This window comes from Cyrtonyx montezumae, unplaced genomic scaffold, assembly GCF_038088225.1.
Source record: "Cyrtonyx montezumae isolate F1298 unplaced genomic scaffold, pur_monq_1.0 scaffold_4, whole genome shotgun sequence".
In the NCBI taxonomy this organism is placed as follows: domain Eukaryota; kingdom Metazoa; phylum Chordata; class Aves; order Galliformes; family Odontophoridae; genus Cyrtonyx; species Cyrtonyx montezumae.
Window position 1 is genome coordinate 6,188,903 of NW_027072045.1, and position 144,179 is coordinate 6,333,081.

The following is a 144,179-nucleotide window of genomic DNA, read 5'->3' on the forward strand; positions in this document are numbered from 1 at the left end:
TCAGCCCCTGAAAGAAAATCTTATCAATAATACCTGGGCAAAACTGTTATGTATAGACACACGTTCTACATTTGTTCTCATAGATACCTGTCCTTGGGGTTTAAAATTATATTTCTCATCAATAAAATGAATAGGACTTAAACCAAGGCAGGAAACTTCTATCTCTTGAGGAGAAAATATTGAAATTGTCTTCTATTTTCATCAACTGCCATTTTGCATGTCAAAGTACTATTTTTAAAAAGGAGGGGGCAGGTGTATCTCTAGGATTGTTTCATACATTTATGATTATGAACTTCTGTTTTTTTAAGGGCTTCCTTGGTGCTTAAGACTGCAAAGTCAGTATGACTTCTGAATATTCACTGACACAGCATCTCCTGGGCTATTGCAAGATTGCTTGGGATGTCACTTAAAATCCTTGGGATAAGACTTAAATTTCTTGTCTGCGTTCAGTAACAATAAAAGCACTATATATTCCTGGTAGCATTTTAGGTGTCAGTGTTGCTTAACTGTCTTTCAGAGTTGATTTTTCCTCAAGACTGCATAACTTCCTTTGGAAGCCATCTTATTTGATAGCAAGAATGGGTCTAGTGCTAAACAGTCTTGGCATCTAAGAATTAATGGAAAGAGGGGGATTCTGAGTTGGGTGTGCTTAGGCCTTAATCCTCTTGAGAACAGCCAGGTCGGATACCTAAAGGCCCCTTCTGTCTCCAGAAGGGTCTCTTGCTGTACAGCAGACTGTACCAGCTTTCAGTGTCTTCATATTTTAACCTGTATGAACTGTACAGCCATCATCTTGTAGGACCCACTTGTGAGTAGGCTGACTACGCATGCTTTGGCAGCTCACATATGGTGCTATAGTGTTTGCTTGCTTAATAGAGTTGCACATCAGATGGCACGCCTGGGTCCTGCAGGGACAGAAGGCAGAAATCTGCAGAGAGAAAAACTAGGAAGAAGTGAAACGGGTGGAAACAGTGAGCAAGGTGTCCATCACTTTACAGTGACTTGTATCGAGTGGGTGAGTGCTGACAGATGATACCAATCCCGTGCCTTTCCCATATGAACACTTTCCAAGTATGTGGGTTTTTTTTTTTTTCCATTTCTCCATCTAATACAGTAGCTACACAATCTTCCCTTTTCACTTCCCTATCTTTTTTTTTTTTTTTTATTGAGATATTCTATGGGTTGTGGTAATACATTTCTTTCTTCTCTTTCTATTATTTGCAGTTAAAGACTAACAGCGTATCTCCAAACCTTTCTGATAGATTCCGTAGAGAAGAAAATGATTCTGGGAAAAAAAATAATCTTTGGGTGTGTTTTTTGAAAAAATATTAGGACTTAAAACTACCTTAAAACTCCCTGCAGGTTTAATGAGAGTGCTTGTTAAATTTTCTAGATGTAGAAGAATAATTTGCTAAACAAAATCCCTGCTATCGTACCTTGGTTGCCTATCTTTTCTTTTCTTTCCTTCTTTTTTTTTTCTTCTTTTTCTTTTAAACTTCAGAATAAATGAAAAAATTGATCTGTGTGGTCGCTGAAACATTAAATTGTCTTATCTGTCACTTGTTCAACATTGGCTTCTTAAAAGGGAAAACAACAATCACAATCAGCAGTTTCACAGTGCCTAGAAGAAAATAGAAGCTATAAATGGACAGATGAATTATGTGCTTCCAGTGGTTTTCAGGGGAAGCATTTACTGAGGGAGAAAATTGTTTTAATCTTATAACAACTAAGGAGTGTGGAGTTTGTAAAAACATGGAACACCTACACATAAACTTAATTTTTGTTGCATAGGAACATATACAAAGTAGCTTTCAACAAAAATGGCTGGAAACAAGCTCTTTCATTGTTGGATACGTTATTTTATATCTTTAACAAATCTCTGTGAAGCACTTAGGGAAACCTAAACACAGTGGGTCAGTTGAGTATTCAGCTTTGACAGTATTGAAGAAAAAAAAAAAAAGGAGTGAATCTTCTTTTAAAATGGAAATAACTAGAATTTTGGGTCATGTGGTGTGAGTCTTTTCTTTCCTTATTTTGAAAAGAGCAGAGGAAAAGAATAGGAGGAAGCTAGAATCAAACCCAAACAAAGAGCAGCCTCTGAAATCTTGTTTTTCATTTTCCTGGTCTCTGTGTATTTATAGATTTGCCAAGCCTCAATTGTAAGAAAATGCAGGTCTGAAAACCTGCCACTAGGAGGCATTAATATCCTATTTCTTTGATTAATTAATTCCGGCCATCAGAGCACCCTCTCCCTCCTTCTCTTGTCCAACTCTTTTGCATGCAACAGCAGAATGGAAGCAAATAAATTCTGGGGAGGGTAAAAATCAGGAAGCTTTCAGGAAGGAAATTTTTCATTTTTTTCTAGGAGAATTAATAAAGTCATGTGCTTCCAAAATAAATAACATAAATTATCTGTTACAAAGACAGAAATGTAACCTCTGGATCCTCTGTTATGATGTGACAGTGATGAGAGTCCTAATTTATTTCATAAAATTAAGCTGCTTTTTGAATGAAAATCTAAACACTGGGGAAGGCTGAGTTATCCTTTTTAACATCACTGGAAAGTATTTCCAAGTGCAACTATGGGATTTTCTTATGGTTTCCTTCTGTGCTGGAGCAAAAGAACAATTTACAAGAAATACTGAGTAGAAAGAAGGAAGATAAGGACTGGCAAGTGAGGATGTGCCTTTGTTTTCTATTCTAAAGTGTGCAAAATGGGGCAGACCTTCTGTACAAAACACTGACGAGTGTAGGAGCTGGTTTCTCTGCCAAAAAAAAAAAAAAAATCAATTCTAATTGGAAGTGTGTGGATGCATTACTCTGAGTTCAGCTGGAAATGTCAGCTGTGTAAAAAGCTTGTGTAAGATCCACTATTGGTAGAGCTGTGGGCAAAACTTAAGAAACTAGAGGTGAACTGGTGCAAGTTTTTTTGGAAAGTTGTTTTTGTTATGGAGACCTCTTCAAAGATTCTTAAGTCTCAAAGGTACAGCATTAGGTACAGCCAAGCTGCCTAAGCACTAGTACAATCACTTGGAAGACTGACAGTTCCATAAGGCTAGTGAAACAAGCTGCAAAGGCTGCTTGTAGCTGATGGTAACATGCAAAATATTTATGTTGTTCCAAAAGCAGTGAATGGAGTATTACAGGTGGAATGTGGCAAATAAAAACAGTGCATTAAAGCAACAGGAAAGCTCAACTTGTATGGTGGGAATTGATGGTAAGGGGCTCAGACCTAGTGTGGAGTTTTAACAGCTGTTTTTTCTTATGGATCTCTGGGTTCATTTGACCACATGCAAGAAGAAAGGGTGTCTGCATGGGACAGACTGTACTTCACTTTGATCAGAAATAGCGTCGACAAGGTTTGCAGAAACTTCTGTATCTCGAGAAAAAAGTGCATGAAGAAAGCAGATATGTGTTCTATTCTGCAGAATGGCATGACTGCTATTAGAAGCTTCAACATGGGGCTCATTGATGACTTCTCTGAATTCTCATACAATTTTCTCACATAGAGGTGGGACATTGATACCTACTTGACTTTCAATTTTAGATGTTCTGCAACACATTGCCAGTGCCGGATACCTTATATGATAGCTAGCAAGACTTGCAGTTTGTTTTAAAGGTCCAGCCATGAATTAGTACTTTAGGTTTTACATAGCATATCTGCTTGGGATTTATCCACTGTCACATATAAAATGTCATTTAATTTTATTTGATTATGTGGGATAATATAAACTGTATATCTTTCCTTATGCTTTTGTTTTTCTGTCTCTAGATGTAATGAAATAAAAAAAATACACTACAATTTTCCAGCTTAGCAGTTGCTTAGAGTTCATCACATGAAGAATAAATGCAGTTGCTTGTTACTGCTAGAGAGCCATTACAACAGGAATGACTGATCTGTTCAATCAGAAATCTGAGGTTTTCATTTATAGTGAGAGATAAAGTAGTCAATGCCTTAAAGAGCGTTCCACTAGTAAACAAATTTTGGTTCTCAGTGTAGATTCTGCCTAATGGAATTACTGCATCAAATAAACAGTGAGATCCTAGTTACTGTAAATGTATAGCTTATCCAAGTTTTCCTCAGCCTTGTTTTGCTGGATTTTTTTGGCTATATTTATGAGGAAAATTATTATCCTAATGTACTTATTCCTTTGTTTGTAGAGTTATTCCTCATTCCGTGGGACTTGTACAGAAGATCATGTGCATCAGAGGAAGCTTGCTGCATCCCTCAGTGTGGAGTGGACTGCACACATGACCACGCAGAGGATCTCTGCATAGAGGTACTCTTAATGTAGTTCTAAAGGTGATGAAAAGTCAGACCAGAGACAGTAAGTTAGAGATAACCAAAACTGTGCCTGCCAATGAAAAGCAGGGAATGTGATGAGGAGGAAGGGAAGTAAACATATGGAATAATCTAGAAAATAAGAGTTTGTAAATAACTGCAGCCTTGAGGCTTTTAATATGCCACTCACCAGCCTTGCCACTTAGAGTGGCTGAAATGTTTACAGTTCTCTTTTGGGTGGATAATATTTAAGACCTCATTCAACTTTTCATTTTAAGCAACTGCATATAAACACGTATTTATGAAATGTGATTTTTGATTGCCACAAAGAGAGACATAGAAGTAGGCATAAATCAGTTCACAAGTGTTACTTTCTCCATAAGTACTTCCTTATTGCCTTTAGAGCCTGTAAATTAAGGAGAGAGGAAAAAAAACACAACAGAATTGTTGTGATTGTATTTATTTCTTTACGAGTTGACCAACAGCATATGGGGAAAGGTAACGTCAACAAAATCTTTCTTGAGGAAATATTGAGCAGATCTTCATATTCTCATTCGAATACATTTTCTTGCAAAAATGCAAAAACCTCACGAAAAAACAGAACTTACAGCCTCTGACCTTGAGTCGTTGAAATTCCATGTGCTGGGCACCCATTTCTGTGCAAGGTTAGGTAAATAAGCTTATGCCTGGTCATCAGAAAGCTGAGTCCTGCAGCACTTAGCCTTAAGAAGGGAGCATGCCTTCTAGCAGGGCTCTTGTCAGCACTGGGTTCTGCTAAACACATATTCCACAGCTGCAGTGCCAGTACCATGACCTTTCTTTTGCTCCTTGACCCACACATCAGATGCAGCTGGTCAGATAATCACAGATCAGACTGACCACCTGCATCTGATGTGTGGGATCCAAAAGTGGGAGAGGGCCATGGTACTGCCGTATAAAAATGTGCAACTCTGGCAGTGACAGAGTGCAATACAAAAGAATGAGTCAGTGCATGAGACTTGACAGGTCTGCTTTATAGCACAGCTGGGGATTCACCAGATCCCGCAGCACAGGGAGTGGGAAGGGAAGTGCTTTGTGTGCTGCCAATACCCCCTCTTTGCAGAACAATCCTTAGAAGTCTGTTTCTGCCTGCATAACTTACCAGCCTACCTAATGAGATTTGCAGTGCAAATGCCACAGCGAAATTTGTCTTACAGATAGTGAGGAAAGTACTTTAGTCTAAGAAAGCATGATTTTTTGCCTCTTCCCTATTTATTTCACAGAGAGCTCTTGTTAAGCATTCAGTTTTTGAGTCAATGTTATCAAAGCTACATGTTTTGACAGGTTCTCTCCTGTGTGTGTGTGTATGGAAATGTTCTTCATGTACCTCCTAAGTTGAGAGATATAATTTAAACAGAGAAAATTATGGTTCATAATGCACTCTTGTTAGGTGACATGACTATGCTTAGTCCACTGCAGGACAGCCTACACAGAGAAATGCATATTTCCATATAAATTACAGTATACTGCAGCCAAGAGATCAATTAGAATGTCTGCGACCAAGAACTCTCAAGTGTCTCCATTCAGTCTGCCATTCAAACGAGACGAGAAATGCGTTCAATTGGTGTAAAGAATTTGAACTCTTTCAGGGAATGTGCAGAGACTGCTGGAAAGTGGCATTCCCTGCAGGGTGGGACTTGCAGATTCTGTGTGTTCCAGCAGGGAATTTTAAGGGTTCTGTAACCTAACATTTTATCTCCTGTTGAGAGAACAATTGCAGAACCTGCTGAATATTGTGGAAGAAATTATGATTTTTCATTGGCCAGATGGAACTGACTATTCTGGCTCTGCTATGTGTTTTGTCACAACTTGATTGTCTTAAACCTGTTGTATAATTCGTTTGAAAAGGGACTTGGAGGACTTCACAATTTATGTTGAAGATGCCAGTGTTGAAATGCAGGTCTTCTGGAAGGAGATATCATGGATTGAAATACCTTAACTATTTAACAATACTCACTAACGTTTCAATGATTGAGACAGGAAATTCATTCTTAAAAATTCTTGAATGTTTGGAATTGTATATTTTTAGGGCAGGTGAATATGATATTGTCTACTCACTTGACAGCTGTCTTAAGATACTAATTAAATACCTGACTTCTACCAGGAAGAAAGATCAAAGATCCTTCCCTTTACCTAGAGCTGTAAAACTCTGCTTGCTTTTGATGAGATAGCAGCAGAAGGAAGAAGTGATAGCTATTCCATCTTGGGGATATCCTTATCTTACGAGGAAGTAATAGAAATATAATAGAATTTAAACATTAAAAATACCTCTAATTTTTATTTCTGTCTAATATAGCTATATAGCAGTTAATAATACAACCAACATTTTATATTTAAAGAAACATTCATACACATTACAGTTCTCTTGAAATAGACCTCTCCTGTAGTTTTTGTACTATATGAATGTACATTGTACACTGAATGTTTTGATTCTTTTTTTATATTTATTTATTTATTTATTTGTGCTGCAATCAGACCTCTCCCAGCAGCTACTGATGTGTTTTTTTTTTTTTCACAGCTAGCTTTTCCTCTTTAAAATATTGTTTGAATGTAGGAAAGATGGTAAACTAAACGATTTCTGTTAATATAAGATAGTTATTGAAAGAGAACTTCATTCAGACGTATGTTTTCTTTCATTCCTGATTTATTATGTGACTTGTAGCATTTCTAGAAGATGAAGGGTTTGCAGATGTTTTCTGTAGGGCTCCAAATTAAGTATTTTACATTAATTGGTGTCCAAAAAGGTTTGTGATATCTCAAGATATGTCTTGTTGCTCATTTTGGCATCTCTTCTTCATGTTGACATGGCTGCAGGGTGTCCAGTTTCGAACAGCCTTCCCTGTGAGGGGTGGAAGAGCTCTTCTTTGGACGAAACTGGTTCAGTTGCAATTCTAAGTGTGTGTTTGCAGCAGCTTTGGCCTCAGTTTCTCAGAGACAATTGGTGTTCAGCAATTCAGATAACTGACTGCTAAAAATCTTCAACTTTCATTCCAAATCTTTTACAATGCAGAAAATTCCCTGCATCATACGATTGCTGTGGGCTGATTGTCTTGGACAGGTCAGAGGAAGAATGGGTGACAGACCCTATGAGTGTGAGCTGTGATGTGCTGGGAGGACAGGGCCTTGAGCAGACCACAGGAAGGGTGAGAGACCAGCCAGGCTCCAGGTCCTGATGGGTTATAGTGAGCACTCAGCCTTACCAGGAGCTCATGAGGCACATTTTGCTCACTTGCCCCTCTTTGCAAGCATGTGGCATGTCTGCTGCTGATCTTACACTGTTGTACAGTGGCCTGGCTCTTCACCCCCTCCCCACAGACAGCAGGCTTCAGCTGTAGGATGACTGGTCACCATACAAAGCAATAGCACGCCCTCGTCTGGATTACTGTGTCTCGCTGAGAGCAGTGTGTGTGCAAAAAGGGATACAGGAAGGGGAACACCAAACAACGGGATGGGAAGGATGGAAATGTGTAATACAATATATGATGTATAACATACTGAACAACTTGTAGGATATTCCAGTGTATCTGTCCTCCCAGTATGACAGTAAGGGCTACACTATGATATTCAGTTTCCTTTCAGTTTTAAAGGTAATGTAAATTTAAATGTGTACATGTATATACAAACTTACACATATGAGTGTTGTACATTTCTCTCTACGTGTGTATGCATATGTGTGCCAGGAGGAAAAAGATTTGATTTTTGATGATTTAGATTGGGACTAGGAAGATCTGTATTACTGCATTCCAGAACATAATGTAAGCATGCAAGCAATTGGGTCATGAAGACCTTTCCCATTTACATGTGATAAAAAATACCAAATATGAGCTTTGAACTTTATCTTCTATGGAAAAGTTGTTCCTTATTTGAAAGTAGAAGATGGCATGTTACTTAAAGATGCTGCTGCAGTCCTTGTGAATAAAAATAAAAGCAGCCTTTTAAAACAAACTATTGCTTCTCATAGTGCCGTTGCAGCTATGAGGCTATACATGCCTACCATGACAGGGTCAAATTCTTAAAAAGGATCATCCTAGATAAAGTACTATGTAGGACTTCTCAATTTCCTGGACAGCACTGACTTCCTAGCACTAGGAAGCCTGATTAACTATTTTGTAAAGCCAGATTAGCTGTTAAAAACAGCTGATTTTAATTACCCAGAGTGATATTTAAATTATTCTTTATTTTCAGTAAGATAACAGAATATTTGATGTAGTGATAAGCAGAACTGATAAATTCAGTGTTGTCAGGTGAGCAAAGGATATTGCAGCAGAATACCAGGCTGATAAGAATATAGATTCCAAGAATCTCTTTTGGATAAAACAAACAAACAAACAAACAAACACAAAAGAGAGGCTGGAAGTGTTTTAAATTAGCAATAATCCACTATAACAGCCAAGGAAACAAAATATAGATCATTTTGAAGAAAGTTAATAAAAATATTTAACTCTTTAATTTGAAGGAAGAATCATGAGGTTTCTTTTTTTCATAATTGAATGGTGGAACATTCATGAAAATATAACGTTGGTGTATTATCGGCTTTATAGAAATTAAAACTACGAAATATTTTTGTAAGCATCCTGGGAGTGTTGTGTTGGTTCAATAGTTGTGCTTGGTGAATTGAACCACACGATGGCAGTGTACTGTTGGCTAAAGGCTTGGAGTCTGCTAAACTGACCTGAAGAGCAACCTCACATATTATCCTATTTTCAGTGTTACTTTTGTCTTTTAGCATCACTGAATTCTAATTTTAGCACAAGGAGGATTTTCCCAAGGATTTGGTTAAATATATCCAGATATAAACTCTTTCAAAAACAAGTCAAGCTTATTTCAAGTAAACCCAAGAGCATAAGAGTAAACTGAAGAGGTTACAGCTTCTTCCAGATTCCAAATACTGTGATCTTGGGAAAAACACATCATATTTGAATGCCAAATATAACTTAAAGTTTCTAATCCCAATGAAGCCAATATTAAATCTGTTGTATTTAGTGAATTTAGGGCTTGATTAGCTTTACCATTAGGGGCAGCAAAGAAAGATCCTAGCTCTCATGTGCATTGTAAGCAGTACCACAGAATGACCTTTGAAAGGTCACATGGAAAATTCTGGGTCCACATATGCATCTCTTTGAAAAGGCGGGTACTCTAGTTTTGTCTGAGGCTAGGGCCTCTCTTGAGATAAAGAAACAGCAATTAACTCACTGACAGATAAGAAGAAATAGAATGCATGAGTGCATGGAGATGGATCTTTCTTCCACATCAATTAATAATAACTGCTAAACAGAATTTTCCAGAAGTTTTTGTATGTGGCTTTTGTCTTGCTCATTAACGGTCAAGTCAAGTACCCTCTGCATTGGTTCTGGCTGTTCTTATAAGGCAAACAAAACAAAACAAAAAACAAGTGTGGGAAAGGAAAAGAATCATACTGCAAAATACCTTGCCCCATTTGTTTGTTCTAAAATCACACTACTCATAACCCACAGCACCACAGCATATCTTTAAAATAATTGCAAAAGCAAAAACGTGACAGGTTTTGCCACAGCCATTGAAATTTTTCTTTATTTCTGTGTGTGAGGAATGACTATCACATTGTGAATTGATAGCTGAGTTCTGGTGAATTAGAGTTAAAACAAAATCCAGAGTTGGGTCTCCTTCCCTTCCCTGTTTTTTGAAGGGTGGTTAGCCTGAGGTCTGTTCAGCCTTCCTTATTACAGAGCTGGAAATGCTGTTTCTGAGCTATGCTGGCCATTCTGGTTGTGATTTTCAAAGGCGTGTAAAATTTTTGAGCTTTATCTCCCACTGAGATTATCTTTCTTTAGGAGCCATAAGAGAATACCCACATTGTGGTTTCACAGACAATTCTTTAAGCACAGATGTTATTTGAAGAACTTGCACAGTTGCAATTAAGTTTGCCCCCTATTTGCAGAGAACACTGACTTCACCTTGCTGCAACCCATTCAAAATTGTACAGATACAGACACAGAGCAGCACTGGGCTCATGGGCAATAAATGCAATGAAACCAGATCTTCCAAGAAGCTGGGTCACGCTGTATGGTGAGCTGCAGTGTGCCAGGAGAGCACAGCAAATGGCATTCTCCTGCCTCTGGCAGCAGGCATGTGATGTGTTCAGTTGGAAAGGCTGCACACTCCTAAACCAGCTGAAAAGGTTGCCAGGAAGCTCTTTTCTGAGAGCAGAAAGTTGTTATTTTCTGTCCATCTGTTACACTTCTTGATGCTTGCCTTTAAGATTTACAATTTTAAAATACTTCCTGATATTTACTCTAAATCCTCCTTTTCATCCTTTCATTTTGTTACACTTTTACAATTGTAATAAAATTATCTCACGTTACTCTGAATGAGTAATTCCTCACATTTTTGTCAAAGGTTGGGTAACACTGGTTACACCCATATTTGTTATCTGCTGCTTTCTCAAGTAACTAAATATGTACTACTCCAGCACCTTAGTCACTTTTACTTCTCTCTGAATCCCCTCTGACTTGTCATTAGGCTTTGTTACAAATTTAAAGATTAGCAGCAAGGATTTAATTATTTTCTCAATTTCCAACTCATGTTAAGGTAGCTCAAGAAATAACATAGTAGCATGAAAATAACAGCAGGTCCAGCCAGAGATTAGAAGAACAGTGTGATCCTCAATAACCTGTGAACTTCTTTAGGAAATGAGCCAGAAGGTCAGCTAAAAAAAATTAAAAGAGACATCCTGTGAAAACACCAATGCTAAAGTGCTTCATATCAAGGGGAAAAAAAAAGAGAGAGAAAAAACCCAAAACATTATGAGTTTTCAATAAACTAAATCTATGGCACAATTGATCTAAAAGCAAAATGTATATCTGATAAAAGTACAGACAGTACATTTAGATTTAGAGTTCAGTGACACTATTTCAACTGAGGTTTTCCAAAAGCAGGTGAGAACTTGTAGCATATCTGTCCCCATGTTTCTGAAAACCTTTTCTATATGAAGGGCCAATAATCAGCCATTGATGTCGTTTTTAACTGGTTTGTTTACTCACGTTTGTATATTAGAATGCAGATTCCTGGGTTGGCTTAGGAAATGTCAGGTTTTCCCCATTTATGTGGTGCTGGAGACCCTTCATTCATTAACGTTTGTTCACTGTCTCTCAGTGGTAGAGTTTGGAGGAGGCAAAAACAGCAGGTACCTTCCTGATGTATTCCTGAGCTGACACTCCCACTTCAGTGGGAGGATGAACAGTTTCTGTCCCATGGGGCAGTGTGTCCTTTTTCTTATTTCCCAAGGTCTTAGAAACTGCTGGAATATGTAATTAGGATGCCAATTTTCTATTATTGTCACAATCAAGGGGAACAATCAAGATTAAACCTGTTAAAATACCAGTTGTTATAAAAGTATGGCACAAGATAGCACTGCCATATTTTGTGGTAGCCATTCAACATCAGTTTTGACCATATTACATCTTCTATGACTTGTCTTCTGATCTCTGAATCTCATTCCAGTCTCCTGACACAGTTGCAGCACATAATTGTTGTACATCCCAGTGCTCAAGAAGAAAAATAGTATCAATAGCTAAATAATTTTAAACAAAACTTTAGTCTAGTCAGTAAGATTTGAAAATGAAGATGTCAGGATGGATGCCTTTCCATCAGCGTGAGCTATGCACTGAACACTGACTCTGTATTTCTGTGGTTCCTGTCATATATATATATATATGTATAGGTTGCTTATTGTACGCTATACATGAGGATGATCAAAAAGCAAATATGGTGTGAGCAACACTGAAAAGATCTGAAAATTTGGCACTGATTGAGTGCTTATAAATTGTGTAGAAATCACTGGACAAGGCCTTGAAACTGCTTCATTTACGCTGAAGTAGGAAAGGAAAGCTATATCTGCAGATCTGCTTTAAAATTCAGGCCTTGGGACAACCAGGCTGAGCAGTGTGGCATCTTCTCTTGCTCTTGTGAAATGTGGGGATGTGATTGTAGGTTTGTTCTCTGTAATCACTTCAGCTTTTCTTTTAGATCTCTGTCATTGTTCTTGCATTTGAATCTTGTGTGTGGTTTTGCTTCTGTTTGTAAGAGGTGCCTTGTTTGTCACCAACACACTGTTGTTGTTGTTTTGGTTCCTAATTGGATCTATGGTAATCAAAGTAATATTTATTCAAGAGTGTTACTGGGTTCAGATTTGCCTGTCAAGTCAGCATACTGTTGTTCTGTAAGGAGTGGATTTTCATTTTGTTCTCACTTGAGTGTGTTCAACTTCCATTGGCTTTAAAGAGGGTCATGCGGGATAGTCAAAGAACAAAACAAGCTTTGCACAAACAAACTAGATAATGAGAGTGGAGTTTCTGAAGATGATATTGTGCCATTCTGAATATGTCCTTGGGTGTTTCAGAATGCTTAGATAGCAGCAGCCGCCAGGAATGCTTTTATCATCTGTGTTTGCTCAAGAGTCTGCAACCTTTCCTTTCAGATGCTGGCCTTACACAGCTTTCTGTGCCTCCGTCACCTCTGGAGATTAGTGTAGTACGTGCTATCTTGAGTAATGCACTGCAGTCACTGGAGACTTTGGCTGCTGTGGAAAGTGGCTGCTGCCTTATTTAAAGAGACCAATTCTAGTGTTCAAAGTCCTGAACAGTTTGAATCCAGCATGATTTTGAAATCATCTGTCTGGAGGACTTCAAACTGCAGAAGCTGATGTAAATGCAAGAGTATAGGATTATAGTCTCACCCTTCCTCCCTTCTCTAGACCTCGAGGGAGTTAGGTACCAGGAATTCGGGCTCCTTGACTCCACTGGCATGTGCTTGGCTTGCATCTTTGGCATACTTGAGCTTTCATCAAAACAGATTTTTCTGCTCTCATTGGTATTCCTGAAGAGATTATTCATTTCTGTAGGAAGGAGTGAGAAACTTTTACTGATGAAATTCTGCAAATAGTTTCATTTGGGCCTTTGTATCAGGCTTTCTTAGATCATGTTTGCTGGTTTGTGAGGATGGCTGTCATGCAAACAAGTATGAAGTCTTGGTCAAACCTTTTGTCTTGCACTGCAAAACCACATGCCTTTATTATCCTTTGGCTGTTTATAAATGTAAACCCATATGTGACTTCAGCTTTGTATCATAGATCTATTTAATTTAGAGGTGTGTATATGTGTACATATATATGTTTAATCTGGCATCTTTGCAGTACTGAAATGCATGTTTTGTATTATGTTACACTGCGGTCCCATTGTCTCAGTAGACCTTTAAAATTTGAAATGCTATACAGGCATATCGTTTTGTAACCACTTATATCACTCACTTGAAGGTGTTCAGAAGGCCTCTTGCTTCCATATCCCTCTTGATAGAGAAACTTCATCACATTTCAGAACACTGTCTGAGAGTAAAGAAATAAAGGCACCTATAACTTCCACTGTGCACATCTGTAGAGCTGGTCACCTTTTGGCTTAAGCACACTCAAAGAAAAGATTAGAAGGAGCTAACAATAAAACATTGGAACTTGCTTTAAAATCCTGGTTCAGATCCCAAGGCATCAGCTGGAGATGAAGCTGCATGCAGCTTACTAGCTGTAAAGGGATATCAGAATATCAGCCTCTGCCAGTTGGCTATAACCCATGTATGGAAATGTACAGGCTTAGAAATATGCTAACATATTCCTACAGTGATCCCTGAAGGGTGAGCAGGGGCATGGGGAGAGGCCAACCTGCTCAGCTGCACTGGCTGAGAAGATGCTGGAGGCACTACAAACCGAAGAGTCTTAACAATGAGGTTCAGCAGTGACTTGAAAGGAGCTATGACGGTAGCTACTCACCTATTGCTTTGTCTATAAACTGTGCCACATCAGGAAATTTTATGGCATGTATCCATGTAAAATTTGTTCATACATAAGAGAAAAAACTGTCACCCCTAAGTGCAACTTCTTCCCTTCGTCATCCATAGTAACTGTATGTCCTTAGTAACTCTAAATCCTTAGAACTATATGTTCTTGCAGTTTCAAATACTTGTATGGAGTTGCAGACCTAAAAAAACAATCTCAGGCAAACTTAATAATCATTCCAGCAGAAATCCTCACAATTGCAAGCAGAGTATAAAATCTCTCAAATGCTTTCAAAATGCATAGATATACAAAAACATATTACAGGGGAAAGCACTTGTTCCAATGAGGTTGTCAAAGGACCTAGAAATGGAGATTGCTTTCCAGCTGACTTTGGAAAGCATCTTCACAATGATCTCCTGTGATTTCCACTGAGGATTAGTAGCCTTACGGAATGGGAAATCAAAGCATCTGGCTAACTCTGAAGGCTCTGTTAGGTGTTTTTCTTTCCAATGTTGGTCAGCTGCACCTTGGAGAAAGTAGCTGTATGTTAGACTCTTTGGAAATCAAAATTAACCGTTCAGTCCTTCTCAGCTGTTCGTTTCCTTGTCTTACATTTGGAGAGACACTGAGTCTTTGCAGTATCTGTGCAGCGCTATGGAAAATGAGCTGTGGATTCCTGTGAAACACTGACTGTAAAATGCCTTATTTGAGTTACCTCAGGTGCAAAACTGAGATGATGGGAGTCTGCTTTTACAGTAATTAAACATCTAGTACTGAAATTTGGACATGGAAGGCTGTCTGTAGTCATCCATAGCAGTGTTTGGATTGCTCACGTGTCTATTGTCTACATAGTCAGCTTACAACTGGAAATACAATTTTAAATTGTTATTCCAGACTCATTTATCTGCAGAAAATGCCCCTCAGATCTTGCATCAGTGAACAGGAAGACGTATTTGATACAAGCACCCTATTTTCCCTGTAGCTATATACTGTATTTCATGTCTTATTAACATAATATATCCACAGTGAAGTTTATAGGTCTTGACAGATAGCACCTCGGGTGAGAAAAAGGATGACAGAGAAAATTTACTTTTACAGCGTCAGTCTTTCTGGAACTATTCTCAGACAGCTTGACACCAAAGGCTATAAACATAGACTGGAATCTGAAACTTCTGCTGCTGTGACCTTGTTTTAGAGAACCCTATTCTTATCTCCTCATGCTTATTTCTCTCTTTCGGCAGCGACTCCTCATAGTATGTTCCTTACCATGTGCTCCTTCTGTTTCTCGAGTGATGCCTTCGTACTTATTGTTTGTCTGCTATCTGCTTTTATTTGAGTCATGCAGTCTGAGGGCCTGCTTTATGCAAGAGCAAGGGTTATGTGTGTAAGCCGTGTGATCTGATGTAGGCTTGTCTCTTCTGTTTCTTTTGCATTTCTTTGGCACCAAGCTTCTACAGATGAGAACTGAGCCTATACTGAGCACTGCATTAAACAATATTTTAGTGGCAGTAGTTTTGTACATTACGGTTTAAAACTGGCCGTTCCTTATATTAGTAAAAATGTCACTACTGTCTAAATAACAGAGCAGTTGTGGGAGCTCAAGGCAAAGGACTGGAAATATGGATGCAGTCAAAAATATAGTCCTTTGGAAGAGGGATGTCAAATGGATAAACAGTATTTTTACACATATTTCACTATTTATAAACAGTGTCAAGTACTTCTTTTCACATGAAAGTTTAAATACAGCTTTCCTTGGTGATGGTTTTTACATTGGGCTTGCTTCCTGTCCATATGACACACTTTTTCTGCTGAACTTTCACTGCTTGTTGTTTCAAAGACAGGAGACCTTGGATGAACAATGATAATCCAAGGTGTGAACGCATTAATAGTCTCTGTGCATTTGATATGTTTGGGTTTCCAAACGTCCTTGCTGAGATCTGCTGGTGTTGCATGATCCTGAAAACAACCTTGACTCCTACTCAGCATGTTCTGTCCTCATGCTTTCTTAAAAAACAAAATGCTATTGTGTGGCAGACCTACCAAAACATCAGCTTAAACGATGGGAGGTCTGATGCTATAGATTATCACAGTTTCTGCAAAGCAGCACAGATTAATGAAGTGTGAGCTCAAGAATATCTACATCAGAAACATTATGTCTGCTGTTATGTTGTCTGCAGATATGGGGACAGCTGTCACTTAACTTTAGTGTTTGATCTAAAGTTACTGAAACCAATGGGAGATTTTCCCTTAATTTGAAAAGACTTTAAACCCAGCTGAAAGAAGCTGTGATCACAGCTTGCCACCATGCCTTAAGTACTAAAAGGCAAGGCATATTTCTGTGGTCAGTGAAAATCCTAGTTTTATAAGATACACATGCATACAGAGTATACTAAAACAACCAGTTGTATCTTTTTCTAAATTATAATCTTCATGAAGAAATCGAAACCAGATCCAGATCTTTTATTGCATCTGATGGGATGGGATCAATGTTACAGGATTTTTTGTTTGCAACAAAAAAGCAAATTAACATGATTAAAGAACTCTTTCTTTGAGGCATTAAAACACCATTGCAGTAATTAGATTTTAAAAAGTGGCATCATTTAAAGAAGAGTTAGCTTTTCTCTTGCACAAATTCTTGGTTTATTGAGTTACCAGGCTCAAGCAGTTTAGCCATAATTTAGCCTCGACACTTAGTGGAATGTCAACAGCATTCTTTTCTGCTGGCAAAGAAGACTAAAATAATAAATCATTATTGAAAAGACCAAAAGCAAATGCAACACATTTATGAAGAGGAAGGGTGTTTTTTGCACTGTATGCTCCAGTTTAAAGATTTAGGTGCAGTTTGTTGTACTTAACTGAAAATGGACAAATATCAGTGCTCTCCAACTCACAGCTTTCTATATCATCAAAGCCAGTTTTGAATTGCAGTTTCCTATTTCAATTTCATTTGTAAGCCACTGGAGCTCTGCCATCTTTCCTTATTTATCATTGCATTCTGAAGCCAGAGGCAGACCATGTTCTTGTTTACATTTGTGTAAATACAGGAAATGGCTTATTTTTGTTTCTGTTTTTGTGTAGCTGTTATAATCATTTCAGCGTTCATTTATAGAAACCGTCTCAGTGATGCCAGTATTGTATAAGTTGAAACTGTTTTTCTTGAAAAGAGTCATGTCTTTATATTATTACCTTGTTTGACTTTTTAATTGCTTGTTACTGCTAATAGTAATTCCTCACCTTTGCAGAAATGATGTGACTTACTGATTGGTGGCATTTAGGTTTGCGTACTAGACTCCCCGTTAAGAAATCTTCAAGAACTGATCTTGATATCTTCCTTTAGAAAGAGTTTATAGCAAGTTATAGAGAAGTATCATCTTACAGAATTAAGGATTAATCTTACATAAATTAAGGATTAATCATCTTACAGAATTAAGTGATTAAGGAAAAAAAATATCAGAGTTCTCACCTATCTCATGGTGAGATAGGGTACTGAGCAGAAAGCCTCACTCTGTTCATTTGGGATGTTATGTACTTTCATTTATGTGTGTGTGCCCTCATTAAAGATTCCAGAAATAGAAGTATACGATAACTGAAAAAGAATATGCAGGGATTAGTGGCACATTAGGATTTTAAGACAATATTGGTACTGCTCAAGATACTTTTCAGTTCAGACATCTTTAGCAAAAGTGAACAAAGTACTCATAGTGACTGACTGATGATTTAGTTCTTTAGCTTTTAAAAATGTGTTATTAATGGAATCTTCTTGAATGTTTTCTAAGGACATATTTTAACCAGAGAATTCATACTAAAATATCCACTTCCACTACATGTTGGTGTATTTCTATTTTTAGTTCATATCTTTGGCATATTATAATTTGTCTATCAAAATAAGGACTACTATTTGTAGTCATAATTGTAATTTTCTATCAGACATTTCTTTTCTAAAAATTATGTTCTGAAAAACCCTCACCAAGATCGCTTACATCTGTAGAAGATGTAAAAGAGCTAGTATGTCTTTGGCCTTTTTGTTTTGGAGAATAGCCTTTGAAACAAAAATGAAATTCTATTACCTTAATGTATATTACATTTTAAAGATTGTAAGGGCTATCAGAATATGTTTATTACAGTAAAAAACGTGCCTGGTATTCACTGGGCACTTCTTACGAACATCAGAGGCATTTTTGTTATTTTTCATTTCCATTCAAGATCTGCAGTGTCGGGTCCTGCTGCCTTGTTGAGCTGGAGGTCAGTGGAATTCATTAAGGTTTACTCCTGTGAGTAGTCAGTTTCCTCAGCCCTAGGAGGATGTGTAGGTGCCCTTGTTTATGTCATGCAATTTCTTCTAAACCTGATAAAACCATTTCTTATATGCTCTATGACTTCCTTAGGATTTATTCAGCTGATCTTTAAGCTCCTTTTATTCCTCTGTACAGGTGTATGTCTGCGTGACCTCTTTTACCTCCCAGATATAGAGTGAGATAAATGTGCACTGTGCTGCCCGCTCTTTTGATCCATTCTGTACTCATCTCAATGATCTGGATCGACATGTGTCTTATAGTTACAAATTTGCCAAACAGTTCTCAAACATCTTAGAAAAAAGAATCCCTTAACCTGACGTGTACCTACATGAAACCTAAATGACTCTTTCCCTGCGAGTAGTCCACCCATGGAAACTGAAGATCCTCCTACATTTGAATTTTCCCTTTGGGTGCAGTTTATTTGGAGCATCATGTCAATCATCCTGCTTATCTTTCAGCATGCCACATTTTCTTTTCATTATTTCCTTGGACCACAGGAAGCTTCAGAAAGTGTTTAGGGAGGAGCCTGGTAACTGTCATGTTCTGTTTATTTCCGTGATGATATTTTTATGTGTCACAGGTGCACAATGAGAGATAATGCTTTCATGTGACTTGTTGAGGTGGATGATTTTCTGAGTTGTCTCTCTTTTCCGTTGCCAAATTCAGTGCAATCAGTCTGGTACAGGATATTTTTAAGGGTACAAATTATTACCTGTACCTCCAATAGCTCTGCAATTTTGGAGATGCGTAATTCAGTGAAGCAGTCAGCAAAACATATCTATGAACAGCAACACCTAGACACACTGCCTGAGGATTCAGTGTGTTCCCTTGAGCAGAGGACATAAGTAGAGTACGCATGATTCTGACCCGCCGAGCTGCTTGTATTTGTAGGTGGCTGAGTGACCTGCCACTGCTGATCAGCGAGAGCCAATGTGCTCATTACTTAATCACTGCATATGCTCACAGGAATCTGATAGATAGCAAAACTAGGTTTATTGGTTGATGAATATGTGGCTTTGTTTCCTTTGGAGCGACAGGAAATGTGTAGCAAAACAGGCAGTCAGGCTGCTATTTTTCAAATATCTCAAGCTAATAGTGGTATTACTCTGTATGGATGGTGTTTGTTTGGAGAGAAATACTCAGATGATAACATGACCACATTAAATTTTATAACAAATGTTATGTTCATCTGTTTATTTTCCCTTTTTATGAATACATCCAAGGTAGAGGAAGACCAGTGAATTTAAGGACACACAATGTGAATGGAAACACTGAAACTGAATCCATCCTCTGGTTCATATACACAGCATCTAGCACAGCCTACTGAGGACACAGCAAGACTCCCAGATGTCCCTACGTTGTGTTTCTGTTGGAGACACTGTTCAGCATGCAACAAATCTACCTTGTATGGCTTGTAAAAGAAGTGGGAAAAAAACCCACAGTGTAAGCAGTGCTTAGCATTGTGCTGCCATTTCTACATTTAGAAGTACTCTCCAAATGGGCAAATGTGTTGCTAGATGTTTGTGAGCACCAGAAGTTTCTAGGATACTGCAGATTCGGTGCAGAAACATCCAGCTGTGAAACGGTGGAGTATTCTATGCTGATTATGTTCTGAGAATGACACCAAGTGAGGCTGAGGATTGTACTAAGGACAGATGAAAGGTGTATAAACTGTTCCTTTTGAGGAAACCCATCATATCTTATGTGCTTCTTTACTGAGAGGCTGTGATAGTGATAAACAGCTTTTCTTGTCCTTGTAAAGATTTCTTGCTTATTTAATGAGGGAAAGGGAAGACAGCAACTTCAATCTAGAGAAACACAGATTGCCAGTTGACTCTGTAATAAAATTAATTTCTAAGTTATTATTAAGTGAACCAGTAAGCAGAACTAAAGATGTCAAAGTGCTGTAAACTGGAATGTAGGAGGAGATTGCAACAACAGTTATGCAGATGATATAAAACATCAGATAGTGTACATTTAATGTTGCTCCAGAAAGTGTTGAAAGACACCAGAGGGATGTCCAGAGTGTGAAACCATCACCTTGTTTTGCATATGGTTTGATTTTTAAAGATACCAACCTTCTTTGGCACCAGTGTAGGGTACATGATTCTGTATCTAGGGATTCTGATGTCCGTGTCTGTAGTAAGATCTGTACGTCTTGCTGTCAAGATGCATTAAAAGCAATAGTTCAGTGCCAGGTCTCTGTGCCTAGTGCTCCCAGCTTGATGAGCACCTTGCTGAGTCCCTTGTAGTCAGCGTGAGAAGCACAGAGCTCCTTTTGCTGGCTGACCGCAGATTTGTGAAGCACCACCACGTGTGAGCACGGCCCTTAGAGGGCACTGCAGTGATCTGCTTGCTCATGAAATTTTCATTGACGCTAATGGCTAACATCTATGCAGCAGCTCCGTTAGAAGCAGTGAGGTCAGGCAACTATTATGCCTGTATGGAGAGTTTATGACAGTGTGTCTGAACCCCCTGTGTGACAAACTGAATGTGTGCTGCTGCAGCTTTCTGGAGATCACATGGAGAAGTGCTCTGTGGATGTGGAGTGTATTAAATCACGGTTCTTGATGCATTTGAGAGGTGTCAGTCCCAAGTAGGTGCTCGAGAAGAAACTTCAACAGAAGCCTGTCCCACGGTCCTGCAGTGATCATGCTTCTCTGCACAGCTGTACTAATGCCCTGTGAAGTACTGGATTGGGTGCTCGAGTTAATGCTGGTGGGTGCTGTGTCTGGATCAGAGTTGGAAGAAAAGTTCTTCCTCTGTGTTAGTGCTCCCCTGCAGCATGCTGAGGCAGCTGTGTTAGCTCACCGAGAAGGAAAATTCTTTCCAGACCCACACTAACTCTGAGCCTTGCTTAGGACACCTGCTGGTGAGCTCATCCAGGACACAAGGATGTTCACAAGGACAGGTGTTTGGAGAATGTAGATGGCTTTGCTTTTGTCATCCTATCAGAATCTGTGTGCAGGATTTTTACATTTGATTTATTATATTTAGATTCATTTCCTGTTATGCTTATAAAATCTCAACCACTGAAAACAGATTCCAAACAGCATATCAAAACGGCCATAAAAGTGACAAAGTTCCTACAGAATCAAAGTCTTTCCAGCTCCAGAGTGGGTTTATTTGACATGGGAGATCTTTCTCAAAGTGTTCCTTCTTTCATGTGAGACGTACTTTTAATTTTGCTTTCAGCTGAGGGAGTTGAAAAGGAAAAAATAATGTACTTTTTTATTTTTCTGTAATTTATCTGTATTTTTTAGTTTTACCTATATAAAACAAATCAAAATTGAAGGTGCCTTAGTCCAATATTTGATATTTCAGATCGAGAACCCAAATTTACCACAAATACATTTTTCTCCTTAGTTCCTCACGTTAGATTTTAAAAGGAAGTGCTAAGCTCTCTGGGAAGGACTTATTTCTGAAGGCAGCAGCCACATGCCTCCAAATATTCTCCTGCATTATTCACAACACCTACAGCTGAATGCGTAGCTTAGGCAACCTGGCTTCATACTGAATAATGCAGTCACTGCCTTGACAGTCACAAAGATGTCTGTACCCAGCAAATGCTATTTTTATGCTGTTGTTGCTTGAAGCATCATGTGAGAGCAGCCTGCATGCCAGGCCTTTTCCTGAACATGTACCATTTGGGTGCATGTTTGTTTCTCTTGATTATGCCTTTTTCTTTTCCCTCTTCCTTCGTTAATGATCTCAGTACATTCTAAAGCCTACGATCAATTACTATTGAAGTTCATTTAGTCTGAAGCAAAACTTTCTGCCATTTAAGCCTCTTGTCAGGAAAACAAGTGTTGAAGTTGTTTGGTTTCCTACTTCCGAGGCTGTTTGATGACAGCGTAAATATTCAGCCTGACTAAACACGCAATTACAGCGCACTATTGGCCAGATGTTCCCTTTGTTGCATGGCCTGGAGCCACAGGGAAGCACAAGAAGCAACAACCCCGGGCCACGTTGTCCCCACTGTTTGGGAGCCCGTGTGCACGGTCCCCTCAGAAGGTCAGCACCCGGCTGGGGCCGGCGGGGTGCTACCATTCCCTGCTGCTGCTCTGTCCCTCGCTGCTCCTCAGCAGTTCAGCACATCCTCTGGGGTGGCCTCTCCTGGGAGGCAGAGAGCTGAGGGATTTGGTGTTTGCACTGGGTTTCAGGAGGAGGTCTTGGTTGTGCTGCCTGCAGGATTGGTGCAGGCCTTCTGGGTCAGCCAGCTGTGAGCACATGAAGCGGTTCAGTGGGACTTCACCCCGTGCTCTTCACCTTTGGTCCTTCTCAAAGGGAATATGGCAGCGTGAATGGTGTGAGAGCTGTGCTCAGAGCCATGGGGGGAAAACGGGAGGATGTACTGAGCAAACATCTGCAGCACACAGATGCTCAGGCTTTGCCAGTCCTTCAGAAATTCAAAGGCATCCTCCGGTGAGAGGGCTCAGGACAATCTTTGGGTGGAAGTAAGTTTACAGTGAACATCAGTGATCTCTTGAGCCTGAAGTCAATCAGGAGCTGCACTGCAGTCCTCATTTGTTCTGTCAGAACTGCAGGCAGTGCTTCCACAGTGTGAGTGGCTGCTGAGGCTGGAAACTAAGGGAGAGCTGGACCCGAGAAACACGGGAGGAGAGCAGGGCAGTGGTTTCTCTGGCTGCGGGATTACTAATAGGAGGATATCAGCCTTTTCTTCTCGGGTTTACAGTGTCTTTGGAAAACCTTTACAGCTCAATGGTGGTCCATGTGCCCGTGGGTGTGCCTCTCTCCCAGGTCCTGCAGAGGTGGGAAGCAGCTAACGAGCGGGACCGGAGCTCCCGAGGGGCAAGGGATGCGGGAGAGCCCGCTCCAAAGGCAAACGAAGCAATGCCGTGCTGTGCCGGTAACCCCGCACTCCGTGGCGTTGGGGAACCTGTCAGCGACCGCACTGCGTTCCTCCTCCCCGAGCCTCAGCCGCCGCCGGGCCCGCAGCGGGGAGGGGCCGCGCCGCCCCCTGCCAGAGACGGGGCCTGGCTGCAGCGGCACCGCCCGCAGGAAGGCGCGGCGGGGTGGGGACGGGAGGAAGCAGCGGAGCCTCCCCCGGGCCGCGCTGCGCGGCCGGCCCATGCCTCGGCGTGTGCGGTGAGCGGCGGGCTGAGCGGAGCCGCGGGGCGGCGGCGGGCGGCCATGTCGGAGAGCGAGGGCGGCGCGGCAGGTGAGGCGGGGGGGGGGGGGGTGTTCGCCGCAATGCGGGAGCGCGGCGGGGTGGAGGCGGCCGGGACCGGAGGAGGGGAAACGGGGGCGGAATCCCGGCCGGCTGCCCGCTGCGGGGCCCCGCGGGCGGTACCTCGGGGGGAGCCGGGGCTCGGAGCGGAGCCCGCCGCAGCCCCGGGGAGCCGCAGCAGCAAGCCGGGAGGAAGCGGGGTGCGGGAACAATGCGGCCGCCGAGGCCTTTGTGGCCGTCCCGCCCGACGGCCGGCAGGGAGCGAAAGGGCTCGGGTGGGAGAGCGGGGTTACTGCGGCGCGATGGGAGAGAGCCGGGTATGGGGCAGCGCTGGGGAGTGGTGCCGGGGCGGTGCGTGGGGGTCGGCGGCTGGCAGGGGGCTGCGCCCTGCGGGGCTAAGGGACGGTCTGACCGCGGTCCCTCGGTGCTCGCACCGCGCCCGGGGACGGGCAGGGCTCCGCAGGGACGGGGATGGTCCCTCCCTGTTAGGGATGCTGGAAATGCATGGATGTGGGAAAAGCCCAAAGGGCAGTGCGGACTCAGCTTGGTCTCATTGTGTCCCTCCAACCCTTCTTCCTCATTGAATGCTGCAGTGACCTGGGACACAGATGCTGAGCCTTGTTTGGTGGTGGTAAATGTGTGAAGAAACTTGAAATGTTTGAAAAGACTGAGTTTGTACAAATCACAGAATTGTAGGGGTTTGGAGGGACCTCTGGAGAATCCTCTAGCCCAAGCCCCTGCTAAAGCAGGTTCCCTGTGGTAGGTTGCAGCAACAAATCCTGCGAGTAAACTAAGGGAAAGCTCTTCTGATGAGCCCAACCAGCTGTAAGCCTAGCTCATCTGGGGGTGCAGCTGCTTTGAAGCTGGGGATGGCAACTCAGATGGGTGCAGACAAGCACCAGCCGCAGGACCAGTCAGAAAGCTTCCCTAAGGACTGGTTTCCTACAAAAGACAGCAGCCCTCTTTGCACAGAGAACTTGCACTGATGCTCAGGAGCCTTGTTTTCAAAATTTCCCCCAAAAATTGAGGTTCTCTGTTGGAGAGAAGGGAGAAAAAAGTGCATCTGTGCATGGGATTTGGGAAGCACTTAAGATAAAACGGCTGAACTGTAGCACATATGGAATGGAAGAGTCACAGTGTCTGTTTCAAACAATGCAGATAATACTATTTATTAACTAGTTGGATTTTCAAGATGTTTAATGCATATTCACCCCCTTTGTGTATGTGTGAAGTGCTTTCTGTATAAGCCCCTGATTCCTCTGCTTGAAGGTACCTGAGACATTTCTCTAGATGACAACAGGGAGAAATGGAGTGACATTTATCTGTTAGGTGGCAGAGCAGCATGTATTGTTTTCTGTAAAGCTGCAAGGTTAGTGCAAGGCAGCATTGAGAATAAGTGACTTGTGACAGAAGGAGAATTTGTTCAGGAGGGGTTTTGCTAGAAGTTGGAATGCCATGCAGTAAATCAATGATTTGCTGTGCCAGAAATCTTTATGTGCTTTCCGCTCTCTGGAATGCTGAAGCTGTCAGAGAAGAAAGACTTCAGGGATAAAACGTGATTTAGTGGGTGTTGTATGGACAGTCCTGGGGCTGCAGCCACTTACCGCAGTGTAGTACAATGCGTAGAAGAGGTCTGTATGTAAAACAGCACAGTGTTGCATGCGGTATCCGCTCATCGCTCGTAGCTCCAGTCAGCACAGCATTGCGGTATCTGCATTTTGCTCACGGTGAGTCTCAATGCAGTCGTTTGTGCCCCTGATCTGTTGCACGTGGAACTTCCCATTGTACCGACTCCTGGCGCTCTTCAGCCAATGGGTGATGCTGATTCAGCTGATGAGTTCTGCTTTACGGCGTAGCGGTGCAGGGAGCTGCCCTGCTCTGAGCTGTGGGGTTTCCCCAGTGTTGCATTTGGCTGCGGGGAGGCCCTGAGCTGCTCAGTGCTTGTGTGGTGTGGCACCTTCATGCTGGCCCAGAGCTGTGAGCAGTGCGGCTTGGATGCGGCTGCGGCTTTGGATGCAGCTGAAGTCAGCAGTCCCAGGAGGTTGGTGCTGTGCAGGAAGACCTCCATACTGCCTCAGCTGCAGAAGATCCCATCTGCAGGTGTAAATGTCGTGGTGTAGGTTCTGTTTTGCTCTCTAGCTCTGTCACTGTTGTTGGGGTTACACACGAGTTGACTGGTATCTTGCCTTGTGCTCTTCCCTGCCGAATGCTTTTTACAGTCCTCTGCTATGATGTCAGTTGTTATATCAATGATTGCACAAAACAACTATCCCTTTATGAAAAGATGTCTTCCAAATACACTTTTTATTTTAAGCGCATCCAAAGAATCCCTTTGCTTTCAGTTTCTGTACGTGAATTAGTTCTGCCTTTTGGTGTTGTGTCAGGTGGGATTTCAGAAGTGGTTGACTCCAAAGAGTGCAGCATTTATAGCTTTAGAAGTGTTTCTCTGTGACTATTTTAGTCTACATATTATGAAGGAGCAACTTGGCTTATTTGGGTATTTTAAAAGGCTCTGCTGGCTCTCAGTGTATGATAATGGAAAAATGGTAAATGAATAAACAGCAGTGCACTCAAATGATGTGACTTCCCAGGAGCGAGCAGTTGTGAGCACAAGTAGCTATGGAACAACTTCTTATGGCATCTTGGCTCTGTTCCATTTGTTTATTTATTTAAATGTACAGTAGGTGTTGAGATTTGCCACCAGCAGCTCAGTGAAGTCATGAGACTCTTGAGTGTTGCATTGGGAAATGACTTCAGCTTCTTACGTGGTGAGCTTCTGTATGACAGCTGTCACTCTGCTGTTGAGCACCATCGCCAGCTGACAATAGACATGGGTAAAGCTCCAGGTTATGACTGTAGTGCAGAGCTACTCAGTGGTGTTTTCCCACTAGAAAATGAGGAAGACTGGAAATCTGTTTCAGGAATGGAGTCTGAAGTCCATCAGTTGTGATTGTAATTGGTATGCTCGCTCGCTTCACAGAAGTTTTAATAGGAAAGCGCACAGCTGGTTTGTAACATGAGGTCACAGATGTTGCTGCTGCACTCAGAGAACGCTGCTGTCAAGTATGAACTGAAGGGATCTGCTGTGCACTACTAGCATATGTGAAGACTTCATGTTCTTAACTGCAGCAAAGGTCCTGGCTCATCAGATTGAGGCTGCCTCTGCTCAGCCACCAGCGCGTTTTGGTCTTGGAAAGAACATTCCATAGTTCTCATTTCTCAAAATATGTCAGCTATGACCCATTGGCTGTTGTGTTAAGAAACATAGTGATATGCATTGAAAATAAACATATGCAAGTTTTAAATTTTACTGTAACTGTTATTGAAGCAGTAACTTTTCAGTGTTAAAATTAGGATGGCAGTGGGTATTAAAACAGGAAATTCCTTCCAAGTCTGCCTCAAAGGGATTTGAGAGAGGATTTTGTGTAAACAAAAAGGAAAATGCAGTCAATTCAAACAAACAACAAAAAAAGTAAGTAAATAAACAAAAAAATACACAGAATCTGGAGGTCAGTGCTCAGACTGGGAAGCCTTTGTTCCTGTCTTCTTTGCTAAGGACTGCATTAGGGTGTGTCAGGAACAGAGAGCTGCATGGGGAACTGCTTTGCCTCACCCTGCTGTTGGCATGCTGCTGTGCTCTGCTCGTGGACAGATCTGCTGGGTTTGTTTGGCAGTGGTCAGGATGTGTGAATTGGCTCTGGAAGAATCTTAATTTGCAAATACAGGGGACCTGGGAAGGTCTTCCTTTATTTCTTCCATCAGTAATTCTTTGATGGTTTGGTCAGTGCTCAGACCATGCCCTGGAGATGCAGTTTCATAGGCATTCCGAGAGACATTTCCATCAGCTTATATTGTTTGCAGTCCGGAAGGAAGCAGTACAGATTGCAGTTGTATAGCAGCAATTTCATGTGATCTCTGCAAGTTTATTTGCTCTTGTCTCAGAAGAATGACTGTCTCTTGCAGAAATGTCCTCAGCCTGCTGTAGTTTCTTTGAAGAACAAGGCAAGTTGTTTTTTGTGCTGGCAGAAGCAGACAGCATTGGGATCATCTGTGAACTCTACTTTGATTTGCATTTTCTTAGATATATTTTACATTGATAATGCTTTTCAGAACCACTCTCCAGAGCTTGCTTCAATCTCTGTGGGTACTCCAAAGATTTTGAAGTTCAGAGTGTTCTGTGCTCACCTGTGCAGCATGGCCTTTTGTCATGAGGCTCTGTGTGTTTTAACTCATGCTTTTTTACTCCTGTTCCATATGAAGTCTAAACAGTGGTTATTTGGGTATATCTCCCTTTGTTACTGCAGCCGGGCTATTTGTCTTTAGTCAGAGATAATGAGAACATTAAAATCACAGTTTCTTTAATCTTTTCTTACCACCTTCTAGTCACTGTTTGAGAAGTGCATTCTTGTGACAATTTGGTGTTGCAGATTTCATCTTTGAGGACTCCTCAGGGTTTTTCCTATATTTAAAGACCAAAATACCTGTGGCTATGATAGGCTGACTGGCAACTGGCCCCATTCCCTTGTTCCAAATAGATCCAACACATTCAACATCTCTTTCTTAAGTTTCCATGGATACCTCACTAGAACACATGCTGTAATCAAACCAGTAGGGCATGCCATTTGCAAAAGCTTTCACTATTGTCATAGTGGAGCTGCTGCGTTCAAACCCATCCTTTTAGAGTAGCTCTCCTTCTTGCTCATCCATGTTGTGGTGTTAGCCATAGCATGCTGTATCTTCTGCTTGTGACCATGACAGTGCAGCTTTTCAGTTGGCGAACTCCTTGGCTGCCGTTGGTCTCCATGTGGTATGTGTGAGTAGTCGTGAATGTAGACCTGATAGATGCTGGTATTGAAAACCTCGGGAAATTAGCTTTAATCAATGTCTGCATGATTTTATGATTTACAGATCCTAAACATCCATTTTCTCTCTTCTGTTCTTAGCTTTTCTCCTCATAAGGTATTTTCCCTTAAACATGATTGTGAATCTATTCTCAAGACTGTAAGTTAAAAAGAACTAAGAAACACAGACTTGTTTTTGATTTCACTGTGAACTGTCAAATTGAATCTAAACCAAAACCCAGAGACTATAGATTCACAGATGACTTTGCTAGTGGGTTGTCCAATTGGATGCCTCATCTTACAGTTGCACAACTGATGTTTTCTCATTTTCCCACTTTAGCCATGGAGAATGTTGAGGGATTCGTATAGCTTTCTCTTCCCTTGTTTTTGATAGGTTGCTGGTTTTTGGAGGAAGACTGGGGGCAGGGAGAGAAATTTATTTCCTCTGCTGGATGCGAGATACAGAGAAACTGAATAGTGATTTTTGTTCAGTCTTTGACTCATTTTCCTTTGAATATATTGACCTAGAAAAGTATACTATCTAAGTTTGCTTTGTTTCCAGGATATAATTATATCTTGAGAAGATTCTTCTGTATGAACTCACAATAAAATAGGAAATTCTGTGGTGACATTTTTTTTTTAATTTTTTTTTTATGAGTGGTGCATTTCCCAAAGTGTCTAACATCGCACATGCTCTATTCTGAGTGTGGTTCTGGGAACTGGAGCATGATCTTATTAGTGCCATTCCTGACAACCTTGCAGTGAACCACATAGATGAGGTGGATGATGACAGACGTGCCGATGAAAGAGAAGCGGCAGGAGACCTCGTCTAAGAAGCTCCCTTTTCAAAGAACCTAGATTCTGTATGTTGGTGTGGTTTTTCTGTTCCTTAGGTCTTTCTGTTTGGAAGGAAGGAGGTGAGTGGTAAAGGAAAACTGCTTGCATAGGGGTAGTAGTGCAAGGAAGCCTGAAAGAAGCGGGCCCTGAGGAGCTTGTTGAAGGGAGAGAAAGTTATTTAGTATGTGTTTAGGGTACCTGTAGCATACCTTTGTCAGTGGAATAATTAGAGTGATCATGGAGAGCTGTCTAATGCTAGACAGAATTTTTGTTAACCCACGTTTATCAGATGTTTAGACGCTGTGTTGAGGAACATGGTTTAGTGAGAGCTACTGGTGATAGCTGGGCGGTTGGACTGGATGATCTTGTAGGTCTTTTCCAACCTTGGTGATTCTATGACTCTCTGAAAATATGCATCTGCTTAAGGAAGATGCCTTCTTGTGATGGATAAAACACAGTCAGTTTTGTTCTTTTGGCAGCAGTGCATAGGTACAAAAGAGCTGGAGTTCAGAAGCAAGCAATCAGTGCGAGGCTCCTGCTACTGAGTTCTCATACCCCAGGCCCACGGGTGTGAGAGGATTCTGAGCACGTCAGGAAATGTCTCAGGTCTGGTAAAGAGTTGGCTGAGGTTTTACACATCGTGTTATGAAGGATGCTTAGTTCTGTTGAAGACCACTTTACCATGCGTTAGTGAGGTCAGATCAAATTAGGTAATAGCCTACACACTGTCAGAAAGAAGAGAGCTGAACTTAAAGCACCTGGCATATTCAGTAGATTATTGCAAGTTCCTGTGTGTGTGTCTTTCATCTTAAATTAAATTCAAAACAAATAGGTGGTGTATTTTGATTTCCTTTTGCTGTTGAGGTGCAGGAAAATGAATATTATCCACAAAATGAGGGATGGAATGAACTTGGGATTGCATTCTGATAGTCTTAGCAATACTATTAAATACTTAAATGACCTTTGAAAGCTTGATAGCAGAGTGAAAAAGTAATACCTCTAGTAAAATTGCAGTTGCGATGGGAGGGAGTGCAAAAGCGTAGATGAGAAAGTTCATAGCTCATAATGAGATGTCATATTTTTAGAATTTTATCCAAAGAGTTGGGAGAGTTCTTGCTTTAGAAAATTACTGTGGTCTGATTGGTACTGGGGCAATGAATATCAGTTCTTTCAGCGACCAGTTATGATGAAAGGGCATCAGGAAATTTGGATTTGTCTGAGTGAGGGATTTGCTGTGGCTGTATTCAGAGAAGGGAAGTGCATTGCAGTCTTCAGCAAACCAGCTGGATGCCTACTGGCATTTTAAAACAAAGAGCTCTGATTCCATTGATGTTAATAGCAGTAGTGTCTCTGGGTTCAGCAGAGGCAGAAGGTTTGTTCTTCTGATAGGAAATATCTTTTTTTTTTTTATGCAAGAGAATCTTTTAAGTGTTTCTTTGTATTTGCTTTTTTTCCATCTCTCTTTTTGTTGTTCTATAATTATTTTCAAAGGCCATCTTTGTGTTGCAGAAAAACGCTCTAGGTTGTCATGTTACATTTGGAAGCTATGACATTTTGTGCTTAATGCAAAGCAAAGTCTCAGCAAAATGGAAAGCTGAATAAGGTTTTCTCTACCAATGCAGCAGTTGCCAGCTAATGGCAGTATGGTAAATCCTTCCTTCCCTGTTGTGCAAATATCATTAGCAAGCTTTGCTTGCAGCAAAATGATTATTGATGCTCAAAATGATATACAGTGTTTTGATTTAATATTTCATTCAGTACATCCATTTTTATTTTCAATCCCAAGACGTTGCCCAATTGGAAAAATGGAGAATTTGATCAAGGTTTTGAAAAAACCAGCAAACCACTCCGGTAGGATATTAATAGAAGTTACCTGAAGATACATGAATTTGGACATGACACACTTTCCAGGGTTAGCAGAGCAGCTGTACGAGATGCACGCGAGTCCTGAGGCTTCATCTTCCCTGGGAAGTGAGGTCCTGGAAGGTTCAGTGGGAGCACTCCTGTTTCAGCCACCATACAGCTAAGTTGTTATTAGTGTTGTGGACTTTTGTTTTACTCTGTGAATATTCTTGGATTATTGTAAAGATTATTCTTTTACTGCCTTTTGTCATAAGCTAAGTTGAAAAAACAGAATGTGGCTGATTGTTTACTGAAAAACAGGAAAAGCTAAACTGATTAGCTGCTGCAGGAAACCACAGAAACTGAACTCTTACATGTATTTAGATAAAAAGATGTAAATTAAATCTGCTAAGCCAGCAATTGCAGCTAATATAATAATGGATATGGTTCAGTATTAATACAGTATCTGCTGGTGTCATAATTTCACCACTTCCCCAAGTACTACAGGGTTTCGAAATTGTATACAAACTTTTGAATAAATAAATAAATAAAAGGTGAAGAGGGAGACTTCTCTGTCTTGTCTGTCTCAGCAGTTATCCCGCAGAATGCATGTCTGGGCAATTTCTTAGGGTAGGACCAAAGTCAGAAAACACAGCGACGTGGTTGAATTAATTCTATACGTACCTAGTTAGATTATCCAACCCTGCAGTGCAGACAGTTGTATTTCAAGATAATGTTTACAAGTGTTGACTGTTGGGAATAAGAAAATCTCTCATCGTATCTTAGGAGAAGGTTATTTAAAATACTGATGTAAGTAATGTAATATTTAGATTCTTCCATTCATTTTGGTGTGTGAATTGCCATGAATGAAATGTTTACTTATGTTATTTTACTACCTATCTTTTTCTAGTGTGTAGTTTGACAGAGATAGAGGTCCTTGGTAAACACGAGAGAAGAAGTTTGAACTTGAGCTACGCATGACACTACTTGGTTGAGTCTTTGCATTAAAGCAAGCAACCTTAAGAAATCATTCTACTTCTAAGAACTGTAATATCATAGTGTCAAATACTGTGATGTTGCCCAGGACACGATTTTACTTTTTAATTGTCAAGAACTGACTCCCAGAGACTAGGTGCCCTGCTGCATGGCTCTGTACTGGGCTCCTTGCAGCCCTTTGCCCATTTTCCAGCTTCCTTTCAGATTAGCCAGTCATGTTTAGCAGTATGAGATTTTAAAATCTACTCTTTCAGGTATATCTATACATTTACTTTTCTTCAGGTAAGGTCTGTAAAATTATATATTATTTTTTTCTCTAAGCATGCTCCAACTCACCCAAGGTCCCACATGCATAAGTTTATCCCAGCGCCTTTTGGTCTGCGTAGGATAGGTAGTATACAAATTCCTTAATTTCAGGTGGTTTTGACAACTTTTTTTGCTAGTATTCAGAAGAACTCATTAAATCCAGAACGATTGGCCTGCAAGCTATTTTCTGTAAATGCCAACTGCTTGGATAAATGGCTTTTTAACTTTCTACTGTGCTGAGCTGCAGTGATTCATTTATTAGTTCTGCAAACTCTGGTAATGTCAAGGCCTCTTTTAACACCAGTTACAAAACAGTTATGGTTGCCCCCATTATTGCATGTGATTAGTTATTGGTATTAAGAAATAAATGGGCTTAATGGAATGTAACTTCTGCTTGTGCCAAATGGTAGCAGCTCTACGGAATCACTGCAGCAGAACGTTCTGGTTCAGATTCGTGTTTGCTACTTCAGAGCTTATGGCATTGTTTTCTGTGATTTTCTCTCTTGATCCAATCGAGCTCTAGGTTCCTGATGTGTAGGATTGATTGAGGAATTCTTGTGTAGCTGGGCATTGCAGGAACAGCACGTTACTTGGGTGAAGTATAGCAGTGAGTAATAGTGCAGAATGGTTATATTCTTGGATGGAGGTTTTTTTTTCTTGTTAATAATACTTGGTAAATCACAGAGAGTTTAACTTTCAAGCAGAGCTGAGCAGTTGATTAGAATTAGAACAAGTAAACCTTCCCTCAAAGACAACTTCTATGCGTTGGTTTCAAGAGCATTTTGAAACTGAAAGGGACAGCTGTTTTAGAGGTTTTTGGATGAAATTACCTATTTCAGTTCACTATTTTACGTAATGTTTTCCATGGGTAGCTATGAAAGCCCTCTATTTGTGCTTAATGTATTTTCATTGCTACAAGTTTTTATACTGGTGTCTATGGCAAATGTCTGTGTATACATTTTATACTTCTGGATAATCATACAGATTAATTGGGTCTAATGTATTCTTGATAGAACTCCATCCAAGTCAGTGTGCTCTCATTGGGTGGGTATAAACATCACGCTGGATATGAAAATCACTGCTCTTTGAGAGACCAACAAATGTATGTATTGCCACACAGGAATTTGTGAGTTTTGTAGAGAGCTATAAATAGCTTTTCACATGGTGAAGGATGATAACTGAAGGCAGGCTGGAATACAGAACACTGAAAAGGGAGTGGTGAAACAGGTGAAAGAGCTAGCAACAAAGTGGAATGCTGAACATACAGGTAGACTGTTGGTAGGAGTAGTTTGATTTCTACATTTTCATCCTCTATGGAAGTATCCAAAGAGGAGAAACGCAGCATTTGGAAAGATGTTAACACTGTGCTGTCCTGATGGGTTGAGGCTTCTGGTTCTGATTCAGCTGGGAAAGGCAGCAGGACGCAAGGAACCTAATTCTTTTTCATAGGAAACTAAGGAAATGAATCCTTCTTTCTCTTCTATTCTCCTTTCCTTCAGTTCTAAGAAGAAAGCTGTGATGATGGTACGGAAATAAATCTGTTTTGAAAGAGGGAGAAATTGTACACATGGATAAGGGTGCTGATAACAGCATCTGATCCCAATAGAGCTTGATGAATCAAGCACATTCTGTGCTGTTGCAGGCAGATTCTGTGCTGCCTATGGCTTTTTGTACTTCACCACAAAAGGAGTAATGTAATATATTCTCGAAGAACTTTGTATAGGGAACATGAATATTCTACTTCTGCTTCTGAACATCAAACTCAGCATACATGGGATAACTTGAATGAAATTAAGCATTTTGTGAAGAGCAATAGTAAGATTTAGAGGGAAGTTTTCCTATGAGCAGATTATCATATAGTTGCCATCTCTGAAGCATCTTCCCTGGCAAACACTATACTTGATTATAAGGAAGAGCAGGATTCTTCATTAAATAGCCCTAAGGTCTTTTTCTTGCAGAGCAGCTCCTGTGCTACCTTGGGTTAATGCTCTGACTTATCAGTCTTAGGTCTTGGATTTCCTTGCCATACTTTTGTGTGCATTTTGTTAGGTGATACATCCACATAGGCTGGATAAAAACATGTTGAAATATGTTATTTGATATTCTTCATTTTTTAAAGAGTCACAAAATAATTCTGCTGGACATCTAATTAATTTGTGTTATAATGAAGAGAATCAATGAACTCTAAAGGCTTAAATCTGGGAGTGGGGGGAATGAGCGTGTGCAGGATGTGTTGGCACCTTTGCTACATTCCATTCCATTAAGTTATTGCAGTGTAATGAGATAGTATATTGCATAGAAATCCATCTGAATCATCAATGTTTATTTTAATTATTTTCTGTCATCACAGAATAAATGTAAGAAAGGAAAATACAAATAATGCATGACAGTGTTTTACACTTACTTGTTATGTTCCTTTAAATGAAATTTCAGTTGTGTATGTGGGATAGAAATATTTGTTTGATGATTTGTTAATAATGCTTTCCTTTTTCCCATCTGGATTCTGTCCTGCAGTAGTACCAACAGCTGCAAAATGTTTCAGTGCAGAGTGTATTGAAGAATAAAAACAGAGGCAGTATGAGGAAAGTTTAAGAATAAAGATTCATAAGGGAATAATTGCAACTTATTCTTACTGTGTTGTCAAACAGTTATCAACTGCTATTTTTCTCTTAAAATTAGTCTTTCTTTATTATATCTCAACTTGTGTTTAATTTCTGTATTCACGTTTAAATCCTAGGCTATTAATATAAGTGTATAGTATTAAAGCCATTTGTATTAATTGAAACTTCTTGGTATATTCAGGAGGGCTTCTGAAATTGTATGTGGTGATTTAAGACTCAAAAGAACTGCAGTTTGTCAGGAAGGCTAAACACTTTGTTTTTAAAGCTTCATTTTGGCCTTAGCATGGTCTAAGGGCAAAGAGTACATTTTATGAGAAGGCTGCAGAATTTCCTTTCTTTTTCAGCAGGTTTCTTACAGCAGGAAAAGTGCATAGTATTATGCAGAGCAGCTGTCCTATTCTACTTGTTACGCTTACTGACACTAAATAATTTTTCTTTCCTTTCAGATGCAGTTTCCACATCTGCTTACTCATCACCAGCCAAAAGCTTGGGAGACCCTGGCATAACTCCGCTGTCTCCGTCACATATTGTGGTAAGGGAAGCTGTTTTGTTGGAAGGCTGTGATTTCCTCACATGCTGGTCTCTTTTATGCTATCTGTAGTTTTAAATGAAATTTTGATCCTGTTGGAGTTTCTGGTGGAGCTCCCATTTGTTTCAGTGGGATCCTGGTTTCCTTTTATCTCCTGGCTGAGCTAATGGATTTGTTCTGTATATTTTTACATCAGAAGAAGGGGTTTCCTGATCCTCAGGGTTCCTGAATTATGTCTCTGTCTTTCTCACTGATTCGTTTTTGAAATCCTTTAAAAAAATAATCATATTAAATAAAAAAAAAAGAAATTCTATGTGCTTTTAAGGTCATCTGCACCACCTGTAACACATATATGCACAGTATATTTCTTGATATCACAAGTGATCATGTTCAGAACACATTGTTATCCTTGTCGTTTTTCTTTCTTAGCATTCTGAAGGTCTGAGTTGAACAACGTTCCTCTTTGGGATTTCCCAAGTTGTTGCTCATAATTTTAGCATCCATTCCTTTCTTTCTCTATATATTCTACAACTTTTCCCATGCTGATGACTTTATATCCTCTTCAAGTTAGATTTGCCTCTTAAGGTCTCTGTGGAAGACCTATAAACACATATTCCTCTGGTTGTAAAGATTTATTAGGAAAATCCAAGTAAGTGGATTAAACTTATATATTATTATATACAAACTTATATAATTATTATCTATATTTATTATATATGTTTATTATATATTATATATATTTATTATATATTATATATTTATATAATAAATATATTTATATTTACATATAATAATATTATATTTATATATTATAATATATAAATAATATATATAATATATAATATATAATAATATATATATAATATATATATAATATATATAATTATATATATAATAATATGTATATATAATATATATAATAATATATATTATATATTATATATTATATATATATATTTATTATATATTATTATATATAAACTTATATAATTATTATTATATACACTTATATTAGTGGTTAAACCTTATTTTGCCCCTTTCCCCATGTTAAGTATCAAGCCTATAGGATGATTTTGGAAAATGTAAGGATATAATAGAAAAGCATTGGAAGAAGCAGGCATGAAGCTGCAGGGCGGGGTATCTCAGTAAAGATAACAATTGCTTTGAAATATTTTCAGGAGTACAGGCTGAGCAGCAGTGGTGGGGGATTCAAACAGGTTCTCTGTACTTAAAGGACAGCAGCTCTGTCCCATGTTGTTTTTTCCAAATTGGCATGTGTGCAGGTGGGTGTACTGCCCTCCTTCACCATCTGCCTGCCTGAAGCACGTCGCTTTTCACCAGAATTTCCAGCTTGTTCTGCTCCTGCCCGCAGAGCTGTCCATGTGTTAACCACCACCAGCACAGAGTGTTTCCACTTTTTGTAAATTCTTCATTGATAAATAATTATCCTGAAATGTGAAGGTTATTGCTGTGTATTAGGTGGCTGTATCTGTATTGCTTCTGAATGGTAGCAGTGTCTCAGGGTCAAGGTAATAACTAAGTGACTCCTAAAACCACTAAGTCCTGTACGCAATACACTGAGGGATATAAATGCATTCTTTATTTTTATAGTTTCAGAGAAAAGTACTCCGTAACCTGGTGTTTAGCTACAAGTTCTAGTGCTTCAAGGTGATAGCTATTCCAAGAAATGATTATGAAAAAAAAATCTTGATTTGAGAGTATATGTATAGAATATCATCCAGCAAATACATGATTGAGTTGTATATTAAATTTCTACCCTAATGGGAGGATGGACCTTTTATATGACAACTTTGTTCATGAATGCTGCTTTGGCAAAGTTCCTATTTCCATTAAAATGGTATGCATGTCTCAGAGAGCAGAAATACTGAAGGATAAGACAGATTATAGTTACTCTAATCAATGACTCAGCGTCTGTTTTGCTTCTGTTGCTTAACAGAAGGACTCTGATGCAGAAGATGCTGTAGAACAGTTATTTCTTGTTGTTGTGGCTATTGATTTTGGCACTACATCCAGTGGCTACGCCTACAGCTTCACCAAGGAGCCGGAATGTATCCACGTAATGAGGTAAGGGCTGCAATGCAGCATTTGGTTTTGGATTGTGATCTATAGCTATCTATGCAGCTGCTATAGCTGTGTCCTGCAGCATCTTCAAGGGCCAGTGTACACTTCTGTCAAGGCTATCATTTTCTATTGCATTTTGTTCTATTCTAATTTGCTTTAATAATCAGTGAAAGCACCTTTTCTGTGTTATTTTGCTAGTTTGTAAGGTGACCTGAATAAAAGGAGGAATTGGGAAATGCTCAGAATTGTTTAGGGAGCAATGGTGATTCTTAAGTCAGGATGTCCTTGGTCATGAGATTGACAGAAAAAATCTACTCATTTATAAAAAGAAGCATGCAATTTCCTAGAGTTGTGAAGTGGATACTCTGCACTTAAGGAAATGCTTGGGGTTTCTGGTGCGTTCAGAATGTGGCAAAGCCATGTTATTATAAAACAGCCTTACATCTACCTTGTTATCATGGGGTAATACTATAGGCATGTATGTCCAGTTTTCAGAGAAGAATTCAGATGTTAATGGCTTGTCCATGTTTAATAGGATTTAGATGCACGAGCAACTCTATGGCAGATCAAGGGAGTGCTAACTACTTTTGCCAGCACAGCAGGATCAGAGAGCACAATGCAAACTAGTTGTTTTGTTTTAAATTTCTGCAGCATCTTAGGAGAGACAACACCTTAGAAGCAGGATGGCAATAGTAAATAAAATAAATGCAGCTCAGTGCAGATGGGTAGGTTGCCTGCAGCTGCCCATCAGCATGAATCGGGTAGTTAATTGCACCCAGAATTTGGTGGTCATCTGGCTGATTATTAGCATTAAATTTCACTCAAATCCCCAGTAATGAACCAGTGATGCTGGGAAGTTGGCAAATAAATAGCAAAAATTTGAAAATCAAGATTTGAAGTGAAATCTGTCATGTATTGTGTGTATGTAAGGGACAAAAACTGAGTTACATTTTCTTGTGGGTTTTTTTTTTCAGTTTTATTTCTTCCTTAAATCAACATAATCTGATGTATGTTTTCCCTTTACGTTTTTGATATGTGTAAATCTAATGTAATGACAAACGCAAAAAATATTATGTGAGGTATGTGAAGGGGTTGTGCCACAATCCCTTTCTGTAGTCTTTCTAATCATTTTTTTTCCCAGACTTTCTAATAGCTAGAAGCCTACATAATTCTTATTAAAGTATATTTGAAATGCCTGTATTGTAACAAGGCCAAAGTGTAGATAATTTCAGGCATGTTAAAGCTATGTACAAGCTTAGGCACAGAAGTTATTAAAAAAACCACAACCTCTGTTGTAGCAAGAAGGGATGAATTATTGCTACACTGTAATATTGAAAAGGAAAGGGAAGGAAGGCAAACTTGCTGAAGTCTAGTATGATACGCTGTAATTTTTCTAAGTGCAGCTGCTAGCTGTACGCCAGTCTTTAAATCCCAGCAGGCAGAATTCCTTGTGCAGTCAGCCTGCACAGTCACCTTGTGTGTGGTTGCAAAGAATTACAGAGAGATCTGACACAACTGGGTGATGGTCAGTGCTATCTAAAGAAAGGGAAACTCTGGAATGGTAGTAGGCCATACAGTGACAAAGATGCCTGCCATTTTTGACAAGGACAAGTAGTGCTTTAAGGTCTTTTCTGCATCCAGTCCATCTGATATTCTGCTGATGGCACAGGAAGCTGCCTGGTGCTGGAAGTCAAAGGACAGGCCACGTGTTGCTGCCAGGTTATGGGGTGGTGGGGTCACAACCCATGTGTATCATCTCCAAATCTGTAGCCGAGCTATTGTAAATCTTACATATCATGTTGTTTCTGTGGCTGTATTACGATGCATAACAACTTCTGCTTTTATCAATGTCCTTGAACCCTTTGGATTCAAGATTTTATCTACTGATGGAAATGTTGAAGCAGTGCTATGTGGACAGCACACGTGTTCTGAATTTTAACTGGCATTAGACTTTGTATGGCTTGAAATGCTGTTTTTTTCTCATGCAGTAACAGCAGTATGGTTGTAATTTCAGACTTGTATAGATATTATATGAGATTCCAATTCAAAAGTAAATAAGCTAATTTGTCTGTTTCCACCCAGAGCAGTGAGATGTGCCTTAGGTAGGGAAAAAAATAATTATTCATATTTCCAATGGTTATTTCAAACAATTGAAAATATTTTGATAACAAAAATGTAATATTTTCTAATTTGAAAAAGTATTCAAGTTGTACTGAGAAAGCTCATAAAATGTATTGCTGGTAGGGAAGGATTTTAGGCGACATACAGCAGATACTGAATTATGAAATGTACATTAAAATAATACATATTTAAATATATGTGAAATAATGAGATTCAGCACACAGAACTGTGTATGTGTCGAAGTTAAGACTTCAGTGGTTCAGAAGGTACTAATAAGTTCCAGTACTTGATATAATGATGGTTACGTGTAGGATAATTTATCAACATTTCTACAGAGTAAACATAATTTCCCACCCATACTCAAGATTATTTCCCTTAAGGAAACTGAGGATACATGGCCATCTTTGCTTCCTGACATTTTTTCTGCCTTTTCTCCATAGTGTTGTTTGTTTTTTTCCAATCTCAGCTGTTGGACTGCTTTTTAGCAGAACTGCTTTTCTGTGAGCATCCAATGAAGGATGGGATGGGTTTAGTTAGCAGCTCCTGTGAGCGAACACACAGGGCTTCACTACCAAGTCAGACTGTAGTGTCAACAGAGCTATGGTCTGGTCATGAAATTAGCATAGAAATAGTGAATTTGACTGTATTTGTTCGCTGTGATGCCCAGTACTTAAAAGGGGGACCTAAGGAAGGTCTTTACACATATGCTTACCTTTAAATGTGTGAGGATCCTCACACACTCAAGTGGACTACTACAGCATACGTTAAGAGTTGGGCTTGTGTTTCTAGGTGATGGATGAATGTCTTTGCCTTGATAACATTGGTTGTTTTATTAATTTTAGCTAGAGCTGCAATGAAAGACAGCTCCATGCTGTAAAGCCAATTAGAAACTTCTCCTCTGAAGGGAATAAGTGTGGTCTTACCCGGTTGTGAAAATATTCCTACTGATTTATATGCACTTACATGTAATTGTAAATGTTTTAATTGTAAAATGTTAATTACCAGCAAACTGAATTTATGTATTTCACAAATGGAGAAAAGATAAATTGAAGAACTCATGGTATTCTGAGGTTGCAGGCTATTTTTGTCAGAAGAGAGCATGCAGTCTTTCTTCATTATAACTTCAAGCTTCGATCTTTTCTCTCTTTTTCTTCCCTATGTGACTGTGATTCTTGGCAGACACGTGCTTGCCTTTCTGCTGCGTGCACGCTCCTGGAGGCATCCAGCTCTCTGTGATGATCCTGCTGCTTTGCTTTCCTGGCTGTTATTCTGCAGCTCTGGGTCAAATTCTCATCTCTCTGCAAGGAGCTCTCCTTTTTCCTCTGTTAGCCAGATGCCTGTCTAAGGAAGGGCATTTCTCTAACCTTAGTGTAACCTAATGATCCTTTCCACAGAAACTTTGCTTTTGTCTCTTCTCACCTTTAATATACAGTCAGATCTTGAGTGACTCTGAAACTGGTCTGTGCTCCTCAGTTGAACTACTCCATGTTCAGTTAGGAACTGGTCTCATATACCTACATTTAGGGAGAAATCTAAGTTGGGTTCTGCTTGAATAGGCTTTTAGCTCTGACCCTCCTTTGAGAAGATACCTTCCAATTGCTTTTATACTACTGCTGGCCTGTATTATGTTGTGCTCTTCACAGCCATTGCCATTGTTTTCCCCAAGAGCTTTTTTACCATTATTTTCACTGTATCAAATCCATGAAAGCAAAAGGGAAGCTGAGCCCCTGCTGATGGCAGTGGAAGAAGCTGGGCTTCCCCCTGAGGAGTACAGCAGTCAGGTTAGTGAGCACATGGCTCTGGCTGCAAGTGATGATGTCAGGCTTCCCGTTCTTTTGTCAGTTAGCAGGCTGAGAACTTCAGTGCTTGCTGAGCAGTTACAGTGTCTGCTTTTTGCTAGAAACACATCCAGAAATGAGCACCTAATGCTTGAGAAGGTTTTAAAGATTTCAACCTGTGCTACGGAGCACGAGTTTCTTTTTGTTTAAGTATTATAAGTATTTATTCCAGGAGAGAAAATGTGCCTAGCCACAAAGAGAAGTAAAGAGGCATTGTTGTTAGCCAGCAGCTAAGTACACGTCCTATTTATGGAATTTCCCACCAGTGACTCACAATGAATCATTAATGATTCCAAGTGAAAACGATAGCAGTTTGTCTCTGTGCCTTGGCTGTGTGGGATGTAACATTCTGGTGGAAGAGGCAGTGCTTTGTGCTTATGGGCATTGGAACCATGTGTTTGCTGCCAGACATGCTCACTGGTGTTGGAGTTACCCAGGTATGTTCTAGCAGGGGTTTGCAAGCACTGAATGCTGCAGAGCCCTTCCCAGCTGACAGTAGGTGAGAGGCTGAGCAACAGCACCAGTGAGGTTAAGGAAAGTTTTTCTGAGTGGGTGAAGGTGAAAAACATTCCGCTTCTCATCAGACTGTTTCTGCTTTCAGATCAGTGGGACTGCTCTCCGTACTGAAAGATTCCCTGCCACAGCTGCTGCTGGTTCAAAAAGGGGCATACTTGCTGTTTGATCCAGTTGCGTGGTCTTAATGCTTCCCAGCAGTTTCTAAGATCCCATTCCTGGCTGCTTATTGCTTGGCTGAGATTGAACTCTTCTGTGTCAGTGGTGTGCCTTGATCTTGAGGTCAATTAATTTTCAGTTGATTCAATTGGTTCAAATGGAAAAAAAATAGAAGTACTTGTACATAATCTTCACGTCACGTAAACAAGAGCTGCAGAACAAAGCAATCACGTTGTACTTCAGAACAGGGGCTTGGCAGTACTATGTTATGACAGCGTGTTTTCCTATCTTTAGAAAAAAGTCATTGACATGTGTTTTAGTAATGAACACAGTTCCCTTCATGGTCTTGGTTCCTCTTAGAGCTGTGCTGTGATTATGGCTGATAGCATAAAGCAGTTTTTCCTCTGGTGCTTAGGATAATGTTGTCTGGTCAGTGTTTGTTTCCCATACCAAAAGTCCTTGTGTGTGGGGCAGGGGGGAACAGTAACAAGAGTTTTTTCTTCCATTCTCCTTTTTTTTGGTAATGGAGATGTCGTGAGAAAAGCAGAGTGCTTGCAGCTCTCTGTGGTACAGATCTTTACTTCATGATCTTGTAACTTACCTGCTCCTAAATTCATTCTGCATTTAACACAGAGTCCAGAGGGTCTTCCTATACTCACTGTTATTTATTTCCTTATTTGATCCTCAAAACAGGCATTATGTTACTTTCATGTACCACCTTTGTGCCTAGCAGGTCTTCCTGAAGCTGCCTGTGGGATCCTGATAAGATAGGATACTTATTTTCATGATTTTAATGGGTGGTTGTGAGGTTGAAGGTTGAGGGAGTCTGCTTTATTTTTCACAGACCAATTTTTTTTATCAAAATTTTTTTATTACCATTTAGATATATAAAAGGGAATAGAGTGTGCAGCAAAGAGAGCTCAGTGCCTGCAGGCATGTCTTCAGTGTCTCATGTGTCCAGGAAGTGAAGCACAGGAGCAGACTCTGCTTTTAGTGACTTGCTGAGTGTCAGAGAACGTTCTGTGACAGAAGCAGGGATTTAATTGGCTTCTCCACAGTGCTGTTCAGGTGACTTAAATAGATCCTCAATTAGAAATGGGAGAAAATATCCCTTATGAGCAAGCATTCATGGAATCTGATAATCTGATTGATAACTGGAAGGGCCACTCTTGTTCACAATTTGACGTTTCATTTTTAGTGTTGTTAGAGAGCTGATTTTTCATACAGTATTTACTGCTTATCTGTGCTTAGGATTCTCTTCTTAACTGTTTGCAACTTACTGGAGGGAAACTTTGTTCTCATCAGAGATATACTACATGATTGTACCCTTAAAAATTAGAAGCTGACTGTAACAGTTACTGAACTGTCTGAAATAAAGTTTGCATTCCTCTTTTCTTGAATACGCCCATTTGTTTCCTTATTATACAGATCAATGTAAACATGTTTGGAGGCAAAGGCAGGATGTGCAGTATTCTACCACATTTCTTTCTAAGAGTATGCAAATTTTTCTGCTGCTGTTACTGTTAGTATCACTGAAGCTGTTTCACTTGTTGAACAGACGATGGGAAGGTGGAGATCCAGGCGTATCCAACCAGAAGACACCAACTACTATCCTCTTAACACCAGAAAGAAAGTTTCATAGCTTTGGATATGCAGCGAGAGATTTCTACCATGACTTGGATCCCAGTGAATCAAAGCACTGGTTGTATTTTGAGAAGTTTAAGATGAAGCTGCATACCACTAGTGTAAGTATTATCTAATGCTCTTGGATAATCCTGCATTTGCTGCTCAGATCATCTTGCTTTAGAAAGTGCTGGATTTTGCCTGGAGATTGTGAGCTGGATATGAAGCAGATCTGTTTAGAGAGTAAATAAAGTAAATGAAAATGTCAGTTAGCATATTCCAATTCATTTTGCTTCTTGATGCATTTGGCAAATGTATTTTGCTTGTGTTCATAGTAGATCTCAGAAGCTCAGTATCTGTGTCCCTGCTTTTCCGTAGTGAAATCTTTGCTGTGCAGAGAGCCTGCATGAGTGCAGTTTATTTTAGAAAACCTGTTCAGAGAGCAGAAATGGAACATGAGAGCCATGCTGAACTCTGGTGCTCAGGAACAAATTTGCCTGGAGTTCTTTGTAGTAACTGCAAGTGGAGATCATGTTGTTAATTTGACATTATTCCTACTGATTATATTTTGATCTTTCCACCCAGTTTTGGGGCCTGGCCAGTACTTTCTGTATTGAGGTGGGTGTTTGCTGGTTTCGTGTGTTGGTGGGAAGCCAAAAATGCATGCTTTCAACTCTCAACTTGGAAGAAATAGCTTTCATTTGCAGCTTTGCTGCAATTAATTACAGATGCATTTTATTGTAATTATTTAATATTTATTCTGTATTACTTTCTCATCCTGCAGTTATTTTTAGGTAGTGTAGGTGTTTTAAAAAGAAAGTCTAAAGCAAACAGCAAATGTAATGCTCCAGGAAATTCAAATGGTGAGTTAGATCCTCTTCAAACAATTTTGTCACTTTTTCCTAGCCAGGTGGAGAACGAAGAATTCCCTTTCCTCAAGCAGAGGGAATTAATTTTATGTTTACCTTTTCCTCTGAATAACTTCCAGTTATTTTCTTTCATGTAGAACCTTACCATGGAGACGGACCTGACAGCTGCAAATGGCAAAAAAGTCAAAGCACTTGAGATATTTGCTTATGCCCTGCAGTTTTTTAAGGAGCAGGCATTAAAGGTAGAATAATGCTTCCTTATCTAGATTCTCTATATTTATAGCTAATATAAATGTGAGCATAACATTCCTAACCTTGCTGAGCTTTGACCTCTGTTGTATTTGATGTAAACAAAGGGAGGCAGCTGTAGAAACTCTAGGCAGGCTGTGGACTCTAAGAGCTCACAGTAGTCCTGCAGTGATTTCCTCTTGCACAGGGGAAGCTTAGTGCAATAATAGTAATAAATTCTGAATATTTGCTTACTGGGATAAAACTTGTGTAGCTTTTCTGTTGTTTTGTTTTAATCGTTAAAAACATTGATGTGAAAATAGTGCAGGATCTGGAGCTCAGTGTTTCACTCAGTCTGAATGTTGAGACTAGATTCTGGTCTTGCCCCACGCACTTGTGATGCTGGGATGATCCAGTGTTCTCCATTCTCAAGGTTCTCTCTCGTGTTGAGGGGCGAGCACTGTGAAACACAACTGGATGGGCACCTCCCAGTCTCTGCAGTCCCAGTCTGACATTGTTTTCAGTGATTGATTGTAGGGAAGTCAGATGAGCTGGATTAATTTTGTAACAGAAAGATTATTAAAAGCTGATTTACCATTTGGTGAGTTGAATCTCAGTGTCACTCTCTACAGTGATGACTTGCTGGGGTGTACAAGCTAGCTAACCTGGTGGGAGTAGTGTGATTTTGCTATTGCAATGATCTGTGTAGGCTACTTGGTTTGCCTAAGAGGTTCAGTATATTGGCCTCATTATGCTGTGCTAATTTTTTTTTAAACTACTATTGCAGGTTTTGGTAGGGAAATGGGAAAATACATTTTATTTTCCATATCCTGTTTGAAATGTTACAATACTTGTTTCTTGTAATATTATCTTTGGGTTGTGAGATTGTATTTGTTATTCTCCTGTGACATACGTGTCTCCTGTAAATAGTTTTTAGATTTAATGTCTCATGTATACAACCAAATGTGAATTATGTATACATTAGTTTCAGATGTGCTACTATATACTGCCAATGCGTGGTAGTTCTGGGCCAAATCAGAATCTTAAACAGTGCTTGCATGAAAATATCCCTGTTGATATTAAGCTAACCTACTTTTCTGAATGGGATTAATTTATTCTGCATGGATGACCATAGAGAAACAATCATATCATTACTACTCAAAATAATTACCTTTACTAAGGCTGTCTGATAGATTTTTGCATTGAGTATTCAGTCACAGGTTTGTACCCATCTATTCGTTGCCTGGGGAAATTCTTAGTGAATATGAATCCCCTGTAGTTGCTGTGCTGCCTGTTCTGGGCTGCATCCTTACTTGGTGTTAATAAGACATCCGTGTGATTTGTGAGTTCATGCTGTTGCTTAGGACTGTAATCTGTCCATTCCTAGTGCCTTGGGCAGTATGAAGGTACTGCTTTTCTACCACAGAGTTTTAAACTGCAGTATAGCTAAACAAATACAACACCTTGGCACAGCACACACAGAAACATATTTTACATTCTAAAGGCCTGTTGTTCACCTTTATGAAGCTTTCCCTGTTTGGATGGAGATTTAGATAGGACATATGGTAATGACATTTTACTTGGAACCTTTCCCAAAATATGTCAGAGTATCACCTAATTTGCAAATGCAGTACAGGCTTTCCTCTTTCTAATGGTGAGGGAAAGAACAATAAAATAACTGAACTACTCCTCAGTGCTTACTTAAAGCAAAATTTTCAAGGAGCCATCAGTTGATTATTTACTTATTTTTAAGGCTTCAACTGTAACTTTGCCTTATTAATCGAGCTGTAAAAGTGTAATTTATGTTTGATTGCTGTATAAAAGAGTCATTGAAAAATCTGGATTGTAAAGCATAATGTTCATCAATGCTTCTAATATTTTTCTGTGTATTAATCTAGATCCAAGTGTGAATTCTTCCAAGTTGCTGCAAATACCCCACTATGACTAAGAGCATATATAAACATTCTCTAATATTCAGCAGTGCACGAGCTGCTTTTGGAGAAAGTAACTTTTCTATTTCATGCTAAGTAGTTAACTTTCCTATAGGCCTCCTTCAGAAGGTGTCAGCCCTAATCCTGGCTGTTGGCACAGTAAAGCATTCTTGAAAGGTTGGCAATTAAATATTTGGATTTGTAGCATAGATGTAGCAGGAAAGAAGTTTGAAAAGAGAGTTTCTGTTACTGGAGCTTCCAAAAAATATTTTGTTACCAAGTTGTCACCCGTCAGTTTACATTCACTTCTATTTCTCTTTGTTTAGGAGCTCAGTGACCAAGCAGGCTCGGACTTTGAAAACACTGAAGTAAGATGGGTTATTACAGTGCCTGCTATTTGGAAGCAGCCTGCAAAGCAGTTTATGAGACAAGCTGCCTACAAGGTAAGGTTACAGGGTGAACATAAAAATGCCCCTTTAAAGCTTTACTGGATAGGTTAAATGATAAACTGTATTTGGGACAATTAGCACTAGTATAAACTAATCTGGAAAAATGTTGGGCTAGAAGTACTGAAGGAGAATTTAACTCAACAAAGCAGAGGCAAGTCATACATATTCATATTTTGAATGCTTTTATATGTATTTGCTTTTATGTATTGGCATCCCTTACTGCAGACTGATGTGAAGTCATCTTGTACGTGATATTCCTGCTGAATCTAATGCACGTGGAACAGATGCAGTTTTGAGACTGAAGAGAAAGCTGATTTAAAACAGTGGACACAATTTTGTTTTTTTAATTTCTTTAGGTCATCACAGGCTTCTTTTTTCTTTTTTTTCAAATAAGAATAAAATAAGAAAGATTAGAGAAAGCGTCGAGCCTCCTCAGTAGAGCTTTTTTTTCCCCTTGCTCTCATTTTCCTACAGTAGGAGTGTAAAGTCTGTGTCCAGATAGTCTGGACATAAAATTAAATTAAAATGTTATTTTCACCACTAGGAGCTTTATCAGCATTTAACCCTTTCCCCCGTCCTCTAAGCCCCCACAGTCATGCACATTCCATATTGCATGTGCTTTATTTCAAATTCTGTTTGTGTCTTCGGTAGACCAGATGTCTGCATTCTTCTTTTCATCAAGATAGTCACGTTGTGTTTTACTTTATTTATTTCTTGTCGCAGACTTGCATAACCCAGTGGCAGCAGATTCGCCATGTGCGATACGTTCAGTCGGTGTGTACTTTGCAGAGTGTTCCTGGAAAGCACCCAGAAGTTTAAAACTCTGTTTCTAACTATCTCTAATGTTGAGCAACATTTTTCTTAACAGTCTTTATTGTGGGATTGCTAATGCTAGTGCCAGAAGCAAAACACTCTTAAAGTTCTGATGGAAGGACACGGTTGTAGGTAAATCTGAAACACTAGAGACCCATTCATTATCTCTGTATGTTGTTGTCTGCCTGCTGTCTGTGTGCATGTGTGCTCGTGAAATGGGAGCTGTGTAAGGAGCAGGGCAGAGTCAGGTAGATCTCCTGGCATTTCTCATTTGTGGCACAATGGAATGTTGTTGATTAGTGTCTGTGTCTGTGGTTTTGTCTGTGATTGTGTTCTTCTATTGGCAAGCTTGATAGCGAGGACTGACATGGCTTTTAACTCAGGGTGTGTGGTCAATTGCAGGAAAAAGAAAGCATTTAGGGATGTAATTGTATGTTTGCTTGACACAGTTGATATTTAAAGTAATGGGGATGGAGACAGAAATGCAGAAAACTGAGTGTTCTACTTTCTCATTCAGTCTTCAGATTCCTATTGCAGGATCCAACAAGTGCTTCAAACCAGTGCATACTGAAAGAGCAGAAGTTCCAGCCCTTAGTGTTAGCTATCAAAACGTGCAGGTGTCATGAAAATGAGAGCTTGTGTTTGTGAGAGCAATTGGAGCATTGAGTAGAGAAAAGTATTGAAAGGGCAGCGGTAGAAAACTTTTTGCTGGAAGCATGCTAAGGTACAACCACATTTAAGATGGTAGTTAATTAGTGGGAAACTAAGTGAGATGTGGATTATTGCTTGGGTAATCAGTGGCAAGTGATGTAGCTCTATGAGAATAAAAATACTGATTACTTCCATCTTTGGTTCACAATTAAAAGCCCAGCCTCTATGGAATTGTTACATGGTTGTCAGGCAAATCTGAATAATACATGGGCTTACGAAAGTCACATAATGTAGTGTAGGTCTGCTTCTGCTCTCAACATCCATCAGCTTCTGTCCAACCTACAATCTCAGTGCGTTCCTGCTATCATTGCCTTGCCTCAAACAAAACATGGTCTGGAACTGTTAGTCTGTTAGAGGGCTCCCACAACTGTCTCTTTCCAGATGCTGTGCTGTTTTGTCATTTCAAGGAGTAATCTGGGGTTTCCTTTCAGCTCACAATTCTTCCTCTCATCCTTTCTTCCTCTCATCTCATTCCTCATATCCAGCCTACCAAAGTCTTGCTAATTCTGCCTGCATAACAGCTTTTCTTGTTGGTACTTACTTCTAAGCTCTCATCAAAGTTGTCACTGATTTTTTTATCTCAGTTACTGCAACATCATTTTTGTGGCTTTGGCAACTGTAACCTGGCCTGTTTTGCTTCCCTTCAGAATGCTGCCACAAACGGGTTTTGTCACTTTACACTTGGCAGAGAGTCAGTCTACATTTGCCTCCATCATCTGTGTCATCTCAGACATAAGCTGCATGTCCTGGACATTAGTATCTACAACAATAACTCATTTCTGCCTCTGAAACCTCTAAAATGTGTATTCTGTCACGTGTGCAAAAACATGACTGTGACTGAACTGCTGAGATGTGAAAACTGTTCCTAGCTGCTTCTTGCTGTTACCCTGCCTGCACTATCTGTATTCATCTATTGTACTTTTCATATTCTTAACTCTTCTTCTTCATACTTGAATTGCTACCTCTGTGAAGTAGGTACTTATTCATTCTCATTTATCTTGCTCTCTGGGACCTCTCATAAGATTAAGTTTGGTAGGCTGTAGAGATCTGCGTGTCTTTACAAGCTCACTTTGTGAACTCAGATAGCTTTGTTTCTGGATAGCAGTCCACAGACACTTCTTGCTGTTCTGTGCATCCAGAAAGCTCTAAAGCCGCGTGACACCTGTTGAGGTCTGGTCACATTTGGAGCAAGCTCTGTGTCATCTCTGTAGGATCCTAAGTGTCTCTGTGGAGATTTGGGTTCATTGCATCTCAGTAATGACTCTTAGGATGCATCAGTCAGGTTTCTCCTTGTCCCTGCCATGAAACATATAGGGCATCATAAATAGTGTTCACTTTCCTTGTTTCTGTGTTCTAGATCTTCTGTTGCAGATTGTTTGCTTTGGTGTAGTTCCACCAGAGTCAGTGCATTTGCCACTCTTAGGATTCCCATTCTCATGAAGAATTTTCACTGTGGCAAATGAATTCCAATTACTGAAATGCCTTTTTATTTTGGAGTTTGACAGTGTGGTCCAGTTGAATGGTATGTGGGAGGACTCCATCCCTCCCACCTGGTTGGGACCTGTCCTTACTCTTGTTCTTGCAGAAGGAAGGACTGCTGAATATATCCAGCAGTGCTGTGGCAGAGGTCTAGACCTCACCATGGGAGACAGTTTAGGCAGGTTGCTTTTTCCTTATGAACCTTCAGCCTCATCAGCGTAGTGTGTGAGTAAAGGACACAAAACCAGGATCCCATCTGTGTGTCATCTGAGGTCCTATGGACACGAGAATTCAGTGTTCTGTTGATCCTGTATTACTTATGGTCAAAAACAAGAGTCTGCCAATGGGAAGATGAGACTCTGAAAGTATTCAAGACCATTTTTATAGAAATCTCTGGAATGCTGGTAGGTGGGAATAATTGGTTCAGTCTTAACAGCGCTTTGTTGTCTTAACATATTACTTACTATAAGCAGCACATTTAATCCCTTTTCCAAATGAAATTCAGGCACTGTGGATTGTTTATCAGAGGGACACAAGATCCAGTATTCTTGGCAGAGTGTTTCTTTTTAGTAGAGGCATTCTTACAGCTCGTGTTTCGATCAGACACTGTAAGCACAGAGCAGAATCCGCGGACTGGAATTTCTTGAACGTGCCAATGGAAATAAAGTTATAAGGAAGAATTTGGAGTTTGAGAGACATGCGAGTGCAGAAGCTGGTAAAATAGGAAAGTCAAACATGGTACACCAGATGCACTCAGGGCAGAGCAAGGGAAGGGGAAAGGTGATACCTGTAGTCTTACAAACATCAGTCTGTTGGTTTACTTAAAGATATTATAGTATTTTTTCTTCTAATCTGTGTTGTTGATTTTGAAATGAGGTGCCAGGGCTCTTATGTAGTATTATATTCCAATTAAAAATGGCAAATAAAATTATTTGCATGTTAAGCTTGTATAAACAAGCAGGCAGTCTAGATTGTAGGATTAATTGTGTGAGCCTGGAATTCTAGGGGATTTTTTTAACTGGCTCTTACACTGAATATTTATTAGTTTCAACATGGAATGAACATGATGAGAATTACTATCACATTGTCTTTTGGCTTGCATTCCATTGCACTGATCAGTACTAACCTGCTCTGTAGGAATCTTCTTAGAAAAGTAAACAGATCTGTGAAGAGAGTAACTTGATGACACATAGAATCTCTTACCAATATAAATGTGAATTACCCTGGAATGTAGCATTAAAATGGCCAAATTGCTTTGAAGAGTTTTAAGTGAATTGTATCATATCAAGAAAGAGATGCTACAGGGAAAAACAAAGAAAAAACCCACAAAAATCACAATCCCTCTCAGAAAGCATTCTCCTTACAACTGCAAAGCAAGATTTTTAGGAGGAGTAATGGGAACAGTGAGCAATACAGAGAATACTGCAACACCTTTTTCCTGTATTTTAATACCACAACATTGTTTAGATCGTGAGCCTATGACTGATGTTGCATCAAAAGGATATTGCTAAACAAGAATAGATTCAGAACAGAATTGTTCTGCCAACACACCTGGAAAGCCTGTGTGAGAACACAGAAACCAGACTCTGAAAAGACTGGTACTATTAAGATTAAGAAGGAAATGTGCTAGATGTTGCTCAGAAACATTTTTCATTTTAATCTCCATCCAGTGTTTTCAGTAGCTCATTCAGTTTTTCATTTTGTTCTTGTGCACAACTGTAAACAAAAATGTTTTTGCTAAAATAGCAGGAAATCTATTAAAGAGAACTTTTTTTTCCACATAAAAATGTAGAAGTTACTTATTATGAGAAGTTGGGTGCTGAGCACTTCTGCAAGAGCTGATGGTTATAGATTGATCCCAATACACGTCATAGTATTTTGTGGAAAGGCCATGAGACTTTGAGCTTCAGGATTTAACCAACATCCAAGTGTAATGTCCATGATGAGCCTTAATGCAGAATACAGTTTTTAGATGATCCTGTGAAATGTCACTTTCTAGATATTCTGATATCTTCACGATGATATTTTGGGCTTAGCAAGTTTCGGTTTGAGCCAGTGTTCCTGTATAACGATGCTTTCATTTATTCTTAGTTATGATATTTTTGGTGAGGAAAAAAAAAGAGAAAGAGACTTTAGATTCTGTCCATCTTGAAATTGTTTAGAAAGAGCAAGGAAGCCATGCTTCCTGGTGGCATGAATGAGACTGGCTGTAAAGGGCTCCCTTGGGGCTGCCTAGCTGGGCTCTGTGGTTTGTAAATCTCTGGAGGGTTTATGTAATAAAAATAGTGCAGCTTTTTTTGTGCTGTTCTCTGAGAAGTGCAAGTTTGTTCTGTTGTCACGTTTTTCTGCCTTTTGGGAAGCATTGATTTTTGAATTCTTTTATTTTTTTCATTTTAGGGCAAGAGAAAAAGAAGACTCTAAAATAGTTGCAGACCTCCTGGCTTGTGTCACAGTTGGGGCTGCCCTCTGACAGGGGGACTTACAGAGGCAGGATGCTAAAGACAATAGAGATGTCAGAACAAATAAGGAGGTTGTGCTTATTGAGAGCTGTAAGAGTGTAAAGTGAAAATATAGCTGGTGAATGAGTCGCTTTAATTAAAGACAGTAAAATGCATTACTGCATCTGTCACATTACTTAGTGTAGTTCTGCTTCTCCAGTCAAGCGAGACGTGCTGAGGTTTTAGAAACCCATGGCAGTGTTGACCCAGAGGCAGCAGCAGCTGTGCCTAGCTGCTCTGTAGGGATTTTTATATGAACAGCAAGAAAAATGAGTTAGGGCCCTTTTCCACCATATATGGAGATAGTAGTGGGAGCAACAGCCCAGTGCTGGGCTATTTACAGGTTCCTGAAGTAGCACTGGGCTCCTTGCCAGCATCTGCTACCTAAACCAACTGTTGGTGTGGCAGAGCGAAACTGCCTGCGTGTTGGGTCCAGCCTACAGACACAGGGATGCTGATGGAAAAACTGAGTGACCTGAAGTCCTTCTTTAATGTAGGCTATGAGCTTGAACGCACTCTTACCTTTGTCGTTTCCCCTCTTGATGTGATTTAAAAAGACAGCTAGAGAGCCTTAACCTGTTTGGTATCTTTGAAGCTGAGCTTTTTCTCTTATGCATAGTCTGTTTTTTGACATATCATACACTTACAATTGAAATTTGTTTGTGTGTAGGCACAGCTCAACAGACTACTATAAACTACATTAAAAGCTAATGGTGTTCAGGCATAAGCAGCAGTGAGAAGCTGGTGAAAGCAGTACTTAGTGAAGGCAGAAGTGTGTTATGTATCAAGCATCCTGATTATTTGTAGCTTCTGGGGTTCTGCTGAGTCCATGCTTTCCCTTTTGTGGTATGAAGGTCTTCTTAGTCATGAGGATTAAAATGTTTATGAAGTGATATGTTTGGAAAGATTCTGCATCTTGCAGCTATGATTAATCAAAGAGTGAAAATTTACACAGTGGGAGCTCAGCACAGTGGGAAATGTGTACTAATTGATCTCAGTTTACACGTTTTAATTACCTAGCCAGGTCCACATGAAGGCACAGGCACTCGACAAAGCCATCTGCTAATCCAATTCTGTAAGGTTTTGATTGTCCTCTTCTGAGGGACAAGTTGGAATTTTTGCATCTTTTCATTTTGCAGATGAAACAGGTTTTCATAGCATTCTAGGCATGAGCAGGTAAACAGGTTAGTGCCTGCCATGTGAAGCACGTAGCTTCCTTGAGATGCAGACCCTTTGCTCTATTAGGTGTTCCTGTAAGGTGGAATCTCCTCAGTTGTATGAAGAAAGGAATGCTACACACAGCACATGTAAGATCTTAGAAATTGCCTGGAAGGATCCTAGAGATAAGAGAAATAGGTGGAAATCAGTCTTTTTCTCCATGCAGAGGAAAGACTGCGAGGTGATGTTTCCAGACCAAAGAAGAAAATGGCAATCTGAGTGGTTATAAACTACAGTCAAGAGCTTAGTGAGAGGACTGCTGGAAGTCTGCAAACAATAATAATGTAAATCAATAGGGGCTAGTCTAAAACCAGTGGTTAGGATTACTTATAATAAATTTGTAGGAAGGCCAATGAAGGAAGATAATTGATCTGTCTAAAAGACATCTTAAGTGCCAGTATTTCATTCCAGGAAAAGGAGAGGTAGAGGCTGAATTTGTAAACCATGTTGAAAAATGTTAAAATCAGAAAGTCTAAGATAAAAAATAAGATGCAACTGTCAAAACAGCTCAGTGAGAGCCATTGGTGCCTCTAATAAAAATCAACCTGAGCCATAAGGACCTGCATCAGAGGTTATTTTGAAGCAAATGGAATGGGAGAACATGACACACAGAGCAGATGCTTAAATAGGAAGAGAGTCAGGCTTCTCTGTTGTGGTAATCAGAGCATGCCTATGCTGCAAAAGGCATTTCTGCAATGATATAACATGAAAAATTAAAAAGCTTATAAGAATTTCATGGCTTAATTTTTCTAATGCATACTAGACATAAAAATTGCAGCTTATTTCCTCCTCACCTTGGGCTTTAAAACATCCTGATGATAAAAAATTCCCAATGATGCCACTTGGTGGTATGCTTTCATTTACTGTTTAGGTGTGATGGAACAAGTATTTAGGGACAGGCTGCAGAAACATCACCTTAGTGGAAGTGTTGCCTCAATACCACTGTGGTTGACACAGCCACTCCCTTACCAAATTATTGTTCAGCACTATGTGAGTCACATTCAGCTACAGAAGTAAGGTGTATGATATGAAGAACAGAAATGTGCAGGTAAGGCATCTGGACTCTTAGCTGGGTAACAATAACCCCAAGCAAGATAAATTGAGGCAGTCTGACCATGCTTAGCAGAGGCATTTGTCTGCATAAGGCAGCCCAGCCATCTATAACAAATCCCTTCATCTAATCAGTGACCATACAAATGCAGAAGTTCTGACTTTAGGTAATACTACTCCACAAAACTCATTATTCAAGGAGTATGCTGAAAGTAAAAGTCACACTTCATTACCTTTCCAGGTGCCACATTTATCTTCCTGCTTTTCAGAATGGGACATTGCCATGGTTTCTGAACAGCTGTTAGGAGGGAGCTGTATTACCAACTGTGCTTTTTGTTTTTGGAATAGCTTTATTAATAGTTTAAGAAATAGAAGGAAAGTATTAAATGGATTCTCCTGTGGTCGTTTGGTTCTCTACAGCCAAATTAAAAAAAAAAAGGATTACTTTGGAATTCAGTTTCCTTCTGTGAAAAAGACAGTGAACTGAGGCAGTTTTTTTTTTTTGTGCTTTGAACTTCACTTCTGCACTCTTGATACAGTGAATTTAGTTTTCTCTGTATTCTTTTCTTGAAATGGATGTGGCTTAAAGCTACAGGACCTCTTAGGACAGCTATGTCTTTTGTGTTTACAGACTTAAATACTGTAGCCTTCAGACTGTGTTAGAAACATTTCCTTTTGATCACAGGAGACTGTAAATTTCTAATTTCAAAAATTACTGAACTCTGTACAGAAGTAGGTAAGGTCCTGGATAATTCTGGGCTTGTTACAGTAAGCGATTCTGCTGTCATACTGTCAGATCCAAATGACTTCTGATATAGGCAGGGAATTGACACAGCATTCACAAAGACACCCAGATGGGGCCTCAACAAGAGCAGAGGGGACAGTCACCTCGTCTCCCTGCAGGCCACCCCTCTTTTGGTGCAGCCTAGGATAATGTTGATCTTCCGGAAAGGACACTACAGGTTCATGTCCAGCTTCTCATCCATACTGGATTCCCAAATCCTTCTCCACAAAGCTGTTCTTAATGAATTATTCTCCCATTCTGTAGTTATCAGTGATTGCCCCAGCCCAAATTCAGCACCCTGTATTGGCTGTACTGAATCTCACTATACACTTGTAGGCCTGCTTGCCTGCTGTTCAGATGTAATGGAGAGTGGCTTGGCAACCATATCAGCCAGTTCCTGGGATAAACTTAGATTATATTGTTTGGTGTTGTCCACCAAACCCACTATAAGAGTTCAAGTTTGAGTTATCTTATAAGCATCTAGCCTGATTTCCTTCAAGTTAGAGGATTTCACTGAAAAACTCATTTCACAGGAGTTCCTAGGAAGTCTGTGAATTTTCTCAGGTTTAGGTACTTTGAGTGAGCTTCTGGTATATGCAGGCACTGGGAATTCAGAAACCATTGAAAAGCCTATACTCTGATATTCTAAAAGTAAGGGAAAGTGGTATAAATACATATGTATGTGTGTATATATAAGGTTTTTACTTTATCTAGGCAGAAGGGAAGATACCTGTGTTGTCAAAGAAAGCTATCTGCAATCCCCAAGTTCCCAGGACCATTTAAAGATGGAATTACATTGGGATTTGTCTTTCTAAGTCTTTCATGTTACTTAATTGCTTATGCTAATTTAAAGTGTATAAATGAGAACTATTCCAAGAGTCTCTTCCAATTCTATGACCCCTTCATCAAATTGATGGGCTTTTATGTTTGTTGTCTTTCATAATTTATATTTCCTTCATCTGCAAGATGAAGTTAATGCTGTTTATTCATAACCTGAGATTTTACTTCTCTCTCAAGTAGTTTTCTCACAGGGATGAATATCTGTCTTAGTGGTTAACTATACAAATGGAGAAATTTATACTAAAGGAATTCTGTGGCTGTGATAATTATCCATTATGTTTTCACTTGTGAAATGCAAAATACGGTCCGTTGCACCAGATCTGAATGGGACAGCCTGTGCCACAAACCTAGTTTAAGGGCAACAGACTACAATAGTTTGAAAATATATGCATTTTTTTACATATATTTGCATATATGCATAGCAAATAAAGTTTAAGAGAAAGGAAAAGCTCTTGGTTCTGAAAAGCAGCAAATATCTCTATGACACTGTGGGTGTTAGATCTTTACAGAATCAACCACCTCCCAAACATTGGGTTCACCATTGAAAAAAGATAAAGAAAGGGGGGAAAAAGTTAATTCTCTGTTTTCATGCATGCATTTAAAATCCAACGATAACTTTCCAAAGCAGCAGAGCTCCCAATGGCTCTGCCTCCTGTCTTGATGTAAACCAGTCTCTTCACTGTGCTGTGGTACCTACAGGAATCTGGGTGCTTTTGAATGTACTGTTTCCTTTGTGGCTGATGAGTAATTTTGAGAATCTGCCTTTGAACCAGAAGCTGCTGAGCTAAAGGTGCTGCCTGACCTCCCTCTATCGTATTTTTTCACAAGTTGTACATTGTACTCTTGTTGTTCCTGAAGGCTAATGGCAGAGTATTGGTCTACAATGATGGCATAGCGGTTTTCAGACTATTCTTCTGTGAATCTTCCTTAAGTCTCAAGGCTGAAGGTAGCAAAACTGTACAAACCACATTTTTTATGTGGCTTCATAACATCCTCTAGCCCCACACCCTGCCAACCCAGCTCCTCCTTATGTGCTTCTAAGTGATAATGCTGAGGCTCATTTTCCACGTCGCTCATCTTTCCTGGCATGCTCTGCCTCTGTAATTAGGTTTCTGTTGTCTATTTGTGACATCCTAGTTTGATGCTATAAAACTGGAGAAAATGCTAGCTAGTGAAGAAGGAGGAGGATTAGAGAAGAGCTCACTTTGTAAGGCACTAAGTGGCTCGTGTTATTATGAATCTGTTAACACAATGAACTGATTAGTTTAAACAGTGTAAATTTCATGAGGCTCTTAATTTCTAACTGCTGTTTTGTGTTGCCTGGATGGAGTCACACAATACTTTCTTCGTGCAGGCGGCATGGTGCTTAACTAGCAATCATAGCTTTCCTATTGTTCCTAATTATAACAAATATCTTGGAAAATAGAAAAATGTTGATGCTAATTCACAGCTTCTGTTTTTCTAGCTGGATGTTGTTGTACTGCAGGGCTTTATTTCCTAATGAGCCACATTGTCTTTGCAGAGCTATTTCGTGGAATCCAACTTTTCAAATTTGTCTCTGAGGCCTGGAAATATGCCTTTAGTGGTAAAAGCAGATTTTAAATGCTCTTTCTGCCAGTCAGAAGAGTAGGTCATTGTACCTACACACACCTAGTCTATGCTGCTGCTTCAGAAGCAAGTAGTTACGTGGTTGGTGGAAATGGCCAACTGTGAAAGCCCAAGGCTTGAGTAGCATGGACTTCTGAAGTCGGCTTTATCACTGAACCCATCCCATCATGGGGCTGTGATATAGCTGTTCCTAGTTTTTTTTTCCTAGTGTTTTGTTTGTACTAGTCTTCACATGTTGAATTGAAAGTTTGTTAATAGTGATGTTTGAGTATGACACTGCATGACTGTTCTGGATTGATTTCCCACCTGTCACAGGCTCCTGCTCAACGTTTAGGTTGATGAGATGCTGGAATTGATTGCCCAAAGAAGCTATAGATGCCCCATCCCTGGATGTGTTCGAGCCAGGTTTGATGGGACCCTGGGCAACCTGATCTAGTGGCTTGCAACCAGCCCCCAGCACTGGGGCTGGAACTAGGTGGTCACAGATTTGTGGAATCATTTGTGTTCAAAAGGGTGATGACCTTTAAGTGAACAGGGACACCTACAGCTCAATCAGGTGCTCATAGCCCAGTCCAGTTTGAACTTGAATGTCTCCAGGGATGGGGCATCCACAACCTCTCTGGGAAATCTGTTCCAATGCTTCACTACCCTTACTGTGAAAAATTATGTTCTTATATAAAATCTTTCTCATCACAACAGACCCTGCTAAAGAGTCTGTCCTCGCTAGCACCTAGTCCCTCTAACCTAGTTATACTGCCTTACACCTTATCATGGTTCACTATTACCCTCCTCCTCCTTCAAGCCTAGCTTAAAGCCCTACCAGTGAGCCCTGCTAACTTTTCCCTGAGTACTCTCTTTCCCCTTTGAGAGAGGTGAAATCCATCTGACACCTGCAAGCCATGTAGACCATTCCTCTGTCAAAAAAAACTAAGTTTTGATGGTGATGCCAGCCACGAAGCCAGATGTTTATAGACTGAATCCATCAGTTTCTTTCAGTGTTCTTATCCTCTATAGGAAGCCGAGAAGGTGACCTGCGCTCTTGATCCCAAGGCTCTGAAGTCCATTTTGATGGTCCCTGAAACATCACTTCCAACCCAAGCCATTCTGTGATTCTAGTGCATTTGGTTTCTGTGTCTTGCCTTTCCAGCCGTGCAATATGGATTCTTGCACATGTTTATTTGTCTAGTTTGTTTATACTAGTCTATTTCTGTATCCAGAACTGTCTTATTAAGTGTGAGTACAGTGCCTGCAGCGCCTACACAGTACTGCATTGAGCTTTAGATGATTATAAAATTTATTAAAACAGTAAATTAGAATTCCTCCAGTCAGACCTAATTTTTTGTTTCTTTTTCTGAAAGATAAAATTTAACCCACTGTGAAAATAATATAGTATATTATTCTGTACTTAGGTTATGAAATGTTTTCCTTTACTGCCTTTCAATGCATAAAGGACAAAGGCAGCAGTGTACCTATTTTACAGATATGTAATGTGAGCTGCTAAGGCATACAGAGCCTGCCTGGATCATCTGACTGGTTACACTGCAGCAGAGTAAAAGGAAAAGCACAGTGCTTATATTTATCCAGAGAAAATGCATTTTTTAGATTTGTGTGTTTATTTGGGAATAATTTGCTTATTTAACACTGAAAGTGATATGAAGTGACATAGCAAACTTTACTGAAAGAAAATGAGCCTAGCCCAGTTTGCTTTCTCTAGTTCATGGAACTGGACAGAGCTACTCCCTTGACCAGAGAGGAGCCATGGGATCAGGGTGGTCTCTGGCCTCCTCTTGCAGCAGCTCTGGAAGTGAACGTGACTGTTGGCCTGTAGTAGACCCAGCTGTAGTTTGCTTTGGCACTGACTCTAAATTCTTGTTAAATAGGAGTCAAGACTTCATAGACTGCCTGCATAGATCTGACTAGCTCTAATTCTGAGGAATGCTTCTTTGCCACCTCCATTATTTCTAATATATACAAGTTCTTAACCACTTCTCTTATATATTTGGAGGCATTTTTCACAGGCTGTGAGAAGATTAATACATGTGTTAACCACACTTTTGCTATAATGAAGCTGCTGATTTTATATTACAGGCCACACATACAGCCACATTTCAACAGATTGAAGCTTTGTTGTTGCCTATGCTAATATAACATTCTGGGGCATGGAATAAAATGCATCCTTTCTATTTTTATCTTTTCATATTGTCATCTCCCCAGCCTCTGCAGAATGTATTCAAGGCAGGGCTGCACATTTTAGATCCAAAGAAGTTAAGACCCTTCTAGAGCAAACTAGCGTGGATCCACTGTAGTTACTCTGTAATTTGGTCCTTAACCTGGTGTTCTTTGTTATAATGCTAAAACTGTAATAGTTGTTCTCCAATCTGAGCAGTCTGGTACTTTCAATAACTGGTTGTTCTGAGCAGGGGCTGCATCTCTGAAGATAGTGCTCCTAGTGGAGTTCTGGACGTGTATATTTGGTTGGCTGGATCCAGGAGAGCTCAGTAGCTTAGTTTTGGATAACACTTAGGGTCCTGTTTAAATCTGGTGTTATGTATTCTGTGTATTCCACTCAACTTGGATGAATTCCCTATACCAGTCCACTCAGAGGTGGGGAATTTTCATGGGAGCCTACCTCGTGGCTTTCATTGCACCTTCTAAAAAGACTCAAGCTATGTTCTACTATAACACTGTCCTTAAGGCTTTACAAGTTATAATATTAAACTAAAAACAAAGTGAATTGCTTTTTTGTTCATTGTGCATCAATGCACGTGGGGCCGGGTTTTAGAAGTATAATCTTTTATTCTGTAGTAGTGATGATTGTGCATGTTGAATGAGTATCATTTAGTTCTGTGTATGTTCAGTCTTGTACTGAGCAACAGTCCAGAACTCAGTATTGACAAATTCTGAGTTAAATTAACACTGGGCAGGATATATATGTGGTCAGCTATGGTTCTCATGCAGTAAGACATCTCTGGATGCAACAGCAAAGTTAGTGTGTCAAGTTAAGAATCCACCTGTATGTGGATGGCAGAGTTATATGTGCACTTATGCGTGAGGATTTGAAGTGTTCTGAGGTTTGCTGGTGATGGTGCATCTTGGTGAATGAGCAGCAGTGGACTGACAGCAGCTCAGAAATGTATTTTCACTGGGTGAGTTAAGTGTGGGAGTTTCCTTATCGTAGTATGAAATCCTGGATGCACAGAGTGAGTTTGGGGCACAATTCATCTTGTTCTATGCTACTTCCAAGCATATAGGTGCAATACTCTTCTGGAAATCACTTTTATGAATTTATGCTAACAAGTTTGTTGCATTTCTGTGATTGGTTTCCGTGTTTGCATTCTTAGGAAAAATACCGTCTGCTTCATTCATGTTTCATTGATGATGGGTGGGTTTATACTGCAATCGAGGAAAAAGATCTTAGACTACAGGCAGGATGCGGTTCTGTTGTAAAGTCCACAGTTAGTTGCCCTAGGCAAATCAGTCAGCTGCCAAAATGATCTGTGTAATAGGGCCTGAGATACTGCTTAGATCTGTTCTGATCAACCCTGTTGACTTATAGATCTTTACTCTTACTTGCAATGGCAGGTGGGCAGTAGTGGGCAAGGAAAAAGAAAAGGCATTTCCTTCTGGAAAGGCACAAATGGAAAATGTAGCAGATTCTGGAACTTTTTAAGTTAAGATTTTTAGCAAATTCATCTCCATTTCTTTGTGTTGACCACCTGGTGCTTTTACATGCTTTTCTTCCTGCCCTTTTCTTCTCAGCTGTAGCAATGAGGCAGATGCTGCCTTCTATGTCTTCATCTTCCCAGACCTTGCACTAATGTAATCTCATCATTCCATTTTTCCCTAGCAGTATGTACCTGGTCATGTTCATCTCATCTCTCCTTCTCCTATTCTGTATTGTTTATATACATACACACACATACATACATATATATATATATATATATATATATATATATATATATATATATATATATATACAGTGATGTGTTATCTTGATACATGGAGAAAATATATAGTGTATTATATAACATCAATACTGATCTTTATGTATACATATATACTTACACATTGCAGTATATACATGTCAGATGCCTCATATATTTCATTGTACGCAATTCTTGGTATGGCTATTTTCTGAGGTGAAATAACACGTTCCTCGTTTTTAACTGGCCTGTCAAACTCTGTAAGGAGAGCTTTGTAACAATAACCAAAAAAAAAAAAGGGCTTCATGAAATTCTATTAGGATCAACTGTGCTTTGAACTGTTAAAAACTGTCATTTCTGCTGAATGTTTTCCTCAGGAGATATTTTGAATATGTTAAAATAGTATCTAGTCAGGAAAAGTAGCAAGAATAGCATCTGCTATACTCAGAGGATCTGAGAACATGGATCTGGGTTCAGGCACTGCAGGTCACTGCCTTCCTCTACTGTTGTGCAGGCTGCAATGTGGAAAGTTCTTAATGCAGACCGTGAACTAGAGGAGAGGAAGAAGCAAATGGCAGTGTCAATAGTTTACAGTTTCTTTTAGCAGAACAGCCTTGGAAATAGGTATCTAACCCTCCCACCCTAGAGTAGATGACTTTGCAATTAATATATATATATATATTTTTTAGCTAGAAAATACCAGTACGTTTCTTATGCATGCAACTCAGTTCTTGTCATCTCTGCAAATACTTTATGATGCAGACTTTGGATTTTAATGTCCTTAGCATCAAATTATTTTTCCCCCAAAATATAGTGATTTCTTTTTTGTGCACATTTGACATAAGGCTTAAAATTGCTTTATCTGTGCTGCTGATCTCTGCCCAGTTCATACAGCAGACTGAAAACAGCAGCAGGAAAGCAAGGAACTGCTAGTTTTCCATGCCCACATTGGATGAGACAAAAAGAGCTGGTGTTAAAATTGCAGCAAGAAAGATTCTAATGAGACTTCTTGCAAAATTTCAAAGGCAAAGACAGGAAAAGATTGGGATAGATTGTGTGAGCAGGCTGTACATTATTGGAAGCATGTAACATATTGGATAAACATCTATCAGAAATGACCAACAGTTAATTCATATCTTGAGTGTTCCCCCTTCCAGTGCTACAGATTACAGTAGGAAGATGCTTTTGATGGGGATGTGTCTTTCTTATGTGCTGTAATAGAAAGGGAAAAATGAATCAGCAAAAGGAAAGGACCATTTTATGCCTCCAAATCTTATGCCAGTATTGCTTTTTGAATAAGCTTTACCCTGAGTTTCTAGCTGCAAATATCAGCTGGCCATCAATTAGCACAGGCCACAGTAGTTGCATTGAAGGGAGCTAAGTCCAGTCCATACTAGCAGTCTTTCAGTGTGATTCTGCCTTTTTTGGGGGATGCTCTGAAGCGAACATAATGAATGAACTGAAGGGAGAGTTTGCTGGAAAACTGACCGTGGAGACAGAAAAATGTTCATTTGTATATTAAGCTTTAGTATTCACACACTTAATTGAAAAACAGCAGCGATCAGACCAAAATTTGAACAGAAAGAGTTGAAGGATACGGTTATTGTTAACAGAAAATTGTACAGTAGGGGGAAGTGAGGATGGAAGAAATGAAAACAGTCTCTTCAGCAGCTTTTTGATACTTTAAGTGCAGCTCTGAGAGTGATGTTGTTATGTGTGAAATCTGACTGCTTCATAAGTCTTCGTATCTGAAGACCCAAAATCCAGAAAGCAAATAGAAAGAATGGCAAATGATAGAATTATAGAATAGCTTGTGTTGGAAGAGACCTCAAAGATTATCCAGTTCCAACCCCTGACTGTGAGGAGGCTTGCAAATATTAGTTAAAGTATTTTTAGGCTTTTTCTCATTATAGTTTAAGGAACGTATCCTATTGTATTTCAATTCCTTGAAAGCAGAGCATTTTTTAACTGTTATAGAAGTGATTGTGCTTAAAATTTATTTTAGGGTAGAAAAATGTTGATTTTAAGTCAAAAGATGCATTATTGGCAAAGTGTATCATATATTCTTAGTAAGCTGCACAGTGAGGGGAAGGTCGGTTTTGGCAAGGACTTACATGTTTCTTATATCTTCTGGGATATAAAGCAAAGCATGCTAAAATTATCACTGGGAGAAGAGATGCCAAAGGTATTTCTGACAGGAGGCTGGGCCTCTCTTAGCAGGCAGATTCGTGGGTTAGTTAGGAGGTCAGGTTGTAGGCTGTTCAGCACAAGCCTCAGGAGGACTTTCTTCCTCTCTCCTCCTGTCACGCACACAGCTGCTCTGTTGGATAGCATGGGAAGTGCATGCCTCCCTCCCTGCTACAGCCTGTGAAGTGGTAGCTATCCGTTGTGGGCAGGATGAGTCCCAGCCCAAGGCTTTTAGGGAGCAGCAGCAGCTTCTTTGTGTTAACTTTGAAGGTTGACCTGACTGAACCTGGGAGCTGGGGTTGTGCTTGTTCACCTGCTGGAGGGGCTGTTAGGTGACCGTATATCCCAGCCTGCTCCTCTGATTGATTCTCTCTCACAGGCAGGAATGGCAACCCCTGAAAACCCCGAGCAGCTGATCATTGCCCTGGAACCTGAGGCAGCTTCTATCTACTGCCGGAAGCTCCGCCTTCATCAGATGATAGAGCTGAGCAGCAGAGCGCCTGTCAACGGCTACAGCCCCAGTGACACCATCGGAGCTGGATTTACACAAGGTGCTTATCATAGTCATTACACTTGGACAAGGCCACTTAGATCCTCCAGTCCAACCATCAACCCGTGCCCACCTTGCCCTCTAAACCACGTTCCAGGTTTCATTGAAAACCTCCGGGGATGGTGATTCCACCACCTCCCTGAGCAGCCCATTCCGTAGTATTTTCACCACAGCATTTTTCTGCCTTTATTAAACTTAATACTTTATGCTGAATCACTTGGGGGGTGCACAGTAATGGAATACAGCAATTCCTCACAGAAGAGAACCTAGATACGGCAATTCTAACCTACTTTCCAGTGATCTGTTGCTCATATTGGTGCTTTCAGACTGACTTGCAGAGGTGGTAGGCCCACAGTGTATGTCACTTGCAAAAAAATTCTTCATCACTGAAGACTTAGACAGGGTTTAGTATCTTTACCCAAGATTGGAGGGGTAAAAAGAGAAAATAATGGACTGCTGTGGTGTATTTGTTGCATAACCATTTCCTCTCTGTGTGAACTGTAGTACTTGCAGTGCTGCAGATGTGTGTCAGTCTGTCCTGAAGGAATTATTCAGAGGTATTTGCTTTTGGACATCATACTTACTGGGTCAAAATGGTACAGGCACATGGAAAATTAGGCCCATAAAGCTATTCCTATGCTTACCAGATCACATTTTTTCTTAGTTAGACAAAGTCATTACCTTGTTTTCTCCTAGACATGTTGCTCCCAGCTAGCACTTGTCAGATGTGTTCAGCGTTAGGGGGGCCTGAGCAGGGCACAGTCCTTTCAAGGGCCTCTCATTCTCCACCTTGTTCTCATCCTGCACCATTCCAGTTCCATGCGCTTTTCCATGAACTCGGTTTCAGGCTGCATGGGGATTTGCTTCTAAGAAAATAAACAATAAAAAAAACAACAAAAAAGGCTTCTGTGTTTGGTTAAAGTTTTAAAGCTGGACAGAATCTGGCAGATGGCGGATTCCTGCTAGTGGGTACCATTCTATTTCTTAATTGTGTAAGGTAAAGGCCATTGGGGATGAGAAAGGTTTTTTGTCAAAATTAATGAAAATAAAGTTTGAGCGAATTAATTTGGGGTTAGAATTAAAATTTCATAAAGGCATGGCAGGTACCCAGGACAAGCTGAGAATGGATTAAGGGGGAAAACCATCTAGCTATAAACAGATACACTCCAAGTGAAGTCGAAACAAAAAAATATACTGTTTACAGTAGCCAGGATGACTTTATTTCAGTCATAGTTAAAGGTTGGCTCTTGCATTTGTTTCAGCCCACAGAAATGAAATAAAAGGACTCCTGTTGACTTCTGTGGGCTCTAGTGTCCATTGCTTGCACCTCTTGCTTGTTTTGTCTTTGAACACTCCATGATTTGAGCTGTTGGTGTATGAGGCTGACAGCTTGTCTTCATTGTAGATTCTTTATGGATGGGTATGGGTGAAAGCAAAGCCTCTCATCTCCTTCTGATCATAGATTATAGGAATGAGAAAGAAAATTCATTCAGTGATTCTCCTGCTTCACGTGTGGCAGGATGTCTGTATTCTTCTCTACTATCCTGTATAGCACCTTTGAGTGAAGGTGAATGAAAGTAATGCAGGACATATGATCATCCTGTTGCACAGCTTGATTAAGTAGCTTAATAGCAAAGACTCATTGCTCTGCTTTTTCTTTACAGACTGTTTTGCATCTATGCTGAAGTACTGTTAGGAGATTGTGCTTAATTTTTAATTGTTATGCATGTAAAAAATGCTGTGCTGGTATCCTCCATGTTTCTAATAGGTCAAATCTTACTCAAGACATAATTGATTTGCTTGTAATGACGTCATTAGATTCTGCTTTGCAGGGTGTCACAACAAACCAGTATTTTTGTAATGAAAGGTTGAAATAGTTGCTCATCTGTTATCAGAGGGTCAGACTTTGTGATCACTGTGAGCCTTGATAACTTACAAAGCTGTGAAGCAGTGCTTTTGGGTGCTTACACTGAGGCAAAATGACATCCTGAAAGGCTCCACAGTCCTTGCCCCAGTACCCAACATCAGAAGTTGCTTTTAAAATCTTGGGATGTCCTCTGCCTGCCATCACAACTCAGGTCTGCGGTGGACCAGGGCTGCCACCGTGTGGCAAAGCATATGCCTGAACCCGGCTGGCAGCAGGGACGCCTTCCAGCTTGTACTTAGAAGTCTGAATACAGTAACTGTGAAGGAAGCTATGAAGTAACCATAGCTTTCACACTGGGGTGTTGTTCCTAATGCAGGTAGTATCAAGAAAGAACAGAAAATCTGAAAAATGTTTTTTCCTTCTTTCTAGAAGTAACATTACAATGTTCCCCAAACCAGTGCAGCAGTTCATTTGTTTTAAGAAGTGATGCCTAGAGGTCTGTTAGCATGCTTGCACCTGTTTCCTGCAGCGTGTGATATCACATTCTTTATGCTTCGTAATACTCAGTAATTTTCTCTCTGTCTGTGACTAGCTAAGGAGCACGTCCGTCGCAATCGACAGAGTCGCACCTTTTTGGTGGAGAATGTCATAGGAGAAATCTGGTCTGAACTGGAAGAAGGTAGGGTCCTTTTTTGAATAAACTTTGCTGTCACTGGTTTTATTCTGACTGCTGGCAAGCATAGTGTTAACTGCAAATCTGCTGAGTACTGCACTGTTCTCAGAATGATTACGGGTTAGAAAACAAACAAATAAAAGTGCATATGTAGCTCTGAGTTGCTAAAGCTGAACTGCAATTCTGTATCCTCTAATGAAATGGAGTTTATTAAGGAGATGACGGAGGATAATCCAAGTTTCAAAATGCATCTAGACTGTTTCTTCAGAATGGGCTTTGTGAGTATGATGTAGTATTTATTTGGTAACCCCTTAAAGTGGACACCACTAGCACAAGCAATTCCATTAATCCTCTTTCCTTCTATGTTTAATTTCTGATAACTAAATTTTGTATTTACTGTAAATCCCTACTAACAAAGATGAACTTTTCAGAATAGAGATTTAGAACTTTCTTCAAGTCGTTACCTGTCACTGTGATGATATAAGTCACATTTGCCCATTCCTTTGCAAACCAGGTGACCGTTACATCGTTGTTGACAGTGGAGGAGGCACGGTGGATATGACTGTCCATCAGATCAGGCTCCCTGAAGGACATCTTAAGGAGCTATACAAGGCAACAGGTAAATGGCACTTCCACTGCTTACATTTATGCAATATTTAGATCTGTCAGTGAAGGAAATACCTGTCTTTATTAATGACTGTATTTTACTAATAGTTTTTCCCGACATCAGAACAATATTCACATTTTCAGAATATTAAAGCTGTGTTTTGTTTTTAATACAGGTGGGCCATATGGTTCCCTAGGTGTGGACTATGAATTTGAAAAGCTCCTGTGTAAAATATTTGGAGAAGATTTTATTGAGCAATTTAAAATCAAGCGTCCTGCAGCCTGGGTAGATCTGATGATAGCATTTGAGTCCCGTAAACGGGCAGCAGCTCCAGACAGGACCAATCCACTGAACATCACTCTGCCTTTCTCCTTCATTGATTATTATAAGAAGTTTCGAGGTCACAGTGTGGAACACGCCTTGAGGAAAAGCAAGTGAGTAGATGATTGAACCCAAGTGGATGCAGAATTGACTGATCTTTACAATTAAAATATCCTAATTACATATAGTCTGAAGGACAGTAATGTAAAAGAAGCATCTGTTTCCAAAATGCAGTGTTCCCATTAGGTATACTGAAACTAACACAGTAATGAGATAGAAAGTGTAAAGGTAACATAGAATGTGCATGAATGAAAGGGAAATTAGTAAGCTGTATGGATGTGCATAATGAAATAATATAATGCCTCTATTCGTTTAACAAATATTATAGCTCATTAAAAATACTCTTCTCCTCTCTACCTTCTTAGACTGCCTGTGCTTGCTTGTTTTCCTTGCTTGTTTCCAGTGGCTTTGGCCTGCTGCTGCTATAATCTAAATGTTGCCCTTCTGGGGCTGAATCAGTGCTGTTTCAGATGAGCAAACACTGCACTGCCTGCCAGCTGTTTCAGGAGGCAGATAAACATTGGTAATGCTGTAGGAGGCAATCAGGCAAAGAAAACAGCAATTAAACAGGCAAAAATAGCAATTGTCCCTGGAAATTTTATATTGCTCCATTTGGTATGGGGCTGAAATTAGATGAGGTATTTCTTTTCCAATGCTTTTTCCAAGCATACAGGTTCTGTAAACACATTATTTATGTGGCATGCCTTATGAGTGCTTGGCTTCAGTCTGTACTCTCTTAATATCCTTTCTAAATGTTTTGGTTTTTTCTTTAGTGTGGACTTTGTGAAGTGGTCTTCCCAAGGAATGCTGAGAATGAGCCCAGATGCAATGAATGCACTCTTCAAACCTACAATTGACCAGATTGTTCAACACCTGAGTATGTATCTGTGTGTAATTCCATTTTCTGACTAAGCTAAGACTGAAGCTTGGATTACCTGTTTCAAACCAGTAACAGAAATTATAGTAAGCACCACTGCTAGTATGCTCCAAATGTGGGCAAGAAATTTCGTTCTGAAACTCTCATCCTTGAAAAAGTGATTACAAAAGTAATCTCAAGTAAGGGGCATCACCTTTAGCATCTTACTACCTGGTTCTGGTGCTACTTTTCAGTGTAATTCAGTCCTGTCGCTGCCTAAACTGTATTTCCAGGGCTACAAACATTCCTTAAAGAGCACTGTTTTAGCCCAACTAAAGATCCTACTTTTCTTTTTCCTATTCCAGCCAAGAATAAAACAATGTTAGAATCATAACTAGTATCTGATTATTGCTGTAATTAAGACCTGTAGTTCATTTCTCATCAGTGAGAAGACTTAGAAAGTCCTGCTTTAAAAAGATTCTGGACATGGCTTAAGCAGCAATAGATTTATTTATCTGGGAATGAAAAATGCCACAGGTTTATTGGGAATTTTATTATTTAAATTCTCCTTCATGAAAGATTGGGTTTGTACCAAGTATAACATATACACTGAGTGAGGTATTGCTGTTCGACACATTACAAAGAGCTAATCAAATTGTATTTAGACTAGAATATCCAGCTTAGCTCGCTTGCTGTGTGAAGACTTAAGTAAAATTGAGAGACCACAGCTTAGTAAGACAACTGGGACAGAACAGCTTCTGTGAGAGCTGGGAGGGAGAGGCCTCACAATATGATAATTGTGACAGATAACTCAGTCACGCTGTGCCAGTTATTTGAACTGACTGTGGGTGAGCCTACAACAGAACTGCATGATTTTCCTCAATGTAGGGGTTTTCTTTGCAAAAAAAACTGTCTCCTTTTGCTGGTACGCCAAATGAAAATTCTCTTTAGAAAGCATGAATGCTGCTTCAGAAGTATTGTAGAATCATAGAATCATATCATCTGTTTTGAGGCAAGTTTTCATTCAGAGTCATTGCCCCATTGAAATAAAATGTAGTAAGAAGCTTTGGAAGTGGAACTGATGCATGTTGAGAGTGGCACTGGGGGCATGGATGTGGCATTTTCAGATTTATGCATGTGCATGGAAAACTGATGCATCGGACATCTGGAGTTTCAAATGAATTGCTTTGTCACTGATTTTTTTCCCTATTGAATGGGCTTTTGTTTCTGTATAGGTGATGTATTTGATAAGCCAGAAGTGACCAATGTCAAGTTTCTGTTCCTGGTGGGTGGCTTTGCTGAATCCCCTTTACTCCAACAAGCTGTCCAGAGTGCTTTTGGTTCAAGATGTCGAGTCATCATTCCTCAGGATGTGGGGCTCACTATCCTCAAAGGAGCTGTTCTCTTTGGTCTAGACCCTGCTGTCATCAAAGTGCGGCGTTCGCCTCTCACCTATGGTGTGGGTGTACTGAATCGGTTTGTGGAAGGGAAGCATCCACCAGAGAAGCTGCTAATCAAAGATGGCACGCGTTGGTGCACTGATGTCTTTGATAAATTTATCTCTGCTGACCAATCTGTAGCCCTTGGAGAAACTGTGACGCGCAGTTACACACCTGCCAAACCTTCTCAGTTAGTAATAGTAATCAACATCTATAGCTCAGAACAAGATAATGTCAGCTTCATCACTGAATCTGGAGTGAAAAAGTGCGGCACCCTTCGCCTGGATCTCACAGGGACTGATGCTTCTGTGCCAAACAGACGGGAGATCAAAACACTTATGCAGTTTGGGGACACTGAGATCAAAGCCATGGCCATTGATGTTGCCACCTCTAAAAGTGTCAAAGTTGGTATTGATTTCTTAAACTACTAACAGATCATTTCCCCACCGTGGCCTGTGTATGAGACTCTCCATCCACTATTCCATTTTGTGACTTTCATATGTCATGTAATCATCTTGAATTTCAGCAGGCTATATGAGAACAGCTAGTAGGTGGGTATGTCATGCTTGTGCCCTTGAAGGACCAAAGGCTGGATTTTAAAAGACCCTTAAAACGTTTGAGGAGCAGAAGTTCCAGAGGTAGTAAAAGTTATTTAATTGCTCAAGCATGTGTAAGGATCTGCCTGTATTAAGTATTATTATTGCATCCTGAAGAATGGTTAAGAACTATCAAATCATTATCTCTTGTTCTTATTCTTCTCTTCCTCCCAAGAAAATTTTGCTACCCCTCGTTGGTGTAGGGGGGTTTCCTGTATGGGGTATCTGTTTGAAACAGCACCATCCTCTGAGTGTGGAAACAAATTAGTAGGTTACAGCTTTCTTTTGTTTTTTGGCCTGTACTTTAAAAAATGTAAGTGCTGAAAATCAGGGACAGAAAGAAGTAGGACGTGAGTGTCTTCACTTCTGAGTTCACACTGAAAAGAAAAATCCTTAGAAATCCTTAAAAGTAGATTTAGGAAACATACATATCTTAGTAGCCTAAATGTAGCTTAGTAGCTTGGTTGTCCAAGCTTGAGAAGAAGGCCTTTCTTGTCAAAGCTCTTTGAAATAGCTGTTGGATTAAATAGCTAACATTACCCTCATTAAACTTCAGAAATATATAAAGAGCAAAGTTATTTCCCTTTTTAGGTCTTATAAACTTATATTTATTAGTTTCCATCTGGAGTCACACAACAGATGAAGTTGGAAGGGATCTCTGCAAACTATCTGGTCCAACCCCTCAGCTCTAAGCTAGAACAGGATGCTCTGTCCTTTTAGATTGTGGATATCTTCAATTCATAGATATGAAGATCTATGGAGCTGGAGATGCCTAAACTTCTTGGTGCAATCTATTCCAGTGTTTGACAACATTCACTGTAAAAACAAAACAAAATCATGTGTTTTTGAAAGTGTTGTATTTCTTGTATTTTAACTTGTGCCCATTGCTTCTTATTTCTTCACCGAAAACTGCTGGCTCCATTTTCTTTACTGTCTTCTGTCAGGCATTTATGCACATTCCTGATTCCTCTACAAACTTTCACTTCTTGAGTCTGAAGTCCTCGATCTCTTAGCCTCTCCTCTTACAACTGGTGCTCTGATCCCTTCGTCATCTTTGTGACACTTTGACAGACTCAGCCCATAAGTCCGTGTCGCTCTTGTACTGAGAAGCACAGGACTGGTACCACGTGTGGTCTCACCAGGTCTGAATAGAGGAGAATAATTACCTTCCTTGTCCTGCTGGCAGTAATTTTCCTTGTGCAGTCCAACTGTTTGCATTTGTTGCCACAAGGCTACATTGCTGGCTCATGAAGGCTTTGTGTCTACCAAGACCCTGAGGTCTTTTTCTGCCAAGTTGATTCCCAGCTTATACTGGTTGTGGAGTTACTCCTCAGGTACTCTCCACAGGTTCAGAACTTGGTCCTTCTCTCATGATCGTATTTTTTTTTCTTGTTAATTCCCATGTTAATGTTTGGAAGTATAGTTAGATGATGGCTGTCCAGGAGGATAAACTGATAACTTCAGTTTTAAATCCACTGCCAGTTGGCTGACTGATGCTAACCTGAATATGTTGATGCTTTAAGAGCATTTATGTAGAGCTGCCTGATTACCTGCTGGAATTCATTACATTTTTTGGAACTTGCAATTTTAATTGTTAAACCTTCCTTTCTAATAAGTTGAGCATGAGTTACATCAGTTACTGACACTTCTGGGAAATGAAAGCTTTATCAATGTTTTCACTGATTTACATTCCAATCCTGCACTTAAGCTTTCTGTGTTTATCCTGGAGATTTGCCACAGAAAAGAGCTGCAGAACTGATCTGCTTCATTTGCCATTGAGTTTTCTGTGTCTATTGCAGAATTCCCTAGTAGGATGTGAAGTCTGTTCTGCATTCAGCTTAAAAAAAAAAAAAAAAAAAAAGAAGGGAAAAAAAAAGACTATGGAGAGTGCTAGTCACAGTATCTGGCTGGATACTTTTCTATAATTACAAAGTGTGCTTTCTAGCATTCAGTTTCCTGCTGCCTGCTAAATGCTTTAAAATCTAAATACTGGGATTTTTTTGTGTGTTGCTTTCCATGGTTTACAAACAGGAGAAACTTTAAGATGAGTTATGAACAATATAATTTTATGTATATACAATATTTAAATATTGTACAGACTCTTTCTTTCTACAGTGCTATTTTCTTGTATAAAAATGCTCTTTGCCTCTGTTGATTTCATTCAGCTGTTAATTTTAAATAACATAGTTTCTCAATCAGCTTCCATAATTATAGGCTTTTAAAGATGGTAAGATATGAAATGTAAAAGGCTGATCTTATAATAATAGGAAAGAAATGTTGATGTGTCAGAAAATACAACATTCTTCCTGCAATGCAAGTCATACCAGTTAAGCGTATTACACAGATGCACTTGTATTTTGCTGGGATTTCATTTCTTTGTTTCAGATGGTGACCATTCCAGCAGTTTATCATAATAATGGATGAATCCTCCTGTAAAACAAATTTATATTTAGCTTGTGTGATCTGAATATACAGCTTCTTCTCTAGATTTTGAAGTTTTACTAAGAATCTTTTCTGGTAAAAAAAAAAAATAAAGTATATATATATATATATATATACACACACACATATGTATAATTTCCAGAGCCAGGTAACACTGATTTCTAGTAGTTGCAGGTCTCTGTCTATCACTACTTCCTACCAAACACTAAATTCTTAAAGAAAAAAAAAGACTTCACTGTCTTTGCATCCTATGTTAAATGGAATGGGTCAAATTAAAGAAGGATTTGTTTCCAGTGGCCTTAGGTTAATGCAGAATTTGATATAGTTAAGGTCTGCAATCCCCCACCAAGAAGAGGGGTGAACTGTAGGATCTTGTGGCCCTTGGGGTTTGTGCTGTTTTGAGCCCGTCTGCAGGGAATGCTAGCAGTAGTTTCTGCAGCTCTTTTAAACTGTAGTTCCCCGCATGGTAGTGATTGTTTGCCCTTATTCACCTTTTGTAAGATTCCAACCAGATCCAAACAGGCATTTGTTGCTAAAGTGATTCTACTGTAACTGTAAAATGTGAAGAGTTTGCATATTTTTTGCACTTCCTTTTTCAGTCTCATGAGAGCACTATCTAGCTCGTCTGTGCAGAACACTGAACTACTGAGCAAACTTCTAACTGTCCTTGTTGTCCTCTTTAAATCTGAGAGTGGAAAATAGGCTTGTCCCTCTAAGGAATTAGAATTGTAAGTAGAATGTTATGCTATGGTCTGTAGTTTATAACCCATTTAAACAACTTTACATTTTAAGTGGGAAATGGATGCCCGTTTTGATAGAGGATGTTAGGCTGTAAAACGAATATGAAATCTATTAAGAAATTATGAGTCATTTTTAGAATAATAGTTCTGATGCTTATGCAGGAAGTGTCCTGTATTTTTGGTAGGGATTTCAGATGACATTGTGCAACTTAATGTTGAAAAGACAAGGCCTGCCATCCTTAGGCAAAGCCAAAGGCCCTGACTGAAGTTCTGCTTTAAGCATGTACTTGCGACTTGAGTCAAAGTTACTTAAATCTAGGCTGAAAGTTAGCAACAAATTGTGATAGAATGATTACTTGTGCTAGAATATGATACATGTGCAGTAATGGTTAGGACGGTTAATATTGCTATATTCATGCTGGTGAATATATACAGGAGTTTTAATGCATTATTATGAGAAGGCTAATTATGTATTGCAGAGAATTAATCACTGAGATAAGCTGCATATTTATCATACAAAATGGCTTAAGTGGATGAATAGCATAAAAGTTGCTGGGCATAACATCACAATGCACACCCGCTTGGAATAGTCTTAAACTGTATAACAAAACCAACCATTGTGGTCTTGTTCACCCCTGTGCAAGATAAATTCAGATTTCACAGATATTTGGAGCTGTTCACAACTTTCCTGGATTGTATCTTGAGTGTTCTTGTGTCCTCAACCATGTCAAATAAAATACAGTAAAACTACTTTTTCTTTTTGGGTGTTTCTATTTTGATGGAAGTGGCTGTGAAGGGCCAAGTGGTTGTACTTGCAGTCGGATACACCTCTGTATGCATGACTGTTGTATATCAGATTTCTTCTTCCTTCTACACGTGCAGACACTTAGAATTCATGTGGGCCTGAGGTTGCAGTCCTCTGTTGGTGGTTACTCAAATCCCACTGCAGTTTGTGTAGCTCTGAATAGGATGGCTTTTGGGACTTAAGATAGAAAGACTTGGGTCGATATAAAAAATGCTTTAGGCCTTTTCTGTAATGATGCTCTGAATCAGAATGAAAGCTGGGAAATCGATATGCTTGAGGCTGAATCCACTATTCTTGGCATTTCTTTCATTCTCAACAAAACTCACAGAGGTTGTTGGTGATAAATAGAAAAATATAATAGTGTAGAAAATGCAAAAGAGCCTGTATGTGTCTGTAGAGGTTCCCTTGTTACAGCCCATGGAAACAAATGTGATGGATGTTGAGGATGAAAGTCTGGATGGTATTCACATCCAGGGAAAATGCAACTTTTCTGGAAGCAAAATTGAATGGTTTATGTTTTTGTTAGAGGAAATGCTTGACATATTTTCACAAAGTACTGCTTTTGGAAGGATGGGAGAGTCCTCTGAAATGGTAAGCAGGTAGCATTCGAGGGTGCCAGTATGTGGGTTTCTATCTCAAACTTTCAGATCGCTGCCAACGCTGGTGTATCACTGCAGCTCCCAGGTATTTGCACCTGGGCAGGCAGACATGTCCAAGATTCCTCTGGGAAGGCCATCACCACGTGGTATTCCAGCTCAGCCGTGGCTATAGCAGTGGGCTATAGCCATACCCAAGCCCACACTGTTAGCTTCAGGTGCTGGCCTGATTCCTTGCAGAAAACTATCTGCTCTTTTGACTGAATTCAGTTCCCTCTGTCCTTGCACAGGTACAGGAAAGGTGGCTTTGAAATGATGCTTTAACATCTCCCAGCAAAGTAAATCCTTTTCCACTATCCATCTTCTTTATTTCACTTGTTATCCTGAAGGCTTCACAACACAGTGATCACCTGGGTGTGGTTGTGGTTTTAGTTCCCATTGCCCTCCAGTATCTCATTTATCCATTTTTCTCTTTTCAACCAGTAGAAGCAGCTGACTCTGCAAACTGTTTTTGTTTGTTTCTGTACGTTACATTTCTTTTTGTGGTTTATTTTTTTCCTTACTAATATATCAGCTGAAAGGATTTTTGTGCCACATTGAGACATGTTATTGTTCCAGTTCCAGGAAGTTTATAGTCTGGAATATGTTCAAGGTAGATGTTTGCCAGACACCCAGCATTTCATTAAGAAAACTGATTCAGGTGCAGTGGGTATCGTTTAAGTATTCATATAAACACGATTGCTGCAGGAGTGTTTGCTTGGAGGGAATAATGAAAATACTACAAGGTTAGAGACCACTAAATACGTAATGATAAATTTCATTCTGTTACAGTGTTAATTAAGACAATTACAATTCAAGAGTGAATTACACTAATAAAATCAGCTGCTACTCATGTCAGTAGCACGAGTAAACAGCCTGTTAGAGTGAACCATTTCCCTCAAAGTGTCCTAAGAATTGTCATATCAGAAAGGATTGTAGTCTTGTAGCCTTCTCAAAGGCAGCTTAATTGCTAGTGTTGTTGTATCAGCCAATAAAACGGCCAATAACCAGGTATTATACACTTTGGTGTGATGCTTGTTTGGGTTTTTCTTTATAAAGAAATGTTTAGTAAGGTGCTGTTGCATTGAAAATCTTGTATAACCTTTTGTATCATATATTTTCCTCCTGAATGGTTGTGGGCTGTGTCTCTAAAATATGGGATTGTTGGCATTAGCTATGGAGAAGTGTCAGTGGCATGTATGACCTTAACCCTCAATGCTACTGAAAGATGTATGTTCTGCATAGCAGTGCTACACCCCAACTTCCACCTATTTGCTGCAATGAAGATGTTTTACAAGTGCTTTATGACTATAATTATAAACACCATCTTAATAGGCTAGGTACTGTATTTAACTTGTAATGAACTTGATTTCAGCTAAACATTCAATTAATGTTACTAGTACAATGGGAAATATAATTACAGTCTTCAGGAACACATTAAGAATGAAATTTTGCTTTCAGTGTTCTAGCACATTGCTCTGATTCCCAGGGGAGTTTCCTATGTGTGCATTCATTGGCAGAATTGGGGCCTTTCACTGGACTTTTCTGAATCTGCACATTTTCTTACAGGAGAGTGTTTACTTTGAAATTACAGACACATCTTGGTATGTGTAAATCCTGTGTTGATTGTACCGGGGTTACAGAAATCCTTACTAAAATGTACGGACAATGTTTTTGTGCTTGGTGCTAATAACCACAGAATTAGACAGCTTACAAAACAATCTGACAGCAGCATCCCATTTCCCCTAAAGAGATTCTCCCTTTTCAGTTTCCTAAGCGTCACCCAAACATCCCTCTCCTATTTGAAATCCCTTATTCAGTGCAAGAGATACCTGATTTTCAGCAGACATACATTGGGCACATTGATAACAACTGCAGATGCTTTGTGCAACTGGTACTCGTTCCTGTTATTTCCTAATCTCAGTACATTCTGATGTTGGAGAACTTGTAGCTGCTTTTCTAAGGTGCAGACTCTGTTTTATTGGTTCTCATTCATCACCTCCTCTCTTCTAACAAGGAAGGATGTTTTTCTTTGCTGTAGAAAGACAACAAGGTATTGGCCAGGCAGAATCGGGCAGAACTGTGTGCTTTTGTTCCTTTAAACGAGAGATCTGAAAGTGAATGTTCAAGCAAAAGAGGAAATCTATGTCTGTACAGTGCCACTGATGTTTCTATGTGCAAACTGCAATTTCTGGCCACAAAAGAATGTTGTCTGTAGCTGTCCCAAAATTTCATCACAACAAGCACTTGGCGTGCTGAGGAGCCTCTTGGGAGGTGAAGATATTCGTGATCCATTCATGATATTATGAGTTCATGACAAGTCTGTTACCATACCCATAACTTAACACGTGGACCTGGTTTCAGCATGCGTGTGGCTTCTTGCCTTCTGTAGATACATGCTCAGAAGTCTGCTGCACTGTTTGGTAGAGGTGTAGAGGCAATGCAGGCAGTGTGTTCCTTGTATCTTGGAAAAACTATGCAGAAGCTCTGAAACAGCTCGATGAGCTCTGGTCGTGTTGTTAATGTAGGGCAGCTTTAAAAAGTGAGTCTATGAGATTTTTCTTGCTGTGTCCCATGGGTCTAAATTTGACGTTCTTGGGAGAGAAACAAATCATTGAAAGGAAAGCTGAAGTCTAAATTCCCATAGAGTACCTTTTAAATCTCTTGAATTTTACCATGCTAAGCATTTCTGTCTGATTATCCTGAATGTTAATTCAGTGTTCTAATAGCAAATTGCTACCAGTAAATTGTGTAATTCCTATTGCAAGGGAATTTAACTCCTCCCTTTACAACAATTTTTTACTGTAACTTTACCTATGGCTGCTGAGGAACACGTGACTTCCCTTACGTTTTAATTGCAAATGGACTGTAATTCTTCTACTGATTTATAATCTTCTCTTGGGAACATTATACAAATAGAAAAATACTTTGCATCGTCTCAGGCTCAACTACAATCCAGGTTTTTGTTTCTTCCTTCATCTTAACCAAACAGTATTGTGTTGGTATTTTTCATTGTACTTCAGTCTTAGAAAAGATGCCTCAGAAACCTATTCTACGTCTATAAGCTTTCCCTACTGTGAATTATCCCTTAGCTGTAGCTCTTAACTTTGTCACTGTTCCTTTTCTTTCCAGATTGCTTCTTGCAGCTGTTACCAACAAACACCGGTGTCTGAATGGAGCAGCTATTTTAACAGCAAACAACATGCAAACTGGCAGTCCGAAACAGGACGTCACCTGTGTCCTGTTGAAACTGCTATGTGGCAGCCAGGAGGCAATTCTGTGTGATAGTTCTGGCAGTGCAGTGAAAATGACACAAGTTCTTAGGTGAGGGAGACTTCTCACTGATGAGGGACTGCTTCAGATCTTATTATACTCAATAGAAGGGTTCATACTGACTTTAGGGGAGCTTTCAGTCTAGGCCATCCTGGCTGCTGGCCAAGCCTTCATATCCTTTCTAGCCAGAGAAATACATGTTAGAAAGTAAATGTATTTTGAGAAGCTACTTGGATTTAAAAACAAAAACATAAAAAATCTCAGCATTACTAAGGAGTATATAAAAAGTAGCTGAGCACATTCCTAAGAGATATAAAGGAACTCAGTGTATATAAAGTAGTTCAGTTAACAGCAAATATGTTTTTGCAAGCTGAAAAATTGTCTTTGTTTAGCAAGTAACTGGCTAAAATTCAGAATTAGTATCTATTTTCTTACTTTTTTTTGAGAACTGTAATAATATAGACCAGATCAGCGCATGCTCCCATCCCAGGTTGGGTTGGCTTTGGCTTTGTGCCTAAGAGCAGAAGTGACCGAGCATGGGCATGGTGTTTGTTACCATGTGATGGGAAAAAACATGTCTTTAGGATTTTAAGAACTTGAAGGGTTGTGGCTGCTATGATCTTTCTATCAGTGTCCACAGATAAACTTATGTAAACATGGGGGAATAAAAATACAATATTGGCTCTGTGGGAGGGCAGATATCTTGGTACACTCCCTGAAAATCAGGGAAGGTTTCAAAGTATAAAGTAATGGGGAGACTGACAGCTGTGAGTACCAGAGGGTTTGAACTGCTAACCCATCGTGATCTATGAAGTTATAATGTGACTTTCATAATGACAAGGGGTGTTTCCTTCCCTTGAAGGAATGAGTTCTGCTCCTCTATTAAGAACTTCCTTCTGCCATCAGCTGATAAGAGTGGATGCTGAACTGAACATATCCTCTTCCTTTGTAGTACAAAGGACAGCCTCATTCCTGCCCTGGTGCTTCCCTGACACAAACACTGCGTACTGTCTGTGTGGTGACACCGAGTCTTTGTTAACACGTACCATGGCTGCCATTCAGACATCGCAGTATAATGTCTTGTTCCCAGAGATTTTACTTACCATCTAGTGGTGATCTCATGATTAATCTGTTTTCTTAGCCCATTACCCCCACACATCTTATCTAGATGACTGGTGACTCCTCAAAATTAGAGGAGTTGAAGGAAGGTAATTGTGAGCAGAGCTGAATCCAGCAGAAAAGATGCTGGTTCTGCATGGCATCTGTAGAGTACTTAATAGCCTTTTTTTCATAAACAATGCTACAGCATCCTTCTTCACTACAGATAGTTGTCTCCCTGCGCTCCTTGTATAAGTGAAGATCACAAACAGCAGAAGAATCCTCAGGGTGTAGGGAACACACAACTATCTGACCTGTCCATGGAAAAGTCTTTAGCAAGTAGTGCGTCAATGGGCAACAGAACAGATACTCCCACCAGCTCAGGTCAACAAGGTCAGCATTACAATGTGATAACTGTGTAAAACATTTAAGAATGGGGTAACGTGACTGGGAGTGCTCCAAAACTTATTAGTTTTGTAGTTATTTTGCTTTGCATCTAATTCTTTAATTAAGCACTAGGTCTTTCAATAACGTTGCATAGACCTGCAACCTTTTTTTTTTCCCGGAGACATTGGTAGGTTTGTGGCTTAGACAGTGGGTGCTGGTTTCTTGCAGATAAACATCTCATTGCTGGAAAGACCCTTAGGAACAAATGTTGAAGTCAGTCTGCGTGCACTGAGAGGACTCCTGCTGTGCACAACCCACCAAGAAACTGAAAGCTCTGGCAGAGCACCAACAAACGAGACAAAGTGATGTGAGTCATTGAGGCATGTTGCTTTTTCTGACTTTTGCAAACATTGATTAAAGGCTTTCTGGTGTGCAATCTGAGGGGGTGCGTGTTTAGGCCTTAGGAACTTGTTGCAGTAGTTGAAGTTATATTAGTTGGGTGTGTTTTTGATAAATTGTGTTTATGAAGTAACCACAAAACATGGTTATGAAACACTGCGAGTATTGCACTCATTTTGCTTTTAGAATTGGCATCGTTAAAGCATTTTCTTCAAACTTCTGTACTATAGAATTTCCTTTGTAGCAGACTGTCCCACTTTCCAGGTACATGAAAAATGCCACAATTAAAGATTTCAGGGAGAATGAAGAATGTTCATCTTCCTGAAAGATTTTTGGGCAAGTTTAGGCAGGGTGCATTGAGCTGTAGCACTTGAAACTGTGGGGTTAAAATGTAATGAAGTAGCCCTTTTCAAACTGCAGAAAGACAGCTTCATTTGGTAGTCACCCCCACTTTGGACTACATGTCCACACCTTTACTGTTAAGTTTTCTTTGCGTGCTCCCTGTCATTAAATTCTCAAGCTCTGCTATTATGGCTGTTACAGGATGTACAGGAAAATCAGAATCTAGATGTTGGAAGACAGTGTTTTAGACTCAGTCACTTAATTGCTATTTTACTCAGAATTGATGGGTGTGGAAGAATCACAAGCTCTCTTGGAAGATTCCCTTTGCTCCATCACCTAAATCAATATGACAGATAGGATGCCAGCAATTTATGGTAAGCCCTATAATGGCACTATTTTCAACTCTTGTTAACTCATGGAGAAACCAGAATTGCTGTAAACAACAAACAGCTGACTGTAGTGCAAACTCTCTAGCAGAAGATCTGTTTCTCCCCTCCCTGAAAGGTTTTGAAACATTCTCCACATTGTTCTCATAACCAAAAGCCCTCTCGTGAACAAAGATAATCACAGGATTGGAGCGAGAATCAAAATGTGTCCACAGCGCCCCAAAAGATTTATATGCCTATAAATATTCCTGGCATACAAATGTTCTTTGGTGGAGTCCTCATTGAGAGTTATAGAGGAGCTGATGAACCTGTTTTGGACACCAAAGCAGAGCAAGAACTGCTGCTGAAATCCCCCACATTTATTGAACCTTTCAGGGATCTTTTGGTGTGTTAAGTTATATTAATCTTCCTAGAATTCTATTAGCATATCCACCTATATTTAAATGATTAATTTTCTCTTTATTATTCTCTTTCTTGTTCTTTCAAAATTATTGAAATCTGTGACAAGAGGTAGTGATACGAGGAAACGTTTGGTTTCTGGTTAGTTAATCAATTCCATAATATCTCATTCTTTACAATCACTTTACTTAATAGCACCAATTTCTGCTTTCAGGTCTTGACTTCCCTGCTAAGCATTTAAGTTTCAGAATTTTTTCACTCTTTTAACCTTTATCCCTTTGAATTTTTTTTCTCAGCCTATAATTTATTATACAGTCTCCTGTCAGAGGAGGAGGTAGACTAGGTGATTTTTACTGTATTGCAAATTATAATTATTATCGTTATTTGCATTAGTAATGGATTCATTCTTATCACTGAAAACAATTCCATTATCTGATCAGACAGTTATCTTCACACTGTCCGTGATCATATATTTTCATTAGGCACCTCTTTCTCTGCGGGTCAAAAGGAGAATTATTCTTTAGCACAGTCACTTTTCACTCTCAACATTTTTCTCAGCTAATAAGAAGTTAACTCCCTACAAATGCCCTTTGCAACAAAAATATGCCTTTTTCTGCTGCTATGTTGTTGCCTCTGCAGGCCTAGCAAGGAGAGGCACATCTGTGCTATAAACTGCCCTTCAGTGTCCTTTCTGCAATTCTGGTTCAGTGGGAGGTAATGGGAGGACAGTTTTCATCACTCAGAAAAGACATTTTGACTCTGAATTAAAGCAAAGATTTGTAGCTTCTGTTCAGGGAGGTGGAGAAGCATCCTTTCCCAAACCCTCTTTCCCTTCCTCCCGTGGGAGGCGCAGGGTTTGAACTTTAAACTATTGCAGTGAGGTTGCAGAGGGAGCAAAACCTCTTCTCTGATGCCCCATCAGATTTACTGTGCCCAATGGTCAGATGGCACCACTGTCCTACCCACCGTGAAGGAGAGATGAGTAAGGTTGGTGAGAGGTGTGTGAGGTCAGGCCTCAGCCCTCCTGGGGAGCTGAGAGCAGCCCTGCTTGGTTGGAGGTGGTGGAGAACCTCCTTAGTGCTTCCCTTGTATTGATATTTATTCCTTCACAGAGAAGAGGTGGTCACTGTATGACTAAGGAATTAAGGCTCTCAAGAAAAAGATCACAAATCTAAGACAGGAATTTGGGTTTCTTTTAAATCTCTTTGGAAATTTCCTTAGCCCAACTGAGCCTGCAGTTATGTGATTGGCACTCAGGGAGGGAGGGATGGGCTCCCGCATGTCTTTTGGGCAGGATGTGTATGTGCTCGTAGTGTGTTTAGTGTACCGCGTAACTAAGGTGATGATTTTGTTCCTCCTTCCCAAAGAACTCCAGAAGCTGTGACTGAGCAGAGCTGCACCGGGGCCAGACTCAGCACTGGGCCTTCTTCAGCTGTGGCAGCTGCTCTGTCTCTGGGCCAGGGACACCACGCTCCCAAGCGAGACTTGCTTCCCAGATCAGGGAAACAACCAGCGCTCCCACGTAAATCAGAGCTCCTTACAGGCCTTCAAATTGCAGACCCCAAACTGAGGGCTCCGAGCCATTAATATCGTTCTTTGTTGTTGTTTTTAATGAGATCGTGTGGGACTATGTTTATCTAAAATTACATTGTGAAAGAGTGCATTGTTTTTCAGGTTTAGATCTTTTTTTTTCCCCTTCACCTCCCTAATTGGTTTGATGTGGAGCAATTATCCACTTAATGCAATTAAAGGTAAGATTTTTCATACGATATGTACCACAACAGTAATTACATGAGCCATGGCACAAAGACGGACTTGAATACAACTTTTGTCTTTAGGTCTCACACAATATATGTCTTCAGTATGCCAGCAAGTGCAGTGGCCACTCACTTGTTACTATGCAAGTGAATACAGCATTTACACTAATTTAAAGTGTTGTTTGTGTTTTGTTTCTGTTTGTATACAGTCCCTATTTAGAAGAAAGTGGCATTTAGGCCACTACTATTATTTTTTCATTTAGGGCTGTGGGAGCATCACATTAACCTTCTTCCTCAGCCCCCCACTGATGCATTCTGTTTTGGTCAATTAAAAATGCAGATATATTCCCCACTTTTCATTGCCTTCAAACTTGAGATTGTTTTCAGGGAGAAAAAAAAATGCATATCAGAAATTACATCTTTTTCATTTTTCTGGACAAAAGACAGTATATTCTTCAAGTAAATATCTCTTTTGTCAGAGAAACTGTTTGTGATTTTAAAAAGCAGTGATGTTTTTAACAAGTCTAGCCTCGTTTTACCAGAATTGAATACCACCATACAGAGTATGCATTTCTGAAGCATGAGGGTGTAGCAAAACAGCTTGTGATTTATACCCAAATTAAGAACAAAATAGCCTTCAGGCATAACATCATAAAATTCCTATTTGCAGCCTCTAAGGACACATCCCAGAAAGGTATGGTAATAAATATTTGTACATAAGCGCTGTCAGCTGTGGCTAGGTGAAGAAAGCTCTAATATGACAAACTAGATTAAAAAAACATCAGGAGGTCCAGAAAGAAGAATACATCAATGTCAAATTAAGATACACTCAAATATTTCTTGAAAGACAGAACCTCATTATTCTACTGATCTACAGAGCAAAGTAATGATTATAGGCAGCATTGTCTAAAGACAACAAAGAGCACTGCTATATCTCAGTAATAATTAGAGTCACACAAAATCTTCAATTTTTTTATTGTTCTCAGATGATTTATAACGTGTGAGAGAAATACATTACACATGGCAATCTAAAGTATAATGAAAATACATGGCCCAAGTTGGCTCCCATATTTAAAATTCTGATTGCAATGCTGCCCACCAACAAAATAATAGTAATTTCTGGTTGGAATTATAAAACCTAAACTATAGTACCAAGCATTGTTCACCAAATTACTCATTCTATAACCACAATTATAGCCCATTTGTTTTCTTATGCTGATAACAAAAGATACATTTTAAGATCTGTGCTGTGCTACTCTTCCTTTAATAAATAGAGTGAGCTTTTCAAAAGCTGCAAAACGTTGCAGATAAAAATCAAAACATTTCTACACTAAAAGATTCAATCAGAGTCTTACCATGAATGGTGTGATATTAAAGTTTAAAAAAAATAATCAATTTAGCGTGTATTTTTGAACATGATTTGTCACAAATAGCATTCCCAATAGATAAGAATGATTATATGGTAAAGAGCGTAATTTATATATCTCAAGCACTATGCTTTTGTCACTGACATCGTTAAGGAATTTGACACGTTTGCAGGAGAACAATATATGTCAACTGAAATATATACCAATTAGCCATAAATGGGACACTGAAATGAATGATGCATGTGCATGCTATACTTACAAGTAATAACATGTGGTTTAAAGTCGCTCGCGTTTTCAAACAAGAATTCGTTTTATGTTGTCATTTAAAAAATCTAATATTTGAAAAGGTCAGGAATAAATAGCACCATTAGCATTAAAAGCTAGCTAAAGGGAAAGTAATTTGTTGTTCATTCAACATTGCATTTTATGTAATAGCTTTGTAAAGTGTTCGGAAGGGGGGAGAGATTTTACTCTTCTAAAACAAGATGACGGCAGCTCTAGTTCATTATTAAAAAGAGATTTTTTATTATGCTATTGTCAGCTTTAATGACTTGATTCTGTTAGGTGTTTGTTAAAATTACATGGGCTGCTGAAGTGGCTATGGCAAAGGATAATGCAGAGAATATCTTGCCTGTCAAAACAATTGTGTAGGCAAGAATCTGCTTATACTACGGTAAAGGAACAAAAGACAAAGGAGAAACTCTTTTGCAGTGTTAGGAAGTTAATAACCCTGTTGAGGATTCCTCGGCAGGAGGTACTGAGATCAGAAAGCCAAATTCTAGAAGAGTAAAATGGTTATGGCAAAGGAAGTAGGGTGCATAGAAGCCTTGCATCAGATGCCAGTTCTGGTGTCTGTGGCTATGTGTGCTCTGGGCAAAGCCCACATCTGTTCACCTCCCCAGAGCAGGAGAGTGCACTTTCTTGGACTGGTTAATGAGTGATTTGTGAAAGCGCAGAGCCCTGTGGCTGGATCCTCTGCCTCCTGCAAACCTAGAGTCAAGAAGGTGTGGAGAGCTGAGAAAGGCTGTGCTGGAGGAACTGAAAACTGGGCTCATTGACACCCCAGAGCAGACAAATTATTTATATCATTGAACTGATTGTGACTTACACCATTATTCTACTACTGTAAGGCTGACTAGGGAGGAGAATACTGGAGGCAAAATAGATGTTAGCCTATACCTCTTATGGAAAGCTAGGCTGGGGAGAAGCCACACAAAGCACTTCTCTCTCCTGTGTGCTTGCTGCTGCCAGGAGGAGCTGCAGAGGGGGGGGAAGCAGTCTAACAAGTAGAAGACACGAGTAGCATCGTCAGGGTGAGAATCATCTGCTTATTATTGCTCTTGAGAGAACTTGAATGAGAAATTGCTTAGCGTATTAATTCCCCACACATCTATGTCAGCCTAGCAAGGGGAGTCTTCTTTACTGGTTCATATATTTATCTCCTACCATCCTCCATAAAGTAAGGTTGCAGAGATTAATGTTACTCGAGTGATTCTCGAGGTAAAATTTGTTTTGTGCTGTGGTCCCGAAGTAGCACAGCTGAATATTGCCTTTTAATCTGAGCAAGTAGCACAAGTGCAAGTTATGTTTTTTAAACATGAAAGTAAGCCTGTGAATCTCCAATGACAACTGGAAATGCTGAGGGATATTCTTTTTAGTTGAGTGAAACCAAGGAATGGTGTGTTTCTGACCTAAGGAATTTATTCCAGCTCAGGACAAGATTAAGGTAGAGATTATGCAGAAAGGGAGGAGGAGCAGAGGACCTCAGCCCTGGCAAACCTCAAGAGAAAATCCTTAAAAGAAAGCATCCCAAGGAGTGGTGAGTCTCCAGGTCCCAGCAGTTCTGTGTTGTCCATTGAGGATGGAGTCCCTGCAGCAGGCTGAGGGGACCAGAGACAGGAATACTTCGGGACATTTGAAATGTTATGTGCAGATTTCTCAGACTAATTCTGTTTGGATCCTGTTGTTCAAGCTTAGTTCTGCTTTAGTTCGAACAGTTCTACATCACATTCACAATTCCACCTCTCAGTGGTAATTAAAAATTTTCTGCTGTAGTTTTGTACACTGCTTACCCTTCTTTCTCTGCTCTTGTCTATATTTCACACTAATTCAGGCTTAGCCTTCATTTTGGATAAGAACATCAGCTTCCTTAATCTTCTCATCTCTTTCTTCTCACCAGCATGTCTGCTTTCTCTTGGCACTGCCCAGAAGCAATGTACCTGATTCTGTTGCCTGCCCCCTGTCTTCTCTGTGTTGGGGAATCATCTTGAAATCAGTCATCTTGAAACACATTGAAATCAGGGGATTTTTTCAATGGGCATTGGCTTGTTTACTCCTAAAGCTGATCTAAGAATTCTGTATTTTGCAGGCTTGTCTATAGAGAGATATCTACAGACACAAAACAACAACCAACCCACAGAACAAAACCCATACCACCCCCAAAGAAATAAAAACCCTCACATATTAAGATTTCCTGAATAATTATTATTTATTTTAATTAATTGGTAGCATGCTAGAGCAAGGAAGGTTTCTTTTCGCATGTCTGCATCTGAAAGGTACAGATTATTAATCAGCATGTAAAGCTTCCATTATTGTAGGTGTAAAGACTGCAGACTCCAGTCTTTCATGCTTGAGTAGCATTTGTTGGCAGCAAGGCTTTGAGCATCCATATGTGTTGTTAGCAAGCAGTAAGGGTTTGCAGAACGTCCTCCCTCACTGTCTCAGAACCACAGAAATTGAATCTGAAGAAAACAAAAACATATGAATATCTTGAGTTCTTGAGATTTACTGAGATGTTACAAGTGGATTTTTTTTGCTGTCTCAACTGTATTTGTCATTTGACACAACCATGCTCCCTCAGAAGAACAGACAGTACTGTCTTTTAAGTGATTACAATTGTATATAAGCCTAAAATACATGCCGTACCTCCTCTTCTATACACTTAGTCCTGGGGTAGATCAAATGACATACATGATCCAGCAAACGAGGGGTTTTATTTTAAAATGCCCAAGCACACAACTAACATTGGATCACTAAAATATACTTCTGTAATCTGAGCATTCAAGTCCAGTTCCACAGAGTCTACAGAAGTGTGTTTTAGCAAGCTCAGACAGAGATAGCCATTTCTTGCTGACAGCAGGTAAGAACTTGGCGAGAATTATGCTGATAATCCAAGCCAGTGCTAATCTTTCAAACCCAAAAGGTTTTATGGGAAATTAGCCCTTCTGAAGACTGGAAATATTTTAAGTTTTTCTTCAAAGTTATTTAAGGTAGAGAGTTGAAATAGGAGCGAATGGAATTGTGAATGAGCAGTATCTCAAAAGGAAGGAAAACTGTTCTTTAGAGTCTTTTCCTTCTAATGCTTTAAGCACCTTTTCTTGTGCAAATGCATTTGCCCCTCATGTAATCTTGTCATTTGCCCTCACTGTAACTCTTGGGATTTTCACACTGGATGTACTTACACTTCTCCCGTTTCTCCAGATTGCACTGTGACAGTTGCAGCTCCCAGTTTAGGCAGAGTTGGATTTATCCAGTTGTTGTTCCAAAGAAATTTAACCTTTGTAATTGTACCAATTTTGAGTTCTGCATCAACATAGGCTGTGTAAGTGTTGCCTGGTTTGAGTTTTCCACTGTGAAAATAACATATTATGTATGTGAGGCTTGCTGGCATTTAATAATTACTAGTTTCATCAACTGTTTTTCTGTGGTAGCAAGGTCAATAGGAAGTTGGTAGTAAGGCATTGTTTAGCTTATATTATGGTAATAACATTATTCTCCATATTCCAATGAAATCCATTCAATAAAAAAAACTGTTTGTCAGAAAAAAAAAGGCAGACAGCCTTGATGTGCTGCAGTCAGTTTACTGTGAAGATGCACTTACAGGACAATCCCTATGAGAAGGTAGAGCTGCTTTTTGTTGCTTGTGTGGGTAGGGTTCATACCACGTTTTGCAAATATATCAATTTACATTATACGAGTTTTCATTTGTCTTACACAGATTTTGTGTTTGGGTGACCAAAAGGATTACCCACCAGCTGCTGCCTGGTTCTCTACCACACGTTCTCAGACTTACAGCCCTGTGACTGAGTCAAACATGTATGGTCTCCTGAGTCACCATGGTTCATAATCTGGCCACTCATTTCCTGTCACAGCAAGCAGTTCGAGATGAGCACCAAATTCTAACATTTTAAAATTCAAATGTTTTAAAATTCTGCATTCTTTTCCCTTGAGAAATACATCAGACTGACTGAACTGACTCTGCATTTACATCCTTATCAAGAAACTGTAACTGAGGGTAAAATTTATTCTGAAAAAAGAGACCAAGTTGAAAAGAACTTCATATTTCTAGTAACATTAAGCATTCTAGAAGAAAAGCTTATTTTCCATTGAATATTGAACTTACTCTACAATGTGATGCTGCCTTGTGTTCCCATTATTGCCATACAGGGCAATATTTACATATCCTGTTACATCAGAACTTCCAGAGAGCTTCACAGATACTTTGTACCTCCAAACTGTACAGAAAAAAATACAGTAAGTTGGATTACACCTGGAGAGAAACTGTCTCAGAATATCAAAAATATCAAGTCAGATTACATATATATATTTTCTCTATACCATAGCTAAAAGCAAAAGAAATTATCAGTGCCTTGTTCTTTCAGCTCAAGGCTACATCCCAGGCTGCCTGGACTGGACAGAGTTAACATAATGCTGTCACACATTGTGCTCACAGTTTTTCATTGAGTTATAACCGTTCAATACACCAGTGAGTCAGATACGTCATTATTATGTCTTACAGTGATCAACAAAGAAACAAACAAAAACATTAGCCTGTAATGTGGTAAATAAGCATAGGCTTGAGAATTTGACCCCACATGTTTTTACATACAGTGAAGCTGAAAAGAAGGAAGTGTTGGGAATGAACGCTGACCCGTACTGTAAAATAAGCAGGGAGTTTGGAACTAGGTGATCTTTGAGGTTGCTCCCAGCCCAAGCCACTCTGTGTTTCTATGGCCTTTGACAAATGGAGTTCTGACTGTCTCCATAGTTGGAGTTTTCACATCTTCTCCAGGCCTCTCTTTCTGCCTTAAACGCTGTCACAGTCACAGATACTTTAAAAATATTTAATATTTCTGTGACATCTGTGCCTTGCCTATCATCCTTCCTCCATGTACCTTGTAGAGTAGCCCACTGAACATCTCATTGATTTCCACTTGGCTCTACAGTCTGACATCTTTCAGACCGACTGGTGGGCACAAATCAGCATTAGTTTTGGAGCAGAAGAGAAAAAGGCTGAAAGGGCTGAAGAACTATTTGCGCTGCTCTGAGGTCTTTTCATTTCTTAAAATTAACAGTGAAGTGGGGGTGCAGGGGGAAGCATTTTTACAAGGAGCAGGTGTAGCAATGGAAACAAATCAAAACTCACGAGGAAAATCCCTGTTATCTGCAGTATTCAGGTAAAGTTTCACAAAAGAATCTGAAGTTTTCCCTTTGAATTTATCTGCATAGTGACCCATGTTTGGACATCCACCACTTGGGCATGGGAAACAGCCGTCCTAGTGAAAAGAAATATATCCATTAATAAATTCATCCAGACAGCTTAGAAAAATTATTAGTGATAACACTTACTTTTAACTATCTATGAATCACAGCAACAGCGAGTTTTGGGGAACCATTTATGTGACTAGAGAAAGACTGTATAAACCAGTCAGATTTCTGAAAGGCTGTGGTTTGTTAAGACTTCATGTTTTTTTCTCATGCCGTCTACCTCACTCCAGCTGCACAAGTGACATACTTGAGTAGTCCTAAATGGGAACGGGGAGAAGGAAGAGCATCTGTCTTTCTCAGCAGCAGATAAGAAAGAGCGATGTCTCTTTTTACTTCCAGACTGATTCAAGAAAGGCTTTGTACTGGAAATAAAGCTGTTTTTTTTTCCTGAAAGCAGCTTTGAATCCTGGTGACAGAAACAGGTTCCCTTCTCCCAGAGAGATCTGAAAAGCCTCTATTGCTTACTCAGAACGTATAGACATCAATTTTATTCCCTTCAAATCTGCTGCTTGCTCTGTTCCCTTCTTTCTGAGCTGCATGTGGGATATGATAAGCCTATTGCCTCACTGCTACACTTCAGTAGTTCAAAATTGGTCTCCCGTTCTGAGACAAGGAAGGGTTCCCTGCTCTTGATCCATAACTATTGTGTTTTCTCCCTGTAGCTGTCTTAAGTCATCAAAGTACTTTGACACCATGGTGACACCATGGACTGACCACATCAGGGCCATTACATATTATTATAATTCTTGTCATTTTGAGAAGAATATACGTAAACTATCTTTGAAAGCTTACCTACTATAGTATGAGATCCCTTTTGCTGCTGTTTGACAAATAGACCTGGTGATGCCTGGGGCAGGCTCTCCTCCCTACCTGATCCCTGTTTGATAAACCAGAGTAGGTCTGGGGGAGCCACACCAGCTCCAGTAGCACCTTGGGGCAGCAGCAATGTACCAGGGCTATCCCTGGTTTGTTGTTACCTTTTCCTACTTTAGCTTATGCCACCTAAGACACTGTAAGATGTCTGTTATTTATTTTACATGTGCACCCATTGCGTGCAAGATAATGTCAATAGAGTTTCAGATGTATTAATAATTGCACTTCTTTTGAATGGGCCCATAGTGAAGCATTGAAAAATACTTACTTTAAAAGCATCATATGAACCACAAGCATAGCCCAGAAATCCATCAGGGTAGAGAATACTGTCAGAGTAGTACTTGTAGCTACGCAGGTGATTGCAGGCCACAAAGTCTCGAGTTCCTGTGAAAAGATGCTCTCAGTTTAGTTCTTCATTTCTGCTGAAAGATCTCCGTGTTGTGCTTGCTGTGCTACTGGAATGGGCCATTCCTCATCACTACTCTTGAAGCCGTGAACTTGAGGTGTGAACCTTGCTGCTGCAATGAGTTGATGTTCTGAGGAATGTCGTTGACCCAACAGGTACAAGATGTGAACCTGAAATGCTTTGCAAGGTCTGACTGTGCAGCCTAGTTCCTCTCCCCCCTCCCAGGCTCTCATTGAAGGAAGCTGACCGAGTTTCACAATAGAAACTAGAGCTGCACAGAGCAGGTCTTTTGTAGGCAATGCTGTATTACCATAACAAAAGAAAACCAAATACCAAGTATCTAACAATGAACTTCCTAGGGCAGTGCTGATTACTCCAGCTGAGGACTTCAAAACAAAATTATTGTTATTTGGAGGTGTTTAAAGAAGAGAAACTTAAAAAAGTGAACTTACTATTTTCCTTTCTTTTGTTGTTGTTTTGTCTTTGTTTTTCCTGAATTTAGGTTAAAAAGAAGATATACAGCGCTGTTATTTCTTTGTGCTTTAATTCACCATTATTGATAACAAGCTTACTCTTTGGAGGGGAGAACAACAACAACAACAAAAAAGCTTCCAGCTGCTTTGAATAAAACCTAGAGAAAAAGGCCAGGTATTGCAAATAAATTGATAGGTTTCTAGAATTTAACACGCTTGCAGCAATATAGCACAGAGCTGGGATCATACACTGAACAGGCTCTAGAGGTGATTTTTTTTTTCTTTTTTCTTTCTAAATGTTACGTGCAGTTTAAATTTATAATATCAATTACTCTTTTTATATAGTTTTTTTTTTAATTAAATCTGTAGAAAACTACAAATAAAAGTGCATTTGAGCAGCCACCTGCTGGTCTTTCTTTAGATAACTGAAAATAGACACAATGACATTGCTTCAGTGCCACCCAGATTTGTAATAGCTAATTTAAAAAAAAAAAAAGTGAATTAAATGTATTGTTCTACACTGAAGAACTGCAGCTGAAGATCCCAACCCAGAAGTGGGAGTCTTATTGCCCCTCTTTACCAACAAAGATGTATGTGTTGTTATAGACCCTTAACAATTTTTAGCAAGGTTTAAGTAGTGTTTGTTTCTGCTTCTAGATACTTTAAAGGAGGTTTCCAGATCAAACTCCTTGTTTGTCTTTTGACCTATTGTTGAGGAAAGTGGTATGTCTGAACACACTATTTCACTGCACTGAGTAGCTGCCGTTAATGGTGCACACACCAAAAGCTAATGCCATACACCTGTAGGAAGGAACATCAAGTCGTTACATTTTGAAGCTGACCTTCCTCTGAATTTGTAATGTAATCAACATCCTTACCTTCCCAGATGCCGTCGAGATCTACAATCTGTGAAATTGGGTTCTTATCACATCCTGGCATTTCCACTCCTCCGTTTGGATAGAAGTCAAGATGCCCTATTGCTGGGGCCATTCCAAAACCTGGAGCATTTAAAGCTGGGGTAAGTACATTTAAAATTTATTTTGTCTCATGCATTTCTCATACAATTCTTCAAACTGTTGGCTTAAAGTTTATCTGTGATGTTTTAAGACTTCTCAGTCACCATAATGTTGACTTTTTCTGTCTGTACGCCGACCAATGCACCAGGGTCTTGATTAGGACACTGAAGTGCACAGATGATGAGGTCCTAATATGTTAAACCTGAATGCTCACCTAAGTAGGGGATTGTGGGAGCTGTATCCGTGTGGATAACATCAACAAACTCTGCATCAGTTTTATCCAGCCTGACTTCAATTGGAGTGTCTTGGAAATAAGGTTGGGCAGGGTCCAGTCCTGAAAGAAAAAATGTTTGTGTCATGTACAGAAGTCTAGATGTGTTATATAAAAAAACAGTAAGATTGTTTACAGTTAATGCTGCATATAGAACTGCCTATGGCTCCTGATGTGTAAGTGGCTTAAAATGATGGTATGCATGCTCACTTACCTGATGTATTGGGGTTGAACCTTGGGTCGGAGAAGAGGTTACCTGTGAGAAACCTATTGAATTCTATTGATTTGTTTCATTAATGAGTCTCATGGATTCTGGTCATTATTTTAAAGGAAGCTATGTTGCTCAAATTGAAGGTTTGGTATCTGTGTCCCACGTTGCTCATCTACATGGTTACTCGAGTACTTTGTCTAAGTGCACTGGAATAGGAATTGATGCTGAGAGCACCTCCGTGTGCTTGGAACTGCAGAAAGTATTCTTACTTCAGGCTGCGGTCAGATTTTGAAAAAGCATCTAGTTTTAAAGTCATATTTTTGCTTTTGGCTCTAGCAAGAAAATAACATTCATTTGCTTTCCAAATTGCTGTAGTAATTTTAGAAGCCTGTAAAATCTTGCATATTACACAACTTTTATAATCCTCTACGTTCATTTTTGGTTTCTGCTTGGGAAGCAGCTTTGGTTTTGCTTTTAGACTGAATTTTGTAGACTATTAGTCTAAAGTTCACCAAGCCTGAAATCCCTGAGGAAACAAAAGATAAGGGCTGCATAAACAGCTCATCCAATACAATCCTATGGAAAAGGTAAATCTTGATGTCATGCTTGGTAAGGCAAGAAAATAGTTACCCATCACTGCCAGCCAAATATTTAGAGTTCAGTGGGTCTCTATACACATGGAGCCATTCCACACTGCATTTCCAAGAGGGGCATTTTTTGTTAGGAAATTCAACATCTAAAGCTGCCCTGCCTGTAGAGAAGTCCTTAAATACAGAAGCACACTCAGAACAACTTAAAAGAGGACCTGCAAGCAGTGGTTGTGATGTTAGGTGTCAGATGTGCTGCTATATTAGACCAAATGAAATGCAATAGAAGGTGAAAATGGGAGGAGAGTGAACCCTTCCTTGTCCTGGAAGCCTCTCTTGGCCTGCTTTATTGTAGGAGTGCTGGAGAACTTATTTTAACATAACACCCAACAACCATAGCTACTTCTGGTTGTGCATTCATTATTTTGAGCTCGTTTATAGCAATGACAATGGAATGCTGCTGCCTTACAGCCTTGCTCCTGTGCTGTTCATTAAGCAGTGGTGTCTTTAGTATGAGCTGGGACTGAGATCCCTCCCTTACCAGTTATCCTTCCAATCCCTGGCCTCCTCTTGCCAGCCTCTCCTGCCACGTGTGCGCCAAGGCTGTGGCCTATGATGTGGACATTAGCTGGAGAGTATGAATATTGGTCCTGAGAAAACAGATATTTGGAAAATAGTTTAGTACTTCAGTTTTCGTCAGCAGAGAGAACTGAAAATGGGCTGAAAACCAAATCTTAATTTGACTACAGCCTAATCCTGTAAAGGGTGCTATAGGATTTTGGCACATTTTTGCCAGTTTAGGTGCTTAAATCCAAAATACAGATTTTTTTCTAAGCTTCTTATTCATCTGCTGCCCTCATTTGGATGCTCTTACAACTCTAGACAGCTCTATCATCAAGTCCTGAGAGGCTCAACATCCTTTTTACATCCTAGACCCATGAAGGGTAATTTAGAATTCTCATACAAGGAGTATGTGTCAAAAGCACTTGGATTAAAAGGCCTCAAACCAATCGCTGCTTCCCATGTAAAGTTGGCTGAGAAGGGGGGCATGTGGCACCTCCTGTGCAGTCAGTCACTGCATGATGGCTTTAGCTGGAGGCAGCTGGGAGGGTCTCAGTTGGCCCTGGGTACTCCTGCTCACCTGAGAGCAGTTGTTCTGCAGTAACTTTTGATCACAAGTTGTTTTTCAGTCACGTTTAAGAGCTGTTATTTAGATTTTTCTCTCCATGAAAAGGCCATTTACCCCTTATTATTTCTGTATATTTAAAACTACACAGCTCTTTACACCTGTTAACATCCACAGAAATAACAGTTCATCTGTGTTGGAGAACTTTAGACCTCTAAGCTGACTAACCCTTCTGTCATCATATAGTTCTCAGACTCAAAAATAAGTTGTTTTCTCCAGCAGAACTTCCAAAATAATCACTGAGAAGAAGAAAATGATTTTGCTGGTCACATTCACATCCACGAAGGTTTCCAAATCAGCTTTAAGTATGAAATTATATGATCAGGGGATTCTTACCATGAGCACATTGACAAAATATGCAATTTCAGCACCTACAACGCGGACGTTGTTTGAAGCCTGAGTGTACTGACATCTTGAACCTGTTTTCCAGCTTACACAGATACAGTTCACATCTTCCACTGAAAGCAACCTCTGTTTGGTAAAACAAATTAAAAACAAACAAACAAAAGTAGTCCCACAGGAGTCCAATCTGAAGTGGATTCATAGTGCTTAATAAAGCCAAATTAATAAATGCTGCGTTAATATATATGGAATTTTTTAAGAATCCAAGTCTTAGTAAATTAATAGAAGATCAAACTGTTTCTGATACTTATAACAAATTACTAGCTAAACAAGCCCAACAGTCAATCCTAGGTGACCTTAATGTGACAATCAACATAGATATTTTCCATCAAGAAACTGTCAAATGAATTTAATTTCTTTTGAGCTACTAACAAAGAGAAGCAGGCAATAAGGATGCAATAAATATGTGAAATCCTTGATTTTAGTGTAATTTAACTATATTCCTTATAATGTTCATGTCAGGAAAATAGGAATGTATAACTTAAAGAGAACTGGAGTTGTGTTAATACTCAATTAAGACATTGTCTGAGTAGTGTCATATGTCACGAACTGCTGTTTTGCTTTGTGTGCTGTATGCTTAGTAGCTTTATCAGCTGCAATAATTACCTTATTTCTAACCTTGTGGGACCACAGATTTGAATTGTAACTCTGTTTTGAGGCAGGATTGAGAAGCATCATGAGAAACTGTAGTCAGTGCAAAAGTTGATAGAGTGCAGAGAGCTCCAGGTTTTGAGCTGTTTTCAGCAAGAAAAAGACACTCACTGGGCCAAATCCTGCTGTCTCTCACTTCACTCACGTGAAGAATTTCATGAATTTTACCTACAAATTTTCCTCAAGTGTTTGAGCTACATATTCAAGTTGCTTACAATTTGGAAGTATATCCCCTATTTTCCCTTTCTTACCACTACAAGTAGTATGAAAGACATTGATCAGAAATAGAGAAAGCAAACAATGTGTAGCAATATACTTATAAATGCCAACAGAGGAACTTCCCAGGGACAGGATTTTGCCTGGTACGTACCGCACACATATCTGAGAGCCAGTTTTCTTCTCCATGATCTATATATCCGTGAACAATGAATCTTGTCTTCCTGTATGTTCTGAAGTTTGAGCTCCCAATTGATCCGGAATTAACTGCAGATATCTCCTGTTGTAGATAGAAAAGAGTTCTAAAATGTTACTGTAAAGAGTGCATCAAAATTGTGAAGAGCTGAACTGTGTTCATTTGTATAGACATTTAGAAGTATTGTGAAGTAACTTACCAATATTTAAACCACATCAGTTCTTACCTGATAGTAATTACTATTGTCTCTTGTGTACAGGAGGAACTGGGTGCCTATTTTTTCTGGGCTCCAGGGTAGCTTATAAATTGGTCTCTCTATAGTTCCAGACCATGGTACATCATCTGAGAAACATCCCAGCCTGTCATAGCAAACTTCAGCACCTGTAGCACACAGATCAGACCAAGAATACGTGAATGAGCAAAGAGCAGACTAGTGGTCATAACACATAGATTTTTTTCTCTAGAGGTCTCTCTTGGCCTGTTGAAAATCCTACAGTTTAAATAGTGCAAAGTCCAGCAGTTGCCTTGTCTCAGCTCTCAAAGTCTACACTTTTCCCCAAGGAAAGAAGCCACCCCATTGTTCACCCATTCTGGGTAGCACAGAAAAATGCCTCACAAGGTTGAGCATCACAGTTTATGAACAATAACCCCACATTCTTACCTCTGGCTGTGCAGAGAAGAAATAGTGCGAATATCCCAATTCCAAGCATCTGAAACAGCAGAAAAAAGCAGCAGCTAAGATTGCAAACCTGCTAAATTAGCAAGCCCGACCTGGCTACAGTTCCTCTTTAAGCTATTCACTTGTCAAGACAAAGAAATCTCCACCAAATCTGAACTACTTACTGTGCAGCCTAGAATGTCCGTTCACTAATGGGCAAACTTCACACGTACTTTATACTCTGCTGTATCCTTGGAAGTGTTCCTAGAAAGATAGTAAAATTTGTTTATTTCAGATTATAGTTTATATCTAAGCTGGAAAATGTCTTTAGTGGCTTATACATCTGCAAAGTCCAAAGTTGATGGATGTAGATTTATTGAATTGATGTGCTGGAACTCAGAATGGGATTGTGGCTCCAGATGTAGGGCAATTCCCAAGCAGTAACTTACGTTGGGAAGAACTGGATTCTCAGAATGGGAAGGCTTTTGTTTTTAGTGTTGTGTAATTGGGTTATGGGGATCTACTAGGTGATTAGCTTTTAAGTCTGCTTCTTTAACCTCTATCACGTGACTGTGTGTGGAATGCTCCTGTCCTTCTGGGTCTTTTGTGCCCACTTGCTGATATCAGCTGGTCAGAGAAGCCTTGTTCCATCAGGAATATTTGTCTATAGGTCTCCTAATGAAAGAATCTGATCTCCTGGTGTCTGTTTCCATGCTGAAGTTCTGTGATGTAGAAGGATGGGTGTCAGCCCCTTTAACTCCCTCATATACTCCCTTTATAACCCCAATTTTGATAAAATGTCTGTCTAAGCAATGAAGTTCCAGCAATGATGCTGCAAATATATACCAATAACACACAAAGTTTACCCAGACATTGGGACGTGGCTGCTTTGTGTTTGTAGCAGTGTTACAGAACTTAGGAGGTCAGTTTCCTAAAGACATCAACTAAAGGATGAAAAACAGCCTGAGCAGATGTGCAGACCTGGGTCTGGGAACCCCTTAGGCTTGTTCATTCATAGGAAAAGGGAATAAGTGGACAAAAATAAACGACAACAAAAAAAAAAGCCCAGAGAAACTTTTCAGCTAGGTTGTGTCAAAGTGTCCTTTTTTTTTTTTCTTTTACCATGTATCTTTCTAGAGCAGATACTCTCTAACCTTTGTCTCAGGGAAAGACCAACTGGGTACCAGCTGTGCGCATGTGTATCACTATATTGTCCACCCTGGTGGAAGGCCTGTCCCTGGAGATAAACGAGGGCAGGGGTCAGGCTGGATGGGGCTCTAAGCACCTGATTGAGCTATGGCTGTTCCTGCTCATTGCAGGGCAGCTGGACTTCCAACTCAAACAATTCCGTGGTTCTGTTTGTCTTTAGATTATTTTTTTTTCCAAAACATTACTTTTGATACTAAGATATATCTGTGTTTAATATTTGATTGAAGAAGCAATTTATTTTTAAGTGTGTTCCTATCAGTGATGCAGAAGTGTCATCAAATGTCCTGCTAAAACAAAATAATTGTTCAAACTAAGAGTCTTTTCCATTAGCTCTTACATTAAATTGAAAAAAATTATGTTGTTATTTGTGTTTTATACTAAGTAGTTAGTTTCTCTGATACAATGTGGTGGAAAAAATGGGACAAACTGAAGAACTAGTCAAATCTGTATCTCGTGGCCCAGCCACTGCTCTCTAGTAGCTGCTTTGGCATTTGGGGCCTCTCAGTTTATGGGCTGTTGGGAGAAGGATGGCTTTTGAGAGAGCAAGTGGCAAATAAAGACCCAGCTATGTTTTAGTGTGGAAGACGCTGGTTACTAAAATAAGAAGTGGGTCTGAAGCAGATCCATGAGAGAAATGGATTTCACATGCTGCAGGAAGGCCACAGCTTGCTTCTGGAATGTGGTCTGGGTCTTCCTGGCATTGTTCATGCTTCCTTTGCCACCTGCAAGGCCTGAGGGACTTGTAGCACTGATGGCTGCAGATCTGTCTCAGCTAACATCAGTCCTGTGTTTAACTGTACTTTAATTTTGTTTGGTTAGTTTTTAGGCAAGAATACTATGCTGAGCGTTGTTGGGTTGTGTTTGGCTTTTGTTTTTGTTTTGTGTTGGTTTTTTTTTTTTTTGTGAACTTTTCATTCAAATATTTATACTCCTTGCACACGTTCACAATATTGTATTTCTATTGACATTTAATGGAAGTCTATCTAGCTTGTGCATCACTTCTCTAACATGGGGAAATGGGAGGGAATAAAAGATTAACTCTTTTTCTTCCTAGTCATTAACATTGAGTTTAGTTTTTGTACTTGGGAAAATACCCACTGCCTTGGTCTCCTAAAGCTCTGGGTGGTTCTTGAATGCTGTGCTTTGCAGAACTACAGTGTTTGCTTCAATGTGAAATATTCCCAGTGTTTGCAGAGCCTGGAGCTATTCAAAGTCTTGTTACTCAAAGTCCACTTCGTAGGACTGGGTACTTTTCAAGGAAAAAATGGCTTGGTCAAACATATCGTGCTAAATATAAAACTTTCTGGAAGAAGTTATTCCCTCTCTCTCTAAATATCTATATAAAAATATATGCAGGAATCTGAACTAGCTCATCTGTTATTCTCAAACATTTGACCACAGAGCAGTATTGTATGACCTAAATTCAAATTAATGGACACCATACTTTGTCTTAGCCAACAATTTGAGAAGCAGCTCCTATTTCTGGAGGCACTGCAATAGCAGGGTGGATGGAGTAAGCTCCCTCTAACAAACCTGCAAAATACATTTAAAATGAAGTCCTTACCTACTTTTCTTGGTATGCTATTAGAGTAAGACTGTTTTGGTATTATAAGTGTACATGGCTTTCAGTTGCTTCCATACTAAGGAGTGCAATAAACTTGACTACAGTGTGAAAAAAACAAACACAAAAACACAAACAATTTCCAAATGCATTTGTCAAAATTAAAGTAGCAACATTCAGTTCAAGAATTAGCTTTAATAGCCTTGTACACCGTCATTGCCACGCACAATGGTCGTTTACTCAGCTGCAGTGTAAAGAACAGCTGCCCTTGGTGACCTCTAGCAAGATGTAAGTAGCTGGGGAACTCCATATGTCACTGTTCCACGGCTGCAGAAAGTTGACCTGGGAAGGAAAAAAAACTTTGATCAAGGGAAAGGTGGAGAAAAGACGTCAGTCCTCACCTTGAGGTAATTTGCTCTGTAATCCCACGTAAGCCTTCCTAAAAGCCTGTTGACATTCAGATGTAAGCAGTGACAAGGTAAATTTCCTTCTTTTGGAGAAAAGCTGTAAAATTTGAGTTTTGATAGATAGGTGTAATTCATCTCTAGTCTCACAAAAATAGAGCTCTAGGTGAGGAGCTGGAAAGCCATCTTGTTCAGCCCCTTTTACTGAGGCCATCTTTTTCCCTAGATTGCCACAGCTTTGCAGCTTTTTGGAGGAGCTTATCTAAAGAATCCATGCCAGTGCCAAATTATAAGAAAGATTTTTCCCAATATCTAACATTTATTCTTTTCTATTGTAAAATATGCCAATCAATTCTTAACCTAAACCTATAGCCATGTGAAACAGCACACTGTGCTTTTCCACAATTTGTCTTTATGCCCCTCTCACGACTTCTTTTTCTTGAGGTGTATACTTCCTCCACCTGTTAAATGCAGATTGTCTTTTCTAAATCTCTTCCTCTTGCTCGTTATCTAGACTTCAATCTGTGTGCATCATACATATGATCCTACTCCTGGTTACATTCTTAGCCCAGCCAATTAAATTAGAATAATTACTCTCTGGATCTTCTATACTGTGTAGTAATGCACCTGGGGATGAGACTTGCTGGCTTGTAATTGTTTTGCTGTGGCACAGTGTACTCCTTAAACTGTTCACTGCTGGATTCCTTTCCAGACAGTTTTTCACTGCTTTGCTTTTGAATATTTCACTTTGTGTGTGAAGAGTAGTGTCTCGTCCTTGAAAGTACTGAAACTTGTGCTGTTGATTGCAAGCTGTGTGTCCAAATTAGCGAGACCATTTTTAAATCTTTTTTTTCTCAGAGTTTTGGGCTCCTTTCCTAATCTTTCTGATCTGTTAAAAGGACATACTTACCAATGTCCATCTTCTCCGTGAATTATATTGACTGCTTCTGCTCCCATTCTTGCCCAGAGCAGAGTGAATATGGTTTTATTCCAGAGAAATTCAACTTTTTTAGTTTTTTTGGGGTTAATTTCAACATCAAGGTATTTTGTATAAACCTTGTCTTCAGAGAGGACGCCACTGGAAATAGAAAGCAGACAGCAGCGATGGAATGGTGTAGAGGCTACTGGACTTAATTGCATTCACCTCACGATTAAGCTTTTCCCCTTTGTTACAAGGAAATTTGCACGTTTGTTGTGCTTTTCAGCAGCTCTGGACCTGGACTCTGTGGTGGCATGCTCTGAGCAGGGAGAGGACAAAAAGCAGTACTGGAAAGCTTCAATGGGTATATGGCAGGAGACCACCAGGATGAGATCCAGGCAGGGCTGGGATGGCCGTAGTGGTCTGTCCTCAACACTGTGCAGCCAACATAAATGTGCCATTTAGATCAAGGTGAAAGCGATAGCTTTTATTACATCCTAGGGAGGAAGGGCACCTCCACCTTGCATGTTTGGTCAGCTCAGGCACAGTTTTGCCTTGCGTGAGCTGTGCATTCAGCAACTGCCAGCGTGGGGAGTTACTGGCACGCGGGGTGAACACGTCAGAGAATGATGCAGTGTGAGTGAGCGTGGGAGCTGTTGTGTTAACGTGCGTATGGTGATCGCAGCCAGAGTGACATGAACATAAAAGGTGCACTCTGTCTTGTTTCTGTGACCCATTCAGAGAAACACAGCCCTTCTCCTTTCAGGCCAGGTTCCTGTTTTACTGTAAATTCACAGAACTTGTGAGAAGTAAAATGAATTCTGCTTCTTGTCACAGCTGTCCTTCCGTCCTTAAAGATCTTATCTACATAACAGCTTATTTTCATACTTAATATTAACCAGACTGTACAAAAAAGAATAAGGATTTGCACTGCTTAGATGTTAATATTAATAGTATTCAGTGCTATAGAGAAATATTAATTTAACTTACCTGTCAATTTCGTATTCTTTTGTATTCCCCTCTGTGTCATGGAATATCAGGTTTATGTCCCCCCTCATTTTTTTTACACCAGACAGTTTGATAAATACTTTCTGTCTCCAACCTGCATTAAAAACAAGAGAAAAAAAAAGCAGAATAAAACTGGATTCTCATTGACAGGAGAGATCTAAAAGTGCTAGCATCCTGGAAAATTATATTTTCCTAACCAGAATTTATTTATGTCAGCACATGAAAGTTTTGAATTTTGATAGTATAGCAATTTTTTTACAGTCAGAGTTCTCAGTCAATGTTTATAGAAGTGACAGAAGAGCTATATATCATGCCAAGGCAATCACTTTTCCAACATGAACAGCTGTAACAAATGTTCTGCACTTACTAGTGAAAGGTGGGTCTGCTGCTGTGTTTAAAAAATACTTTTGGTTTATTCTCTTCAGTTTATATGGAAACCTGTCCGCATAGTGCCCCATCATTGGACAGCCCTGTTTGGGACATGGAAAACAGACTCCCTAGGAAAAATAAGAGCAGCAGTTAATGAGGAGTACAACTTTCATTCTGGCTGTGACACAATTAAGGATCAAGTTCCTGTTCTGACCTTGCAAAGCTGGGGCACTGCTGTATGTTACTGTAACCTGATAAAACCAGATAACATGTTCTGCACTTGCGCACTCTTGAGGAGATCGTGGAATAAGTACGTGTGACACCTGTGTGCATGATGGTCTGAATGTTTCATGGAGTTTATTTTTCAGTTAGAATATAGGACAAAATATAAGCCTCACTTCCCTTTCCCAGGAGAAGGGAGCCTGTCTGGTATGCTATACAGGGGATAGAAGGATCATATGTGTGAGGGCTGCTCCAAAACGTTGTTCTGTTGTATCCTGTTTGCCCCACGATGCCAGAGGCTGATGTTGGTGGTATGGCAGTAGAGGCTGAATCTTCCCACCAATGTTCCGTTATATTTTATTTTGTTGCTGTGTGATGAGTGGGGCAGAGGGGCACACTGACAAAATGGTTTCTGACATGAAGTGCATATGAAGCAAAGGAGTGGAGTTGAAACCCTCCACACAGAATAAGTGGCACCCATTGACATTCGTCAACACGAGCTTAATGCTGCTGGAGACCAAACTGGATGTGAGCACAAGGAGGAGTGGGTGGTGTGTTTCAGCAGTGGTGAGAGCGACATGAAAGACAAGCCACATTCCAGATGGTCATGCACAGCTGTCACACCACAAAATACAGAACATCTCCATATGCTCATCTGGCTAATGGTGCTGATGACTATGTTGAAAAATATTGTTTTCCAGCTGAGAATTTTCTCTATCAAATAGTGAGATTGTGTGCTTTGTATCTGTTGTAGTTTCCATGGAAATAAACAGTAGGCATTATTTTTGGAGCAACCTATGTATTTCGCCTATACTCTATTTGCATATAGGGTGGAAATTGGATGGGGTGAAGTTTGTTTTTGTTCCCTGTTCTGGTGGTATTAGCTATGCTTTAAGATTAATTCTCCAAAGTGGAAGAGCTGCTGAGTGCTGTGCCTCCTCCTCCTGGCCTGCACTGCTCGAGCTGGTGTTTGAGCTCAGGTTTTCTGTTAGCTTAGTGACACTAGAGCAGAATTATTATTCACATTCAGGTGTGCTGTGCATGATCTATCTTGATCATTTTCTTTACATTTCAACTGTTCCTAGGCTGATATACTTACTGACTTGAAGTCTTCATATGTCTCACAGGGATAACCGACAAATCCAGTAGGATAGAGGATACTCTTAAAATAAAACTCATGGCTGCGTGAGTGATGGCAGCTCCCAAAGATTGTAGTATCTGTTGGGACAGAATGTATGAGCATCCATAAAATAGCATCCCTTTATCCCATACAAGTATTTGCCTCACCATGAGGCATGGAAGAGAACAGCAGTGTGGGCTAGTAATGTATACATATGAATTTATACACTTATTTTATATACTTATATATAATCTGCCTGTATGTGTAATGTCACAACAATCTACACTAAGTACAGTTTTAAAAAGCTTTGTAGAACAAAGAGAATACCTCTGCACATCACTCAAAGGCCTGACAAAGTCTCAGGCAGAGCCACAGTGCAGGTTTAGCCATGGCACCTCCCTCATCCTGGGAAGCATCTGCTGGAAACATCATCAGGGTGCTGGATTTGTGTACTCCCAAGTCCCTACTTTTACATGATCTGCAGGTCTGATTTCATTTTGAAGCAAAACCCCAACCTGTGTGGTACCTCTGACTACTCTTGCCCTGCAGGGTTTCCTGGGTAGCACCATTCTGATCTAGCTTTTATTTATTTCCTTTTCTTACTTATGAGTAAACAGGCAAAAAAAAAAAATCAATTTTGTTCAATTTTGTTTTCTCCCAGATTAATAGAGGCTTTCACAGTTCATGAAAATAAAATACTGAGTGTGCTAGGAATGTGTGCTCACCTGCAATTAGAGCTTCAAAATCGCTTCGTTTCATGTCTAGAAGGAAATCATTGCAGCCAGGCATCAGAGTTCCTCCATTTGGGTAAAAGTCAAGGTGACCAGTGGTGTTATACATTCCAAGCCCTAAGAAGCATACATGATGGTGTCATTTTCTCCAGATACTTCTGTGGTGTTTTGTAGCTGCTGTATCTGCAGCTACTTGCACGTGTGTGCTTACCTGTGGCAGGAAAGTGTGCAGCGTTACTGTGAATAACATCAACAAAGTTGGCATCTGTAGGATCCAGTCTCACCTCAGGAGGAGTGCCTTCAAAATAGGGCCCAGCAGGGTCCAAGCCTAAAAACAACCCACATTTGTTGCAAGAGAGATTGCATGTTAATATGTTTTTGGACGGTTTACAGTATTCAACCTTTCACAAGGCATATTGAGTAATAATAACATGAATTGTAAGTTAGACTGAAGCGACTGTGCAGTAACAAGTTTGTGAGCATTCCTACAAACTCATCCCAATAAAAGCAAAACATTTTCCAGTAGGATACATCAACTGGCATCAAGTTACTGAGAAGGAAGTATTCCATTACCAGCGATCTTATTACCGGCCTACCAAACATACTGAATGGGAAGACTAAAGATTTTTGATGTGGTGATGGATGCAACCTAGTTGATGACAGCAATGCTGCAAACATACCAACACAGAGCCCTTCTCCTAAAGAGCTTAAAGCCTCACTAAGAAAGAATAGTATTTACCCTTATTTTTGAGAAGCATGAAGTCTGCTTACTCACGTATGATGTCTGCAGTGCTACCAATGATTTCACTTTGGTCTATAGACCAAAGTGCTACAAAGCTTTTTGCTGCCAGAAGTGTACCCCGTTCGATGTGCATCCCAAGGAACAGCCTACCTGTGATCCGCCGGATACCTCGGACCCTTCTGCCCGCTTCTCCCGCTGTGTGTGCACCCAGGCTGTGCCCAATTAAGTGGATCTCACGAGGGGAGTATCTGAAGAGTTTCTGATCAGTAAGGTGGTGGTGGTAGGGAGACAAGAACACAGGCTTTTAATAGCAAGTAGAGAGGTATCTGACACTGTGGGCCTTTGGGAACCTCTAAGCTTGCTTTCTGCTTAGCCAACAGTGTGAGAATTCCTTGAGATAACTTCTGCTTTAATTACCCTAAGACTTATTAGAAAAAGGTCCAATCTAGAATTTTAAATGGCTAGTGGGGATGGATTTGCTATCATGGCCTTGGGGTATGGTTACACGTTCAGTCACCCTTCAGAACAAAATAAAAGCCTATCTCATTGGGATTAACCCCTACTTTTAAGTTCCGTCAATATGATCTTGCTGTCTCTTCAGTGACTTGGTTTATGGAGCTCTTTTCCACTAAATGTCTGTCTTCTCATGTGTCTGCTTAGAAAAGGTGATCATATCACTTAGTGGGATTTTTACTGACCAGCCTAAGGGATTGACATGCATTCTCCCCTTTGCCAAGCACCACCTATGCAAGTCTTGCACTTCTGACTTATTACGTGTGCTTTGAAGATAGAAATGGAAGCTAATTAGCATGTATGCTTCCTGCAGGGAACACATTTCATACAGGCATATGCTGGGTTTGCAATGTCCAAAGTCAACAAGCATTGGCTGTGTAACTGCATGTGCTTGTTATGCTGTTTTGTTTTGTAATGTATGTTCTGAACTAAAAGCAGATCTTTGCTATCAATCCATCTATTCTTATCAAGATACGACAGAATCCTTTGAACATTCTTCACTGCAGTTCGTATATTCACAATGCAGCTTAACTTTTCTTAAGCCAAGCTCCAGAATTTTGTGAACTTAGGAAAAGAGAAGAAAATCTCTGGATCATTTATGCAGTCTTTTAGTGGAAGAAAAAGTGGTCTAGACTCCAAGTTGGTGCAGTAATGGAGATCTTAGATGAAAAATAACAGATGGAGAGATCCCATGAGAAACTGTACCCATCTTCAAGTGAGCTGACTTCACACCAAGAAGGAAGACTAGGAAACAAAGGTGTGAGGCTTGATATTAGAGCTCCCTAAGTAGAAACAGTAGATTGTCTGTTAGTGGCCTCTGGAGAAGTGTTCTGTGTTACTCAGGTGTTTGTGAAGTTAATACTTTGCCTTGTGGTCTTGAGTCTCGAGTAGACATTTGCAACATAAGATGAATGCCTACTGACTAGCATCAAGTCTGCAGCCAAGCAGGGGTATATCTCAACAATTCTAGGTCAATTTGAAGTCAGAGGGACATGCTGGTAGTCTTAAACTTTGCGATTGCGCCGTTATAAAGGTGAACGTGAAGTTCTCAACTAGAAAGGAAAAGGAGAGTTTACTGTTCCTGTAGACAGCAAATATGGCATTAGCAAGTGGTTCTCTATGGTGCTTCTAGCCCCTGCTCGTTTCAGTGCCGTTGAGAGGATAATTTACCTACAACCAAATGTATTATTCTGGCATAACCTCTTGAAAACATGAAACGTATCTTGCCTCATTTCCTCTGCCTGCTCTTACCTGTATCTCCGTGTGGAAATGGGGAAATATTGCCACCTACTGGACTTTAATCAATTGGCACCTCTTTTCAACCACGTTAAGTTTGATCGGAGACTCCTGCGGCTGCGAGGACTCCTCACGGAGTTGATAATCAGAATTAGCTAGATCTCAACTGTGTGCATTGCTCTTCCTGAAGCACTAGCTGGCCATACGGACAAAGTTCAAAGCAAAGGCATCTTCCCCCCACTGTATCTACTTTAGAATTGTAGCTTGTGAAGCTGTGTTTTTTTACCTGTAAAGTTTTAATGAAATAAGCAACCTCAGCCCCAAGCACGCGGATGTTGTTCACTGCACAGACGTAGGTGCCTTTTGCACCTTCTTTCCAGTCAACAGCAATGCAGTTCATGTTTTCTACTTCCAGTAACAGCTGATGTGGGAGCACATAAAGCAAAATAGTTAAACTAACATAAAATAGCAAACAAGAATTAAGCTTATATCAGAATAAACACTGAATGGTAATATAATCACACAGTTTCTCATTCTTTACTGAACAGAATTATTCTCTGTAGCCTATGTGATGCTGAAATACGAGTCTTCTGATAAAACGGAATAGATTAAGCCATTCATTCCCAAAGTCTCTATTTTGAAAGAAAATAATCACAAATATTTTACTTTAAATAACTTGGAAAAGCCACACAACTATGCAGAAGGTACTGTGTGTGTTTCTTTGAGGGTCATCCATAGCTTAAGTAAACATTATGGGATATCAACTTGTTTGCCAAATGTATTTAACTCTGAGAAAGAGATGTCAGACTGGAAAGATTCAGAGCAAACTAGAAACATTCTAGTTCAGCAAACAGCTAATGCACTGGTCACTTCTGCAGTGGACACAGTCTTGCAGAGATAATTGAATAGTCTCGTATTAAAATCTGCAGTTATAGATTTCAGTGATTAAAGATTACTTAAAGTTTTAGAAAGAATAAGGAGCAAAAACAAAAATTAATTCACGCTAAAAAGGCGGATGATGAGAAAAGCAGAACCTTGGAGTTATAGGAACTCCGTCCTCTCTTCTAGGCATACCATGAAATGGTTTCTAGCAAGGCAGATGGAATTACTGTTTATTTTCCACTGGAAAATTTGGAAATGTAGCATTCTAGATTAAAGATTCTAGGAGTTTTTGTAGATTTAAGAACGAAAATAGAGCTGCAGAGCTTAGAAAGCATTCAGCTGTGGTCTTTTTCTGTCTTATCCTTTTCTCAGCTAATGCTAAGAAAGAAAAAATCACAAAAGACTTTGAATGTTTGTCAGAGCTAAGGCTGACTGCATTCTTTGTACCCTCTGACACTGTATCCCCTGCTGTCCAGACTGCAGCAGCTCTGGTTTGTTGTAGCTTCCTCATTTCGTATTTGAAATATGAAATATGCTTCTTATCCTTCTTTCCCTTTCCTTCTTTTAGTGTCAGCTGAATATATCTGAAGCAGAAGAGTTCTTGTAGTCTGAAACTTGAGCAGTACAAGAATTTAGGAAGGTCTTTTGGCTGAAAGGTGGTTTAGTGGTTCCCAATAGGAGACACAGTGAATTGGCCTGTCTAATCTGTGACACCAGTGTAGAGGCTGAGGACATCTGCTTTCAGTTTGTTGCTTTGATCTCACTTGTAAGGCTTGGGGGATGAAAATTCTCTAGACTTGCACAGTGCCAGAGATGACCAAGAAGCCTTGACAGTGCTGCACTACCCAGAATGGGAATATTTTGGCTTTGATTGCTAATTTCTTGGTTAGTATCTACTACTGTTAAATGTATTTTAAAGGAGATGAACCTTAGTGTCTAAGTCATAATGATAGAATGTAAATACAACCAGTGATGGAAAAGAAAGGATGGTGTCTCATACCAAGCACATTTCTACCACCCAGCCTTTTTTTCCTGTGCTGCTAAATCCATGAATGATGAAGGTGGTCCTCCTACGTGAGGAAAAATGTGAGTTTTGGATGGTTGAGGAGTTTATTGCCGAGATCACCTGTATGTAAACAAGCAAACAAAAATCAAGCTTTTCTGTCTACTTACACTTTAAAATATTTTTAAAATACAATCTAAGTCATGCTTACTAGAATTTGCAACTGCTTTGAATGTGCAGAGTATCAGGGATCTCCTATCTCACGTTTCTCAGTCTCACTACATTTCTGAAGAAGCTGTGCCCATGAGGTTTCCGTGACTCCAATTTGTTTTCCTTAGTGCAGCAAGAACCCCCATATCTGACATATGAAACAGCCCAAAAGTGCTGTAGTATCTCATGATGCCTGTTGGCATGAGTTGGTTGAGTTCCTCTGGAAAGCTCCATGCGTCAGTTCAGCTTGCTCTTTAATGACCTGAGCTTTGGCTTCCATGTGCTGCTCTGCACTTAGGAAACAGCCTGTTGCTCTGTGTAGGTGATATTTCTGTTTCTTTTCTTCTTTTTTTTTTCTTTTTCTGCCAATCAAGGGAAACTGAAATGATATCTTGCAAGAACTGCATGCAGTAGTGGTGAACCTGACCCTGGCCCACCAGAAATTGCTGCCAGCTGCTTGATTATACATCTTTTTGCTCTGAATGATCTCTGACCATCAGTATTGTATCCAAACAAATACAGTGTCTGCAGTGTGAGCCCAGAGAGTCTGGGTGTGGAAGGGCTGTGCCCTAGATCAGAGATATGTTGAAGGTCAAAGGCTGGCAAGTAGTGCAAGGTATATTTTGACTTATTTTATCAACAGCCAAGATTCATGAGTAATCATTGCTGCGTGCATACTCTGTGCTCATTCATCCCTACTCTTGAAGTTGTAAAAATTTATTATAGGTTTAACTTCTCCCCATTAGAGGGATTGAGCTGGACTCTTGGCATGACAACCAAGATTACTGAGAGCTGCGGTGCCTGTGGCAGTTCTGCCATCGTAGTTCATGACAGAGGAGTCATAAACATTCCTGCACAGCACAAGGGATGCGTGCTCTGGGAGCCCGCAAGGGATTCAGTAGCTTTGCATGTGTTTGCTGAATTAATGTGATCCTAGGCCCACATCTTACAATTCCTATGCATTGCTTAACTCAGATTTTCAGAGCAGAGGCAATTTGATTGGTTCTATCTTAACTTCAGCACAGAGAGAGGTGGGTAAGGGTATACAGTCACTCAGACTTCAAGGAAGAATGTGGCCTTGGATGTTGTACAAAAATTGCCATATCATTATATAAGAAAATGCCAGGCAAGCATATATATATATATATATATATATATATATATATATTTGCTTTATCCCCAAAAACTTCAGTGTTCATTCATTACAATACCTTCAGGCTATCTTCTCATTCTGACTCATTTTCCTATGTTGAGTGCTACAGATTTTTTAATTAATGAACATTTTGTAGCTTTAGACAATTCTTGATGTTAAAAATAAATGTCACCTGTGAGTTATTTCCTGTTTCCCTCGTGTAGAGAGAGAAGCTGATGTTCATTTCTTCAGGAGATTCAGGCAAACCTGTCAGAAGTCTCCCTGGTATCCCAGACCAGGGTGGGTCATCTGAGAAACAGCCAAGCCTGGGGTAGCAAATTTCGTTACCTAGAGTAGAAGAAAGAACTGCTTTATATTTTGGACACTTACAGGCAGATAATGTAGAATCAGAATCATTCAGGTTGGAAAAGACCTCTAAGATCATCAAGTCCAACCTTCAACCCATCCCCACCATGCCCACTAACCACGTCCCTCAGAGCCACTTCTACTCTTTTCTTGAACACCTCTGTGGTGACTCCACCATCTGTGTTTTAGAGACTGCAACAGTCTAAAGAGTGGGAAACTGATGATTTCACTTTCTGATTAATTTTTAAACTGAGTTTTGGTTTTGTTTCCTTTACGGATGTAGCCTGAGATGGACAACACAAAGGGAGCTAAATAATTTGAAGATAATCCAACTAAGGATCTAGATACTGTTTAAACACCATTTTCGTAGAACTGTATAATCCTTAGAATTGGAAGGGTACTTTAAAGGTCAACAAGTCCAACAGATTATCTTGTATTATGAAGGATTATATCAATAATAATAATATTTTTATATATTTAAATGCATATTGGAATTGCTCCTGCATTCTTCCTGCCCAGAAGCATTGTGCTTCATTGTAGGATCAGATATCTATGCAGCAGCCTTGTATAATGAATGAGATGCTCGCTTCTTTCAATATGTTAGCATTTTCTTGATTGAACAGGTCTCTTGCTCCCTTATGCTCAACTTTTTCTTTTAGCACCATCTGCTGTGCTAAGCACCTTGTTGCTGAGCCATTCTTTGTTAACAGCCATAATGTGTAGAGGCAACTTGTGTGCTGTCTTGATAGAATGGGGGCACGTGACTGTGCAATTCAACTCCATGAAATCTGGGCACCAAGTTTTGTGTACTTTATTCTTAATAAATTGAAATGAGGTGGAGCCTTTACCATCTGCTCCATTCATAGTAATAGACACTGCTGTACAAGGACATGTAAATCATACCACAACTTAATTTTAAACAAAGACATTAGTCATTATCTGCTATGTATTATTTTGTCAAAAATCATCCTCTAGTGAGAGTGTTTATGGAAAATGTATCTCACCTGCTACTGTGCCAAGGAGATAAAATGCAATAATCCATGTTCCAGACACCTAGAGCAAATTGAATATACAAATTAGACGTTTTATTTAGTTATTTGTCCTGCAAAGACAAATAGCTATTTGTAACACAAAGACCTGAGGCTGAAGAGGAGTAACCCAGTACCCATGGGGGACACTTAGATGGAAAGCAGCTTTGCAGCTTGTCCTGGTGGACACCAGCTTGACTGTGAGCTAGCAATGTGCTTTGGGGCTGCATTAGGAAAAGCACAGCTGGCAAGATGAGGCAGCTGAACTTTTCTTCTCATCCAGTTTTCTGTTCTTTACGTTTCTTGTACATCCACTGGTAGATGTATGTTGCTGAGGGATTGACCTCAGTAGTGACTACTGGATGATGGTAGATGGGTGGGAGATGTGGCCAAACAAACACTGACTTTGGGCTGTTTTTCTACTTTTACCCCAGGTCCCTTGCATTTCTTCACTCTCATGTTCCTTCTTTATTCAGATTTCTTTCCTCTACACTTTCCTTCCTTAGCTTTCCGTTGGCAGCTGCTTCACATATTTTACCATTCTCCTCCCCACATTTGTCTCCTTCCCTGTTTCCTCTTCCAGGTGTTCCATATGCACCCAACTCACATTTTTCACATTCTCCTATTCTTATAAAGCAAAAATTTTGAGCTGAAGCTTTTTTTTCAGACCAGAAGTCTGAAAGGCAGCTTGAAAATTAATAAGCTTAAGGAAGAAAATGGATGAGTAATGAATAATGATTTTAAATAACGTGGGAGGTTGTTGCCAAACAAGAGTGATCCATTTCTCTTCAGAGACTCTATTTCTGAAAGCAGGAAGTGGAAATGAACAGGTAGCTAGTTGAGTAATGGAAAGTACAGAAAACTTTTTTTAGTGTGTGTGTGGAAAGCTAATTCATTCTGTTAGTTTAAATAGGTGGCCACTTTTTAGGAGTTAGGTTTTCTATATCGGATTATCTTAACCTAACAGCAGAAGAATATTAAGATATTACCTTTTTCTAGAAGAGCTGAGGCAGTTTACAATTTAATGGGAGAAAATTCCCTCACTTAAGAGCCCTAGAGCTGAACCAGATGAACGGGCATGACTTGTTTGTGCAGGTATACTCAGCCCAGCGCTGCTGGCAGAAAGGTCCTCGAATGCTCTACTCAACCATTTCACTCAGAAAGAAATGGGATATGCACTGCCAAAAACAGCAATAGCCATTTCCAAACAGCTGTTCAGCTCAGAGGAAAAAAAGCAACAACAACAAAAAAAAGAATTTTCATAGGTTGAGATCACAATCTGTAAACTGTGTGCTGGTTGAGTAGCTGTCCTTCGCAATGGCGTCACCTTGTGGATGCTGTTGCACAACCTGTGATTCATGGGCCACCAGTGGATGGCTTGTGAGATATGACAAAGTGTGAATAATGACTGTCCCACACATGTACCCACAGCACCTCCCAGGACGTGTGCACAAACACAGCCACACAGTCTGTTCAAGGGAGACAAACCCAATTGTGGTTTTTTTTTAGTTATCAGTGATTTTAAATTATTAATCTCACTGTAGAAAATTGATTGCTTTCAATTTAAAACAAAAGATGTTTAAGTAATTGCTAAGAATTTTACTTACCATTCTTTTATCACACTTATAGTATCCTTCAGTGCTTAGCAGTTACAGGGCACAAAAAGGTTTCAGTTTTCTTTAGTGCAGATTTGGTAGTTACATGCTGAAAAAAATAGAAAAGATGGAGGTTAACCATCTATAGGTGAGTTCAGTAAAGTGAAAGAATACAAGGCAACAAAAATGGGGAATGTGGATAACTGGGAATTAGAAGTTAGAAATCACACAAATTTTGTAGGAAAGCAGCAATGCCAATGTATACATTCACGGGCAGTAGAGTTAAGATATTAATTAAGAAAGAATATTGCGTGCGTGGGGGAAGTAAAAAGATGCCATGATTTTGATTCACTACTAGAAGAATTTGGGCAAAATACAATGATGCAGCTGAACTGAAATGTTTATGCTCTCCTTTTTCTCTGTTTACCAAAACCAGCTGCTATTCTTCACAGCAAAACAAAAGTACTGATGTTGATGCTATGTTCAGACAGTAACTCCTGACCTGTAGAACAGCTGCTAGCGCTGTGTATTTAAAATTCATTGGAATTTGGTAGCTCATAGGTGCCAAATAGCTACCATAGCAAGAACCTATGTGTAAAAAAATCTGATATCCTAACAGGTAAAATAATAATAATAGTCACAACAAGAATGACCTTAGAAGTTTCAGATCTCAGATTGGTGGAGTTTCAGTCCAGTAGCAGCCTGAGGCAATCCCAATAATAGGATTTTCCACTGCATACACAGTTAGGAAAGACAATGTGTGAAAACCTGTTAGAAGCTTAAGTTGTTTAATTGAATTCCATTATATGATATGACAACCTAATGTGACACTCTTATGAGATCAACGTTAGTGGTCTCATGATACTTGAATTCCAATATGATGCTCTGCTATGCGATATTTTAGTTAAGAAGTTAAAATGATATACATGTGTCATTACAACAGTTAAGTAGATTAAAAATTGAATGTGCGGATTAACTAGATTAAAATTTGAGTAATTATTGCGACGCAGAATATAACGGCGAATAACCAGAAGTCAGTTCCTGGATTTGCAGATACAGTTCTTGCTCCCGTGCATGATTTCATAACATCACGATCAAAATGTGGTTGTGTTTTTTAGCTGTGGCATTTGACACTGGAGTTACTGAATTCTTCTGATGAATCATTACTAATTAGGGTTTTATGAGAATTAGCTCTCGGCTTTACATTGCATATGAACATTTAACACTGCTATTACCCCTGGATGTGAATGCAGTGCTGAAAAAGCAGTGGTAGAACGAGAACTGCCTGTGAAGTTGTGAAGTCATCTGTGTTGTCCTGAAATAACATCCAGATGGAGTTTAAAAAAAAAAAAAAAAGCAGCTTAGCAGCTTTTAAGATAGGGTTTTCTCAGATTTTAATGCGACACTGAGAAGTGGCACAGTTCTAGAGAATGCACTACACTTCTTCAATCAGAAAGATAAAGTCTGTGCTGAGGTGGGGACTAGCAGCCTTTGCTAGTGTCACTGCTTCCAAGGCAAGCAGGGGCAGAGCGGGAACAACTCTGTAGTGACAGCAGAGCTGGCTCATCATCTGCAGGCGGAGCTAACAATGGCATCTTCTCTCTGTAACACAGTCTTTCCAATCTGTCTGCATTTCCCCCTTCTGTATTTATATCTTCTTTCAACTAATTTTAATGTTCACCATTTGTGTTTCTGTTTTTCCATCTTTCCTGCTTTACCACAGCAGTCATACTTCCTACACTCTGTCATTACCTTAAACAGGGAATATTTTACTTTCTGTCTTTCCAGTGTTTTATTCTAGCCTTGCATATTTTTTGTTTATTTGATGTACCAATCAGATAACAATGCAAAAGCAACATCCAGAATTTAGCTTGTGAGCCTTGGCTATGGGAGATTCATGTTAAATTTCTGCATAGATTTGAGACATATAGGTAGCACATGCTAATTGTACACCTGAACTTTCTAATGTTACACAAAAGGATAAAAAATGCAGTAGTAGTAGTAGTACTGCAGTTGCAGTGGTATCTGTAGACCTGAAAGAAGGGATCACGTATGTATTTAACTGTATGTAAATACCTGGAAGTGTGCTCTTTTCCTTTGTAATCTAATATATATTTTGTGGAGATGGCCTTTGGACAAGTGTACAAAGAATGCCACCTGTTATAGGCACAGTCCCTGTTCAGTGGCTCACACTCACATGCAGCTGAGTGTTTCTTGAGCCTCTCACATGCTGAAAGCCTGTGCACACAGCACTGGGCAAAGTGCTGCTGGTGCAGTGAACTTATTGAGGTGAGCAGCGTAATTGGCATAATTGGTAGAAGACTTAATTTCATCTCTGTCTCCTCCCCATCCCTCAGATGTGGTTGCTAATTGCCCCTAGTTGGGTTCCAGATGAAGGCTCTTTGGCTCTGCTTCAGTACAAACAAGTAACAATAAGTAAAAGAGCATCTGGGCAATTAGCCAGCCTCCTTTCCAGCTGGCTCACCAGCTTTTAGGTTCAGCTAAGTTCTCCGTGAGGAAACTGATCCTAAATGAATAGCTCTGTGATCCACACGTTTAACATCATAGTAAAGATGTCCAAGAACATCTTTGTTCTGCCAGATCACTGGATATCACAGCTACAGTAACTGAGACAAGGCAGGGTTCACATACATCATCTGGTCTGGGTAGTAGTTATATGAGTATCTATTGACCTCTTAAAATGAATCTGAGACAGTGAACTAGGGCATCAGCCTCAAACAATGACACAGAATGATGATACCTGTTATTTTCTTTAGTCATTAAATGTGGAAAGCTCTTCATTAAAAGGGAAGTATATACGCGCAGTTGTACACAGATTTGGTCATCGCTAGCAACTGCAGTAAGATTTGGACTTTCAGGGTGCTTTTGTCACTTAGAAATAGTACAATGGCAGGATAATAATAATGAAAACCTATTAAAAATACTCTCCCAGTACAATATCTGCTTTGACTTTCCAAATAAGCATTCTCATCTCACCCCTAAACTGACGTTCAGACAATAAAACATACAGAGACAAAGCTGTGCTTGGTTCAGTTTGGGGAGATGACTGTGCCACATCTATGCTAACTAGAGAGCCTTCAGCTGACTGCCACTTGCACGTCTTTCCAGGATTTTGCTGTTCTTCATAAGCAGGTGATGGTTGTATCAGTCAGCTTTACGACCGACACCATTGGCTTTTTGCCATTTCCAAAGTGCAGAATAACTTTTGCTGATAACAGCTTACTCCCTACCTGCTGGTCAGCTAAAACATGTCTTATCTGCCTCATTAATCCATATAACAGTTCTGTTAATTCTTCCTCACTTCCCTTTAAATTTAGAATACTCCTAATAATACTTATTATTTTCAGCTAGTGTTTGTATTCTCATGTGTTTTTCCTTTAAAAAGAAAAAAGAAGTCTGCAATTCTATGTACAAATATCATAATTTGGTCTCTCTTTGAAAACACAGAGATACATTCTCTGTTACATTACCTTAGCCTAGTGACCCTACCCAGATTTCTTAGCCACCCAGAAACAATCATGTCATATTGGGATTTCCTAGAACTGAAAAGTTTTCAGCCTTGTAGCTGAAAACTACTTCAGGATCACTCTAGGGACCACTGCTCAAGCCATTCATTCTTGTTCTAAGCATGAGCCCCAAGCAGCTGTTAGCAAGTTGCCCCAGATCCTACCAGTTTCTCAGCCACTTACCACTCTGGCTTGCACACCGTGTTGCTGCTTTGTATGCTGTGTTCAGATGGCTCCTGCCAAGCCCTGGCTGTTCCCAGCTCTTTTCACCTGGACTCTGTCCCACCACCACGGGTGCGGACCAGCCCACACGGTGCATAATTACTGGTTTGATGTGGGTGAGCAAGAAGCTCTGTCAGGATGATACTCTTATTGCTGGATGTAATAGATGTTGCCTTTTCTTGCCTCTCCAGCTTTCTCATCATTTCTAATTCACCACAATTTCACCTCTAAAGGTTTTGAATAAATGAAACGTGAGGCCATTTTGCTACTTAAAAAAGAGATATATGGTATGGGACATTTGTAACAGACAACCTCTCAGCCTAGAGAAGAGGAGACTGAGGGGAAAGCTCATCACAGCCTATGGCTTCCTCATGAGGGGGAGCAGAGGGGCAGGTGCTGATCTTCTCTTTCTGGTGACCAGTGACAGAACCTGAGAGAATGGCATGAAGTTGTGATGGGCAGGTTTATGTTGTGTATCAGGAAAAGGTTCTTCACCAGGAAGGTGGTCAGGCACTGGAACAGGCTCCCCAGGGCAGTGGTCGCATCACTGAGCAGCTGGAGTTCAAGAAGCTTTTGTACAATGCTCTCAGTCATGTGGTCTGATTTTCAGGTGGTCGGCTGTGGAGCCAAGAGCCAGACTTAATGGTCTGAGTGGGTCCCCTCCAACTCAAGATATCCTATGATTCAATGTAAAGGTTGGCTGTCAGAGGCTGCTGTTGTAGGCAATGGACCGAGCCTCCATTGTGGAGCATTTCAGAGTAGGAGCTTAATTCTGATGTTCTGTGCTACCCTCTGTAAGCGAGCAGCCATCTGTTATCCAGCAGAGTTCATACTCTGTGAAACATTCCCTTGTGCATTTTTGTATAACAAAGCCTGTTGATGGGTTTTACAGAGACAGGCATAGCTTCTTCTCAACAGGGGAAGAAGGAGGAAAGGAAGGTAGGAAAGGTTTTCATACGGTTTAGGAAGAACATAGGCTCCTGACATTTTTTTGGTTTTAGCTAATAAAGTTACTCGAGCTCTGTCTATCCACTACCATTTTGACTAACCTGTGTCCTTCTAGAACATGTGGGGTTTACAAAATAGGCACCAAGCTCTCTCATCTCTTGGTGTGCTCTGAATGTAACTGGCACATATTGACACCACTGTGATCAGTGTAGGGCTGAGGAACCACAGCCTCTTTCATTCAGTATTGTGTTAGGAGAAAGAGAGGATGGTGATAATCATGTGCATCTGTTCCACTGTAATGGCTCAGTGACTAGTAGCCTTGTCCATCATGTAAGTCCCAGTTTCTCATCTTGCCCCGGAGGTTGTGGGTCTGAATGAGTTCAGTCAAAGAAGTGTGTCACAACGCAGGTCTTTCAGCTCCTGGGCAAGACCTCAAGTCACTGCACTGCTACCTACAGGATGAGTGCTGCAATAGTCACCCACCTGCTCGTGCAACTGAGTTAGTGACATTCATCCTTACACAGGGAGTGATTCAACGAAATGCTTAGGGGCAGGAAGAACCTGGGTTGAACCTAAGGTTTATGTGAAAAGCCAGTTTGTGGTCCTTAGATAGGTGCAGTGTTTGAGAGAAGAAAGAAAAAGAAATATCATCAAAGATGCATTTTTTTTCCCATGCAATAATGCACTTAACACTCACTGTAAAAAAGCATATTGTGAGTACATGTTGCTCTTTGAAGAGCTTACGTGAAGGTTTGGACTGTGGTTTGATTCTTGTCTGTTGGTGAAGTGGTTCAAACCAGTGCTGTGTACATGATAAGTATTAGAAAGAATGATCAGGAATTTTGAGGAAGCAGTGACTGGTCAGTGCTGGGATCCCGTATGTAATTACAACTCAGAAGACAAGTATGTAATTTCAGATAAGAAATTAGCTAGAAGAGATGTAGCTAATAAGAAATGATTTACGGTCTAATTTATACACATTGACTGGAAGATAGAAATTAGGCAGCACTTACACAGACCTGTATCAGACAGATATAGCTCTTTAGATAAGTCTGGGAAGGCATAAGGTTGGGGAGCCACACAAAAGAGATAAGGGCTGTCACGTGCCCTGCTTGTCAACATATTGGCATGTAGGTTAAATGGAAAGCAGCCAGTGCATGCACCTAGTGCTTCTATTAATGATGAAACATCTTCCAAAATTACTGAACACCTCTGTGAGGTGTTTTTTAGGGGACCATGACTGCAAGATTCACTTAGATATTTAGCTGTAATTTCCACAGTGAGCACTTTGTGTGCGTTAACCAATGCCACAGGTGCCCCCAGCACAATTACAGATGAGCAGAGGTATGGGTCCATAAGAAGCATGAGATACAATTCCTCCTGGGACAAATGTACACAAATAACAGTGGGCAGCATTTGGTGAGAACTTACATTCATCAACTGCATTCTTCAGTTTGCTTTTCATCTGTTTTGTATGCAGAGAAGAGGTAGCCTGGCTAATATGGGGGAGTCACATTTTCCACACGGTCTCACCGCCAGTGAATTTTAGAGAGAATATGCAGTGGCACAGATTAAATTAACATAGCCCAGAATTACAAGCTGGAATTAATACCAGAAGAATTTATAGCCCATGTTACAGCATTTTGGACATCATGTTTTAGGAATGGCCAGTTTTTCTTGTCCTGTTTTTATGACTTAAGAGGAACAGCAGATTTTTACAGATGTTGAGAAAATTCTGGCTTCTGCAGGTGCTTCTGACGACATGCAAACGAATGCATCCAGATGGTTTTATAAATGTCAGCCTGAAAATTATCAAGGACATTTATTCTGATAGTAGTGGCCTTCACATTAGTAGGAAAAAGAGTATCAAAACACACAGAATCATGTTCTCCAAAGGAAACTCTGCATCTGTGCTTCAAGTGCAGTGATATATAAATTACCAAGGCTTTCATAGCAAGATAAGTGAATCAAATTCTAAAAGCGACATTTTTCTCCCTTATTTCAGTTTTAGATTGAAGCTGGTTAATGAATTTCTTAGCTTGAAAGGAGGTCACCTGGAAGTACTTTGTTACTGCAAGCCCTAGGGAATTGCTAATATGTATAGACAAAGACCACTCTTGAAGAATCTTACCTTTAGTCTCTGAGTGGCTAAGCCATGAATAAAACAATTTCGTGATACTTCTATTGTTTAACTCTGATGTTTTCATTCTGGTCAAGTGAACAAACTTTATATTGAATAGTTACAAAACCAATTTCCCTTAGTTCATCCCCTTCAGTGATGCATAGCAGCAATAAAAGGAACATTTTGGAAATGATAAATATTTATGACCTTCTGTAATACGTGCTTGCTTGTTGTCGGATCAGTCAAAGCAAGCAGAAATAATGTTTACTTCTGTGTTTGTTAGATGAAGACTTTGGACCATATTAAGGCAATAGCACCAGGGGAGAATTTAGAGATGGTGATGGAAGGAACTGAGGACAGAGAGGGGGAGAATCAGTAAGGAAAGAGAGCCTTTATTTCAGTTTAATGGGCAGAACTAGAAGAGGAAAGAGTGAAGAATTTTTCTGGAATGCTTGATTTCCTATTAACACTGGAGCATTTAAATTATTTGATGGAAGCAGCAGGAATAAAAGAGGATGGCTTTAGGTTTTGTCTCGGACTCTGCGCATTAGATCCCAAGATTCCCTAGTGTTAAAAATGTATGGGATGAAAGAGGACTGACACCAATGCCAACCTGTATTTTCAGACATTGCTTATGTTTCCGGTGTTGCAAGGTGCTTGCCCCATCCAAACTGTGGCAGCTGGGAGGAGAGGTATGTTTTCCGGTAACACAGCAATGTAGGTGTGCTCTGTTCATGTCAAAACTGGTGATGATGCATGCTTCTTCTGGAATATTTTAGATCTTTGATAGTGAAAGATAAAGAGCATATTCCTGGCTCTGTTTTACCTTGGAAAAATGCCATCAAAGGTGTATATCAACATCTGCTCCTTAATGACTGGAATGAGCACAACTTGAAGCAGCCTGGAGCCCATTTGAAATTACTGAGTCCTTGATACTGTCTTAACACAAAGGAAGAAGTCAGTCTACAGACTGTGTAGATAAACTTGGCAATGGGTCAGCAAACAATTATTTAGGCTCTCTGTGGCAATTTCAATCCCAGCCAGCTTTGGTTTTGGAAGGATAACTGAAATAAGTGTCTGGAATGCACACTTAAAGATTTGTGTTTTGGTTCCAGAACAATGCCATATGTCCCCATTTGAGCCATGGGTTGCACAGAAAGCCTCAGCAAAATCCTGCTCCAAAGGTTTTAACCTCTTGTATAACAAGCAAATCTTTGGAAGTTGGAGCCTATTGTAGGAGAAAAAATACTCACTAATTATCATTGAGGGGGGTGTAGGGGGATAGTGAGGATAAATAAATTCACTATAAAAATGTCCATGAGGAATTGCAAGAAAGGGGAGTGAGGTGATGGACCTACAGGAATGCTATCTGGGAAGACAGACCTACCAGGATGCAAGAGCACCTATATTATGGGTGGGTTAGTAACTGATATAGCACTACCAGGAGTATAGACATTACCTGAGAAAGGGAAAAAACAGATCTGAGAATTAGCAGCAAGTCCCTTCAGGATGCAAGTTCTCATATGCTGAGCCAGCGAAATCTTTCACTCATTTCCAATATGTCAAAATTAAAAAATGTAGTCTAACTTGGTTACTATCAAGAGATACTAGTGCTATATTAATAATACTATTAGAGAGAAATCAGAAAAACCTATCAAAGCACAATATCTTGAATTGTATTTAATTATCTTTTCTTGAAGAAAAAACAAGCCTAAAGAGAGCGAACAAAAAAGATAAAATAATGAAAGAACAAGTGAAATACAGATCTTGCAGACTGTTTAGAGAAAAAAAACACAAACAATAGAATCACAGAATAGCCTGAGTTGAAAAGGACCTCAAAGATCATCTAGCTTCAACCCTCCTCCCATGGGCAGGTCACCAACCACTAGAGCAGGCTGCCCAGAGCCACATCCAGCCTTGCCTTGAATGCCTCCAGGGATGGGGCATCCACAACCTCTCCAGGCAACCTGTTCCAGTGTGTCACCACCCTCTGAGAGAAGAACTTCCTCCTAACATCTAACCTAAATCTCCCATCTTATTTTAAAACCATTCTTTCTTATCCAATCACCATCAACCCCCTCCCTTCAAGTATTGGAAGGCTACATTGAGGTCTCCCTGGAGCCTTCTCTTCTCCAGTTCCCTCAACCTTTCCTCACAGGAGATGTACTCCAGCCCTCTGATCTTTTTAGTGGCCCTCCTCTGGACCCTTTCCAAGATCTCTGCGTCTTTCTTGTGCAGGGGACCCAAACCTGGACACAGTACTTCAGATGGGGCCTCACAAAAGCTGAGTAGAGACAAACAATCACCTCCCTTTCCCTGCTGGCCACCAAAAAAAAAAAGAAAGTCTGATGTTTTTGGTATTTTTTTTTCTGGAGAAAACTAAGGAATTTCCCTTGGGAAATTTCCCAAGGAAGAATGATGGCAAGTGGCAGGACGTTGAAGTGAGGAAATCAGAAAGATTGTCATGATGGCAGTATAAAGGCACTGGGGAGACGTTCTGCACAAGAGCCGTGTCAAGCTCCATCTCTAACTAAGAATAGACCAAAGAAACCTCTTTAATGAAATGATACAATAGGTTTTAATTAATTTCCCACAAATTTGTGGTTCAATATCAAGGATTTTATGAATGTATTCTAGGATATCAAAGTAGCATGAAAAATCTGACTAGTCAGAGGAATAAAAAGCATGGGAACAGAAGTGAGAGGAGAGATGACTGCAAATAATTAAACATTGAGGTCGCCTAGTAGTTCACTTCAACAAATTTTTATTATTAATTTTTAATTGTAAATTGGAATTTATGATTCTTTATTAATCCTCCTGTTCTGGACTCACAAACGCAGGGGCTGCTCTAAAAGTGATACCTCCTATTTTATGGTGTTGACTCACAATGTCAGAGGCAGATGTCTGTGGTACTTTTGTAGTGACCTATGTATTAATGGGGGGGATTTTTGGATAAACATGACTTTTTGGAAAGAGAAATTCTGCTGTGCTTGAAATAGAGGATACAAAGCAACTTCAAATTGCACCAGGGAAAGTTTAGATTGGGTATCAGGAAGGATTTCTTCACGGAAAGTGTGGCTAGCCATTGGAATGGACTGCCCAGGGAGTTGGTGGAGTCTCCAACCCCGGTTATATGTAAGAGATATGTGGATGTGGTCCTTAGGGACATGGATTTATGGTGGACTAATAGCATAAGATGTGATTGGACTTGATCTTAAAGTTCTTTACCAACCTAAATGCCTCTGTGATGCCATTGCATTCCTTGCTAATGGAGAACTGATAGAAACTGCTCATGTTTTCATTACTTTTTGAAAAGCATAGTTCCTCCTACAATTATTTTTTTCTCACGTTAATTATAGGGCAAATGGACCTGACATAAGTGGAGCTGGTAGTATTATGGACTACATAGATTGCTGTTCCTTTCTTCTGTAAAACATCTAAGAGATATGTTGGATTGTTTATTTCTTTGGCATCATTCCTGTGATAAAAGATGAAATGAGGCTGACCAGTTTACAATGGCTTTGTTAGTAGTTTACCTTTGGCATCGTTTTTGTAGTGAACAAATGCTTAAGGAGAACTAAATGAAATCTCCATTGTAATTCTGAAGTACTCAGAGTTTTACAGAATATTTAAATAACTTAAAAGACTGAATGGTTATCATCATGCATTCTTAAAAGCTCTTAACAAAATACATTTGATTAAAAAAGTCCACCTTTCAGATTGACAGTCAAGCATTTCAAACTGCACATCTCACTTGACATTTTCAAGATGCAGTTTAAGTTGTTATAACATGTTGGCTTACTTTGTTTTGAATATATGAAACTATTACCTCTTCCAGATGTTTTTGAAGACAAAGTGTTTTGTGAAATATCAAGCCCTTGCATTATGTTGGCTGGCTCCAACAACACAAAGTAACCATCAACGTTTCCCATACAAAGCAATAATTATAATTTTTAATTACAAAAAGAAATTGAGGGAAGGAAAACTAGATGCTAAAGTAAGCCAGCAACACGCAGCTGTTCTTTGCGTCATCAAAATCAACCTTTCTTGCTCTGCTTATAGATGTGTTAGTAAGAATGCACATTGCTGATGTTTACTATACCAAAGAATGAAAATTAACTCAAGACAGAGTTTGTAATATAAATACAAAGTGGCACAAGACAAGGAGAATAAAGTAGTGTTTTACTTTTAGCTCTACTGATGGAGGAGAAAATATTTTTAAATGGCCTAATCAGCTCATATGAGTTGCTATGTTTCATCAGAAAGCTGTTGAAAGCGACAGCTAAACTTAAACAAAATGAATGGTTGTATTTTGTAAAGGAAAAATCTGTTTTATTATTCATAAAACATCTAATGCTTAGAATGGCTAGGAAGGCACGGCCAACTATGGAGGCAGAAGGGGAAAGGCTTGTGCTTTACAAATTCTTGAATTCAAAGGGACATTGTCCCTTTCTCCTGGATAGCTATGGCCCCTGGCCCTGCTGCACACACTTTTTGTGACCCCAGAAAAAAATATTTAACATTTCTTTGCTTAAGGTCCTGAGCGTACATAATAAATATTCCTTTCCTCCTCTCTCCATCTGCTTTATTTGTGCAACTTGGGCAGAGAGCCATGCCTGATTTATGACAGATGTCCAAGATGGTGTAATTATTGACTATAGCTATTTTCAGCTATGTGTACATAGCATATGTGTACTTTTAAGTACCTGGGGGGTTGTTCTGTATTTCTTCAGTAAAGTGCAGAGGAGGAGAGTCCCCACACAGACCAGAAGGGGATTCTGCCTGGGTAGTTTGCCTAATGGGAGGAGGAGAGTGAGTTCCCTGCTTTGGATAGTTTCTGGATCCTATTCTCTACGTGGGTGGAGATGGTGAGTGCACCAAGGCAGGGAACCTGAAAAGGTGGGCAGATGATTTGTGAACTTTACCACTAACCTCCTAAGCAATCTCCTCTGGCAAATCTCAGGAGAGGTGACTGAATTCTGCTATCTCAACATTATTGCTGAATAATTTAAAACATACCTGTTTATCACTCATGTTTAGCCTTGTGTAACTCACCTCATTAACACCTTCTGGTGAACCTCATCGGAACTATTCTGGAATATCCAGTTGGGATGGGACAGAGCAGCGTTGCCCAACATAATTCCCACATAGGATTTCTGTGTCCAAATTGCAAACCTCTTATGAAGTTTACCAATTTGCCATATTTCTTAATTCTCAGTGGGTAACAAAATCCAAAAGGACTTTTGTGGGGAGCTTCTTTTGAAACCAAAACAGTCAGTATCCTGGTTTTATTAAATAATATAATCAAAATGTTCAAATGCAAACACTGCAGCTCAGGCTTAACTTCAGCATCATCAGAATTCCCACGTGGGGAAGTTCTGTATCTCAGAAAGGGACATATTACGTTCCTTATACAAGGAGAATAACTGTGATCCTAATTATTTTCCCAAGATAATTTCCCTAAAACCATGGGAGGTCTTAAAGTTTTTCTGGCTTTCGAAAGGCAGAGTACAGCTGGAAAATTCAGCATCATTGGTAAAGAGAAAATTATTACTTTGAAGGCTGCCAGAAAATTTAATATTCTCAATAGTACATTATTAATAGTACATAAAGAAGGTACCTATTCCAGGTACAGAGAAAAAGCCCTAGCTCATCTGGACTTAAGCAGAGTTCAGTAGAGCAGGTGAATGAAAATGGCAACCACTAAATGTTCTGCTGTGCATTCAGCTGTCCTACTTGACAGGTGGCAATCTGTGATGCTTGAGTTTCTCAGGGTATACTGTGCAACTTGGTATGCTGTCCTAGCTCCTAAGCAGCCTCGTGGATGTGTTGCTGTAACGCTGTTCTTCAGGGAGGAAGGGCGGTGTAGCTCCTCTGTTTGAATACAAGCAGACAGCACTGATTTTGAAATAGATATTTTGTACTGGGCAGTGTAAATTCTCCAACTCTGCTGGAGGAGCTTCACCAATAGCCTGGCTGAAATAGCATGATTTTTGTGATTCTCCAGAGCCACGGCATTCCTCCCCCAGCTCTAGCAAAGCGTCAGGGTCTGCCACGTGCTTGGCTGCACAGATCCATGCCCACAGAATGCAGACCTGGCAACAGGAAAAAGATGTGAGGAAATGGATGTCAGCACAGTAGGACTTCTTCTGTTTTCTTTCTTTCTTTTTTTTTTTTTTTCCAGAGCCATGAAAGAAAACACGATTGGACTGCATACTCACACATTTCCATCTCCCCCAGATATTATTATGACTTCTTCTGCTCCCATGCAGCCTCGGTGTACATGACCTAGATGCTTTTTCCAGAGGAACTCAACTTTTGAAATGTTCCCAGAAATGTCTGTATCAATATAGTTCAAGTATGTGTTGCCTGGCTTGAAAGTTCCCCTGCCAAAAGATGAGCACAAAAATGAAGCATGCAGATGAGTTAGATGTTTGCATTTCCATGCCTTTCTGGATGCTAACATGCAGTGATCACGTGGCTGTACATCGTTCAGCTTTGTCATCTTTGATCTGCGAAGACACATCTGAGACCAGCAGTAGCCCCCCCCAGAACTCTTTGCTCTTTCCCTCCTTGCTATGCTAACCTTTGTCCAGAAAGAAGTAAAAATAGAGAGAGAGCAGCAAGCACATTTTGACCACTGTCTGTAGCACAGGGACCTCTGACTACTTATCAGCTGCTTTTATTACCAGTGTAGGTCACAGATCACTAAGAACAAGACCTAAAAAGAGATATTATAAAGTCCGTATGATAACGAGTTTTTTACCAGTCATGTTGTGCTTACTTGTCAATTGTGTATTTTCTCCTGATCCCATTAGTTCCAGTCAAGGCTACATCTATATTTCCCTTCATGGTTTCCGTTGCAGATAGTCTGACACGTATCTCTTTTCGCCAGCCTTTGAAAACGAAAGGAAATAGATGGTTGTTATGAAGGTACTTCTTTCCCTCGTGTTTCAGTGTTTTTCAGGGAGAGGAGAGGTTTGCACGGATGTGCTGGTAAAGCAGACAGAATACCTCTGTCTTTATTAAGACAAATGTTAGTTCTGCATGACTCTGGTGATACTAATTTACTTGACAGTGTTGTAAACTACAGTTCCAACCTTTCCTGGCTTCCTAGCTGTGATACGTATTTAATTTGCTTTGGACAACACTCCACGAAGACTATGTTTTCATTTTGTGATTTCTTGCACTTTGGAGCAATTTGGGTGTGGGGAATAGCACTTCAACACTGAAATATGAAGAATTAAATGTTTTCTTAAACTGGATTAACCTTGGTTAGAAGATCCTGCAACGTGCATGTCTTCCTAAGGCAGAAGCACAGCCTCACATACCTTAGTGCACATCGATTTCAAGTGACCCCATTCTGGGAAGTTCTTGTGATAGCTTTAGTTTGAGCTAGTAAAGGAGAATCTCTTCACCCACACTGGGCCATGGTTTCTATAAACCCAGCAGTATAGATGTTGACATTAATGTATTCATTCAGATTTAAGAATCACCTACTTTCTCTGCACTCATTTTTTTTCTTCTTTTTGCTTTTCTCAAGATGCAACATAAGATTTTTTTGTACCTAGTTTTGCTTTCATATTCTAGTGCTTATTGAATGATGTCCTCAAAGACCTTATCTCATGTATAAGTTGATGTTGCAGTTCATCATCTGGGATGGATTACATCTTGTTTACAAATTTCCTTATTTCCCAGTTCTGTGGAATTGATCACAATTAAAATTACAATTCCTTATTACCCCTCATCATTGTGACTTGATGAGCTTTGCAAAAATACCCTGAAATTACCTTGTTCATAAAGTTTTGTCAATGAAAGCAGCACAACTTTTTTGCTATGAAATTTTGCACTTTCCGCATAACGTTCCTCTCACCTCCAGCTTTATGGAGCTTTTGAACCCATTATTCAGCTAACAAAACCTGGCAAAAATTGGTTTCTAAACCACAGGTAGGCATCAGATTCTGTAATTATCTCACCCTTATCCAAACAGGGCTGATATTCCATACTCTGAACAGGCATAAAACTCCAGATATTGTACAGAGCATCTCTAACCCCCTTGGATTTCTCTAGAAGTGCCTTAATTGCCACTCCTAATTCATCATCCAAACACCAGCACTTACGAGCAAATGGAGAGTGAGGTCCAGTGTTTAAATAAACCTTTTGCTGCTCTTTTTCAGTTTTATGAGAGAACACATCAGCATAATGACCCATCAGTGGGCATCCTCCCTTCGGGCATGGGAAGCAGGCTCCCTGGAGAAAAAGTGTGTGTTACAGGATGTTATCCATTTTAATTCCAGTGCTTAAAGTGCAATAAGAACAGGGTATTTCAGTCTTTTTTTCCCAAGTTTGCTTGAAAAGGTGCTTGTTTTTGACTTCTTCATATGTTTTAAATATTCATCAGAGTTGTGGAAAAGGGAGTTGAGACGGTCAGTCTGCTTGTTTCCTCGTGTAAAAAAAAATATCAGAAAAATATGAGTTAAAAATCTGGCCTAATTTCTGCAGAGATCATGAGTAAATGCCTTATTGTATGCAGCACCTTACTGCCTGATCTGTAAAATGCAGGTAACATTTTTCTCTGCCATAGGGTCCACTGAGGTGGCCTCATGATTGTTGTGGAGCGGGTACCACACTGGCAAGGAGGCTCCAGCCGAGTGTCTCACTCAGATGGCAATGGTGTTTAAGCATATGAACACTGAAGCTGGGGGCTGCATTTCATTTGCTTTGTCTTTTTTTTTTTTCTGTGAAATTAATCATAATATGTGAATTTAACATTGAGACGAAGGTAAGCATGTGTTCAATTTCAGCTAGAAAAAAAAACACTTTGTGATATTCAGTTAGAGGTTCCGTAAGATTTGGGATGTGTGGTTCCTTGGGTATTTGTGCATTAGATGAACAAAAGGCTAAACAAGCATCATCTGTTGTCTATTCTTCAATTACAAAATAATTTCCCTCTCACTGCTTTATGGCACGGGGTTCTGTTTTTTATTCAAGTCCTGAATTACATAGACTTTCAAGTTATGTGGCAAAATCGCTACAAGCAATGGCAACTTCTCAGCATGTCCTGGTTTCGTCTGAGCTAGTTAATTTCTAGTAGCTGGTATGGTTCTGTTTTGGATTTAGGATGAGAATAGTGTTGATAGCACTGATGTTTGCATTGTTGCTGAGCAGTGCTTAAACAGAGCCGTAGATGTTTCAGCTTCTTGTGCTGCCCTGCCACCAAGGGGCTGAGGGGGCACTGCCAAGACTGACCAAAGGGATGTCCCATATTGTACCTGTTCCATACGATGTCATGCTGGACAATAAGACTGTAGGAGCTGGCTTTGGGGGTGCTGCTGTTTGAGGACATCTGGTGGTAACCAATTGCATTGTGCATCGTTTTTGATTAGACTTTTTTTTTTTAGTTATTTTTAATTCCCCCTCTCTTTTCTCTCCTATCAAACTGTCTTCATCTTAACCCATGAGTTATTTGGAATTAAATCCAAACTTGGCTACCCAGTTAGACAGGCATGAAACACCAGGACTTCGTGCCTCATTGTGGCAATTGAGTTTTGTATGTGGCGCTGCTGTGCAGTGTAAACATTCGTCTCCTCTACTCTAAGTAGTGCGGGTGTTTATTGTTGTTTACAGATGTTTAGATGTTGACAAAATCCAGCACCTGTCCTCTTGATGATGGGTTTCAGCAGATTTGTGTGGCACTGGTTTAAGTGGGCTGCCTTCAGCAAGCCCATGCCCCTCACAGCAAACCTACACAGCTGAATCCAGCCCTCGCTAGCCCTCTTGAATCTTCATCTCTTTTTATAACTGCTTAGACTGTGTACATTTACTGTCTTCATTTTCTTCTGAATCTGCTTTGGGGTTTGCTGATTCTATATTATGGCTGTGAGGATGAGGACAGTCAGTGGAGCAGAGCTACCTTTGATTCTGTCACCTGGAGTCCAGATGTCATCTCAGAAATTACTAGGAAAAGAAGAGCAGAGCTATAACCTTACCTCCTTCATAAACATGTACCCAATACTCACCGATATAAAATCTCGGTATGTTTCACACTGGTAGCCAACAAATCCATTTGGAGTGATAATACTTTCAGCATAATACCGGAGGCTTCTTTTATGTCCACATCCAAGTGATCTGTATGCTGGGAATAACCCCACGTGGAAAACATTAAAGCTACACATCATCCACAAAATCCATGCCACAACAGCACGTAGGGGCCTTTATGGCACGAAGCACTCTTGCAGCTACATCTGCGTTTCTGATGGAGAAGAGCAAGGTGCTGCCCATGTGTGTGCCACGTGGGAGCCCGTGGAGGTGGAGATGCACCTGGCAGACCTTTGCAGCCCCTGGTCCTGTGATGCATGCACTCAGCTGCCTGAACTTGACATGAGAACAGAGGAGGACTTAGCAGAACTTCCCTTTCATATTTTGAAGACTGGAATAATTCATAGTTGTAGCATTTGCAAAACATACAGTAGTTACTATGAAGTAGTTTTCATTTGCTTACCATTATCGCAACGTGGTAATTTGTAAAACCACAGTTTCCACTCACTTCTAGAATTAAAGATAATTATAGTAATTATTTTAACTTCAGTGGCTTTCAGTGTTTTTAAGCTCTAAAAAATCTGCGGCCATTTGACATTGGTGATTCTGTGAAATGCTCAGAAAAGCAAGATGCTTGGCAGCGTGTCCTCGAATTTGTCAGAATTATTTGAAATAAGTGCATTTTGCCCTCAGAGTGAAATTTGTGAGCTGTTAATGCAGAGCAGGCAGAAGAAAGTGCAATTTGTGTTCCTTGTTATAAGTACTGTCTTTATTAGCTCTGAAGCCTCTCCTTTATTTGAGCACAATGTACCAACACTAAGCTATAAAAATAGGCTCCACTCTGCTGCAGTGTGGGGGGACTTTGCCCAATTATAGGGTGACATCGTAGAGGCACTGAAGTAATTGCAAGGAGGCACAGCTTGTGGTGGAATCAAAATTTCACCTATAGTTGCCCATCAATATTTATGCATCTTAAAGACATACTGGTTGATGTTGACCAGGTATCAACTGGTCAACCCTTTGTTCTTCACGCAGAGGGAAAGAAAAATAAAAACGAAAGGTATTTCCATCTGTGCTCCTCAGAAAACAACCTGGATCGTCAAGGTTTCCCGAGTATGTTTTCTTTATAGTTCCTTCTTTAAAACTAATTCAGAAGAGTCTGTGCTTTACATTTAAAAATCTCAGCTCTTATGGTAAGCTTACTTTGTGCTAGTGCCAAATTCACTTAACATCTATACAAAGGGAACATATTACCTCTCTCTGTCCCGCATCAAAAGCTGTAGAAAGAACTTACCAAATAGCATTTGTAAGGCACTTTTGTACATAAAAGCACTGCATACATGTAAATATTATCAAACAGAAGAGATATGCACAAAGCAAAGTTTGTATGAGAGGCAGGAATTAACGCTGTCTCTATTGTTAGGAACTGCATGAATGACCCACTTCATCTGCTAGCATTCAGTAGAGCTGGATTTGTTTTTTACCACAAAACACGTCAAGAAGCCTAATGAATTTTTAATTTTTAAACTTATTTTTTGCTGAAAATGGAGATGTTTTTATGCCATCACTTCTGAAGGCGTTCTGGTTCCAAATGATTTTGTTCATAGCAGTATTCCATCTTGGTTCCTAACTTTTCAACTAACTTTTCAAACCAGTTGATGCCAAGCATTTTTGAGAGCCAGCTACCTTCTAGTGGTCGAGATTTCAGAACATGTAGCGATGAATAACAGGTATTCTTATTTCAGTAGGTTAGGGTTAGAAGACAGGATTTGGGGCATCTATTTTGCTTTATCCTAGAAATAAATCTTATTAAACTCCCCAGCTTTAGCTGGAGAGCATCAGCTATCAGTTCAGTGGTCATTTGATCACCTTCTATGTTTTCAAGCTTGTGCTGTTCCCCTTATAGGTTCATAGGTTCATTAGGTTGGAAAGGACCTACAAGATCATCTAGTCCAACCGTCCTCCTATCACTATCCCTACCTACTAAATCAAATCCCTTAGCACCTCATCTAAACGCTTCTTGAACAGCGCTAGGGATGGTGCCTCACCCACCTCCCTAGGCAGGCCATTCCAGTGCCTGACCACTCTTTCAGAGAAAAAATGTTTCCTCAGGTCTAATCTAAATCTTCTTCTTTAGTATCTTTGAAGATTCTAAAGCTGCTAGTGCTATGTTTGATCACAATAACACTAGGACTGATGTCCTGGTAGCAAGGGAAGCTCAGATTATAAAACAGTCACTTTTGCATTACCCAAATCTAAGATATATAAGCGATAAATACATTCAAAAGGCTTTGCCTTAACTCAGCCTGCAAACTCATCTTTCAAGCTGCAGCTGTAATGAAGCATTACTTCTTTACAACATACAAACCTCTCATAAGGTCATCGATGTTCCGAACTGCTGGAGGTACACGAAGCTGCCTGCACCCTGGCATTTTCTTCCCGCCATTTGGGTAAAAATCCAGGTGGCCACAAGTCTGAAGAATCCCAGGAGCTGAAATATGTAAAATCATCAAATCATAGAATGGCTTAGGTTGGAAGGGATCATCTAGTTCCAATACCTGTGGGCTGGTCGCCCCATAACAGATGAACTGCCCAGGGCCCCATCCAACCTGGCTTCAAACACCTCCAGAGCTGGGGCATCCAGATAGGATGAAGTCTGATCACTCTATGATATGCTGTAGTCCATCTCTGTGTATGTGCTGGCCTTCATGTGAAAACTTACCAAAGTCAAAGAAGAGATGACCAGCATGAGTGTGAATTATATCCACAAATTTTGCATCTGAAGGGTCCAGTCTGACTGTTGGGGGAGTGTACTGGAAAAGAGGTCCAGCTGGATCCAAACCTAAATGAAAGGAGATGGGAGTAATGATGTAAATAATAACTTATAATAACTTACTTATCACACGCAATGTGTACATGCTAAATGTCATTACATTTTTACCTTAATTCCTCGTATAAAAATCTATTTTGTGCTGATGTGTATTTGTAACAGCCAGAAAAAGCCAAGGCAGGTTTTAATAGAATGGTGTCATTGCAGTGAAGTAAAAATGGGATGGGTGGTTACTATTGGGGAATAATGTCATAAGAAGAGATGTGGTGGTGGTTGGTTTGGTGGGGTTTTTTTGCATGATACTGAAAGATGTTAAATTTCAATACGCTGTTATGAGCATGAGTATTTGTCTGAGAACTTTTATTTGGTCTAAAAGCTATTATCATTTGCAAAGTAGTCTGCTTGAAATAGTTACCCTCTTCTTACTTCACTCAACTCTCTTTCTGACCAAAGCACGATTCTGATCCCAGTCTCCCTAAGTATGTGGCTGTATACGGTGCACACAGCCTAGTCAAGGCAATGTCCATGCAAAGCCAAGAACTGGTTGGAGGAGAAAGGGAAACAGGAAATTCTGAACCTTTAGAAACTGTGATGTGGGACTGTGCTGTGATGCTGCACCTCCCTGTATAGCTTTGCAGCGAGTAGTATTTTTTTGTTTTGAGAGTGCCCACAGCTATTTATTGTGTCACCATGACACAGTGAATGTAGGGGATTTAATTCTTCATTTCAGATTTTCAGTCTTCCCTGCTGGAATATCATGATAGAGTGAGCTTTTAAATCCAAACATGATCAAGAGTTGCTAAAGTTTTACAAGCCTGTTATTTCACATGTTGTATGGTATCTTTTTCCAGCTCTTTGATATTGCTGAAGACCATATGCAGTGTGCTCTGGGGAACTCAGCATGACCTGAGCAAAGTAACACACCTTTAGCCCCAGTAGGGAGAGATTAACCTTCCTGTTGCAGTTCAGCTTTTCTCAGAGCCAGGACTGGTGACGTGTGAAATGAGTGGCACGGGATAGGATGTGCAATGGCTTCAAGTGATGTGCTGGCTGTGTGGTTACAGGAAACACATGTTACAGTGTCTGTAACATGTTTGTTAGGTAGCAGTGACACATTGGTTCTCTTTTAAGTAGCATTAAAATATAAATGTTTTACAATTGAAATAGCTTCAGTACCTGTTATTCTTCCAATGCCGGGTTTTCGTCTCCCTGCCTCCCCTGCAGCATGTGCTCCAAGACTGTGGCCAATGAAATGAATGTTGGCAGGAGAGTATCCATAGTCTTTCTGTGAAGACGTAGGGAAAAGAAAAAAAATCCAAGGGTACTAAATGGGATGTAAAGTCTCAAAGGCATTGCAGCCTGTCCTCATGACCAGAATGCCACTGAGACCTCTGTGCCCCAGCAGGGGCAAGCGATGAAGGAGAGTGCTGTAGTTGGAAAGTTACTGCTGTGGGAGGTGAATCTGTACCAAGGTGTGGAAGAGAAATTCCCAACACATTCCTACTCCTGTGGAGACTGTAACCTCCATTAGGATTGGGCTGTTTAGAGAGAAATTAGGAAAAGATAATCTGTTGAATCACAAAATGGCTTAGGTTGGAAAGGACCTTACAGTCAATATAGATTCAACCCCCTGTCATAGGCAGGGTTGCTCCCCACCAGATCAGGCTGCTCAGGGCCCTACTCAACCTGGCCTTGAATGCCTTCAGGGATGGGGCATCCACAGCTTTTATGGGCAGCACTGCCAGTGCCTCGCTGCTCTGTGAATAAAGAATTTCTTCCTAACACCTTACCTAAATATCTCCTCTTTTAGTTTAAAGCCATTTGGCCTTGTCCAGTACATAGCTCCTGTAAGTAACGTTATATCTATCCAGAAGGTGAATGACTCCTCTGACTCTTTGTATCCAGACTGTACCAGTCATCCTGAACCTGTCTGTTCAGCAACTACAATGACCTATGGTTTTCAGTTCCTTTTTCTATGCCATGCCCTCTGGGTGAGTATAGTGGCCTTTATGCAATCGAGATTTTTCCCCACCCAGATCCTGAGGAGCATTTCAGTTTGTGCAGGATTAGAGACCTTTTATAACATTTTCAGCTGGGGTATTGAGTTCTGTATTTTCTGACTGTGTTGTATCAAATCACGAGGTGACAACTATCCACTGGCATTCATGGCCTACTTGTACCTCAAGCAAGTTCACAAGATACACCAGCTCAGCCCCCACAATGCGGACGTTGTTGACTGCATCCGTATACAAACCACTGGAACCACCTCTCCAGTCAGTCAGAATGCAGTTCACATCTTCAACATGAAACATGAACTGTCAGGGGTAGAAACAGAAGGAAACGATCATAAAGTACAACACTTCCAGGTTACACACAAATAATAATTAGTTTTACTGTATGTGGGGATCTCCCTTTAGCCCTTTTGAGTACCGATTTTTGCATCCCACCCTTGCAGAACTGGCATACTGCTCCTATCACGAGTCTCTTTTAGCTCTTGCCTTGCTCTCCTGCTCTGCTCCCGGTGCTGGCTTTACAGAAGCCTGTGGAACATCAGTAGGCACCAGCCTGCAGGTCCAGAGAGCAGTGGTGGTTCTTGTCAGTGGGGCTGAACCCCACTGTTGAGTAGTGAGGATAAATTGCATCACAGACTATTCTGAGTTTGGAAGGACCCATACAGATCATCGATTCTAACTCCTGTTTGGGATTGGCACAGCTGGGGATAGGTTTATCCTCAGGACTTGGCTGGTGATTAATTTTGAAAGAAAAGAAAATTATACTGCTCTTAGGGGATTCTGTTTAGCAGCGTGTTTTCCTAATAATGTCCTAGAAACTTAAATCTTGCATCGTGCTCTTATTCAGAAAGTTGCACTGCAAAATGATGCTGTATGCACTTGCTATGTTTGTGTGGCTGTTAAAGATGCACCTTTTTCCTGTTAGTGCTGCAGAATCAACACAAGGAGGCAGAGCAGAGGCAGGTTTGAATGCTGCAGGTTTGTCACACAGCAGTTTTAGTTGTTTTCCATCTCAGCTGCTCTTGTTGGTTATAGGGGATCAGCTTATCTTAGCACCCCAGTTAGAAAAAGAGGATGATTTATTTTTTTATTGTCCAAGCTCTAGTCTTGAAAATGTATACATCTGGATCATCTAATGGGATTCACAAAGTTGTATTCAAGTGCTTGAAGTGTTCAGCCTCCAAACTCAATTTAAACAAACTATTCTATTTTGACACCTCAGGCAAGGGAAGTTTCTGATGGCTCATTTTGAAACAATTTCATTTTTGAAGTACACCTAAAAAAAATGGAGTCTGTAGACCAAATGTCTCACTCAATCTGCAATGCTTATTTTGAACCTTAGCTGAGGTGAGAAAGTGTCTTTTTCCCTGTTATTATTGTCAAGGAATTGAAAAACAATCAATTATAGTTTTCACCATGGAGGTGAATGCAGCAAAAGGGCACTTAGCAGGAGGCTAAAGTGCACTGTGCTCATAGCTAGGAACAGGAGGGCAGTCTTGTGAAGCTGAACTTGTTTCTAAGGTTGCCGTCAATGTATTCCCTGAATTAACACGAAAACAGAAAAGTAAGTTTTAGATGGGAATCATAAGCCACTTAATTGGGAGAGTGTATGGATCTTTGCACTTTCAAGTGAAAGTTTGATGGCACCGTACTCTGCACATGCTTGCTATCCAGGGCAGGTCTGCTCCAGCAAGGTGTCCGTGTATAATGAAGCGAGTTTTCCTGTGTGCTCGAAAGTTTGAAGTTTTGATAGTTGAGGAATTTGAAGCAGAAATTGTCTGTGTCAAAACAAACAAACATCAGCAACGTGAATGTTCTGTGGCAGTGCACACCGATACAGGGCAAAGTAACCCAATAGTTAAGGCTTAGTTCTCAAATCTGAACAGATAGGTCTTGTTCCTGATCCTGAACTATGCTCAGGAACGTCAGTTAACGGCTTCAACAAAATCAACTCCTGGGTAATCAAACTAGTAATACTGGCATCCTTTGCTCAGTGCTTTGCGATACACTGGTACAAGGTGTTGTGTAAATGTAAGGTTCTATCAACATTTATCACAGAAATAGAATTCTTCTGCGAGGTTGGCTTTGAATCTGTGCACATCTTTCTTCTTTCCTCTCCTCTCTTTCCCTCTTTCATAGTTTCATCTCTCATCTTATTCATATCATGTCTTAACGATAACCCAGACAATATGAAGAAGTACATCAGAGGCTGTGGGTGTTCAGGGCTTTAAGGAGAGGGAAAACATTATTTTTGTTAGAATCAAATTCTGAATACTGCGTTGTTTTGAAACTTGACACTGAGGTATTTTCTGTTCTAGTTTGGTAAGCTTAAGAAGAGTGTCATGCGTGAATTAGCACACACATGACCTTCAGTGAAAGATTGATTCAAGTAAAAACCTCTCAGGCTTTCTCAGTTGGAGATGCTGGTCTTGTTCATAGGTGACTCAAAGAGGAGATGTTATTAACGCCTCCACTGTTTGTGACTGTCATTTATAAAAAAAAAAATAAGCAAACAAAGCAACTGTAAAGTTTTTCTTCAAAATAACAACAGCAAAGCAGCCCCTGCACATTTCTTAATATTAAAGTACTTCATTTATCCTTATGCTTTGTCCAAATAAAATTCACAGTGATGGTCATTCTCTTCCTCATGTTTTCCTTCACTTTCCTCTTCTCCTCTCTAATTTTTCCTTTAATTTTTCATCCCATTTTCTTTCCCATCTCTGATGAACACTGTCAATTTCCCAATCTTCCCTTATCTTCCCTACCTTCTCTTAGGGCTCAGTATTAACCTTCCATGAGCAGGGTCTCTGAGACCAACCATATATTGTTAAAAGGATCTGGTAGGTGTGTGTGGGCCTGAAATATATTTTTCAGCTGAGACATGGGATCCAAACTGAGCTTTCCTTCTACAGTGCCTTGCCTGCCTCTGGATTTATAATGATAAAACCGAAACTGAATTTGAGCCATGTATATATTGTTGAATATGGATCAGGGCTTCTCCTGGGAGACTTACGAGTAAAGGCATAGGAGAAAAGAAACAGTTTCTTACTTGGTGGTTGCCGATGTTGTCTCTAGTGCAAAGGTAGAAATTGGTGTTCACAGCTGCTGGAGAGCTGGGCACACCTGCCAGTTCTCTGCCTGGGATTCCAGACCAAGGGGGGTTGTCGGTAAAGCACCCGAGCCTGTCATAGCACACTTCCCTTCCTGGGGCACACAAAAACAGTGTCAGTGCACTAGGAATGCATCAGGCCAGGCTGCTGACCCTTGACGAGAAGCCGACAGGACAATGGTTCAAATCAGCATGCCACCTGCTTGTTTTCATTGCGGGCTCTGTTTGTGTTCATGTGCATGATGCACAGCCTAGAATTCAGTTTGGTGAGCCCAGGAGAAAGCATGGTTTGTTTATCTAATATACTGTTAAAACAGCCTCCAGAAAAAGACAAAAAGACAAAAACTCCTGGATCCTTTCCGTACCCTGAGAACAAACCAGCTTCTGCTGCCTGCTCAGAGTACTCCTTCATTTAGTGCTAATGCTCTGGGGTTTATGTAAATTGCTTCTTCTTGTGCAAGAATTAAAGACAAAAGAAAAGCTCAAAACATTAAAACATACACTACTAGTTGCTTTACCACTTATGCAAACCACCTTCCTTAAGTTTTATCGTTGCAAGGATTCAGTGGAAGCTATGAAGTCGATAGGATGAGAGAAAATGGCCTCATGTTTTGCCAGAGGAGGTTCAGGTTGGATATGAGGGAAATCTTTTTCTCTGAAGGAGTGATAAGGCTGCCCAGGGAGGAGGTGGAGTCACTGGACTGAGGGCTTTCAAAAGAAAGGTACTTGTGGCACTGAGGGACGTGATATAGGGGGCAATATTGCTGGTAGGTTGATGGTTGGATCATTATATCCAACCTTGATAATTCTACGATCCTGTGAATCTAAGTGCAAGCCTAGAGCACAGCCCAGCCCAGGGAGGTGTGATCTGTTCCTATAAGGCAACAGTTTCTCAATTTATGTGGTGGCTTTAATAAACTAATAATGTAAATGTGACATATGGGTGTTGCCATTCAATGCCATCCTTTATCCATAATGATAACACAACAGTTATGGAATTGCAAGTCATTTTTATGGTTACAAAAAGACAATGGAAACAAAGATAGCTATTGTTACTGTGTGTGGGTGACAGAACCAGAATGCATTAGACCATGACTATTTGTAACTTGATACAAAATGCAGGGTAGGACACTGTGCATTGGAAATACTTGATTGTAGAGCTGTAATTCAGGACTTCAGTAGAGATTATGTCATTTTCAAAGGTTCTTTTCCTATGATGATAGGGAAATTCTGGATTGTGTTTCACTGTTTCCCCTTTTTGTCCCTGTGTATCCATCTCAATGGAGTTATCCTTTCCTATTAGTAAGGAGATGTATGAGACCAGGACTATTTCCTTGTTCTCTGCATAGTGCCATGCAGAGAGTGTACCTTGGCTGGCATTACCAGTGCTGTAGCTGCCATAAATGCTCCTGGGTGGTTGGAGTGGGTAAGAAACAGTTCAGGAAGAATTTTAGAATCCATTAGTATATAAAAATACCTTTCTAGCTCTCTTTCTTTCTTCTAGCTACAAAACCCTTAAAGACTTAGAATGATACGTTAAATGTGTTAAAGGCATGTCAGAATTAATTACTGCTAATGAAGAAGTCAATTATATCCATTCCAAAGCATGTTCCTCTTCTGAAATGCAGTTATTCTGGTGTAAACTGCACACAGCAATTTTTGCTGTTTGTGGGTTTTATCAGCTATGTATCTTACCTTTGGCTGCAACAAGAAGATAAATAGTAGTGAGCCATACTGCAAGCATCTAAAGCATAGAAAACAAAACAACAACACAATTTATGCTTAATTAAAAATAAATCCAGAATTCACCTAGGAGCTTCTTTGATTCATTAATAGAAGTCATAGTGACCATAGGAGAACTGGAGCCAAAAGAACCATCATTTCCTTAAAGATAGCAAAGTTTCAAGAATATATCTTCGGGTTTCCTCATTTGCCATGGAATTATTGAGTATAGAAGATATCCTCTCAGCATCTCTTACTGAGTGTCCTCCTGACCTTGACAAACAGAAGCTTCTTATCCTGTAGAGCTGCAACTCGTGTCCAAGTGAATGAATTTCTTAAGGGATTTGCTACATTTATTTTTACAGAGTAAAGTTTCTTCTAGGCTTTAATAGAAAATTACTCAAAGAAGTGCTGTTCAGTGATTGTGTTTTAAAAGAACTGAGACACAATATCAGCATTTCCAAATCATGCCAATAGCGAAGATCAAAGCGAGTTTTCAAGACTATCAGCCTTGTACACTTATCAGTACTTGATCACTTAATCTCTAGCTGATACAGAAGCATCAGAGTACACAGAGCCAGCCAAGTACTTTGAGGTAAAGTAGGGCATGTATTTTATGTGCAATCTTACTACTAGTAACTTTTCTTTAAAGGAAAGATGAGGAATTTCTGAGGTACCGTTAGTGAGATAATACATATTCAGTTTGACTTATAACTTGTTTTCTAAACACTGCACATTAACAAAGTGTGCAGAATATAACATGACCAAAAGAAGAAAAAGTGAGAAGTGCCTGAAATACCCCATGCCCACTGTGATTTGAGTCCCTCAGATACTCTTGGCTCAGGTGTATCTCATTTACCTTGGCAAGGCTCATGTGAGTTCTTGGAGTCCACCTCGGCTGATTGCAGCTATTGTAGGAGCCCTTTGGAGCAGCCAGCTGGTAGCAGGACAGGTCTGGGCCCACCTTCCGACAGGGCACTCACCCTCTCACTGCTGTGCAGCATCTGTGGCTTTGCTGCCTGGTGCTATCGTTGTGTCAGGAATGCTAAGATGTCAGGAACCAGTTTAGACCAGTTGCTGCGAGACTCCGCCTCTTTAATGTAAAGTTTCAAATAGGGTGTTACTGTCATTTGTCGGTAATTTAAAGTGAGAAAATACAGGGAAGTGGAAGGCAAAGAGTGAAGAAGCATGGAGCCTTTCAGCATCAGGAGTGGGGCTCCCACCCTCGGCTGGGCTCCCTGTCTCCATGCAGTGCTGAGTTGGGATTCAGGTGACTTCGCTACAGCTTTCTGCATGACACTGAGTCCCAGGCTTTAGGATCCTGTTCCAAACATTTAAAAGCAAAACCGCCCCACTCGGACCTGTTCCCTGCCTTTAATATTTCAGTCTTTAACTTTTTCAAGTTTGTATTTGACAGATGATTGTATCAGCACAAAAAAAAGGTGTTGAGAGATCAGCTAGCATGTATGTTTGCAAGGTATAAGCTGTTACTAGAGAAAAATCAAAGAGACAAGTATGAAAAAGGGTTAAGAATGTAATTGCATGCTCTGTTTTCTGTTACTTGTTCATCTTATAGTTATCTTATATGTAATTTTGCTAGTGGATGCATTACCTGACTCTTCTTTGAGAAGGTGATAGGAATGCTTTCCAAGAGAGAAAAGTTCCTTGGACAGATTGTCACATCATCCAATTGCCATGGATCATCATAATTAAATTGTATTAACTGCAGCCAATTTAGTTTTTAGTGCTCAGATTTATAACATCTTTTCACGGAGAACTGTATTGTCATACTAGCACACTAACATTTCTGATCAGACCTTCCTAGAAATCTTTGTTCCTGTATGCAGACACCAGTGAGTAACTCACATCTCAGCACTTTAATGCAAAACCCTTTATTGGATTATTATGGCACCTCCTAAGCACAGGGTGTAAAGGAAGAGGAGACTCCCTTTTGTATAATCCTTTTCACTGACTGATGACTCTTATGTCCTGTCTAACGTAATGAGATATGAAAGGGGTTTAAGTGATTCTAAGAGGTGCTAGGTTCAAAAATGGATTTTCTTTTTTCTTTTTCTTTTTCTTTTTTTGTTTAGTTAGTCTAGATTACTAGGCTAACTATCTAACCTAATTACTTTAGGTATGGACTGTAAAAGCAAGTAGACCCTAAATACCTGCGCCCCATATCCTTAGCAGAAAATTAAGAAGGCAGGTTGTTATGTAGCTGATGTTTTCTCATTTCAGGCCCAAGTTAATCCAGCAAATTGTTAAATGATTCATGTTCAAATTTGAATTATTTTCTCTTTACACAATTACAGATAGGGATACAGATAGGATAGGGTACTGATATGTCCATTAATTACATCATCTGTAGTGTTCAGAGCAAAAATCCCAACCAGTCTTTCAGGAGAAATGGCTAAATGAAGTGTACATACAAAAAGAAGCTACATCTAAGTTATCCCAGGTCATCTTGGTAGAAATTGGAGTTGGTGATAGCTGTAAGTGCTCAGATCTGTGATGTATAGTATGTGGTATTTTCAGATGTGTTGTACAATTTCAAAATTAAAGGGAGTGGATGTTTGTGTTTTTGTCAGACAAACTCAGAAAGGCTGATTCATTAGACACCACAAAGCCCTTGCTCCCCACAAAATTAGTATCTAATCTACATAACCTGCTTCTGATTTAACTCTACTACCTATAATAATTTACCTATTCACCTGTCACTTATAATAATACTAGATCAAATCCTCATTTCATTTTATCCTCACAATTTCTTCCCACTTCAGAAGTTTACTGCTGGAGCACTCTCTCGAACTTTTAAACTAGTCCATTTGGTTTAATAAATTATTATTGTTACTTAATTCACAAATCTTACCTTTAATTAGAGTATTTTTGTGCATATGCTCTCTGGGAAGGTAAAAAAAATTGGCTTATCCATTACATTAAGAAGCCTTTCTGGAACTGAAACCTACCTCAACCCCCTGCTGCTGTGTGGACTCTAACAGCAGTCTAATGGCAAAAACATCATATCAATTACAAGATGTTGTGACTTTGCCAAATTAACACTAGAATGACAAGATGCTTAGGTCTCTTGGTTTTACCTAGAATGGTGGCTATTGTATCTGGATGCAAAGCTGCACACCACGAAGACCTTGTAGATGATCCTTCCAGCTGGCACTGAGCATTGATGGGAGCTTCACTGCTA

At 39.9% G+C, this 144,179-nt stretch overlaps 4 protein-coding genes across 5 annotated transcripts; 1 reads left to right on the forward strand and 3 right to left on the reverse strand.

The window, feature by feature from the left end:
- Positions 1-23,473: 23,473 nt before the first annotated feature.
- Positions 23,474-71,911, forward strand: HSPA12A (heat shock protein family A (Hsp70) member 12A). The gene is made up of 12 exons (XM_065746005.1): positions 23,474-23,597; positions 35,496-35,581; positions 37,536-37,663; positions 43,850-44,036; positions 44,921-45,025; positions 47,269-47,385; positions 64,885-65,056; positions 67,515-67,601; positions 68,110-68,214; positions 68,378-68,636; positions 69,357-69,460; positions 70,675-71,911. The coding sequence occupies exons 1-12, from the start codon at positions 23,570-23,572 to the stop codon at positions 71,307-71,309; spliced, it is 2,013 nt and encodes a 670-aa protein (XP_065602077.1). The 5' UTR covers positions 23,474-23,569; the 3' UTR covers positions 71,310-71,911.
- A 16,056-nt stretch (positions 71,912-87,967) lies between these two features.
- LOC136055205 (pancreatic triacylglycerol lipase-like) lies at positions 87,968-98,424 on the reverse strand. Its single transcript, XM_065746914.1, has 13 exons — positions 98,383-98,424; positions 98,201-98,249; positions 97,766-97,920; positions 97,498-97,623; positions 96,411-96,545; positions 95,430-95,538; positions 94,034-94,153; positions 93,682-93,801; positions 92,193-92,308; positions 90,930-91,059; positions 89,907-90,018; positions 88,966-89,133; positions 87,968-88,245 (listed from the first exon to the last, which is right to left on the reverse strand). Exons 2-13 carry the CDS (start codon positions 98,247-98,249, stop codon positions 88,182-88,184), a joined length of 1,404 nt encoding a protein of 467 aa, XP_065602986.1. The 5' UTR covers positions 98,383-98,424; the 3' UTR covers positions 87,968-88,181.
- Positions 98,425-101,110: 2,686 nt separating this feature from the next.
- Positions 101,111-118,191, reverse strand: LOC136054683 (pancreatic lipase-related protein 2-like). Of its 2 annotated transcripts, XM_065746027.1 has the most exons (14): positions 118,158-118,191; positions 114,460-114,556; positions 112,829-112,877; positions 111,652-111,806; positions 110,114-110,239; positions 108,518-108,652; positions 106,633-106,741; positions 105,952-106,068; positions 105,735-105,857; positions 104,989-105,107; positions 103,666-103,795; positions 103,281-103,392; positions 102,282-102,449; positions 101,111-101,309 (listed from the first exon to the last, which is right to left on the reverse strand). In XM_065746027.1, the coding sequence occupies exons 2-14, from the start codon at positions 114,460-114,462 to the stop codon at positions 101,246-101,248; spliced, it is 1,410 nt and encodes a 469-aa protein (XP_065602099.1). In that variant the 5' UTR covers positions 114,463-114,556; positions 118,158-118,191; the 3' UTR covers positions 101,111-101,245. The 2 variants fall into 2 exon arrangements, with proteins under 2 accessions (XP_065602099.1, XP_065602100.1); XM_065746028.1 differs by lacking the exon at positions 110,114-110,239 and having other exon boundaries at positions 118,158-118,188.
- Positions 118,192-127,067: 8,876 nt separating this feature from the next.
- Positions 127,068-140,999, reverse strand: LOC136054760 (pancreatic lipase-related protein 2-like). Its single transcript, XM_065746133.1, has 12 exons — positions 140,951-140,999; positions 139,196-139,350; positions 137,799-137,924; positions 136,315-136,449; positions 135,311-135,419; positions 134,027-134,146; positions 133,673-133,795; positions 131,286-131,401; positions 129,387-129,516; positions 128,051-128,162; positions 127,490-127,652; positions 127,068-127,361 (listed from the first exon to the last, which is right to left on the reverse strand). The coding sequence occupies exons 1-12, from the start codon at positions 140,997-140,999 to the stop codon at positions 127,068-127,070; spliced, it is 1,632 nt and encodes a 543-aa protein (XP_065602205.1).
- Positions 141,000-144,179: the final 3,180 nt, after the last annotated feature.

Excerpts from the sequence above, each read along its gene's own strand:
- HSPA12A (XM_065746005.1), top strand. The coding sequence starts at position 23,570 with ATGTCGGAGAGCGAGGGCGGCGCGGCAG. Across the intron at positions 37,664-43,849 it reads GAATGTATCCACGTAATGAG|ACGATGGGAAGGTGGAGATC; the intron begins GTAAGGGCTGCA and ends CTTGTTGAACAG. Across the intron at positions 47,386-64,884 it reads TGAGACAAGCTGCCTACAAG|GCAGGAATGGCAACCCCTGA; the intron begins GTAAGGTTACAG and ends TCTCTCTCACAG.
- LOC136055205 (XM_065746914.1), bottom strand. The coding sequence starts at position 98,249 with ATGCTTGGAATTGGGATATTCGCACTATTTCTTCTCTGCACAGCCAGA. Across the intron at positions 94,154-95,429 it reads AGGGATTGGAAGGATAACTG|GACTGGACCCTGCCCAACCT; the intron begins GTAAGGGAGGGA and ends TTTTTCTTTCAG. Across the intron at positions 91,060-92,192 it reads GTTCATATGATGCTTTTAAA|GACGGCTGTTTCCCATGCCC; the intron begins GTAAGTATTTTT and ends TCTTTTCACTAG.
- LOC136054683 (XM_065746027.1), bottom strand. Across the intron at positions 108,653-110,113 it reads GGGTGGTAGAAATGTGCTTG|CTGTTACTGGAAGTAGAAAA; the intron begins GTATGAGACACC and ends CTCCCACATCAG. Across the intron at positions 106,742-108,517 it reads ATTTCATTAAAACTTTACAG|AAACTCTTCAGATACTCCCC; the intron begins GTAAAAAAACAC and ends CTTACTGATCAG.
- LOC136054760 (XM_065746133.1), bottom strand. The coding sequence starts at position 140,999 with ATGCTTGCAGTATGGCTCACTACTATTTATCTTCTTGTTGCAGCCAAA. Across the intron at positions 139,351-140,950 it reads TCTTCTTGTTGCAGCCAAAG|GAAGGGAAGTGTGCTATGAC; the intron begins GTAAGATACATA and ends TGTGTGCCCCAG. Across the intron at positions 133,796-134,026 it reads TCATCTCTTCTTTGACTTTG|CTCCTGGGATTCTTCAGACT; the intron begins GTAAGTTTTCAC and ends TACATATTTCAG.